Source organism: Furipterus horrens, unplaced genomic scaffold (assembly GCF_987537825.1).
Source record: "Furipterus horrens unplaced genomic scaffold, mFurHor1.1.pri manual_scaffold_2, whole genome shotgun sequence".
Classification (NCBI taxonomy): Eukaryota; Metazoa; Chordata; class Mammalia; order Chiroptera; family Furipteridae; genus Furipterus; species Furipterus horrens.
This window is the reverse complement of record NW_028327172.1, coordinates 126,644,483-126,788,661: the sequence shown is the minus strand read 5'-3', so window position 1 is coordinate 126,788,661 and position 144,179 is coordinate 126,644,483. Positions and strand designations below refer to the sequence as shown.

The following is a 144,179-nucleotide window of genomic DNA, read 5'->3' as shown; positions in this document are numbered from 1 at the left end:
TCTGCCTGTCAGTGTGTATCACAATTAAACAACTAACAAGACAAATATCTATCCCACTTTATGTTACTCTACTGGATCATTCTATTGATTTTCTCCCCAGTTCTTTTTTTTTTTTTTAAGTAATATCTGCATGGTTTCATGCCCATTGTTTAGATCCCAACAAAAAGCATGGCCATAATTAAGCATTCTAGGCCAGAATCAGAGGATCAAAATCACAGGGTTGTAGAAGCTGGAACACGTGGGCACAAATGCAACTTGGCTTGCTTGGCTCTTACCAGGCCCCTCCTCATTGCATGAGTTGTTTTACTTTTTTACTAGACAGGTTTACCTCATCTCGATTTTAGAAACCTCTCAAGCTTTATACCCAAATTCCCTCCAATCTGGACCCCAAATGAAGAAAATTGGTTTATATACACACTCACTGCTGTTCTATAGTTGATTAAAGCTTTGGCACTGCCAGAGTAATAGTCACAACAATAGGGTTGCTAATCTGTGTGAAGTAGTTACACACATATGCTTCGTTTTACTTTACATGATTTAGCCATGGTAGAGGCCTTAATATCATAGTTGTTGATGTTCATCTAAATCACAATTTTCCATCACTTATTGCATTAGTTTGATTTAGATATATTTATAAAAATGCTGTGTCTATATGTATGTACTTAATTAAATTCACTAGTATAAGACATTTTTTTACACACACAGAAAAATGCAACTCTAACATCATTCAAAATCACAGATAAAGACAATTTTGGAAATGTAATACTGACTGCTAGCAATGATGGGATAAATAGTACAAGAATAGCTACAATAGCCCTCCCTTCTCACATGCAGAAGCTCAAAAAATGCTGTTGGACACAGCACTTTATTCGAAGAGGTTTCACACATGCATTTTTAATCAGGATTATATTTCACAGAGATCTGTCACCGCTCACAAGTGCAGCCGGCCGGTCCTCCTTGAAATGTATCAGCTCTCAGTCTCAGCCATGAACTAGTTTTCCTTTGTACAAATCTGGACTTGGTGATCCACAAGGCAGTGTTTTTCTTAAAAGGAAAAAAAATAATCCCTTAGAATTGCTTAGGACCCCACTGCACATTGTTTTTAGTTCAAACATACAATTGCTTTAACATGGAACCGACTTCTAAGTCACTCTCTCCGCCAAGCTAACAGTCTAAACATTGGGCTTTAAGGTATTTGCTAAACCTAGAAGATCTAATAAGTGGTTATTTCAAATTAAATTATTTATGTAAAACTTTGTGTTGAATTAATTCTACATGTTTCTTCTATTCTTAATCTATTGTTTTATTAATCTACTTTCTCCTATAATAATTAAAATGACAAACAAAATATAATAAAAATGTTTATATAGGCATTTTTCTCCAATGTACTTCAACTATTGGGTATATTGTATGACTATACTTTAAAAGGATTTTTAATGTATGTGTATAAAGTATCTTATAGAAATTTATAAATGCAGAGAATGACTCAAATGTGTGTGCATACATTCCTAACTACCTAAGCTAACAAATGGATATAAAAGCCAGCAAAGAAGGTTAAAGGTCACAATTATTGAAATATATGTATATTTTTTAATTATATATTTTTATTTTTAAAGTCTATTCTAGAATGCTTATGTTTATAAACTTCCATTTTATAACAAAAATTATCTTTCAGATATTCAGATTAATACAAAAACATATTTTTTAAAAGCTTAAGTTTGTATATAGCATGCTTAATGTCTAATAAATGCCAAAACTCTGTTTAAGCACACCCAACACATTGCACATCTAGGAACTATAATGTCTCAAAATACATTTAAAGCACATGTAGTGAAAAAATTTTTAGTAACAAAAATCTCTAAAATTTATGAAAAGACAAGAGTAAAGCCAGGTTAAAATCTGTAGGTTGGGAACTACTCTATACCAGTATATGTCTGGAAACATAGGCCAATATCAATAGCACAGGAACATTCACATAAACTAACTATATCTATATGTTGTCAAGCAACTGGTCATAAAAGCACTGAATAAAAAGGCATTTGAAATTGGATCGTTCTGAAAATATCACAGATGATTTCTTGTACCCTCTGACAGTTAAGAACAAAAAGACTCAGACAAAGACTTTAGACACTCTCTGTGATATTTGACTTCTCTAAATTTTATGCATAACATTACCGAAGGTCTGGAACCTCCAAAATAAAAGTCAATATAAAGCCATTTGCTTGATTCTCAGTTGTTTTACGTTCATAAAGTTACTATATTTCTCTGTCATCATTAACACTGTACATTTTAACATCTCTCAAAGCATTTAAAAACCAAGAGCTTATATCTACAACACTGGAATAAAGAAAAGCAGCCTGAAATATTACACAGTATCCTTTTTAGAAACAATATATTTTTACTAGTTAAGGTTTTATTCAATTTTACCATGATCAAAGGTTGAAAAATCAATTTCAAAAATTCTATTGAATCTAATTAGTGGCACAAATACCAATAACTCAAAATTTTCAGGAGCTTAAAAGATAAAATTGTCTTTCAGATCCAAATTGTTGCTTAGTTTAAGTACAAGGGAAAATAGGGTATTAAAGCAATCATACTTTTTTATCCATTGCTTTAGCATTTAGTCAACAAGGAATCTGTGGCTTTAGAGTTGCTTAGCCAACAGTCTTGTACAGCACATTTATATTCCCCAAATGGTTTCATGCTTCCAAAGTGAAATTTTAAAGGGTATTAGTTTAAAATATTTATCTCTTTATTTAGGAAAATCTCTCTGTAGTCACAAAAAAGGCACATTATAAATGACGTTCAGTAAACATTAATGTTTAAGATACAAAATACAGAACAGTAGTAAATTAAAATAATTTAAATATGACATTAAAAGACAAAATTCTGACAATGTAGAAGAGTGTCATTACAGAAGATTGATCAGTAATACAAAGTTTTACTTTTTTTTTTTTTCTCAAAAAGTACAAATCTAAATTTCCTGGATCATTTTGAAACCTAAAAGATGTTAATTCTTGTTATAATTGTGTTTGCTTTTGAATATATTTGATGGTTTTTGAAGTGGATAGTTAGCATATTCAACTTATCATTCACATATTTTCCTGCTACGATAAAAAGAGCAATATGCGTAAAGCCAAAAGGTCTGTATTTGACTATTTCTTTAATAACTTGTACCCAACTCCCAGAATCTGCTCTTATTTGTCTGAAAAGTGGTAATTATTTCTGTCTCATATTGCCTGTTTCACAAGTTTATAAGAATGAGAGGTAATTATTGTCACATTGATCAGAATACATTTTGGGTTTCCGGAGCACACAGGCCCCATAATTAATACATTCAGATTCAAAAAAATGAGGTCAGTGTCTCTCTATCACATCTCCTATGATTTTTTTTTAACGAGTAGTCACCAGAAAATGTCTTATTTATTTATTCATCTTCCTATCTCTTTACTAGAATTGAAGGTCCTTAGAGGGCAGCAACTTTGTCTTTTCATCACTGTATCCCACTTGAATCTGTACCTGGCACAGTAAAGATGCTCCAATATCTGTTGCTGATCTAATTATATAAAAACTGTGTGTTCAAATAAATATGTAAGAATAGAGGCTCCTGACACATTTTCCCAGCAGTGTTTAAGCTCAGTTTGTCAATGGATCTGTCAGGGGTAAGTGACATGACCATCTGATTCAGTGAAAATTAAATAAATATAAGCCTTTATGTTCATAAGTAGTTTTCCACTTACAAAGGGCTTTTCCATGTCCTGCATGATGTAATACTCTCAATAGCATGCACAGAGAGTCACTATTATTCTTTCTTTTGATGCAAAACACAACTGGAGTCATTGCTCAGCTCAAAGGCCAGATTAACCATTGGATATCTCCCCCTTTCACTGTTTTACCCACATTGTTCCCTTAACTGTGTCTTCCTCTCCTACATCATATTTCCCCCCACTCTCTTGGATTATTCCCACTAACACCAAAATCTTTTGTAATAGTACCCATCTAAAAGGAAGTCCTCTTTGATCCTTTATTAGCTGCAGCTACCATCCCATTTCTCTGTCCTTCTTTCCAGGAAACCTACTCTGAAGAATTAGCTACTCACACTCCCAACTATCTACCTTTCCATTCCCTCTTAAACCAACGTCAGTCAAGCTTTCAACCCTACCCTTCCACTGAAACCTCCGTCATCGATGACGGCAACTATGTCCACATTTATAAATCCAGTGCCTTCCAGTTAAGTCTCTACCTAATTTAATCTCTTTGTGCCATTTCAGAATTGAACATATTGACGTTTTTGGAGACATTTTCTTTATTTGGCTTTTAGAAAATTACCAGATACACCTTTTCAAACTCCACAGATGGACACTTCTCCTTCCCACTCAATAACTGCTAGAGTAAGCAAAGCCCTGTTCTTCAACCTCTACTCTTCTCTTGGCTGCTGTCTCCTGCTTCCTAGATGGTCAATTGCAATCTTCACTTTAAATACCAGCTATAAAGTAGTGACTTCAATATTCAAATCTCACACCCTACCTCTCCTCTTAACTCCAGACTTATAAATCTCAAGTAGTTAATATAACAAAAATTAAACTTTTGATCTTTCCCCAAATCTGCTCTTTCTGTGGTGTTTTGTGCCATAGTAAATGAAACTTGGGCTCTAACAATTACTCTGGAAGACAAACAAACAAACCTGAGAATCATTTTTGACTTCATTTTTGGATATCTCACATCTAGTCCTTCAGCAAATTCTATCAACTCCATCCTGAAATTATAACCAAAATCTAATCATGTCTAATCAAATCTTCCTCTACTTCCTTGTCAAAAGCATCTATCATCCCATCCCTAGACTACTAAGATAGCTTCCTAACTGGTCATATGTCTTTCACCCTTGTCTCCCTGTGGTTTATCTATATTTAGAACCCAAATGGAATTACAGTATTCCCTCACTTATCGCAGGTATTATGTTCTAGACTTCCCCGCGAAATAGGATCCTTACATTCATTCTACACTCTTAAACCTACGTAACTTTAACAACATAAATATACAGGACCACAAAATCCCATGATATAGTGAAAAATCCATGATAAATAATTAAATTTAATATTTTTAAAAATCCCATGATACAATGAGGCCACGATAAGCGAACCGCAATATAGAGAGGGACTACTGTATATCACTATGGGAATCACTAAATGGCTTTCCATCGCACAGAATAAAACCTAAGGCCCAAGGTCCTATATCATCTGTTCCCAACCTTAGTTTCCCAATTTTATTTCCTATCATGTTCCCTTAAATACACCCTAATAAGTATATTGCAGATAAACTAAATGGCTGAACTAGATAGTATACAAATAGGAAATAGGTTTATTTTCCTCCCTGCATTGTCTTCAAAATGTTCTTTCAAATCTCCCTTACCACGACTACATTTCTTACCAACCAGGCCTTTCCAGCTAACACAGTAGTCATTCTGGAAATTGACTCGATTTAAATATTTCAAATTTTAAATGAATTTAACTTAAATTTTAATTTAACCTCTAATCCAACCATCAGTCATCTCCACTCCCTCAGCTCTGACCTGAGCAACTGCTCTGGGAAAAGAAAAGGGCAGCTCTTCTTTGGTATTTCCTTGCTTTCCCTCCCTCCCATTTGAGAGTATTCCAGGGCAGCAGCAGGAGGACGGGGACTTCTAAGAAAGTGGAGGCAACGTATTTTCACTTAGTCAGTACAGTCCATAGACCTTTCTTTCCCAATACTGGCCCGCACTGCCATGGTAGTTATCTAAGAGCTGGTCTTGCAAGAAGCACATTTGTGGATTTCCTTGGGAGGCCCCCAGAGAACATTTGCCCTGAATTTTTCAGTAGTGTAGAAGTACATTTTGTAAGCACCGAGAAAAGTGATTGTGGATCGAAAGCCCAAAGACTAAGGAGATGGCTTTAATCAACTACTCTTGGAAGTAAATTGTAGACTAACATAAAGGGGATAAGAGTACTCAGGCTGCATTTGAGGCTGTGCCTCATTAATAGCATATTAGCATCATCAAAGTATATAATAAACTTGTGCAAAATAATTTATCTTGTGTTTTGAAACCACATAGAAATTAATCCTGGGGAGATAATGTTTAAGGGTATATCTAAGTTTAGTAAATAACTCACTTGATATGTAAATAATATTATGAAATGAATTCCAATAGGCTTAAATATGAACTAGAAGTTTATGGAAGGACAGCAAAAATCCATGATCTGATGCACAATAACTAAGGAGAATGTACATGTTACAGGACTTGAAAGTAGATCACTACTCATTCAATAATTCTTTAATTATCTGGAATGATGTGGTTTACGTTAATTCAATTTTCATCATACTAAATTGTCAGTTAAAGCAGAGAAACTATGGCATGGATACCTGCTGTGGTTAGACATTATGGTAAAAAAATTTTAATTTTTTAATTGTAATTTTAAAATAGCTAACCGATAAATTTACCAGGATAATTATTTTTCATACTGAGGCAGCATATAATCAGTTACATTGAAAGAGAACCCTGAGATATACCACCTCTGCTAAAATTAATGCTCAGATAGCAGCTGAGGCTGACTGCATCAACGACTGATGTTTGAGGGGGAACACAAATATAATTAATAATTTTATACTTTAAGTTAGCATGTGGGAAAATTGTGAAGTTCTATATTTTGTTTCCCAATTACTAAAGAATAAGGTTTACACTCTTTATTTTCCTTTACAAAATTCCACAGCCTGCCAAACTTGCCAGTCTTTTATTTTTGCTCATAACCTATTTGCTTGAGCTGAATATCTGCTCTCTCTCTCTCTCTCTCTCTCTCTGTGTGTGTGTGTGTCTCTCTCTGTTTTGCTCTGTGCTTTTCTATTTTAGTGTTGCCTCTCTCACGAATCACCTTCTTCCTATTTCTCCCTATCAAAACTCATATCACCCTTTAAGGTTGTTTGAAAAGATTTTTTTCCTGTATACTGCTCACCTCAGCAAAGCATGCAATTGCCTTTTTCTTAATATATATATTGTTTGTATCATTCTTTTTTTCCCAAGCATTTACTGTTCTTTTTTTCTTTTATCCTCACCAGAAGACATGATTATTAATTTTAGAAAGAAGGGCAAGGGAGGAGGAGAAAAAAGGAGAAAAATATCAATGCAATGCAAAAACATCAATCAGTTGCTTTTCATACACGTTAGAGGACAAATTGGAGACAGCAAAGTGAAGAGGTAAGAAACAGTTCCAGACAGAAAGACGTGCAGATGAGAATGCTCAGTTAAAAGAGAGTGTGCCCCACTCAAATAACTGGAATGTGTGTAGTGTGGCCAGAATGAAAGTGGAGAGGCAGATGCCACTTAAGTAAGAAGGAAGTATTCCAGAACAGATGAAATGGTTAATGATATAACACTCTGCCAAGTTAACAAATAAGAAAAAGACTGAGAATTGTTTATTGAGGTTAGCATAGAAACCTCAGTGATTGGCAAAACAGCTCAAGTGGTGTGATGGCCCCAAAATCAAATTATAGTGAGTGAGGGAAAAAAGTAAAGGATGAGGAAGTGAAATGAGAGTCAATAATGCTTTCATTAAGTTGAACCATTAATGGGAAGAGAGAAATAAAGGAAATGTGAGGGGAGAGAGTTGTATTTAAAAAGACGAGGAAGATTTGAGCATGGTAAAAACCTAAAGGGAAAGAGCCAATACAAATAAGTTATTGATGATCCAGGAAATGCAGATAATCAATCAAAGTCACTTAGATATTGGGAGAAATGGGATCTAGGGCACAGCTGGAGGAAAAAGCCCCAGCTGGGATGGAGTGGGTAGTGCCACTTCCACTTTAAGAAACGGGGAAAAAAAAAATGAATGTAAATGCACATAAATGTCTAACTTGGCTGGAAGGAAGTTGAAGAAATTACATATTCTTTACCTTTTCACTACTTCAATATCTTGTCTCATTTTTCAGAGAAAGTATTGCATTCCATTCCAAGGATGGTAATGAGTAGATCAAGAACATTCTGGTGCCTTTTTATTTGAGCTAGAAAAAAAACAAGTAAAGAATGAACCAAACTGTATTCGGTCAAAGGCTGGGCAAAGTAACTGTAACAGAAAGGCTGCCCTGCTAGCTCCAAGTCCCCATAACTCCAGAGAGACCTCACATGTCATTTAATATGAACCTCTAGACAGAAAACAGCTCAGTAAAATGCAGTCCAATTTATCACAATATTGCTATTCAAGTTTTCCCATCCAGAGATTGGCTAGAGTCTAAGGGGTTGTTAATGATCAGCTATAGTTTTGTGGTCAAAATGGAAGGCTATGAAAGCTGTATAGATATTACCAATTCAGTAGTTCTTCACATAAATATACAGGAGTCACCTAGAAATTTGTTAAAATGCATATTCTCTGGCCTCACCAGTACACAATCTGTGGTAAGTTCTGATACTCTTGCTGTTACAGGCACGCCACATGATTCAGATAGATGTCTCACTTTGGGGCAAGGTCTAGTAAAAGGTAGGAAGAAACCAGGCCAAGTCATCCAAGTACCTAGCCCACCTTTCTAGATCCTAGGTTAGGTTGTAGTTCACAAAATAGAGAGCTAGCAGAAGCAAAATAGATTATCTGGGCCTAAGTAGCAGGACCAATAGACTGGTAATTATGGGAGGTTAAGAAAAATAAAAACTAGTCTAGAGTATACAAGGTCTGTCCTGAAGGTGTCCAGCCATGTAATATGAAAAATACACATTTATTGAAGAAGATACAAGAAATGTTGTACATAGGACAATGACGCCTCAGTCCCCTTCAAAATCGTCACCTTGGGACCTCACAGTTCTCCCAATCGCCATCAGCTGCCCCATCATATTTTCCTGAATCTCACCAATGGTCTGAAATCTCTTCTCTTTCAAAGGTAATTTTAGTTTTGGGAAAAGCCAGAAGTTGCAGGGTGTCAAATCTGGGCTGTAGGGGGGCTGAGTCACCTAGTTGATATGATGTTTTGCCAAAAAACTCTGCCTGAGTTGTGATGCATGAGCAAGCACATTGCAGTGATGAAGCTGCCAATCACCAGTTGCCCATAGCTGTGGCCTTCTGAATCATCTGAATAGCTTCCAAGGAGGAATATTCAAGCTTAATGCAAAATTTGATGCAGATCCATTGCTTTACTAGTTCAGTCATTTTGAATGCAACAGCCACAGAGTGAACATATGCACTCCGTGGGTATATCACCCCCACTGACTAACACAGTGAAGTCTTCTTTGTTCGCGCATGCACATTCCAGTCACTCTCCTTGGCTGCCTGGTTACACTGATGTCATGCAAACCATTCTAGTTATGTTAACAATGGCTGGACTTTTTCCAGACAGACCTTGATAGCAGTAACAATTAAAAGTTTTTATTGTACATTTTTGGGGAAAGGAACCATATTACAGTACTTTAAGCAACGTATGGAGACAAAGAATGACACAAGTATCTATGATAATATCTATACAGTAAAATCAAGGAATTTATTTGATGACATTTGTATTCTGGAATAGCTGAAACTAACCTTTATTATAGCTTTTTAAAAACAAAATATATTCTCTTCTGTTTGGAAAAATATAAACTGGTCCATCTAAAAACAGAGTTGAATAATCTCTAGTGGTTCCTTGGAAACTCTGAATTAGAAGAAATGATTATTTAATTTTTAAATTATAAAATGATACAGAAAGATGGTTTTCTTTCAAGTCTCATAAGAACAAACATCTACAGAACTAACATCTAGAATCAAGTCTATGCCTGTTTTTAGTCAGCAAGCAAGTAGCCTTGAGTGTGTTTACAGCATGAATACCACAGATATCCTATGAGCATAAAACTTATTTTTTTCCTGCAAAACACTTTACATAAAAATGAAAACATAGTTCTTTGTTTATAAGTCTCACAATGCTAATTTTATTCTCATTTTCTTTTCATCACCACCAGTATCAATCTCATCAACTCATCAAAAAACACTATTAGTACCTGAGCTGGGAATTGTGCTGAGGTGCATACAAAGTGTACAGAATTTCCAGATTAAACAAGTAATTATAAAAGTGTCCTTTACTGCACATTTACCAGCATAAAATCTGCATGAGGGAAAAATAGCCAAGGCAGCCCAAGTTATACATTTCTAAACACAAATACATCACCTGAGTTAAAAAGAAGAGGCTTAATGAAAATAAACAGAGCTTTGAAAGAGAGATTTAAAGCCTAAATGCAGCTTAGGACAAGTTGTGACTTTTCAGTATCATTTAGACATTACATCAAAAATGACTACAGTTTACCAAATGGATAGAAAGAGAACTTCATTGGTGCCACATTGAAATAATCATCTTTCTTTAAGAAACATATTTTAACTGAGAAATTTAGCATCATTTCCCCACTCATAAAAATCCTAAGCATCTTCTATATTGTGTTCACTTTATTGCATTTAGTTTCACTTCTCTAGGAGGAGTCTATGGAACAAAGTTTAAAAGAGGGAGAATAGAATGTCTAAACTTTAACTTTGGGGATTCAGACCATGTCAAAAATAAAGATTCAGAAAAATAAGATAAGAGATTAATAATAATAAACTTCACATGTCAGTGCAATTTACCTTTCACTTTGACATAAGGGGGAACAGCCTCTCACTATGACTCCATGTATGAGAGGTTTCTTAGAAAAGAGATGGACAAATTTACCAACAGACTGGAGAATGTTCAAGTGAGTCAGGATCCTAGTGAACATCTAGTCCAGTGGTCCGAAGCATTCTTATATCTAAGATATCTTTTGGTTCACGCTCTTACCACCAATGCCACCAAATTCCCTATATAGCCCTCCACAGCTAGTCAGACTTGACTACCAAAAAACAGCACATAGAGATTAGCAAACAATAACACAATACATAATGTAGATTATTCTGGTCACCCAATTTTAATGTTTACATTTTTTACCCTGCACAGTTTTATAATGAGTAAATACACAATTTTCATCAGGCTATTTGAAATGCTGAATATAGACTATTGATTCTGCCTTTGGATGTACCACACAAATCTGCATTCCATTTCTTCCAGAGAATATAATTAGGGATTGCATCACCAGTTTTCAGAAGTTGGGATTCTATTTTGTTTTGAAGTGCCAAATGCTTGTTTTTGTGAGTGTGCAGTACTGCTACTATGGACATTTAAAAGTTGCTTGAACTCAGAATAATTTATACTTAAGATATACTTAGAGAATCAAAGCTTCTTAGAGTTGAACAAAGTTGCACTCATTTTAAAAGTATTGTGACCACTTCCCCTAAAGTTTAAAACTCCCCCAAGGTATTTTGTGGTCATTTTAACTATCTTTTCTTGACTTTCTGGCTAATTTGAACCTATTTTCTACATTTCCTACATTGACTAGTCTTTTGTATTTTCTCCGGAATTGGTTTGGGAAACTTGCAAAAGAAGATCCTGATGTAATCATTATAGAATTGGAGGAAGCGGGGAAGAATTTTCCAGAGAATGGGAAAATAGCAAGGTAAAAACATTCAAGGATGAGTGTGGAAGGAAAAATGAGCAGAGTGTTAGCCAGGCCAACTCCCTACCCTTCTCCCGATCTAGATTTCTGTATTGAACTGAGCCAGAAAGCACTTCCCTCACTCTGATTCTGTATTTTGTGCTAGTTGTTCTTATTGAATCATGTTTTCATGCTCTATCCTGGGTTTCCTTTGAAAATCTTCAAAAGAAGTAGTTACTTTAATAATGATATTTAATGGAGATATACACAAATGGTAAACTGTAAGAGTCTGCATGGGAATGATGCTCCCCAAACTCACACTAGTGATTAACTGCAAAGAGGTGGGCAGGAGAAGGTGAATGAAAAGAAATATGTTTTATTTCTTCAGTAAAGAGAGAACAAATATGTATTAGGAAATATATGAAAAATATGTCAAATCTGTGAACTGGATTGCATGTTCTACAATATTTTTCTACATATTTGGAATCTAAAATTTAAAGACATAAAGAAACCACAACACCAAACTCCCTAATTTATTTAAGGAAAGTTATTGAAAATATCATACTCTGTAGCAACATCTCTCAAGCTTTAATGTACCTATACATCTCTTGTGGATCTGGTTAAAATGTGGATTTAACTTTAGTAGGTTTGGGTGGACCTTAGATACCACATCTCTAACAAGTACCTAGGTGATGTTGGACCAAGAGCAGCAATTTGACTAGCAAGTGTTCACAGTACACCACAGTGCCACTTTTTATGAATGCATCAAAGAAAGTTCTCAGTTCCAGGAAAAGCTGTGCTTATCATCAGTAACTTGTTTAGTTTTCCCTGGTAGATATTGTAAATCTTGTTTCCCTCTTTGCTTTGGCCATTAGGAAACTCAGAGAAAAATTTGTCATGTATCCTGAGAAATGCACATGAGTATATGGCACACATTTTTATGAACTGCTTTATTCTGGTTTTACTTTACTTTCCTACCCATATTTTCATGTTTCATAATTCTTATACCTATACATTTTTTTCCATTGTTATATATCTCTTTTTGTAAACTGCTTCAAATCATCTCAGGAATAAAGTTTAGCATAACTAAATTAACTCATAACAAGAAGACCACTGATTTTGAATAAAGGAGACAGACAAAATTTAGATGAGCTATATAGGTCTATATAGAACCTATAAGATGGAGTATTTAATGCTGCATGACAGTATACAGAATGTTACTGCTAATGATGTCATTCCTATCATTAATATTCACAATCACAATAATTATAGCAGCTAGTGATTAATGTCTTCTAGATACCCAGTACTGGCAGAGTTTTTATCTCATTCGTCTCTATTATCATTTATTGTATGTAATCCTATCAAATAAATCAGCAAAGTTCATATCATTATTGAACTTTAAAGGCTCATCAATATTACTTATAAACTAGATCAGGACCGATCCCGGCTTAAAAACCATATATGGATGACACCAAGTCCTACATTCTTATGGTTAAGTATGATATCACCACGGGCTTCAGAGAAGAAAATCCAAGACTTAAAAGCTAAGAAGGGAGGTTGAAAGTTTCCATGACTAAGTAAGGATTCGGAGGGAGGAAGGAACAGTTTTTCCAGGTGAAGGGAACATCACTGCAAACACAGAGAAATGTGGAAATGCAGTATGTATTTTAGGGATAGGCAGGAAGTCAGAATGGCTGCAACATGGACCCTGAATGGGGGAGAAAGGTGATGAGGCAGGATCCCCACTCCAAAGAGACTTGTATACCATGAAAGACATTCTGTCAGTGGTGAAGAACTGGAATCAGATGTTAGGCAAAAAGGCAAAAAGATTAAAATTTATATTTAATTTTTTTATATCATTATCATTTATTTGTGGCTAATATGAATTCAAAGCAAGTATGCATATCAGAAAATCAAGACACAATTGTGATGATCAAATATTAATCTTCAGAGAACATCATCTCCACAAGGTTGGCCTGAAGACATTCAGATTCTACCAGTTTTTGAGGTGTTCCATATTTAAGTAGTGTAGGCACTGCAGTTAGTTTCATTTTTTTTCTTAAGTCATTATTTGGATCTTTCCAACTTGCACGTAGTCCGGGCACCAGCTTTTCCCTTCGGCGTCCTTAGAACCGGTAAAGTAGGCGAAAATGGTCTTGCCTTTGTGCTGCTCCACAGCCCGGCTGAAGTCCTGGAAGCCGGACACGCTCACCTCCTCCTAAGGCACCATCCGGAGCAGAAACCGCGGACCACAGGAGGAAATCTTGGGTCGCACCTCCTAGAGGCGGGGCCGCACGTGGAGCGGGGCGCACCTGTTTCCGGGTGGGCTGGGAATGCCTCGGCGCCCAAAGGAGCCGACCGCCGCCTGGGGGTGCTAACGCAGACCTCTGAGGGCCAAACTCATCGGTACAGCCTTTCTGCTCTCGCTTCTCCCATGTTCTCTAAAATTTATATTTTAAAATTTACTTTTATAGTGGTGTGGAGAGTGGATTAGAAGAGAACCAGGATGAGGTGGGGAGATGATTTAGAAGGAAGGCCCATTGCCTTTAAATAAAGAATCTTACCTGAAAGGTTTTTGGAAAGCAGATTCTTTAAGACTTTGTACTACTTAAATATGCAGAAAAAAAAGGGAGGAAAGAATGGGATTCAAGCCAGCATTCATATCCCTAGCTCAATAAACTGAGTGGGCAGAATAAGAAACAGAGTGGGATAGGCCAAAGTAGATGTAGAACATCAGTAGAAATGTAGATGTGCAGGGTTGGAGTCAGAAGAGATAAGGTATAATTGTGTGTTTGTGATCATAGAAACTACAGGAATAAAAGGCATCACTCAGTAAGAAAACATATAAAATGAGAAAAAGCTATAGAACACCAATAGGTTCAGGCTGAAAGATAAAAGCTTGGAAAGTGCACTGAGAAAGAAGAGCAAAATGGTAAAAGATCTAAAAAAATAATAACACAGAAACCAGAGGTGCAAAGAGTTTTAAAAAAGAAAATAAATTGATAGTGTTAAATAGATTGAGAGACCAAGTATAAAAACAGTTGAAAAGTTCTCACTGGTTATAAAATTATAATGGCATCCTTACCTTAAACAAGAGAAGATTCATCAAAATAATGGAAATACTGCAGTTGGTAGAGTTGTAGGCCACTCTCCGCTCCACACCCCCACTCTTATTAGGGATTTCTGGACCCAAGGGAAGGTAGGACGACAATCATGTCCAGCTCGAAGCAGCTAGAGGAGCTCGAGACCTTCACCCATTGTCCTTTATAAGATTATAAAGGGTCTTAAGTCTGAGAGGGAGGGATTGTTATTTTTTATTGTTAAAATATTTATTTATTTATTTATTTATTTATTTATTTATTTATTTATTTTAAAAAAGAAGAAGAATGTATTAAAGGGTGAAGCCAGAGAATTTGTATGTATGACCCATGGGCATGGACTTGAGGGGGGGGATTGCTGGGGAAGGGGTGGTGCTGGGCAGAGGGGAGCAAAGGGGGAAAAATTGAAACTATTGTAACAATATAATCAATAAAATATACTTTAAAAAAAAAGAATCTTGGCTGAAAGGGAAGAATCCAGAGTGGTCCCAGTGGCGTACCTGGTACAGGAATAAAGAGCCTAGATTCCTGCGTTAACTCAGGATTGGTGGTCTGCAAGGTTCCCACAGTCAGAGAATAAGGCTGGATGGGATAGTAAAAAGTGATTATAAAAATATTGTTAAAGTGTTCTTCTCAGGGTCTAAGGCAAATAAGAGTAAACCTAGGTAGGTACTTACCAACAAGGAAGGAAGTAAAGAGTGAAAGGACAATAGGGTGATTTCACAAAGTCAGAACACAAGCAAAATGGAAGGAAGATTCTGGGTGAGAGAGATGATCATGTGGTTGTTCTAAAAGCATGAAGAACTAGAAATGAAGATTTGACAATGAGAAGATGTTGGGAAAACCACAAAAGCTAAGGTGTAAGGGTGGGGCTAGGTCTTTAGTGAAGTCAAATGGAGAGTTTCAAGTCCATGACATGGAAGTCCTCTGAGGTGTTGGTCTTGTATGGGTTTTCACATAAACACCATTATCCTTCGACATTGTGGCAAGAGTTCAGGTACAGAAAAAGGTTGAGTCGCTTGCCAAAGTTTTTGTGTGTGGGAATGAAACCTGTGGCAGAGGCAGACAGGGAAAATAGAGGACTTCCTAATGGATGTGGGTTTACAGGAGGGTGGAAATGGGCTCACAGAAAGGAAGCAGGAAGGGGAGTTTGGAATAATGCTGACCTTTTGCTGGGCTATATACGATGGGCCATGGAAGAATGTGATGCCCCTGCTTTTAGTATCATAAATCAAGTGATAGTCTAGAGTTTTAAATGAAGACAAGAAGTAGGTTGAGAAACATAACTGATATCAACTTACTGTCTCTCAGTTTTAAAACCACCCTTCTGTGCCCTGTCATGTAATTCTGGTGGCTGGGATTCTGCAAACTACATTTCAGCTTTGAAGTTGCTCCCTGTTAAGGGCTGACATTAAAGGGCCTCAAAGGGAGACTGGGAGGCTGGAAAAGGGGGAAGGGACTAGATCCTTGTTTCACTAGTATGACCTCAGTAATGATTCTTCAACTTGGCAGTGCCAGTTAAGTTCAGTATCAAAAATTGTCTCCAGTTTGTATTCTTCCCATCCTTGCCATCTAACCTTCCTAAGAGACAGCACCTGCAGCTGGCCAGCACTCTCCCTTGAGGTCTGGTTCCATCTTTGCGTTGCTCTTCCAAGTTTCTAAACTGTAATAATACCAACTGCTAATATAATATAATTCATTTAATTTTTAGTAATTATTTTAAATAAGCAGGCAATATGTAACAATAGCCTCATAAATTTACTGAAAATTTAAATATTTTGATCAAACAGAAAAATGCATAGAATATAATGAGTGCAAAGAATTCTTAACATATTGTTATATTTGCATTTAAAAAATATTTTATTTATGTGTTTTTAGGGGGGGAAGAAAGAGAGGGAGCAAAACACCAATGTCTGGGAGAAATACAGATCAATTGCTTCTCACAAGCCTCCAACTGAGGACCTGGCCTGCAACCGAGGCATGTGCCCTGAACAGGGATCAAACAGGCAACTTTTTGGTTTGCAGGATGATGCCCAAGTCACTGAGCCAAACCTATTTGCATTTTTAAAAGACAAAATATTACAAATAGTATTGTAATCCCTGTGAACATATCTCATATCACATTTCCCTCTTCTCCCTGTATGGAGTTAGGCAATACCCTGAAGTCAGTGTATATATTTTACATTCATTTTTTTACTACATATATATTTATAAACAATACATAACACTTTTTTAAAAACTTTATACAATATTATACTGTGTATGATTCTGCAAACTACATTTCCACTTAATATTAGATTTTCTTTTTTATCCCATTTGATACATCTACCTCCAACTGATTTATCTGAACTGATTTACAGTTTTCTGTTGCATGGTTACACAATGATTTATTTAGCCAATGATCACTGATGGAAATTTAAGACATTTTATTTTTTCATATTACAAAACATGCTGAAGTAAATATCTTTTTACATTGCCTTGTATACAAGTGGAAGAGTATTTCTTTTATCCTCCTATCGCCACATTCATTTACTAAACTCTCCTGAAGTTATATACTGTATATTGTCCAGTCTGCTAGAATGTCAAATATTCTGTAAAATTCAAATTTATATTAAACACTTAAACAGTACTTAAGTTTCAATTTCTCCACATCCTCATCAACACTCGCTGTTTTGCAGATTTTTAATTTCTGTCAACCCAATTGATCTTAATAGTATCTTATATGTCCTATAATCTACATTGCATGGCTCTAAGCATCTTCTCATCTCTTTGTTTTTCTGTATTAGTCTACTGAAAAGTTCTTGTTCATATTCTTCACCCATTTGTTATTGGATATGTCTTCATTTGTAGAAACTCCTTATATGTGTTTTATGTTAATTGGTTATCACATATACATCACAAATATGTTCTGCCAGATTTGCTTTATCTTTTCCTATTTTTATAAAATACTTTAGTATACAGAAATTTTTAATATCTATATATATTCAAATACAGCAACCTTTTTCTTGATGATTCGTGATTGTTTTTAGTTCTTAAGAAATGCCTTTCTTTCATGATATTATATTTTTTCCAATAGTTTCTTCTAAAAATTTTAAACTTCTGCTTCTAACCTTAAGATATTTAATTTATCTAAAATTTTATGTTGCTTATTTTCCCATGTAGCTAAACCACTTGGCCTCGTGTAATTTTTTTTTTTTTTTTTTTTGAGTAATGTTTCAGTTCCACAGAGACCATGAAGCAATCTCTGTTCTGCCCCAACTGTCCCGTCGGAAGGGGTCTCAGTCTAGGTTCTCCATTCTAGTCTATTTGTCTACCCCTATTACAGTAACACTTCATCTTGATTACTGTATTCAATGGCACCAGTACTTTCTTATTCATAATCTTCAGAAAGTGTCTTTGTTTTTCTTTTTCTTTTCCATATGCATTTTAGGATCAGCTTATAGTTAGTTTCCCACAAACCCCTGTTGCAATTTTAAATGAAATTGAATCTTCAGAGTTCCTTAGCAGACATTTTGCCATCTAAGTCTCCTAATAAACCCAAAGGTATCTTAGAGATAAAATATATACATATATATTAGAAAATTTTTAACTTAATATTATAGGGTAGAACTGAGATTAGAATTCAGATTTCTTCTTTTCTAACCTTTAAATTATCTTCAATTACAGTTTATGTTCAATATTATTTTGTATTAGTTTCAAGTATGCAGCATAGTGGTTAGACAATCATGTACTTTACAAAGTGTTCCCCCTGATATTTCCAGTACCCACATGTCAACATACATAGTTATTACACTATTATTGACTATATTTCCTAACCCAGATTTCTAAACAATGCTTTCATGTATGTGTAAGTGTGTGCATGTGTTTGATTTTTTCATTTATTTTTTTTAAGATTGTAAATACACTTTCTTCCATGTATGGTACTTTATAATGCTTGCTATGGTGATTTGTACAAAAGGCTTGCACAGTGTTTTGGGATTTTGATCTCAAACAGGAGAAGAAAAACAAGAAGAAAGACCTTGTGAACAGAAGAAAAAGAAAGGCTACAATATTTTCTTTACCTGGACTTGCAGTCTATTCCTTAGTCATAACCCTTCTTCCTTCCAACTCATCAATCTTTTATTTACATAAAATGGGGTTTTATTAAAAGGTCAGAGCAGTGATGAAACTGGCTTCTCTGTTCTCACTCTGTGATTTTAGTTAACATCTGTGCAGTTCTGTGATAACATAAAATACTTGATATTGACTCCACTACTGTTTTTGGAAGATATGTGTAGAAATATTTAAAGAATTTCTGTTTTAGAAACAGTTCAATAGAATAAGTGCCCCAAAATTAAATATCCAATTATGAACTTATATACATAAAATGACCCCAAAAAGGAGATAGTCTCAAAAGACAGACTATGTTAAGTATATTGGTGAGTTCAAATATCATCTAACCACAATCTGAATATTCAATGTATATATCACAATGATTTCTTAGAAAATATGCTCAAATTTGTTTGCCATAATTTAATTTTTTATCGTTATGAAAAACTTATACCTATCCAAAAACTATTTTAATGAAAAATATTATATATTAAAATACTAAGGTCAGTAATCAACCCATCAGCTGTAAAACATTAAAAAAATAAAAATTTCACTGGCTTTAGCCATGCAAATAGTTTAAAGTATATAATATAAATGCTCGTGGTATTAAAAGGTGCTCATTTAATTTTCTAAAGTTGTATTTGTTTACTTTCATCTGTAAATCTGTACTGCTCTTTAAAATTGTATGATCTTTTGTTGAAACAAAAAACATATCTTGCAAAGATATTATTGTTATTACTGATAAGTAAAATAGTTCTTAATTTGAAAGTTGGGTAGGTATTATCACGGTGAAATGTATGTCAGCCAAAAAGACAAATGACTAAAGTATTACCTGTTCTCCCCCAACCAATTCCCCCAAACAAAACCCTAGATACACTGTGTGGGAACATTTCCAAGAGGCAATATTCATCTACCAAACATCTCCCGCAGTATGTAGCTACTGGTACCTCAGGACGAATTGAAGAAAAGGAAACAGGAAAAGGGGCAGACAGCTGGATTAGACTGACTGTGTATGTTAGTGATGGGTAGACTTCAAAAGACTTAGAGGTTCATTTTGGACAGGTGCCCAGAGACTCACAGGCTTACCCAAAACCTTCCATAACTTCTGATTTTAAAATTGAGCTAGAATTCCTTTGAGACCAGAGTTTAGGTCTTCAGTCATATTCCATACTTATATTCCTTACACTCGGTGCATGACAAGAAATTGTAAACTTTTGGGACCCAGAAAAATGAGATATGTATTTTAAATTGATAACAAAAATAGTATGTTTTAAAGTTTTGAAGAAAAACTTTAAACAGTATGTTTTTAAGAGAGACAGAAATTTCTTGAAAACATTTTTGTTGTTGTTGTTGTTGTTATTTGAGTCCAGTTAACAACAAAGCTTTTGAAAATCTTTTCAGGGACAGATGAAACCTTCATGTGTGTTCTAATTTATCTGTGAGATTGATAGTAGGTCTTTGATCAGTGTGGATCCTCATGTGCGACCCCCAGTGAATATTACCCTGAGAGACAGGCAGGAGGTCTGGTCTACCAAAGAATCAGTCTGGAAGAGTTGACAAGGTATATGTCTGTCACTGATTTGCAGGTACTCCTTTTAAGTGAACACAGTGAGAGTTCCCCTTCAAAAAATATAATTGTTCTTTGGTCTAATTAAATGTGCCTTTCAAATGGCTTATGTGAAGATTATTATTACTAACAATCTATGACAAAAAGTTGCCTTTACAAAAGGTCAAAAAATTATTTTGGGGTACAAAAAGTACATTTCCTATGCTAGCCTTGAACCACAATAAACTACACCTGGGTTTGTTAGTATGATTCCGAATAGGGTATGGTTTTACTATTCTCTAGTAAAGGACTGAGATGTGGACTGAATAAGCAGTAATAAAATAATGTAGTCACCACAAGAATCTCATTTTAATAGAACTTACACAATAATCACAGACAGGACTGTTTTTGTGAGTTAGTTTATGAATAGCTGGTTTCCTATATTCTACTTCCACAACAGGAACTCCTACTATATTTATTACATGAGGCTCTCTAGAAGGTATGAATAACAATTAATCTCCATCAGATTTAAATACATTAACAAGGAGAGTTGTGTCTTGGATGTTATAAAAGAAATATACAGTTTATCAGAAACACAATTTTACTTCCAAAAAATTTTTAAGCAGTAACAGCTAGAGAAAAACTGGCTATAATTCATAGTCCAAACTTTCTCAATCTCTGAAAAGCTATTTTCATAAAAATATTTGATGCCAATGCATATTTTACTTAAATATGTACAGTTCCTGCCAAAATATCAGTAACTCATTTATATCTGTACTCTAATAAAAGTGTAAAAATTAGTAACAGTTGTCCCATGTCAATCTCATGCTGAAAATGAATCCTAAGCAGCTACGAAAACTAGAATAAGACCTACATCTCTTCATGGTTCACTTCTAGGATTTTTATAAAGCAGACCTCATTTAGTATTTCAAAGCATTTCTAACTAAGACAGAATTTGTAATTTGAACTATTTTGTATAATTTTGCCCATACTACTCTTTTAAGCTCCTCCAATCACTTTACTCTTATTACTTACTTGATTTTTGAATTTTCTTAATAACACAATAAATACTCTAAAAGATAAAAACCAGTAGTATCTACTGATTCTACTAATTGCTATATGCATGCCAAATGAGAAACCAGAACATGTAGAAATTAAATGTATTGTTAATTTAATTCAACATACAATTTATATATATTTCTTCCCCAAAAGTGTTCCCAGATTCATTCACATACAGTAATAAAATGAACGTATTTGAGCCTCATGCCCTATCTTCTAGCCTAGCTTTGGAGACTATGACTGATTGAAAGTTAATATCCAAGAAGAAAAAAAAGAATAATATAGGAAAGGGTGAAGCTAGAGAACTTGTATGTATGACCCATGGGCATGGACTGTGCGGGGGGGGGGGGGGTTGCTGGGGGAGGGGGGTGCTGGGAAGAAGAGAGCAAGGGGGAAAAAATTGAAACTATTGTAGCTATAATCAATAAAATATACTTTAAAAAAAGACACAAAATTGTATAAATTGTTCTTCAAAGTATTAAGGAAATTGATACTGGGCATCCAAGATATTTATCCTTTGTTGTTTAAGCATTTCTGAAGCACCTACTATGGTCAGTGTTTACCTTCGGAGACTATTATGAGAAAATATAAATTGGAATGTTCATAATTATTAAAATAATAAAGAAAAGCAAAATAGTCATCATTTAAAATATTATATCAGGGTATTATTATCTTATTCATGCACTTTGAAATAAGCAGCGTTTTTGGTAATATGCCAGTAATCCCCACAACTTTGTTAATATTTTTGAACAGTGTTAACACATGTCCACTTAAATAAATTAATGCTTCCATGCCCTACTGATTCCTTCAGCAGAAATAAGTTTACATGCTCTCTCATATAGAGAACAGAAAGGAATTTTATGAGGCAAGTGACAAATTACAAAGAAATAAATTACAATTGGAACCTCATACTTTTATCCAAAAGCCCTCAAGACAAGGAATATCATAGTATATATTTACTTAGATTTGCAGGATGCATAATGTAGTCAATATATCTTTAAAATTTTTCCCAAAATGAGATTACCACACTGAAATAATCAGTTGAAAAGTATCAGAAGCTACACCCCTTAAGTCAGTATTTAATTTATCAAACAACTTTCAGAAATCACATGCACAATGTACTTATTAAAGAACATAACCATATAAACTACTTCAGAAATTGTGGATTGACCAATTCATAATTCCTTACCTCTATATATGCAAATTAAGACTACAATAAATAAAGTTGTAAATGCATTTATTATTAAAAAGAAATTTCTTTAAAAATTCAAATCTTAGCTTATTAAAAAATATAATAAAAGACTTTTTGTACTTTAGTATGCAAGAATTAAATTGCTTGACCCCTCTTTTAATGACTTAATTAGCTGTACTAAAGCCCAGCTGGGCCTCTGCTGACAACATAGCTAGATATTTCAATCAAGCAGTGTTATGGAGAATAAGTAATAAATGCTACCTTGTCGCCATACAGTCCCAAACCATAGTGCAGGCTGGTAATGCTAAATTTGATCAGTATGCCTTATATTTCAATTAGTCGTGGTCTGAATCACTAAAACTGTGTAATGTGTATGAATTCCTGATATCAGATACAGAGCCACAGGCTCCCACAGTTAGAAGCCATTGAGTTTGCTTTTATTAGCAGCCAATTAATGGCAAAAATCTGTATTGCTTTTAAAATTTATAACCTCTATTCCAGCTGCATCCACGGCTCCTACTATACTGTATACAATCAGATCCATATCACTGTCGCATGTTAAACAGCTGCAAACTGTATTCTGTCTGCAGAAGTAAAAAATCCTTTCATATAGAAGCTTTTTTTAACCTCTTAGAAGTTCTTTTCAAAGCCCAGCAGCACCAGTCACTTTGCAACAATGAGCGATTTAATATAGAAAGAAAGAAATCTACACCAAGGTAACCTCTTGGGATGTGCTAGGTTTTCAAACGAAGTGAAACCCTACCACTCTGGCACCGCACAAGGGCAAGCAAAGCCACTTCTCCTGACCAAGGCTAAGAAAATATAAACATATAAAACCTGACCCTCCTACAAAGTTAACCCGTTGAAGCCTATAGAGTCATTAAAACGAAGTGGTATTACATAAGTTTAATATTAAGTAACTTACATAAAATTTTCGTATTCAAATTTGTATGCCCGAACCTTAACTGCTTCCCTAATAAAACGTCTGTGGAGATCACATTTCCCCATCAAGAAGCAGTTTATTGCATACCTCAAAATTTCTAGACATTATTTTTAGAAACCAGGCTCTTTCTGATATATGATAAGACAGGAAATTTAGATGTGATCATATTTAGTAACAGCAAAATTGCTTTATGTATTGCTAATGCTGTACTTTCAAAATTATTAAGGAAATGCTTGAGCTTTATGGTATTACATATTTTTAATTACCTTATATATAGTATTCAATGACGTCTGCATTACTTTGATATCTGACCATTAAAATGCTATTTGGAAGAAATAAAACAAAGGGTTTCTTCCTTTGGTCTTCTATAAAATACTATTAAATTTTTAAAAATGTTATATTTACTTATATATGTTGTTTATAAATATATGTTAATATAGTTACATAACACAAGGTCTTGTAGACAAAAGAATTTACCTGGAAAAAGAGGAACGTGAAAAAATACCAATCCTAATACATGGCAGTAAAAATGTTGTACTGGGATAACACAAACTGCTGCTATGGCTATTTAAAGAAAATAAAATTCCTATTTTACAAAATTCAACTGCTAATAACCAGCATTCTTTCTAACTGCTTAAATACTGCAGTGAGACTTATAATGCCACTGTGAAATCATAAGCTAGTACTTCAAAGGTGTTGTATCTGTTACAAATTGAATCTTCACTGCTTTGTCACAACTGATTTCACCCCAGAGGCTTGGAGATGCAGCATAGCAACATTCCTGTTGTCCTGGACAACCTGAACCAAACTGTTAAATACCCATCTGCTGCCCAAGGATGATTATAATATTATTGACTATGGAATCTCCAACAACCACCCTGTAAACGTACAATTAGTCAGTTCCAGTTAATAGAAGAGGAAAAGTATGCTTTACAATGTTGACAATTTGTAGGCATTTTATTGATAGACAGAAAACGGTGCTGTATTTCATGAATGGCATGGTATTGTATTCATTGTGTACTTAAAAGATTATTCTTCGTGTAATACTTTATATTAGTACATTTTACAATTATGTAATGTAAGTTAATATAGATTTGAATCTCAAGTCTTTTTTTTCCTACATGAGGAAATTCATTAAGTTTCATGGATCTTAGAAAACCAGTATCTAGTGGTTTCTGTCTAATGCTGAATGCTTTTGTTCTTGAAATATCAGGCTCAATGTTTTTACTTCCTTTCAGGTATACAGTGACACACAGGATGCAGTAGGAGCACAGGTCACTGATGTGAACAACTAAATGAATTTGTATTTACGAAGTGGCCCAGAAAAGGGGGTAATAGTGCATTGAAACCTCTTGCATGTGGGAGTTTAATTAAAAAGCAGAAGGTTAAATTTGACTCCTCAGACTGGTGATGAAAATTTGTAATTCGCCAGAACAATTTTAGGTCTGTCACCTGGCATATGGATTTAATATTCATATACAGAGTACAAAAGTGTGCAAATATACAAGTACCAATTTTCCATCACAACACTGTGTTATTATTGGACAAGACAGCACTTTGTTTCCAAAATCTTTTTAAATTGTTAATCCACTGCTCTTCTCATGGAAGCAGCTTTACTTCATTTGTCTGTACTATATAAATAATACTCAAAGGTATTTCTTAATAATATTTAATTACTGAGTACCATGTTTTAAATCTATCAACCAAGAAAAACAAAAGCATAGGAAATTATACTTATGATATACCTCAAGAAATACTGAGGTGCCTGAAGTTCTAGCTAACAATCCCTATTCTCTCTGGAATGCACATTATCATTAAAATATGTATGTTAAACATGGTATAAATATGATCTAAATGTCTTCAGTGAATTTAACAATTTAAGTGATGGCACTAATTTCAAAAAAAATAAAAGAACACAATTTTGTTTATATTAAAGCCTTGCATAAAATAAAATATAAATGAATCATAGTTAACACAAAGATATAAAAACCCAGTGTTCTGGCAAATCAAGCAAAAGCAGAATATACTGATTATAATATTCTATCCCCATTAGAAAATAATTATATTATGCTGAACAGACTTTTTATTCCTATTAACATGTCACTTAAAATGGTTTAATTCCAAACTAAAATTGATGTAAGTTTAAATGCATTCTTTAACTAGCATGGTAGGGACACCATTAAACATATATTAAGTCACCCATATACAATTCACACTTGTGACTTTTCTCTGCCATTCATGAATTATGCAATTATTCCTAACTCATGGAAATGAAAGTGCATTAACTGCCCACTGTCATATATTATCTCTTTCTGTGTCCTTGTGCACACATTTCCACAGTTTATTATTCATGGATGTATCTATGCAAGTGTAAATGTGCACATATAATATGGAAATAGCCACCGATGGATAAATAGCAACTAAACACTTGTTTGTGAAGACATGAACTTCATTCCCAAATAACCAAAATTTTACAAAGAAGACTTCTACTCTTGTTATGGATGCTACGTGGTAAACAAAATGGATGTCAGCAATATAAGAAATGAGCAATTTCTTCACACATGAAAGGAAGATGATGCTATCTATAAACCTGAAGCAGAGTCTTTTCAATTTTGACAATTCTTCTTCTCTCTCTTCCCCCAATAAATTTCTTTTCAGCATTGATTGAAATCTTACTGGAACACGATTCTAAAAATTCCATACCTTGTGTTTCTAATACTCAATTTTGTTTTATCCATGTTAACATAGAATGATAATGATATTCCTAAAGATTATTATTTGAAATAAATAGTTTTGGGGAAATAAAAATAGAGTTTTCTCTATTGAATATTATGGTTATGTGGGTTCTTTCTAATTCTGAATTGAACATCCTAACAATTTGGCCCTGTTGGCATATATACCTCATAAGTTTCTCTGATTTTAGTCAAGTTAGCACAAGTGAGCACGCATGTGCAATGTTTACATTATTTCTAGCAGAGTTGTCACTACTGAAGTAATTCTTTCTAATGAAATAAAATTAATCTTATCACATACACAAAATGTTATTTTGTGTGTAATAAAGCTTCTTAAAAATGTTGCTTCAGGCAATAAAAGCAGGATTTAATGACTTAAGAACCAAAGTAAAATATTCTTTCCACACTATAGATTTTAATTTTATTAGACATAGCCAAATGTTCAAGTTCAGAATTTCTTTAAAAGGTTATTTCAGCAAGATATCTCATTCAGTGTAAATTATTCTTATATAAAATTAATTAAGAAAATTTTGGTAAAAAAATAATTACTCTATCATTGTCTATGTGCATTCTTTGTTAAACAGTATTTAAAATTAAAACTGAAATAATATGTCTTCACAAATTAGATTTTATTGGCATCTTTATTGTATGCTAAAAGTTAATTAAGTACTAATATTACACTAGCTAAAATATTTTTCTAAAAATACAACTTTTCTTCATGATTATACATGCTTCTCTTTTTGATTATTTGTTTCATTTTTAAAGCAAATTTAAAACCAACCATCTTTGTTATGCTTCCATACCTAAAAGACCCATATCTAATTTTTACTAAATATTGTTAAATATCTTGTCAGTTAAATTACATTTTAAATTCTGCAGTATATCTCAATTTACACATGTTTCATGACTCACAAATTTTACGGATATTGATAATATATAAGGATTTTTATAATTTTACTTAGACACAGCGTGTCTGAAAAGTTAAAAAGAAAAATGCCAGTAAGTACAAGATCAATTTCAAAAAATTAGAAAAACAATAAAAATAAACAGGTGGAAATATTCCACATTTCAAGTTGTATTATTTAAGAAATACTTTTCTCCCTAAAAGAAACTTTTAAAAAGGTCTAATAACTGCTAAATTATAACAAAATTAAGTGTGTTAATCTCTAACACCCTATATTTTTATGCATGTTAAGTTGTGATTCACAGAAATACACCAAATAATACATTAGGATAAAAACAAGTTTTCATTACTATTCAGTGCATTCACTTACATCATAAATAAGGTGTGACCAGCAGAAGGCACTGTTACAATAAATATATGCATACATACTGCTGCTCATTTACAAACTGGTTGAAAATTCTGATGCTAGTTTTACTAACTTTTTACAGCAGAAATCTTTTTCATATAGACATTGTTATAAATTTGTTCTATAAATGTGAATAAAACACTCCTATAATTATTTTTGTATAATTTTCATTTATATTTCAGCCAATTAACAATGTTATCACCCTAATTTTTAACTTAATTCTTAGAAGAATTATGAGGTCACAGATCATTTTTAACGCTGCCTTTAAGGAGTGATGCTCTCTTAAGGGAGAATTCAGGCCCTGTTGAAGAGTTAAACTTAGATTCATAGTACAAACCTTGCTTTAAAACAAGCTTCTAGTTTCATTTTTATTAACTTTTAGAGGTTTGATTATAATTTTCTAGAACATGCAGAGATGATCTTTTAATGGAAATGTTTGGATGTATGAACATACCTTTAATTAAATCTCTGTCAAACATACTACTAACAATGTTGTTTAGTTTGTGTTCATATACAAAATCTCTTGAACGCCTCTCCAAGTTTATAAAATCCATGTTAAAGGAGACTTCATTGAAAAAAAAAAAGTTACGGCATATGTTTGGATTTTTGTATTTCAGAGTCCTGGCTATTTTATCTGAATTATAGATTTAGAGCTTTGTTATGTGTGATAGTTATGATAATATGATCACCAAAGGCACAGAGACAGGGAGACTCAAATCCCTTTGAAAATCCCTTTCTCTATTTCCTACAGCTGCTGCAGGAGTTTAATATCTGATAGAATGATGAAAAAGAACAGGCCGAACTCCAGTTTTAATAAAAATTTTAACAGGTCTACATATAGTTATGAAAAATGTTATTTGCAATGCCAATTTTTAATAAAGTTTTTGTAAACCAAAGAAAAAATCCCCAAGGGGAACTTGATATGAATGTGTTCTTTCATATGTACTATTTAAGGCTCTTTAAAGGTTATGAAGGTGACTGATAAAATAAGTTCTATTCTATACAACACAAACCTGTACGCACTTGCACTTTTGCAATTTAATCAAATAAGTAAGCAAAGATTTTGTTTTGTATATTGAATTAGAACACAATTATCACATTGCATTGTTAGCAGTAAGAATTCATTTTATTAAATAACTGCATTTTTAAACAAGTTTAAACACTGCTAACACACATCAAAGCCTTTGATAATCTATGAATCCATCATGCTAAGAAATAATACTTTTCATGAAATTATTTTGTTTTTTTGAATTTTAGAAATTATACAAAATTTTAAAACATTAATTTTCATGAGAGAAAACAAATATATTAAGTATGATGAAATCAGACTTAATTGGGATCCAGGAACTACAGACCTGAAAAGAGTCTTTATAAAGGAAAACACACTAAATGGAGAGTCTCATATTCAGTGACCTGCATTGGTATACTTCCACACACATAGTTGTGCATCATGATCAAACATCCTAGAAAATAAAGTCATGAGACAGTAAGCCTGTGCCTTTATGTTCACAATAAGTAGAAACAAGGTGTTTATAAGGGATCAGAAAGAAATGTTAATTTACTGAGGTAATCAGCATCAACTGTAATATCGGAATTCTTTGTAACTTTCAATATGTAACTTTCATAAACAACAGATTCAATTTTATTACTTAAAATGTATGAATTGACATTATTATCATTAAAGTCATTGCATTCTAGTGTAGCACTGATTTCCCTAGCAATACTGTCCTTGTCATTGTTTCTGAAACTTTCTGACTGCTAAGGAAGATGGTTTAATAATGCACACCACAGGCAACACATTAACATTTTTAAAATTTTGATAGACTTTTCTATCAAAAGTAGCTACACTAATACAGCCGGGCATACAAAATGTAACTACAAAGCAGTCTGTATTATATCTCTAAACAAAAAATTCACTTTTGAAAACATACAATTTATTATGTATTGAAATGAGGAAAGTAAAACATTACCCGCTTTGTTACTGAGTATTGTAAGGTTGGAATACTGAGCCATGGTTTAAACCTTTTTGGTCCTCTTGTGCAGTTTATAATGTGAAATTGACAGCTTTAGGTTCATACCATATGTGCCATATTTATAATCTTACTATATAACAATTGTTAATGAATTGTACAATTCTAGAACCAAATCAAAATTGTTTTTAGTTAAAAGACATTTTTTGAATGGAGCAAGGGGCAGTGACCTTAATCAGGGGATTTGAAAAAAATTGGTGGAATCAAGGTAACAAGAATGAATTATTGTTGTCGCCATTTTTCTTCTTGATTTCTGTATTGGGATTAGAGTGGATTACCTCCAACCAAATCCTATTTTTCAGGTCTTTGTAGGACCCTTGATATTACATAGCGAGAAGAGCAAATTTCTGAGATTATTTCTAAAATTCAAACACTTGTTTATGAAATTTATGGTTATGCAGAAAAGATGGGGAAAGCACACCTTACTAAAATAGTACTACCGCATTAAATTTCCTACTTTAAGTATTTTTATAACATTTTAAGAAAGACAGTTGAATGCTTTCATAAAGTATTTGCTTTCAATTATGAACTAAATTTGAAGAGCTAGCTCAAACATGCTTTGACTAATTCACATTTTAAAATATCTTAAGACTGTATAAAATAAAAAGTGGAGTTTTTAAAAAATAATTTCAGGAAAGCTCTAAGAACCACACATATAAAAACAAATATCCTGAGAAAATAAAAAATATATATCTTGTTTTAAAATCTATGTTTAGGCTCTTAAGGAAAGTTCTGACAATAATTTATACTTAGAGCTCCATGTGACCATAATGGAACAGGATCTTCTGTGTATCAAAATATCTAGCTAAATAGGCATATTTTTATTCTTTCAATAAATTAATTTTAGTTAATGATTTGATATCATTTTCAAAAATTAAGGAACTACATTCTACAACCCTAACTCCTATAAAAAAATAACTATAGTCAAATACAAATAAATAAAATGATTAACTTTTATTAGATTTTATATAGGATTTATGTAATATTTTTATTCAAAGGTCAATAATTTACCATTTTAACAAAATTCTGCATTTTTTTTTCCAAATTTCACTACAATGTTTAGCCAGAATACTTTGGTTATCAAGTTCATACAGCCCATGAATAAAATTGTGCTTCCTTTTCTTTATAGATACCATGCTTTGTTATTTTATTTAATATTTTTATCTGTATAATTCAAAAGATTTAAAAATACAGTACTCTTGGGAAAACATTATAATTACCTGAAGAGTTTAGGTTGATATTTTTATTATAGAAGAAGTAAAGACAAGTGTTTAATAGTATCTAAAATTATCTTATTACTTAATTTTTATGGTTTCCATAGAAACCACCTCAGGTATTTCTAAACCACAATTGCTCTAACCATTGGTATTTATAAAGACTTTTGTAAGCCAGACTGGTTTTTTTTTTTCTCACCTAAAACTTGATGGTAAAGTAAATTACACTAGATACATGTATTTATGGTTTAATTACACATTATTTTTAAGAATAAGAATATTTATATAAACAAAGAGATGTGGGGAGAAAGAAGAGAAGTAAATTCCTCAAATAATACTGATTTTATTTTACTCAGAAATATGGAGTGTTATCCTTTATCTATATCTCCAAAACAAATTATCATGAATCTTGAGAATTGCTGTACATTGTTGCATAGTAACCAGTTCTTAGCTTTGGATTTCCTCATTGCCCTTGATCTCTATGGTCCTAAGTGAGGATTGTGTTTCTATTAATTACATGTTCCTTACTTCATCAAATGTGTTTTTAAATCTTGTAGAAATTTCTTCAAGATTTTCAAAGACCAGGAGTACCTGAGAGATCAACCAATGTTATCAAAGCCGGGTAACTTGGAAAACAGATAAATTAAGATGTAATTATTCACATAACAAAAAAATTCACAGATGGCTTCCTGTATATAAGGAATTCCCTATTTAAGTGTTTGTTTACAGATCATTAGCTACTTGACAAAGAAGCTTTAGGGGCAGAAAGACTTAGATCTTAAGTGCTGGGAGACACTGCCAATTGGAGATCAATCAAATGTAATAAAGCATCCATGGAGCCAGTATATGAAACAGAAAATATTATTAACTTCATGTGCATGCATGTACTTCTTATGTACACACATACCTATGTTTATGTGTGTGTTAACTGTGTATATACAAGCACACACATACGTACCTGAAGAGGCGACTTTAACATAAATAAGAACACTTACAAACCAGCTGGATTTCCTTAGTTCATTTTAGAGATGTTTAGATGATTCACAAATTTTTTAATGTATGTTGTGTTAAAGTACCTCCAGTGAAAGAATATTTGAAATATTTTCAGGCTTTACAGTGGAATAATTGTCCCACACCTAATTGTCTGGTACAAAGTAATTTGTGTTCTTCTTACCACAACAAATTTATTAAATTCTTACTGTTTACACGGCATTTTGTTAACACTAAAGAAAAAGTAAGCACTGGTCATCATAGAGACAAAATATAATTTTAAGTGATTTTTAATAATGTGGTCATTAATATGTTTATAAAGTTGCTATTAGAAAATGCTAAATTATAAAGAATTATTTGCAAAACAAAACATTTGTTTTGATTTTGAAGATCACTGTTGAGTCCCAAACAAGTAAAGAGATGTCCTTGTCAATCAGGTAAGAAGTATAAAAAGACTTATGGAAAGCTTTGTCTTCAATTCACGTTTCTTCTCTTATAAATTTTGAAAGAAAGTTACATATTGGGAGAGAGAAATTAGATAACAATATCCAAGTTGTACTAAACATCTTCCTGGTTTAATTTCAAAGCAAGCATTATGTTTCATTTATTAACAGGTAGTGGCAATTTCTTGAGTTTTATTGAATAAAAAATAAAATTTTATTAAAAAATTAATGGCACATAAACTTCAAACTTTAGCATCTCTGTTGTGGCATCTTTAATATAAAAAAAACAAGTCCTAAGATGTGAGAATTTTTTGCAATGATTGAGAACTTGCTATACCATCCTCATTCCTGCTGCCTAATACTGGGCTAGACAGTTGGGCAAGAAATCATATAAATGGTGTTTTCCAGTTTACCCATATTAGCTCATATTTTACCTTACAAACCTATAGCCTATACTCTATAATTATTAGTTTCTTAAATGATAGTCTGATAACAAACTTAGGAACCTTGTTATATTTCAGAAATAAGTCCAAAAACTTTTAGTGCTTTAATTTTATGGCAAATTTGGATCTTAGCATTCAAGTTTTTTTAGGGCTTTTATACCATCTAGATAAATGAGAATAAAATGTTTTTAATGCATAGTTCATTTCAAAGTATTTTAAATCAATTTTTCACCCACATTTTAGAAATAAATCCAAAATGCTAAAGTATCTTATTTTAGAAGAAAGAAATCATATATAGATAGAAGTAAGTTATCCCTTCTTTCAAGTAACTGGACTTTAAAAAATTGCTTTGAAGTCTAAGTCATGATACTTTATTTGGATTTGGGTAGGAGAAAAAGAATAAAGCAAAATTGTGCAGAATATGTGTAAAAGGGACAAAAGAAAAACAAGTTTCTTATTACAGTAAAATCATTTTAGAAAAAAAGGGAGATGGATTTGGCAGTAACCACTTAGTCCAAGTATAATACCCTATAAAGACAATATAAGACAAATGCATGTATTAAAGGTGGCACATTTCAAAGTTAGAAAACAATTCATACCATTCTAAATCATTCTTTGTATTATTTTGGAGTAGTTTCCTTTATTTCAACACCATCCATCTCAACATTCTATCACAATCCAAACATTCCATACGAGTAAAAGAATATGTTACTGAATTTAAAATAAGCATTATATATTTAATTACTAAGAAATCACTAACTCTATAAATCATATAAGTATTAAAAATGTGAATTTTTGGATGAAATTGTATCTTATACATTAATTTTACAATAATAAATCAATTCTATCTTAGACATATAAGTCAAAAACTTACAACCTGTAAATACATTTATTTTTCATCCTAATACCTATGCATACTCATGCAGAGCATCTTCAATCTTTGAATATTTGGAAATACATTAAATATTTAGAAAATGCTTGAAGTGGGGTAAGTGTAATAAAACAAATTTGACCAGTGCATTAATGACCATACACTAATTTTCTTTTTTAATACATGGATCTTAAAAGGTCTGATTAGATTGCACGTGAGAGAAAACCAAAGAGTTTAGTGCTCATTTTAAAAAATAAATGAACAGTATCTTAGGGACACAGCCAATTTTGGTGTATTTTGATTTTGTTCTTTTTTTCGCTATACATTTGCCATGACTGCTTTACACAACATAGCTTTCTAGAATGCTTAAAAATAATACTGAAATCCCTGGGCTCTTCTAAGAGCTTTGTTTCTGAGAATGCTCTGAATTTCATGAAGTGCATATATGTACCTACGGGAAAAATATAATTTCTAGAACCTGCAAGCAGATATCGCCACGCCTTTCTGACAGAGCCTGGAAAGATTGGATATTCCAGACTGCAACTCAAAAATACTATAATAATTTGGTGAAGAAGTTATTTATTTTTTGGCACACTGGCAAAGAAAGTTTTAAAAAGAACAGCTCTCAAGGTATAAAGAATTTTATTTAATTTGTTAATTTTATGATTTAGAAAAAAAGCAACGCTCTCAAATACATAGCACCCTATTTAAAAGCATTTAAAAATTGATATTTTGAAAAGATACATTTGCTGTTTATAAAACAAAGACATTTTGAATAGTTTGTAATTATGTGATATATATGTTTGAAATAGGATTTGTTGAAAGGTGTAAAAATAAAATATTTTCAAATAACTTTCAATTGTTTTAAATAAACATAATATTTATAAAGAATTTATTTCTCAGAAAATTTATTTATTTAAAACACCCTTATGTGAACCAGCGTCATTAAATTACACAAAATAAATCATGTTAAGTGTACTTTTTTCTACGTTTCTAGCCAAGTATCAACTTCAAAAAGTGATAATGCATCCTTTATCAACAGAGGAAACTATTTATCATTTTGGTACCAGTCTTATTCTATGTCATATCAGAACTGTTACATTTTGTCCTGAACTACTCTTTAAAAGTGATGTAGGCTATGTTAAGGATATGGTAAAATTTGTGTGTCTCTGAATAGTGGACACCAACAGTGAGAAACTGAGCAACTCAGCAACAATTAAATGAGCCATTACAACAGTTTTTTCTAAAGAATACTTTACATTTTTATCTTAAAAATATGCTTGCTTTTGCCCTGACTGGTGTGGCTCAGTGGATTGAGTGCCAGCCTGCAAACCAAAGGGACGTTGGTTCGATTCCCAGTCAGGGCACATGCCTGGGTTGCAGGCCAGATCTCCAGATGAGAGCAGCCAAGAGGCAACCACATATTGATGTTTCTCTCCCTCTCTTCCTTCTTCCCTCCCCCTCTCTCTAAAAATAAATAAATAAAATCTTTTTTAAAAATATGCCTGTTTTCTTGTCTATTCTGTACAGAGGGAGGAAAAATGCACTTTACAGAAGAAAAAAAAGATGGAAGTTTTTGTTTTTTAATAAAAATATCAAGCATCAGATAAATATTGATATTTGTTTTGGAAGAAACAAAAGAGGTAGGTAATTACTTCAACAGATTAAAGAAATTTAGATTTAGGAAAACCTTTAGAGGGATGTTATTCCTTATTTAAAGTCAAACTTTCATCAGACCAAAAATGATTACAATAAATATCTCTAAAGCTTAACTAATTAACCCACTAGCTTTTCAACCTAATGATAATATAGTTTTTATAAGAAGTAAAGGAAATATTTGATAAGCTAAGAAACTTATGTAACATCATTATGATTTATTTCCTAATAATTATACTTATTTTTAGTCCAATATATCCAATATTTTAATGAAAATACCTTCCTTTATGAATATTTTGACTATTGAGTATTGTAGTCTTCTTAGGAAAGCATCTACTATGTAATTTAAATGACTATTCAGTATCTGAGAAAATCTGTCCTTAATGAACATTAATAACACATTGATGTCCACTATTTCAATATTTAAAAGATGTTAGCAAAGTTATTTTAGATTTAAAATAATGGCTAGAATGGAAAGGTATAAATAACTTAAGTGCTTTAAAATTATTGCAATTCTATATGTAAACTTAAAAATTTTTTAAAGCTTTTCAGAAAATGAGGTAGTAAGAGAGAGATGGTTGCTGAGCCAATCAGTTTCAAACAGAATAAATCACAGTATTCAATGTGACTGGGCTTGGTTACAATTACAACAAGTCCTGAAACACTACTGTCTATCAACAGAAGGAAGAATCATTCCAATTGAAAAAGAATTAAAAAATAAGCTTTTGAAGTATGATTGACAGATAAACATATTAGATAGATGATAGATAGATAGACGATAGATAGATAGATGATAGATATGAAAAATATATTCAGAGTTCTGTAATGTGTCAAGCCATTGTGTTCTTCTCTTAAATTGCCTTTATTTTCTTTCTCTTTCATTGGCCTCTTCCATCACACCTGCTTTCCAAGAGTTTTGGTGATAAGGTGAAGAGAAGAAACTGGGTGGAGGCTACAGCTAGGTGTCTGAAATAATGGACTGCTGACACTCAAAACAAAAGAAGAGGTATCTGTTTTTTCATAGGAGGTCTCAATGGGATTTGAACTGTGACTAAGGATACATCTAACACAATTAGTGAGTTCACAGAATTTTTACTTTTTAACTAGTTATTGTGGGATCCTTGAACCAAATTTTTTTTCACACATCTCAGCTCCAAGGAATAATACTACTGTACTTAAAATTGTAAATGTTTTGGAATGAATCTTTACAAAATATTCAGAAATTTACTAAGTTACAGAAACTATTCTTTTTTATTTTAACTATCAAATATCAGAAAAACCTGAAATATACTACAAATTCATACATTACTACATTGCCTCTAGTTTACCTATCCTTTTTTTCACTTACGTACTTTTCTCACAGAATTGCTGAGGCATTGAGAAACGAATGCTATTCACAGAATGACCCATTGACTGACAATCATAATATCAGGGGTTTTATTCCCCATAAAAATCATCACTGTAATTTGAAACTGAATATTGCCTTGGGGAAATATCTTCAGAGACAAGCTTGCAAAAAATGCTCTTGAACGCTGCATTCTAATGTTTAAGAAAAAACAATAATAATTGAAGGCAAAATATTAGCAAGTTATAACATTTTTGTTTTGTCATCTTTAAATAAATGAACCACTTAGGAGTAAAAGTTAATAGACAAATTATGATGCCAAAAGATTCTGCTAAGAAGTTTATGAGACTCAAAATATCTCAGCTTTACTTTGTTAAATATACAAACACCGGATTACTGTGGAGGGAAAATATGTGCTATGAGAAATTAAGTTTAGCCATACAAAATGGTAAAATATTTGCACAAATCATATATTCATTTTGTGTGTTTTTATTGTAAAACGATGATAGTTCTTTGGTAAGTATTTTTATTTTTAAAATTTTTCATTGCTGTTCTATTACAATTGTCTCATTTTTTCCCCTTTTTCCCTCCTCTGTCCAGCCCGGCCCCTACTCCCACAGTCAATTCCCACACTGTTGTCTATGTCTATGGGTCATTCATACATGTTTTTTAACTAGTCCCTTCCCCTTCTTCCCACCATTATCCCCATCTGCCCCCACCCCCCCCCGGTTGCTGTGAAGTCTGTTCCATGTTTCCATGCCTCTGGCTCTATTTTGCTTGTTAATTTATTTTTGTTCATTAGGTTCCTCTTATAGGCGAGATTGTATCGTATTTGTCTTTCACTGACTAGCTTGTTTCACTTAGCATAATAGTCCATAGTTCCATCCATGCTGTCATGAAAGGTAGGAATTGCTTCTTTCTTTCTGTTGCATAGTATTCCATTGTGTAAATGTACCACAGTTTTTTGATCCACTCATTTACTGATGGGCAATTTGCCTATTTCCAGCACTTTGCTTCTGTAAATAGCTCTATTATGAACATAGAGGTGCATAGGTTCTTCTGAATTGGTATTTCAGGATTCGTAGAGTATATTTCCAGCAGTGGAATTGCTGGATCAAAGGGCAGTTCCATTTTTTAGTTTTTTGAAGAAACTCCATACTGTCTTCCACTGTGGCTGCACCAGTCTGCATTCCTACCAACAGTGCACTAGGGTTTCCTTTTCTCCACATCCTCACCAGCACTTGTCATATATTGATTTACTAATGATGGACATTCTGACTGGTGTGAGGTGGTATCTCATTGTGGTTTTAATTTGCATCTCTCTGATGGCTAGTGATGTTGAGCATCTTCTCATATGTCTATGGACCCTCTGTATGTCCTCCTTGGAGAAATGTCTATTCAGATCCTTTGCCCAATTTTTAATTGCATTGTTTGTCTTCCTGTTGTTGAGACATATGAGTTATTTATATATTTTGGAGATTAAACCCTTGTTTGATATGTCATTGGCAAATATGTTCTCCCATATGGTCAACTCCCTTTTCATTTTGATGATGATTTCTTTAGCTGTGCAGAAGCTTTTTAATTTGATGTACTCACATTTTTTAATTTTTTTCTTTATTTCCCTTGTGCTAGGAGATATATCATTTTGCCAATATTTTTGAACATTTAAGATTAAGAAACACTTGGATTAGATGATAAATATTTTTCTAAATAGAGCCATGAAAAATGGTTAGAATTAGTACAAAAATTACATCAGAAAATGTGTATCACTTACAATCTAAAACTAAATTACTTTTCCTTAATGTAGCCAAATGGAGGATTAAAGACATAAGATGTCACTAAATATCTGTTGCTTTTGAAAAAATAAACAAGTGGTATAATTTAGATCTAATAATTCAATTAAAATTTATTCTAGATTATATATTAGATATACACACATTTAAATTATGGCACACAAAAATGAGTATCAGTTATTCCTACAGCTGAGATGAACAAACATTATAGAATATTTTAATTATATTACTCATCCCTCTCAATATATGAGACTATATTAAATACAATATATATAGCTTGGGGTTAAAGATATTATTTTCCCTTGCTTCTCTATTCTCCCAAGTAAGCATTTTAGGACTTACAAATTATATAAGAAGCATTTCATAGTAAGAGCATACTTTTGTATTAGAGGTATGTTTTAACAATTAACATCTAAAAATAGATAATACATAGAATAAACAAGATAAAGTACAAGCACATTTGTAATAAATGCTTAATTAATAAAATGTAGAGTCAAAATTTAGTGTTTGCTTAAATGTCTTAACTTTTATGTAATACAGCATGATTGTATTACATGTTTGCATAATCATTGTTCCACAAGTATAGAGACACTATAAAACAAATTATCCATTGAAATGAAACTATATAGAGACCTTGACATTATTAGTTAGCCAAAAGGTTTTAGTTATAACTACCAATATACACATTATAAGTAACAAACAATTTTTTAAACCTTCATATATTATGTACCCTATGTTTTAGTAAGTTATATTTAATATTGATTTAAAATTTTTGAATGAAAAATTATCATATATAGCATTTTTGTTATTGTAAAATATTTAATGTAATGTTCAAGCATTTATTGCATATGTATAATTTTATGCATCATTTTCCTTCAGAAAAGAGATTTCTACTTTTCTTGGGTGTCATAAAAAAATATTATAATTTAATCTTATTTATAAAATGTAAATACAACAGTGTTAAACTTGCATTCTTCTGGCTGATGAGTCACCACATGTGCCATTTTTCATCCTTAAAACTCCATAGAAAAATGAATTAATGGTAGTCAGTTATATTTCTAGATTTTTTAAACTGTATATATATGAAGAATAGACTATATATTTACATAGCAAGTTCAAGACCCTTAAGTCATCCACCTTTGGTACATACAAAATAGTATTATTTAATTATTATAGCTTAAAGAAACAAAGAGATCATCTACTTCAAATCTTCCTAATATTCACCAGATGAAGAAAAAGGGGGCCGAAATGATAAATGACTGACCCAAGAAAACTCAATGAATTAGTGACAGCAAAGATGTTTTACTACTAGTAAATTAATGTTAACACTTATTGAGCTCTAACAATATGCTAGGCACTGTATCAAGCACTGTACCTGGATTATTATGTATAATCTTCCAAACATCCTGTAGTAATAAAATTATCCCAAATATTATTTGCTTTTATTTTAAAATGCCAAATAAATATGAAGATAAGAAACAAAATAGTGAAAAGGTTATTTTCTTCAACAAAAGTAACAATCTAATAATAATAAATCATTTAGCCATTTTTTACTTTATATATATTTCATTTGTGTATATGTTCTTATTCAATTACTTAACTAAAATATAGAATAATTATCTTAACAATAACATCCCAAGGGAAGGTATTTGTCACACATTTATAATCATAAAAATTAACTTTGAAATTATAATTTTTCATTGCAATGAAGAATGTTTTAAACAATAATCATAAAATTTATAGTATTGTCAAGTGTCTCCTATTAACTTTGACACTTAAATAAAGAAATTGATGCAACATAAACCTCAAGTCATTTTAAATTTTTTCCAGAAGACTGTCAAACTTCAAGAAATGTTTTTGCTTCCTGCTTATAACCATTTTCTTCTTGCTTACAATAAAGCAGTCCTCATAATCATCTTAATTATTTTCAGAAAAATTAAATCATATATAAATGTGTGTTTCTTTTTTACAGTTCTGAACTACAGATTTTTCTTCTCATCAAAGTAGTCTTTATTTTTTATTTATTTATTTATTTTACCATTTTCATTTTATTTTATTTTATTTTTTGGTTTTTCAATTACAGTTGTCCCATTTTTCCCCCATTGCTCTCCCCCACCCAGCCCACCCCTTCTCCGGCAATCATATCCCTCCCCATTGTCCATGTCCATGAGTCATTTATACACGTTCCTTGACTAGACCCTTTCCTTACTTATCCCCCTTCTCTCCCTCCCCCCTCCCCACTATTGACTGCTATTCTGATCCTTGTCCTATTTAGTTCTTTTGTTTGTGCTGTTTCTTAGTCTCCTGTATTAGGTGATATCATATGGTATTTTGCTTTCTTTGCCTGGCTTATTTCACTAAGCATAATTCTCACTAGTTCCATCCATGTTGTTGCAAATGGCAGGAGTTCTTTCTTTCTGCTACATAGTATTCCATTGTGTAGATGTGCCACAGTTTTTTGATCCACTCATCTACAGATGGGCACTTAGGCTGTCTTTATTGAAGAAGAACAATGAAAGCTTCAATTTCATTTTGGTGCAAAAAAATTCCTAAAGCCAACAGCTACTCTTATAGATAGATTTGCTGGGCTTCTCTTGCTTTTGAATAAACTTGCAAAGGGATACAGCACAACTCAGTTTTGAAAAGATTATATTGGCAGAAAGTAACTTAAGTATTTGTATTTTTTAAAGAACAAGCGACGCTACAAAAACTTGTCACTATATATTTTTTAACCAAGAAAATACCAGCAGTCCATTTAATGACAGTAATAATAACATCCATCAATAATTTCAGAAATAAGAAATTGTCCTGAAATAAGACAAATCTGTTAAATTAAAGTATAACGAAGTAATTACCTCGAGGCTGACAAATTACTACCTCGATAATCTTCATATAGTCACTTATGGAATTAATATAGTCAAAATTATCAAACATAAATATTTGAATTTATGTAACAAAACATATATTATTCTTGGCAAATGAATACTTTGCTCATTTTTCAAACAGTTCTATTTTTTCCATTGAACTCTTTCCTTACTGATATTGGGGAAAAATAGTCTTTTTACACAAAGCATTATGCATATTTTATGCCTACAACCTGTGTATACATTAACTTTGATGTATGTTTTTTTCCAAAAATTACAAATCAGTATGAAGAAATTAACTACTGGCTTTGAGAACCACATGATGTTTATATTGATATGAACCACATTATTATGAAATATGCAAAACAAAAACTAGAGTCTCTGTATATGAAACCATTCTTTGAAAACCCAGCAACAAAACCTAATTTAAAACAACCATAATAGAGAGCATTTTTAAACAAACCCTTTTACAGAACATGAAACTCATCAAGATAGTTTTCTTGCTACTCAGTTTTTTTAATTTATTTCATAATTTCAAACCCATACATAAATGCATGTTAAATCCTTAGAAATGATATTTAACTGATACTAAAACTCTTTCTTTTCTCCCTTCCTTCATCTCTCCCTCCCTTCCTCTCTTCCTTCCTTCCTTCATCTTTTTGGTAAGAGAAGAGAAGAAAAATTGTCTTAACTGTTTTCCTAGATAACTAGGTAATTTCTCCCCTTTTGCATCAATATCTAATCAACTTTAACTCTCAGTCGTCACCTATTTAGAATATAATTTTCTGTGAGATAAACTTCTAAATTACGTAACATCAGGTCAATGAAAACAATTGTAAAAATGATCTGAAATCTAAATTTTTTCTCAGTCTTCCTTATGTAAGTCCTAATACTTGTTAATATATGTTTAGTAATGTAAAGTGATGACTAAACATCTTCTGGGGCAAGAAGACAGGATAAATATCAGTAGTCTGTTTTATAATGAGCACTTTATTTCAGAGCTCTAAGATTTACTTGAAGGCATTAAAGGAAAGAAAAAAAGAAAGTCATAACCATTAACTGTAGTGAACTACATATCAAATACTGAATTAAAATTTTTCTATATTACTGTATGTAGTCCATGTTGCGGTGGATTGTAATGCTGGTCCCAAGGATAGCTCCCTTCTGTCCTGTAAGAGGATTCTGCACCTCAGTCTGTTGCCATGCCACTTCAGGTGTCTTCTTGCAAGAAGTCATACACTTTCTTGCCACAATGACATCAAAGTTGGCCATGTGACTCGCTGTGGCCAGTAACATATCAACAGTGTGTTAACGTGCCAGATCTAAAAAGCTTTAGGAAGGACTGTATGTTCCTCCAGCTCTCTTTTCCTCTGCAATGAAGCCATATCCCAGATAAGTACATCTCCTTTCACCTAGACTCCAGAATGAGAAAATATGAGTCAACATGCAAAGACAATAAGAATTGAAACTCTACTGCAAGTCATTGAGATTTAGGGATTCTTTGTTACTGTAACATGGCCTAACAAGAGCTGATTTATATATATGCTGTATAAAATTAATGGTTAAGCAATTACTTGAAAAAAATTGAGGTTCAGGGTTAACAAGTGAAAATCACTTTAAGAAAGAATATCTGTGCCTCGTTTTTCTCATGTGAAAAAAAAAAGGAATTCTTATCTATTAAAGTTAAATGTAGAGTTGGTTTGGAGATCAAATAAGTTAATTCATGTAAAATAATTAGAACAATGCTTGGCAATAAATGTTAATTGTTGTTTAATTATTATTGTCAGTTTTAGGGTTTTCTTTGCTTTCAAATATGTAATTGAAAAATACACTGGTTGTTGTATTATTAAAATATTTGATGACTTTTTAACAAGGTAATGTCATTATATATATATATATATATATATATATATATATATAACCATTACTATATATATATATATATATATACCAAGAACTTGCAAAAATATTATTCAAGAATTTAGACTAGGATGTGAGGGCGATCTGGCTGCGACATCTGTCACCCCATTGATCGCCAGGGTTGATTCGGCTGATCTGGCTGGCTAGGCGGGTGTCCCCTTCCTCCCTCACCGATCCATGTGCGTCCCTCCCGAAGCTGCGCGCTCGGTCGAAGAGGACGACCTTCCCAACTAGAGGAGAGGACCGGTCTTCGGTCAAGGGTATACGAGTAGCTGCGCTCCCCTGCTAGAACCTCCAAACAAGCTCTCAAGAATTTAGACTAATCACTGTAATCAGATGAAACCAAGCTTTGATGTATAAAGAAATAGCAAACCCTCTCCAGATCAGCTTCATCTGATAGAACTTTCTGGATACTAGAAATGTTCTACACCTATACTGCCTACTCTATAACCACTAGTAGCTGGTGAGCACTTGAAACTTGGCTAGTGCAATAAAGAAACTAACATTTAATTTTATTCAATTTTAACTACTTTATATCTAAACAGTCCCATGTAATTAATGGTTACCATATTGGAATACTCAAATCTAGACCTTAACATATTGGAAATTTCAAGAGCAATGAACTACTGTAATATTCACATTAAGGCCATGGAATCTTCTTCCTGTTAAATAAGAAAGTTTGAGGAGGAAAAAGTTTAACCAATGGAATATTTAGGTGACCGTTATTCTGAAGATTAACCTAAAAATCATTTTTACATTGTGATAAGTTTATTATAGTCTGGCATTTGGCAAGCTGTCAATTATAATTAAAACAATAAATTAAATGTGTCCTCAAGTGCAATTTTTCATAAAGCAAAGCTCCCAAGGGGAGAAAGAAAAACATAGCAGCAGACCTCTTAGAGCTAGGAACACCAATCTCAAAGCCTGACTAATGAAAAGCAATACTGTTTTAAACATCATCTCCTGTCTTAGCCTTAGTCAACTTTCAACTGGACCATTTCAATAACCTGAAAATAGATGTATTGATTTCTGCTCTTATCCCGCCCATTTCATGTTCAACATTGTTATCTGTCAGAGTGAGATGTTAAAAATTACAAACATTGTCATTTCATACTCTGCTTGAACCCATCGATGCCTTATTGTTAGAAAAAAAATCCAGTCTTTACTATGACCTATAAATTTCAGTATGATCTGGTTCTATCTCAGAGTATAACCTCATTGATGATCCTTTCCCCTAATTCACAACATGCAACACTGTTTTTTCAGCTCCATGAGATATCAAATTCTTCCCTTCCCCAGGGCCTTTGAACTTGCTGCTGCTGTTTCTTAAGGCATTCTTTTTACTCTTTCTCTTCTGCTCGTTTAGTTAACTTCTATGTATCCTTTACATCTCAGCTCATATATTCTGCCATAGAGAGGTCTTCCTTGACTATCACTTCCCTATTTATTTTTTAACACCCATACTTTTTCTACATAATCCTTTATCTAATTTGTGATTTTGTGTTCATTTGGATAACCCTAGCCTCCCACACTACACTATATGCTTAGCAAAAGAAGGAAATATATCTATTTTATACCTGCTTTGTTTACTACTACATTTTTAGTACTTAGCATATTGAATAAATGTGTTGAATGACTCAGTATTGACTACATCATTTTCCCTAAGTATCATGTTTCTCTCTCTTGCTCTCTCTTTCTTCCTCTGCCTCCCTCCCTCCCTCCCCCTCTCTCCTTCTACCTCCCTCTCCCCTCCTTCCCCTTCCCTCCCTCCCTCCCTCCCTTCTCTCTCTCTCTCTCTCTCTCTCTCTCTCTCATATTGAATCTTTTTTGCACTGGGTTTTCCCTCTCAGCTTTCCAGCATGCAGTCATCTCCATTTTATCAGCCCTTTACTATAGTCTGACTCTTGCTTTCATTACCATCTACCACTTGTTAGAATGCTACTTCTTTCAAAGCCATGTTTCCACAACAAATAACATTTTCCTAAAGTTTCTATTTTTTTCTCCATCCACTCACAACTTGCTCCTTTAAGCTTTGCTCTCTACTCCATTATGTGTAAAAAAAATTTGTCTCAAATTTTAATAATTTCTTGTAATTTCCATATCAAGTAGCTTTTTCTATAATAGAAATCACACAGAATCTCACCATCTTAGGAATCAACACTTTACATTTTTTTTTACTTTCAGTTCTTATACATTCATTCACATAGCTGTAACCAATGATGAATGTGTATACTCCAGTATCAAAAGTTGCTACGTATCATTATAACTTATATATAAGAATGTCCACATGTTGATGTGCTACAATTATACTGTTGTATCATAATTAGACTTACATAAGTTTTAATTTTCTAACTATTTTTTTTTAATTTGGGAAGAACATCTTCATCAATGTAATATTTCTCTGTTTTAGATTCTATCCTTTAAAAAAAGTTCTAAGATTAGGAATATCAGGTCAAAAGATATGAATATATTTATTGTTCTTAAAATACATTGTCAGAATGCCTTATAAAAGTTACTAACAATTTTTGTTGCAAACCATTAAAATGTGGACATAATTGCTTCACCATATTTTTCCAGTGATCTTTTCTTGGTCCTAACTCTTCTTGATGTATCTATTGATCCCTTTTGTCTTCCAACCTTGTAACTCCTCCTCACTTCACACGATATCCTCATGGTTCTTTCCCAGTTCTGCTTGGTTTCCTTTACCACAGTTCTGTCTTCTTCCAAGTCTTAATCTATCCTTATCTTCTCTCTGCAGAGTGCTGACTCTAACTGCTTCTATAGTTAAGGTCTCAAATATTTATTACTGAGGTGGGCCTTGGGAATTCCGCAAAAAAATTTTGCTTTGTTGTTGTTCTTTGTTTGTTTTAAGTGCTTGTTGGGAGAGCTTGGATTTTTAAAAACTTTAAAATTAATGAGAGGTGAATTGTAGCTATAAGTGACACTAGAGATGCTAAACATAAGAGAGGGTGTAGATAATGAAATAATGTGACCTTAATTGATGCATAGGAGAGATAAGACAAAGATGGAATAACTTTAATTTTTTTTCTTAGACACATCATTGAATAGCATATAAAGATGGACTCTGAAATTAAAATACCCCATTTTAACTCAGTTCATTGAAATTATATCTATCTATCTATCTATCTATCTATCTATCTATCTATATATATATATATATATATATATATATATATACAGCCTGTCTGGAAAAAAATGAGAATATAATGAGACTGGCTTGTGCAACATTGATGTAACCTGGCAGCCAAGGACAGTGGACTGGAATGCACATGCGGTAACAATGATGGCTTCACTGTACTAGTCAGTGGAGGTGGCAGATGCCCTTGAGTGAGCACGTTTACTATGTGGTCATCACTTTCAAAATGACTGAGCGAACAGTACGACAAATCTGTGTCAAATTTTGCGTTAAGCTTGAACATTCTTCTTCAGAAACTATTCAGATGATTCAGAAGGCTTTTGGGGATGATGCAATGAGTGCAGCACAAATAAAAGTGGCACAAACACTTCAAAGATGGTGAAGAATCTGTTGAAAGTGATCCACATACTCTAAAGTCTGCAACAAGCAGAACACATGAGAATGTTGAGTGTGTATGGGCTGCAATCAACAAAGATCAGTGACTCACAGTGCAAGAACTAGAAGCTGACTGGGGGATTCCAAAAAGTACTGTGTCCAAGATTTTGACACAGATCTTGGCAAGAAGCATGTCATGACAAAATTTGTTCCGTGACTTCTGCTGCAAGAGCAAAAGAAATATAGTGCTGCAGTTGCTAATGACTTGGTTCAAACCACTACAAATGAATTAGATTTTCTAAAGGTCATAACTGGAGATGAATTGTGTGTCTACAGCTACGATCTGGAAACAAAGGCCCAGTTACACCATTGGAGATAACCTGGCTCTCCACATCCAAAGAAGGCGTGGCGAAGTCGCAGCAAGATCAAGACCATGTTAACTGTTTTGTTTTGTTTTTATTGGGAAGATGTTGTCCATCATGCACCCCTCCAGGCCAAAAATGAATAAAGAGCACTACCTCAATGTTCTTTGTTGATTGAGAGATGCAATATGATGAAAACAGCCACAGCTATGGGCAACTGGTGAATGGCAGTTTCATCACAACAATGCGCCCACTCATGCATCATGTCTCCGGCAGAGTTTTTTGGTGAAACATCAGCCCTCCTACAACCCAAATTTGACACCCTGCAATTTCTGGTTTTTCCCAAAACTAAAATCACCTCTGAAAGGGAAGAGATTTCACACTGTCAATGAGATTCGGGAAAATACAATGGGGCATTTGATGGCAATTCCAACATAGGATTTTGCAGAGTGTTTTGAACAGTAGAAGAGATGCTGGGAGAACTGTGTGAGGTCCCAAGGTGCCTACTTTGAAGGGGACTGAGGTGTCATTGTCCTGTGTAAAACGTTTATGGTATCCTGTATCTTCTTCAATAAATCTCTCAATTTTTCATATTTTATGGCTAGATATTTTCTGGGCAGACTATCTATCTATCTATATTACATATATTATATATATCACAAAATCCATTTACCTGCACTGTAGACAAACATCAACACAACCTGAAAAACAGAATAGTTTAATAAGGAGAGAAAGAAAACTACTGAAACACAGAGAGGCAGGTGAATGCAAAGGTATGAATACTGTTCAAAGATGAAGATTTGGGAAGAGGGAGGTTGTCTGGAGCTATGGAGAAGTTGAATCAGTCAGTACGCCTGCCCTGCCCAAGCCTCATTTTTAGAGAATTTTCTTGAGAGACCAAGCTCAATGGAGTGAGGACTACATGATCAAGACCAACATGCCACTAACTCCCACCGATAATCCATCAGGAGTTATTTTAAAGCACCTAACCCACAGCTCCCAACCTTCAGACAAATTCATTCTCCAGAATATGAAGTCACATAACACACACAGACACAGAATGAAACTAGGAAGGTATGTCTGTGTTGGTAAATTTAGCACAGAGCTGACAGGTAAGTTGGATCTCTGGCAGCCCAAATCACATGAAAGGAAAGGCCATTGGAAAGGTAGAGAGAGAGAGAGATGTTCAACCAGAATGTAAAACCAGAATGTTCAGCCAGAAAGAGAGAGAGAGAGAGAGAGTGCAAAAAAGATGAAGTCAGTTTTCCACTCAACTCTACATTCTGAGAAGTGCTGCATAGAATTCCCATGTATCCTGACCAAAATTACCCCTTTCCCAACCTAGCTTGAGTATGTTTCTGCTCCTTGTAATCAAACAGTTTCTAAGAAGGATACAAACCAGAAACATTCATATACTGAAAATTTTTATAGAAAAAACATGTTGTCAAAAAACAATATTTATAATTATTAAATACTTATGATACAACTCATAAAAAGCAGAGAATGATTTCAACTGTGCTTTACACACACACACTCATTCACTTAGAGACCCAGAGCATGGTGCAGTTATGGTGATGCAACAACCCTAGCAGTTGACAGGCATATTTTCACAGGGTTGACACCATTATAGGAAACTAAACTATTTAGTTTCTCTTTTTTACTAAATAAATTAAACAATCACTTAAATATTTTATGACTTAAAAATGGAGAGTTTTGAGAGACTGTGCATGTGCAGACACTGAAAGATCAGATGCATACGTTCAAGGTTTAGTCACTCGGTTTATCACTCAGCTGAACACTGCCAGCCACTGTGCTGGTTTTGAACATTATGAAGTCTTAAATTATACTTATTCTTTGTCATCTATATTTTAATGTATATCTATACTAGATCATTAGTTAAATATAAGCAACATAAGAAATATTGATGTCGAAATGTAAGTTAATCAGAAACAAACTGACCAAAGAGAAAGAGATATTATTTCAAATTTGCATCAAGATGAATTCCACCAGATCCATATTTTAAATTCTTTCAATCAAGATGGCTCTGGTGTTTCTAAAACAGAAAATTTTGTGAGGATTTTGTCAGACTGACTAGTCTTGACTAGTGCTTGAAAATATCCTGAAACCTTCTCCCTTATTTCATTATTTGTATTGAAGCATAAAAAATATTTTAAAATTAGATTCATTGTAAAAGGTAATACTTGGAAATAATAGGTAGTGAAAACATATTTTGTTTATATTTGATACCATAAACATAGATATCAATCTATATTTTAATATACATTTAACCTCAAAATTATTGTTATTAAAATATTTGTCAGCAAACCATTCCTCTCACAAAACTAAAGAGTGTGCTTCATCTGGCCACCATGCTTAAGCTGAGCTTCATGTTCTTTATCTGTTAAAAAAAGAAATTAGGCAAAATAATATTTTAAGGTCTCTTCCTGCTCTAAAATTTTATGATTATGAGAAAAGAGGACAGATCCAGTGAATTCCTACGTGCTTACATTCCAAATATAGCTATATTTTTGCATGTATCTTCCCAAATGCTCTTTATGGTATATACGTCTCTGAAGACCAACCGAGATCATTTTAGACATCAATAAATTGCAAAAGAAATATGAAAAATTAAATTAAAACTTTGCTATAACATGCATAATGCAATATGATTTAAATTAACTATAAATTTTTAACAGACTTACAATTTAAAGTGTCAAATAGTCCGAAGGAAAAAAAAGCAGCAACCTCTTGCTCTCCTTCAATTTCTGCATTGCAATGGGAATGATTTTAACTCTTTTACTTGATTCTTTTGACAAATGTCTTCCTATCTTATAGCAATCTTCTCTTCTTACTTTGTTTTTCAGTTATAGGCATCATCTGTTCTATTGATTTTACACTTGCAAGATTATAATCTAGCTCATTTTTACTACCCATACCTCCACCCCACCTAACATGTGTTCCATTATTCCAATATTTTATAGCATAGTTAGGGCTGGAAAACTATGCCGTGTTTACATTGTGACTCTGTAAAGCTATGTTTGCAGCTTATGCATTTGAACACTATGATACTGAAAGCTATGTTTACAGCTGATGCATTTGAACACTATGACACTGTTAATTTTCTGAATAATATTCTATTTTCCCTGGAATTCATAATGTCTTATTTTTAAATTTACCTAGTTTTCTTGGTACTTTTTATTAATTAAAATTCACATGTGGGTAGAAAAATTGGAGGGCATCAAAAGATACAAATTTCCAGTTACAAATAAATAAGAAAGTTTTAAATTATATTTTATTGATTATGTTGTTACAGTAGTTCCAATTATTTTTCCCCTTTACTCCCCTCTGTCAGTACCCCCCTTCCCTCCAGCAATCCCACCCTCCTTAGTTCATGTCCATGGGTCGTGCATATAAGTTCTTTGACTTCACACTTTCCTATATTATTCTTAACTTTCCCCTCTCTATTTTGTACCAACAGATTATGCTTCTTAATCCCTGCACCATATCCCCATTTCACCCCCTTCCCCTTCCCAGCTGATAACCCTCCACATGATCCCCATATCTATGATTCTGTTTCTATTTTGGTTTGTTTAGTTGGATTTTGTTTTAATTTTTTAGGTTCAGTTGATAGTTGTGAGTTTGTGGTCATTTTAATGTTCATAGTTTTGATCTTCTTTTTCTTAAATAAGTCCCTTTAACATTTCATATAATAATGTTTAGTGGTGATGAATTCCTTTAGCTCTGCCTTGTCTGGGAAGCACTTTATCTACCCTTGCATTCTAAATATAGCTTTGCTGGATAGAGTAGTGTTGGTTGTAGGTCCTTGCTTTTCATCACATTGAATACTGCTTGCCAGTCCCTTCTTGCCTGCAAAGTTTCTGTTGGGAAGTCAGCTGATAGTATTACAGGCACCCTTTTGTAGGTAATGCTCCACTTTTCTTTTGCTGCTTTTAGGATATTCTCTTTATCTTTCACCTTTGGCGTTAGAATATAATGTGTCTTGGTATGGTCCTCTTTGGATCTAGCTTGTTTGGGACTCTCTGTGCTTCCTGGACTTGTATGTTTATTTTCTTCACCAAATTTGGGAAGTTTCCCTCTATTATTTTTTCACATAAGTTTTCAATTTCTTATTCTTCCTCTTCTCTTTCTGGCACCCCTATGATTTGGATGTTGGCACATTTAAAGTTGTCCAAGAGGTTCCCAAGTCTTTCCTCATTTTTTTCAATTCTTGTTTCCTCATTCTGTACTGGTTGACTGTTTTTTTCTTCCTGATGTTCCAAATCATTGATGTGAACCATAGTTTTCTTCCTTTAACCATTGGTTTTGTGTGGATTTTCCTTCATTTCACTTAACATAGCCTTCACTTCTTCCCTTATGCATTTGCCATACTCAAGCATATCTGTCAAGCCTGTGAGCGTCATTATCAGCAGTGTTTGGAATTCTGCATCTGTTAGGTTGGCTATCTACTTGTCGCTTAGTTTTCCCACTGGAATCTTGATACGTTCCCTCTTTTGGGCCATACTTTTCTGTCTCCTCATCTTGATAGGCTCTGTGTCTGTTTACCTCTGTGTCTTAGGTAGAGCTTTCACTCCTGTTATGTTGTAAGGGGCAGAGTCTTAGGGATTCATCAGTGCAGGGTGACCTGTTTCAGCACGTTGTGGTGCTGTATGTGGAGGAGGGTTCTGAGAGGGAACAATGCCTTTTTCTCAGCACTTGTCCCTTTTCCAGGCACTTCTCCTACTTCTGCATGGGACTGGTGCCCCTCTAGCTGTTGCTCTGGCTGTCATTCCCAGAATGGGTGGGTCTGTGGACATTCTAGGACTGTGGGGGCCCTTTAAACAAGTGGATTCTGCTGAGAGATTGGCAGTTTCTTTCTGTCCCACCGCACACTGGTTTGCACAGTCAGAATCAATGAGGTTTTATTTTCTCTGGCTCTGGAACCGTAGCTGTGTGATATGGTCTGGGGCTGGGAGTGCTCCTGGGGTGTCCCATCCTACTTTTTAAAATGTATGACTGTGCTTTCAGCTGGCCTGCCACTGCTGCTACCACCACACTGCACCCTCTCTGCCCTGGCTCCGCCCCTCTTACCTGTCTGGATGAGTATTTCTTCCTTATATCTTTGTTTGTTGGACTTTCATGCAGCTCGATTTTCTGAAACTTCTGGTTGTCACTAGTTTTGAGGTAGTTGTATTCATTCTTAGTTGTGGAGGGAGATGCAGCATGTCTACATACACCTCCATCTTGGCCAGAAGTCAAATAAATAAGAAATTAAAAAGTAAAACCGAAAGTTACTGTCAATTGTCAAATGTTTGTATTATATACTCATCTTTTTTCTTTTTTATTGACTTTATTGGGGTGACACTGGTTAAAAAATTCTACATATTTCCAGTGCACAATTATACAACAAATATCTCTGCACTGTATTGTGTGTTCACCAACCCAAAAGTTACCATCCATCACCACTTATCTCCCCTTTTATAGTCATCTTCTTAAAGAAATCTCTCCTTCACCTTTCTGATTTCCCACAGTCTAGTCCAGATGTTCTTTTTCTATTGAACTTAATGGAGTTACATTATTTAATAAAATTATATAGGTTTAAGGTATACAGTTTTATAATACATCATCTGTATATTGTATTGTGTGTTCATCACCCAAAGTCAAGTCTCCTTCTGTCACCCTGTATGCTCCATTTACCCTCTCCTACCTCCTCCCACCCCCATTTCCCTCTGGTAATGACCACACTGTTGTCTGTCTATGAGGGTTTGTTTTGTTTCATTCTGTTTTGTTTTGCTTAACCAAATGTTCTGGAAGCACAATTTATAACTATCACCTTTCATCTCTCTCCTGAATTACATTTCTTGTTTCCTGTATAATATGTTAAGTATATACAGATGATGAAAAGATATAAATAACAATACAGTATTCCCTCACTTATCACAGATATTACGTTCTAGACCCCCTGCGATAGGTGAAAATCTGCAAAGTAAGAACCTTACATTTATTTTAGTATTTATATATATTTTAAGGCTTTATAAACCCTTCCCACACACTTATAAACCATTCCCAGTCTCTTGTTAACCTTTACCACTCCCTTATTAACCTTTTCCACACTTTTATAAACACTACTGATGTTCTTAAACATATTCTACACTCTTAAACCTACATAACTTTAACAACGTACGTATACAGTACTGCAAAATCCCACGATATAGCAAAAAATCCACGATAAATAATTAAATATATTTTTAAAAATCCCACGATACTGTGAGGCCGAGATAAGTGAACCGCAATATAGAGAGGGACTACTGTAGATACAGATACATAGATACCATGTAATATCTCTTATGGGTAAACATGATAATAACAAAAATGAGCTTGTTTATAAAATTGTCTATAATTTTGATACTCAGTGGTTTCACACAATCATTTTTGAAGTATTGAGACATAATTTCTTATTTTATAAAAGAACACTTTTTTTTAATTTTTGGAAGTGGGTTTTATTACAATTAAGGTGCAATTCTAACTACAATATTATGTAAAAAGAGTAATAATATTTATAGTTAACTTTTCTGGTAGATACATTGGGATTTTTTTTATTTTAAACCCACAACTTCTTGTTAAATAACAAGCACAATTCCTACACAAGATGGTATGTATTTCCTGGAGTAAAACTTATAGTTTTAACACAAACCAACACAAGGGAAAACTTGGGGAAAAAATTAGTTACCACAATATCTAAATGCAAAATCTATTCTTTAAATTTGTACTGTCAAAAAATGGATATACATTAGCTCTGGCTGCTGTGACTCAGTGGATTGAGCGTCGGCCTGCAAGCCAAGTGTCACTGGTTCGATTCCCAGTCAGGGTACAAGACTAGGTTGCACGTCAGGTCCCCAGTTGGGGGCGCGAGTGAGAGGCAACCACACAGTGATGTTTCTCTCCCTCTCTTTCTCCTTTCCCTTCTCTCTAAAAATAAATAAATAAACAAACAAACAAATAAATAAATTATTTTTAAAATGTGTGCAGAAAGGGACCAGGGTTATTATTTTTTTTAATGGATATACAGTATTGAGTGCTATAAATATACATGCATAGCCCTTTAAATTATTTCAGACACCCTCATATATATCATTTGTGATCATAATAACCCTGAAAAATAGGTTAAACAGCTATAACCATCTCTACTTTTTAAATGAGAAAACTGAGCCATATGAAGAGTATTTATAGTGCCACAATGAGCCATTGTCAAAACAAGCATCAAGACTTACGATTTTTATTAGTTAGGATTGTGACCCTGTTATTACTATTATTAATACAATTATTTATGCATGTATATTATGCATATACTTTCTTATTTTTTGTTTTTCTCATTCATCCCATTCACATACTCACACCCATATACACATAAGCACTCACTGTTCCTGAGGAAATAATTTTTTAAATTTATTATTGTGTTTTTCTATTACCATTTAACCCCTTTATATAATTTTAACAGTATATAACAGTATATCTTTCCACATATTTCACCATGCTGATATAAATACTGATAAATGTATGCATGCACCCACTCACTCACCCAAACACGCCTCTACACACATAAGAGAATTTAAGAGTGTTAGGTTTACAAAATGAGATCATATTGTAAATGTTTATGTGAATTTTTCTTTCAGAAATAATGTAGTTTAGAGATTCCTCCAAATCAACTTATTTTTAATGAATGCACAATATTTCATGGTATTTGTGTGCCACTGTTTTTCAACCATTTCTTGGTTTATAGGCATTTTCTTAATTTTTAGTTTTTTATCACTGTGAACACATGATGTCCCACTTATGGCTTATTAAGATTCTCATTCATTATTATTTTAAAGGCACTGTTGAACTCAGAATCTAAATTATAATATCTTCATTAAATTGTAAAGAAACTTAAGTGTCTTTACTTTTTGCAAATGTAGCATTTATTATTCTACTATTTTCTCAGATTTTTTAAGTTTTCAGAAGAAAATTAATCACTTACTATGTGGATCTAGGTTTCATGTGTCTGCTGTCACACACTAGCTGAATTTTTGAGGAACACAATATTCATATGCTAAAACCTAACCCCCAGTATGATGGTATTAGTAAATGAGGCTTTTGAGGAGGCCTTTGGGATGTGCTTTATTAGTGCCCTTACAAAAGAGATCTTAGTAAGCTCCTTGGCCCCTTATTCTATGGGAACTTATAATAAAAAGAAGACTGTGTATGAAGCAGAAAGCTGACTCTCTCGATCTTAGACTCTCCGGCTCTGGTACTACAAGAAATACATTTCTGTTATTCATAAGCTATGTAGTTTATGACATTTTGTTTTAGTAGTTTGAACAGACTAAGATACCAGCAATGTGACCTAGGATCAATTTCTTAAACTTTCTGTGCATCAGATTGAGGATGATAGTATTATTTTTTTCATAGGGCTGTGGAAAGAAAGTTAAATGTAACTTTAATACATATAAGGTATAGAATATTACCCAAACTTAATCACTCAATAAGTAAGTAATATTAGTATTATTGATGTTTTTATTACATTTTAAGTAAGTCAGTTTTCACTTGTTTTTTTTAGCAAATAAAATTTCAGTATAATTACTTATCATTGTTTAGAGCAACTAGAGATTTTTTCAGAGTCTCCTTTAATTTTATGTTCTCAGAAAGAACTTTCAACTTTCAAAATAGCTTATAATTAAAAGTACATAAAATGGCTTCCCTTATGTCTTCATGAAGAAAAGTGAAATTCCCAAAGAGATTGTAAGTTTTCAGCACTCCCACTAGAAAACCAGAAATAGTACAAAGTGCTTCCTTGATGGGTTGGCTGCGGCTGCCAGCAGCCCAGGAACAGACATTTTGTTTATACGAGTTGCCATCCAGCAAATGGAAATTCAGCTGGAGGGCAGTTCTTTCCTGTCCTTGAATTTCATATGTTTAAGGGTAATAGCCACTTTGAATATATGAAGCCCTCAATAGAACATGCAGCATTTCAATAAGATGGTTCAAATATTTGCATAACAACTGTAATAAAAGAAATTCCAGTAAAAAAGAAAGAAATATTTTCTGAGGTTGACTGTCTAAAATTTGCCAACTTTAAAAAATGCGTGGTAAACAAAAGACATATCAAATCCTACATCACTAATAAGAAGAAACTCTTGATTTAATAATGGAGTTGTATAAAATATTCTTTCAGGATATAAAGTAACAAAGTCACCCAAGATGCATCTTTTAAGTCCCACCCTAAGAACACACAAAAAATTGGACAACAAAAATTTTTCTCCCCCACCCCTTGGTGCTTAAATATCTTTCCTATGGGCCTTTCTGTGTGCTCAGGGAATGTTACCAAACTTGATGATGTGTTTCTTAGTTGGAAATTTTTCATACACAGGGAAAGACAGGCACTGATCATCGATCAAGACTCTCAGGTACAAGCCTCTCCCTTAGCACTCTGTCTGCCAACCTGAAAATAATTTGGTTGAGCCACTAAGGCTTAGAGTTATTTATTCTTTATCCTTGATTTTTCAAGGAGGCCCCACCACCACCAGTAACCCTAACTGGACAAAATTCTGATGCTGTGCTTACTTTTAGCAACTGTAGTAAAGCTTTTCCAAGGCTGGCCCTTGATCCAGCAGCTCATGTAGGCTCAGTGTTCCGCAGTGCAAGGCAGCTTTAATCTAATTCTCACATCATTTTCACCCCCCAGCTTTCTCCTTGGAACAAGTCTCAGAGAAGAAGAAAAAAGAAAATCATGGGCCTGGCATGTCATAATACAAAAATGCACTGCTAATTACCAAACCTGTAATTCTTGATCCAGCTAAAATGCAGGTACACAATTACTTTACTTGGGGGCAGTCTCTGCTTAACCCCTGCCTTATTTCACTATTTCTTCAGCATGTTCCCTCTTCTTCAACTGTGATTATCTTCTGATGGTTGTAACTGACCTGCTGCCCCAGGGAACGAATCCCATGGGAACATCCAGGTGAGGAGCTCCTGAGCCCATGCCCTAAACCAGACTGGGATGGAACTGACTTACTAGGAATAAGAAAAAGAAACCCAAGCTGTTTATTTCCAGCTTTTTTAAAGACTTATTGAGGTTTAGAATTGCAGCAGTGGACAGAAAATGGTGGCAATTTTGTTCCTTTCCAGTCAAATAATCAGCTTCTCTAAAGACTGTAAATACTTTAGGTCTTCTTTATGATGCAACTAAAGTAACAACAAAAAAATGGACACTTAACACTTGATTCATGGCACTTTGTGTTATGCTTGGTAGAGTTATTCACATGTGTGTCCATTCTATTTAGAGATTTATATGCATTCACCACCCATTATAAAGAAATGCCACTACTAATTATAACAAAGCATGACCTTAATGATTTGCTCAATAAGAGGCACCTACCAAATGTAATTTTTACTTTGATTTAGCAGAAAATGGTTTTTAGGGCATATTTTTACATTTAAATTGCCTATGCTTATTCTATCCAATTTATCCAAAACTTTTTAAAAATCTTCTACAAATTAAAAATTATCTTAATTTCCATATATGTAGAACTGAAGAGACAAGAAAATGTTGTCAACACACCCTATATATATTTATTTTTTCAAAAGTTTCAAATAATATTGTTTCATTCAATGTTATTTTATTGTAGTATTGATACTAAGATGTTGTGGGAATTTAACTCTTGTTTGTATCAATTAACTTGTGATAAAACTGGTCCTGTTACATGTTGTTTTGCTGGAAGTTGTAGAACCTATGGACAATGATAAGGGAGGACTTACTGTTTGTGTTTGCATGTGCATGTGCGTGTGTGTGTGTGTGTGTGTTTAGAAATAAACATATCTATCATTAATAATTCTGCTGCCTTCATCTTGGTCCAAGGTACTCCCATCTAGACTTAATGCTGTGCCTGCAAATGACCTTATAGCTTCTACTCTGGCTACTCTGTCTAGTCTCACCACAAGGCAAGCTATTTCCTTTGTAGGAACCAGTAAAAAATAAGAATGCAGAGCCCTTTGTTTAAAGCTGAAAAAGAGTACCATTGCAGATAATAAAATATAATTATTTTCTTTTTCCTATGGTCTCTTTCTTTCAGTTTGTCAAGGTGTTTTGTACTAGCTTTTTAATATTATTCCCCTGGGGGAATAAAAATGCTTACTGGGTATATCCATCTGGAATTCTGATTTCTGGTTAGATTGTGCTTGTGAGTTAAAATGACCATTGTACTTATGTTACTTAAGAGTGACCAAAAAAGCTCTGGCCAGGTGGCTTGGTTGGTTGGAGCTTTATTCTGTACATCAAAAGGCTCAATCCCTGATTGGGGCACATACCAGAGGCAACCAATCAATGTTTCTTCTCACATTGATGTCTTCCTATCTCTTTCTGTCTCTCTCTGTCTCTGTCTCCCTCTCTTGCTTCCTCTCTCTAAAATCAATAAACAGATCCTCCAGTGAGGATAAAACAAAAAGAGTGACCAAAAAAACTCACAGAATCTGTCATAGTTCACATCCAAGACCTGAGATAGAGAAGTCAAAAATAATGTTCCAATTACACCTTATAAGTCATGCTAATTTATGGCTGATTACCTGTGATTATCTGATGCTTAAAAAGTGATGCAGCATAATGGAAAAAACAAGGACTTCCAAATCCAACAGACTAACATTCAAATCCTTTTTATACCTTAATTAATTATGCAATCTTAGACAATCCAGTTAGCTATAGCTTTTACTTTTCTTTTCTGTAAAATGATGAATCATGAAACCTGAAATTATAATTCATGCTTAATCATTTCTTTAGTACTTTTGGCATAGTGCATGGTGTAAAATAGAGGCTCCATTAATAAATATTTGTTGAATGGATAAGTGAAAGAGTGAACTTAACAGTGAGAAGGAGGAGGAACTTTCTTCCCAATCTATTGAAATTAATTATCTCAATTGTTACCTGTGGCCACATACAGGTAGGTAGGTAGATACATTATAAATAGATAGATGATAGGTGATAGATAGATAGATGATAGATAGATAGATGATAGACAGATAGATGGAGTGGGTGAATGGTTGGATGGATGAATGGATGGTTGCAGGTAGACTCCAAAGTAAACTGAAAGCAACTATGAATTTTAGTCAAATTTTAAAAGATACCAAAACATTCTATATAAAAAACTTTACTCAGAGACATGTTAGAGCCATTGAACACTAAAGAGTCGCTAACAAGTACTCCTCTCCCCTTCCTGTTCTTAACATAAACTGAGAAAAGTTATATCGTTGTGGTTTTAAACCTTATAAATTTGGCTGTCTGTAGATTTTGAAATTCACTCCTTTCACTGAAAAACAGTGAAGTGATTAAAACCCTATAAAGTAATTATTTAAGAGGAATACTCTTAGTTTGCCTAGAAAAGAAATGGCTACTTGGTGGCATAATGTTTTCGTAAAAGTGAAGGCTTTTGTAACAGGGTAAATAATAATTTTTATTATACAACTTTATTATAAAACTTTTCTGACTGAAGAAAATGTATTCCCATACTTTATTTGGAAACATTTTTATAAACATTGTTTATGTATTCAAATGCATACAGTGACTGGCAAGTAACTGAAATGAGTGCAACATTAGGATATAACACTAGGGAATTGTAAGGATTGGTGCACAGCAGAGAATGCACTTCCTTGCCAGGTCAGCTTCTTTCGGCTCCGCAGATAATGGTACCCTGTAAGAACTTGGACCTATATTTGAAAGAACTTCCCATTTTTAAAATAATTTTGAATTTAAAATTTTTAATTGAAATTTTTCAAGTTTTAAATGTTGATAATTAAAAAATGATAATAATAAGCAAAACCCACTGTAGTGCTCCCACCCAAATAAAGCAAACTTTGTCCTGCGTATGGCCAAAGCTCTTGAAGTTTTTGTTTTGTTTTTTTCTCTTTTAGTTAAATGTTAGTAATCTTCAAAGGTGATAACAGATTAGAATAACCATTCACAAATTTATCACCAACTATGATGTTGGATTTCCAAAGATATTTGTACAGGGAACCATAGACAAATGAACAGTTTCCTTCCCTTGTTTCTCCCTCTATCCCTTCATCCTCCCTTTCTTTCTCCCTTCCTTCCTTCTTTCCTTCCTTCTGACTTCCTGTTTTTCTTTATTTCTGTCCTTTTTAAAACTTTTTTTAGTTGGGTTTTGTGCCAACTTTCTGCTAATCTCAATGATGGTAAACTTGATTCTATCAAAACTATGCTTAGATTTTTTTTTATTTGAGCTGCTTCTTGTTTCCTCAGATGAAGTTCCCTCTTAGAACTGATTTTGTTATGTTCCACTGATTTTGGGTTGTTGTGTTCTCATATTCATTTGTTTCAAGATATCTTTTGATTTCTTCCTTGACTGCATTGTGGATCCATTCAATGTCTGATAACATGTTATTTAGTTTCCACACCTCTGTGTATTTTTCAGTTTATTCTTGTGATTGATTTCTAGTTTCATAGCATTATGGTCAGAGAAGATGCTTGATATGAATTTAATCTTCTTAAATTTACTGAGACTTTTTTATGTCCTAACATGTTGTCTATCCTTGAAAACATTCCCTGTGCACTTGAAAGAACGTACATTCTGCTGCTGCTTTGGGCTGAAATGCTCTGTATATGTTAATTAGATCCATTTGATCTAGTGTGTCATTTAATGACACTGTCTCCTTGTTGATTTTTTGTTTGGAAGATCCATCCACTGAAGTCAATGGGGTGTTAAAATTCCCTACTATAACTGTATTTCTGTTGATCTCTCCCTTTATGTCCATCCAGCTTTGCTTTACATATTTAGGTGTTTCTATGTTGGGTGTTTTTTTCTACCTTGTCTTCCAAATCACTGATTCAATCCTCTGCTTCATCTAACCTACTCTTTATTTATTTATTTATTTATTTCAGATATCACATTCTTTATTTCTGACTCATCCTAGAGAATCACTCGTCGTCGGCAGCCGTCCGTCTCGAGAGACGATGGTGTAGCTTCTTAAGAGTCTATCTGCACCGCCGGGAGTGACACGGTATCTGTCTCCTCCCGTGTTGAATCGACATCTTGCGATGACGCTGGAGTATCCTCTCCAGTGAAGCTGAAGCTACAGAGCCTGGGCAGGGTGATATGGAGGGTCTGCTGTTGCCCATGCAGCAGACCCCCCCTCTCTTCGCAGCTGAAGGGTCCAAGGGAAAGACGGAGTCAATACAGCTTGGCTTCAGGTGCGCCGTAGGAGTTGCCGGTGTTGACTACAACGTCAAACCGCCTTAGGGACTCCGGCTCCGGATTTTCTGTCGGGGTTTACTCCCTTAGCCTTTCCCCTGAAGAGGTATGCCGCAAGGCAGCGGAGGTTTTTTGGAGTCAGAGTTTTCCTTCTCTGAGAGAATCACTAATCATGTGAGATTAAGGCTTCTACAGCCTGCCCCTTTGTTTCCCTTTCTCTAAGTTTACACCTTTATTTTAGTCTTGTAGCAAGGTGAGTAGGAAATAAACAAGAAAAACAAGCCTAACAAAATCAGCTGTTTCTTGCTACATGTTCTTCTTTATTTGAACACCACTTAATCAGGAGTGTGTGTTTGTGTGTGCATGGGTGTGTGTTTTGAAGGGGAAAGAGATGAGGAAAACTGGGTGGAAGGGAGACACATCCAGGGCCCATTGAACATTCCAACCACATGGAGTAGTGAAACACCAAACACTAGCCATTGAAGAGAGAGTGCAATAAGAGAAGAGAGGCAAGCCTTTGTCCCAATCTAATTGATCATATTTAAATATTTTTATTTCCCAAAATAAATCCTCTGTCATTAAGTTCACCCCTGGGGTATTTAATATCAGAACTCCTCTTCCTTGAGAAATGTGTTTGGGAAAGGAAAAGGAGAAGAGAAAACAAGACCCTTGGATATTCCCAAACTGTATGGCAATATTAGGCACAGTAAATTTTACCGAGAAAGCACCCAGACTATTAGAATAGCTTGCTAGAGATGTCATCAGGGCCACCACATCTCTATCACCAGCCCAACGAGGTATCAGAGGACTTCTATTAGCTGTCCCTTTGGAGAGTTCCAGGTGTACTAGACATTCTGTCAAGGACACTGCAACCTTTAATTTATCTCCATCCAAACAGAGGTGCCTACATGTAACACTTCCTATTATAGTGTTCGCTTTCCTTAGTCTTTCAGAAAAAAATTACATAGAGAAAGCATTGCATATTTTTAATTAAATGTGTTTAGAAAATATTTTTGCAGAGGCAAATATAAAATGATATTTTGTCCAACATGATTGTACATGCACTCAAACAACTTCTGTACATGTTCCCTGAAAAGAAAAAGAAAACAACTTTCTAGGAATTTAAACCAAGATTTTTCATTAATATAATATCATGGACAAAGTAACCCTAACTCTCAGAGAAAAGGGGTAAAGAATAAGAGAATAAAGCAAAGGTTATGTCACAGGATTGTCTACAAAAGTTAAATTTTCTTTGCTTCTGTATTAGACACCAAGAAAGATCAGAGAAAAAGCCAAGCAGTATACTGCTCGCTCTATTGTCTTATAAGTATGTAAGAGATAAGTGTTTGTTGGTTAATTTCTGGAAGTCAGCATTATGTCAGGTAATCTAAATGATAGAGAGAACTGGTATGATATTGCTGTTTCCCACAAAGGGCTCACAATCTAGTTAGGGTAATAACAGCAAGATGTGAATCATAAACTTTTTAGAGCAAATGAAGTTCAGTTCCTCAACTTATGGTAGAAGGAATTCCAGAGAATCTAGGTCCTAGGGTTACAGAGCTAGCAGAGAACAGGGCTAAAACCCAGCCTCTTAAATCCAGAGGCCCTCTTCACTTAGTGTTACATGAAACAGTCTATACAACACATTGCAGTAGTTTGTTTCATGGAGAAATAGGGATTTTGCTGGGTCTTAAAGGATTTATCAGAGGTTCTTATCCTGAGGGTTGGGGATTGGGATCAAACATGACTTTAGCAGATCTTTGAATGCCCTATGATTGCATGCAAAATTTTAAATATAATTGTGCTTTCTAGGACAAGATTATAGTCTCTTTTTTTTTTTTTTTTTATCAAAGTCTCTAAAGAGCTTTTGAAGCAAAAAAAGAAGAAGAATTATAAGTCAGGAAACCATAGACAGCCAGATGTGAGAGGGGGAGACAAGTCACCAGTAAGTGCTAGGGTGAAGAAGTAGTTATGTTCATTAGAAGGAGCCAAATTATTGAGAGTCTGCAAAGTCCAAAGGAGGAGGTTACTATTAATCGAGAGGAAAATCCTTTATCAGTTTGGTTCTTCTAGTATAATTCAGAATGTATATGACTACTTTGGTAAGTAAAGCAAGGCATTCTTAATGAATTAGTTATAAAAGGAGCTCTGACATACACAGTTTGCACCCTGAAGCAACATGATTACTTACAGGTTTAAGAGAATTATTTACTTGTGTTATGTTCTAATACTTTGAACTTTTTCATTGCTCATACAACACTGAAAAATGACTGATCCTATCAACCAAATTAATACAATGACTAGAGATATTTTGGAGAGTCACTTAATAAGGTATGTCCCTGCCTATATATACAACTGGGCACTATTCCATAGAGTGGGTCTCTACGTTGCAATCGGTTCCAGGGCACATGCTCCTAGGTGAGTATTTCAGTACCATTTACTAACCACTCATTCAAATGTTTAGTAAATTAATTATTTTCTCCACCAACAGCTAATTTTTCACTTAAAAATGAGCTTACTTGTTTAATTCGGATGACTTTCCTCCTGCTGACCCCACCCTGTCTTTGGCGAAGTTTTGATTAACATAGGGCTCTTCAAGAACGACATGCTCTGACTACTGTTTTTGCTGACAAATGTCAATCATGGTATCTCAGAGCTGCCCCAGTGCGTCAGCCATCATCTGAATCACACTTTCCCAGGAACGCCTTAGCATAGCATCTTTGTTCTGTTTTCAGATAAACAGATCCAATTCCTCAACAAACAGACTGCTACAGTCCTTTTGATAACAGTGTAATAATTCAAAACAAATGATTCTTGGCTTTGATGATAGCACTTTTATGGGTCATGAAGAATTCCTCCCACCAACATCTGTTTGATTTTATCTACTTGAACTTTATCCTCCAGTTGAAGATTTATAAGCTGAAATCATCCCAGCCTATTAAAGTCAAACTAATGTTCGAGCCCTAAGCAGAGAATGGAAGTGTGTTTTTTTGTCATCTACCTTTTGAAAAGTTGTTATGAGTAAAAAATACCAGAGGTTTGGAAAATTGTATATTTGGTGAACCTGAACCAAGTTTCCAATGGCAGGAACTTTAGAGATCCAAGTTGTGGATTTTAGGAAAAGTTATTATTTATACAATCATTATTTTTAAAGATAACATGAACAATACAGAGGTTGTTTACATTAAAGCCTATTTTCTTAGTAAAATTCCTTATGGGTCAGGAAAATGCAATCCAGATTTTTCTTTTTCTCTCTCCCTTAATTTCCTTATAGACTACAAATTTTTAAATGTCAGATCAAGTGCACTTTAAACTTATTACCCCCAAACACAATGGATATGTAGAGATTTTAATTTGATGAAGGGAATGGCAAGGGTACAATAGACAGGGAGTCAGAAATCCTGAGTTTAGATCATAAATCCTTCATTAGCTAACTAATTCAGTCAAGTGGATGACCAGACTAGACACTCATTAGCCGTGTGTGTGTGTGTGTGTGTGTGTGTGTGTGTGCATGTGTGTGTTGGGGGAGAGAAGCATGCAAGTGCAAAAGCACTTCTCTATATGAAGATTAAAAGTTTGTTTCTCTCTCATTTACTTCCTATCACATAGAATAAAAGAGAAAAACACACTTCTTTCTGGTTTTATCTACTTTTAACTATTCTCTTTTTTAGTTTTTAGACTATACCTGGACTTACCTCTCTATTCAGTAGTCATGGATTGGTATGATAAGTGAGTGCTGAACAAGTTTTCCAAACTAATCCATATATTTTATTTCAAATTAGACATTTTAAATACAATTAGAAAAACAACTCTGAAAGGACTTTTAAAAATATTAAATTTTCCTCTGTTTTAAAGATAAGGATACTATGACCCAAGTAGTTAGCACCATACCCAAAAACACAGATCACTTACTAACTTATTCTATCAATAAATATTTGTTTATTAAGCAACTGGTAGGCACCAAGAATGTTACTCAGTACTAGAAATATGCTGATAAAGAAACATAGATGCTGTTTCCAATCTTATAAAACTTATAATTTATAGTCAGGGAAGGGAGGTAGAAATTTACTGATACTACTATAGCAATGGACCACACTAATACATGTAAGAGTGTTACCAAGACAAGTACTATAAACATTCAAATGAAACTCTAAGTGGGATATTTGACTTAGTGATTCCACTGAAGAACTTGGCAGCCTGAGACCTGAAAAATGAGTGGAAGTTAATCATATAAAGAAAAAAAACAGAAGAGTGTCCTAGGCAGGGGGGAAGCCAACGCAAAGGTCCTGTGACAGGGACATACAAGTGATTAAAAAAAAGTGGATTCTTTTAGCTATTGCAGAGAAAGGAGAATGGAGGGATAGCTAGAAGACAGACCAAGAGGTGCTTTACAGTTCTGATTAAGATCCCTCCCCACCCACATTATAACTAAAGAGTTTTATGCAAGGAAATGGTCTGATTAGGTTTACAGGTCATTCAGCTGTAGTGTGCAAACTGAGTAATCACTCAGACCAATTAAAAGTCATAGTCCAAGGAAGAGACAATGGCATCCTAAGCTGGGGCGGAGGCAGCAGAATTGGAGGTAAACTGGCAGACTTGAGATATTACTGGGGCAAAATCCGCAGGATCAAGTGATGATTGAACAGGGTGGTAAAGAAGATGGAGGTGTACGTAATACATGACTTTTAGGATTCTGAGCTGCAGAACTGGGTGGATGCTTGTGCCATTGACTGAGATAGGAAACACTGAAAGATGACTGGTTCTGAGAGAAGATCATGAGTTCAGTCTCACATATGTTCATTTTGAGGTGTCTTTGAAACATCCAAGAGAGAATGTCAAGATTGTACAAGAACCAGATCTGGACACTAAGACTTCTGGTCCTTTCCACTATGCTCTTACAGCTATTGCTCTATGTTCACTTACAGAATAACAGTCCTCTTTCTGTGGTTTTGGTCTGATCATAGGCTACAACATTCAGGATAAATGATGGGTTATCTGGGTCAACTGTTGATAAACTTTGGGTCTTAAAGTCAAGTTTTTGCATGTACCAAAGATTCTTGAAAACTATTAGTAAGGAACAAAACCTTAAAATAGGCTTTATTTTTTAGAGTTAATTTTGAGAATTTTCTGCAGAACTTGACCTTAGTTTCCCTATACATAAAAATGAATATTTTTTTCACATATCTGGTGTAAACATAACTACTAAAGACACAGAGATCATGTCATTAAAACTGTGTGCTTCTAAGATGCACTCGACACTTAACATCAGTGTCTGGCTCTAATCACCAGACACATCTCTTATCACCTTTGTTGACCCCTTGTTATCTAGTATTTATTTGAAATATATGAACATGAGTCATACTTAAAATTTAAATTCTCCTCATTTTGTTGAGGAAAGGCCAATATATTTTGTCACAGAGATAATTTTCAGGAGGTCATATATTTTATAAAAAGTATATATGCGTGTGTATATATATATATATGTATATGCATATATATATGAGTAATTCATTTTGCTCTAAATAGCAATGAGACTCTTTATACATATTATATGTATTTTTCCACCAAGAGGAGAAGATAACACTGAAGATTAGCATACATTCTTATCACTGTCAGTGCACCTAGCCCCCTTTGAGGAAAACTCTTGGAAAGAAGCTTGAACTTTCTACATTACAAATATGTTCATATAAATGTTTAACTTAAAACAAAAATTCCAGAGGCAAACATTTAAAACAAAATTTATAATGACTGAAAAAATATGAAAGAAAGAAATAAATTACAAGAGAATAGTGTAGATCCAGGCCCCAAACATATGACTAAAGCCAAAATCTTAAGGGTTCTTGTGCTGATTTATTACCTTTCTTTATTGTTACCCAAGAGCAATTTATTTAACCTCAATGTACTTCAGGTTTCCAAGTTTTAAAATACAAACAATATTGTGGTCATCAGTCCAACCAACAATGATATGACAGCTATTTTCAATTTCCCTTCTCCATGAAGTTTTATGCAAAGACAGGAAGCTTTCTAATGGATCAGCAGGGAACAAGAATGAAAAGCGATCGCCTTCCTAGGGAAATGTTTTTGCAAGCTTAATGTCTTTGGGATGCTTGAAAGGATGGCTCCCAACTCTGAAAATTATTTACTTTTAAAACAAATTTTAGTCCCAATTTTTGAGGATTTAGTTAGGTCCGAGTTCTGATTCACTTGGATTAGGCTCATTGGGGTTAGTGTGGCCACATCTCAATCAGCGCTGCTGCACACCCTGCAATGCTTGCCCTGAGCAATGACCTAAACTAGGGTGGCTAAACGTCCTGGGTAGTAGGGACAATCTCAAATGATGAACTTGATGTTTATTCCCAATTTGATAGTAAATACAATAATATGAACCTGAAATCACTTCAAAATATAAAATGTATCTAATGAACATTCAAAGTAGCAAAAATTTAAGTGACACTTTTCACTTCTTGCATTCCTATTAATTTCTAGCCTGCATTAAGCTAAAATTTTTGTATGTTTTTATAAAAAAATTTAACATACCTTTCCTCTGAATCTATTTGGCGTTTGACATTTACCCTGTGAACATAGTTAAAGAATCCACTAATTTAACACTGATCTTAACAGCTTTGAAGAAAACAGCCTACTTCAGACACCATAATAATGCTTACTTATATTATTTATTTGCATGGGGTTTGACTTAAAAGTTCACTGCTCTTTAGTATTTGCATCCCTGGGCTCTTAGTAATGAACTAAGCTACTTTACCAATACCTAAAGGAAGCTTTTAATTGGTTGAAGCTTCAAGTCTATATGAATTTTTGTTTTTTATTTAATTTATTTCTCAATTACAGTTGACATACAATACTATATTAGTTTCATGTTTGTAAATGTTTATGTAAAGTTTTACAGTTGTATGTTAATGTCAAGTATATGTTATATGTTGTATATCAATTATTACTTTTGCTAGAAGATGGGAGAGATGAAATGAGAAATGTAAGGAAAGGAAGAAGGAATCTTTAGAATAAGAGCAGGTAATAATATTAAAAGTTTGGTTTTTTAGGGTTCTCTTTTACCCTTTTTATCATAGATATTTTGAAAAAAATCTATTTATCATAGATAGCATGAAAACCATCTGAAGTGTACAGGCTCTTTACATGCAAGGAGAATGCGGATAACTCACCCATCCCATTTTCTGCTGCTTGGTCAGTGCAGTCCCAGTGATGAGTTTGCATGAAACTGTCAGCTCACTTGACTTAACATATACAATAATTGAAATGCTACATGGTGGACTCAGATTAAGGAGGCAATCCATGGATTAGGAACAAAATTCTTTTCCTTGCAAAATTACCTTGACCTGCTAAAACTTGAACTCATGACATTGGCCTCAAGAACAGGATTTTTTAACTAAGTGAATAGCTCAGATCAAATGATTAAAATATTCTCCTAGTAGGAAGCACGTAGATGAGTGTGTGTGTTCATGTGTGTGTGCGTGTAAATATTCAAGTCCTTTAAATTCTTATATTGAAAAGAATTCTCTGGCCAAATTCTTTTACCTTTGAAGATTTTCAGTGCAAAAATCATTCTTACAATGACAATTACAGAAGAGAGGAGCAGAATTGCTATTCTGATATAATTACTTTTTCATTCATGCTCTCTCATGTCCTGTGGATTTACTTTAAATCTGCTAGACTTGTGAGGCCTAATGTCTAAATAAGATACAGAAAACAAAGACACATGGTCACATGTTACATAGTCCATCACTACCTTCGAATCTTTGCAACAAGATAAAAGAGGTTTTTTAAGGAATAAATCATTTGAAAGCCAAAGTCCAAAAGAATACATGACTATTAACTGCAACCTCTAATAGAAATTACAAGGCAAGGTCTAAAACAGTATGAGGTCCTATATGTAATAAAAATTCCATTAAGACACATTAGACCAAAATCTGAAATAGTATCTTTCATCATCGGAATTAACAACCTGATATCTAAGAGGTTGCCATGGATAAAAAAAATACATAATGACAGCAATAAATAACACCAAAGTTTGTGGCTAATATCCTATATGGAGCAGCATGGACCAAAATCATTTACAGGTTTACAAACCTTATTATTCTAGACTAGCATGTTTCATTTGTCAACTGAGAATAGCTAAAACTTCCTGTGTATTTTTTTATCTACATGCATACCATTAAGTATAGTATTTTTACTATATATGCAGTATATGTTACATATAATTAATTGTATTATCATTTTATTCAAACATTCCATTCTTGAAGCAGTTTTATTCATTATATGAATTACTTACAATTTTTCAGAAAAATCTCTGGATTTCAGAGAACATTAGATTCAAATCTGAGAGTGTTACATTTTTTGCATCTGTTTAGGATATTACTTTACCAAGGCAACACAGTAGAAGAACACTGGGCTTCAAGTCAAGAGACCTGAGCCCTAGGAATTGCTTGGCCATTTACTGCTTGCATAATCATTGAGTTCATGTAAAGCCCAAACAATGACATCCCTATAGTCTTCAGGAGTTCTAAATCAATTAAAAAAGAGTTATAGGCTTCATAAAAAAGGAGAGCAAAAATATCACCTTTATTATTTATAAGATTGATATCAGAGAATCTGACATATAACTGCAGACAAAGAAAGAAAGGCTCCTCCACTTCCCTATCCAGTGAGGTGGCAGAGCTGGAAGTCAAGACCAAATGTCAAGCTGAAGAGCCTATCATCTTAACTGCTACATCATACTGCTTCTCTATGTACAAATATACAGAAGTTCATAAAAGTACAGATGCATAAAAAGGGGGAGGATATTCTTGAGAAATATTAGAACTTTCTATTTCACTTTTCACTGTTTTTTTTTCCTCAAACCCCTTTTTACTCTCTCCTACACAATTTTGAGTGGGAAGAAGACCATTGATAAGAATAATTATATAGATAGATAGATAGATATTTCAAGGTTTTGATATATATGGCTAGCAACCATTAAAAGTTGACATTTCCTTTGATTTATCTAATTGCAAAGAATATTTTGCATGACTGTGACATTTGAACAAATACCTCAAAACAAATTATTCCAATTTTTAAATAATTAAGAAAAGTTGTGAACGAATTGTATATAATATGTAAATACAGTTACAGTATTGCCATTGGGCTCCTATATAGAAAGAACTCTCTGTGTATGAAACTGAATTTAATTTAACAATGAACTTCAGAGTCTATATCCAGGACACTGTACTGTGCAGACAGAACACAAGGACATATCCTTTGTCTTCAATTGCTCAGTCTTGCTTATAGAATGTATGAGTGTCAGTCTTTATAAACCCTTAGAGGAATGTCTAACATTATGGCACCAGTTATACGAGGTCTGTCCAGAAGGTATCCAGCCATGTAATATGAAAAATAGAGACATTTATTGAAGAATTTACAAGAAACATTGTACATAGGACAGTGACACCTCAGTCCCCTTCAAAGTAGGCACCTTGGGACCTCACACAATTCTCCCAATTGTCATCAGCTGCCCCATCATATTTTCCTGAATTTCCTTGATGGTCTGAAATCTCTTCCTTTTCAAACTGATTTTAGTTTTAGGAAAAGCCAGAAGTCAGAGGGTGCCAAATCTGGGCTGTAGTGGGGCTGAGTCACCTGGATGATTTTGATGTTTTGCCAAAAAACTCCATGAGTGGGCTCATTGTAGTGATGAAGCTGCCAGTCACCATAGCTGCAGCCTTCTGAATTATTGAAATAATTTCCATGGAGGAATGTTCAAGCTTAATTCAAAATTTAATGCAGGTTCATTGCTCTGCTTACTCAGTCATTTTGAATGCGACAGCCACACAGTGAACATGCTCACTCAACAACATCTACTACCTCCACTGACTAGTAGAGTGAAGTCATCATTGTTCGCACATGTGCATTCCAGTCCACTCCCCTTGACTGCCAGGTTACATCAATGTCGCACGAACTGTTCTTGTCATATTAACAATGGCTGGACTTTTTCTGGACAGGCCTCATATTAATTAATGTTTAAAAAGTACATCATATTATCTTATTAACTAAAATTCTAATTTCAAAAATTATTGTTTCTATTTCATTGATATTTGTGAGAACTGGATAAGCATCCCTATAGCCACCAATTGCTTTAATGTGTAATTAATGACCCGTAAAATATTTTAAATAACTAGGAAAACTCACTGTTCAAAAGGGACCAATTTTACAACAGCCATAATCACCTCCTTTAATTGATGAGCAGCTGGAGCAGCAGGAGCCCAGCAGGAGGTAGGAACTCAGCAGTGTCATAGAACTCTGCACTCAGCTTTGCTGGACTCCTATTTCCTCACTGAAAAGTGACAGGGTTTGACAATCTGATCTCTCTCTTGTTAAATTAGACATTCTTCCTTGAACATTTGAATTTCTACATATCATATTTTCTTAAAGCAAGGCACACGTGTATTCCTCCTTATTTTCAGATTTTCCGTACTTGATTTTCAGATCTTCATTGTGATTTTAAAATTCTCTTTTTCCATGCTAGTTCCCACTCCCCACCTCCCTTCTCATTTTAATGCTTTCTACTACACTACTTCTACTTCCAGAAATCTCCAGTAAATGATAGTTTTTCTTCTGAAATTCTTCTGCTCTTGCCTGGAATATGCATTAGTTTCCAAAGATCTCCCTGCTCCAAACTATACCACTTCACAGTCAATTCTCAACAAAGAAACAACAGTTCCTTTTATAAACATAAGTCAGGTCATGTCGCTTTCCTGAATGGCTCCCCATTTGATTCAGAATAAAAGTTAAGGTAGTGAAAAACCATGTAAATTCAGTAGGACAAGCTCCCAGATCACCTGTGACCTTTTTCTTCCACTTCATCTTTGCCCACTCCAAGCTCCTGGCATCAACTTCCTTTCTGCTCCTTAGAAAAAGCTAGATACATGTTCTCCTTAGGACATTTGCATTCCCTGTTAGCTCTGTCTGGAACACTCTTCCTCCAGATATATATGGCTCATTTTATTACCGCCCTCAAATCCTTCCCAGAGTCAAATTACATCATTTCAACTAGACTCACTCTGACAACCTATTAGAAATTTTTTCCACCTAGCATTCTTCATCTCACTAATTCTCATCTACTTTTTTTTTGTCCTGTAATAATTTTTATCCCCTAACATATCACATAATTTATTTTGTCACTTGTTTATTTCCTGAACCCACTCCCATCCTTTACTAGAATATAGGCACCACAAGATCAGGAATCTTTGGTTCCCTGTTGGGTTATCCCTAAAACAGGGCCAAGCACATTATATGTGTTCAATAAGGAACTGTTTAACGCATGAGTGCCACCCCTGAGTCCTCCTTCTGGCAGCTGCATTTCATATCACTGCTCTGCCTTGCTTTTCCAACCTGTATCTCCCACCATTCACATCTCCCTGGAACCAGTGGACTGCAGCCTCCTTGACAAAATGCTGCTTGCACAAACAGGTTTGGTGTGGAAAGCCAGACTCCTTCATTCCCCATGTCTTCATTCTCATCATCTTCATTCAAAGCTGGATTAAGTTTCACACATTATTAAGAGGCGGTCTGGAGAGAATGACAGCAGAATAAATGTGGAACATTTAAATAGTGTGTTTTATGGGCCTATTTCTCTAGTCCAAAGGACTCTCTCTATGAGCCAAAAAGTTTAACTGATCCAAAAGAGGGCTCTCAGAAGACATGTCCCAGTCCCTGCCCCTCCACAACTGCCCTTGGGACCATGTCCCAGAGAGAGAGGGCCACTTCAAATCTCCATAGCCCAATTTTTCCTTAACTTCCTTTTAGGCATCTCTCACTCCTACTCCCAGGATTTCATCTTTTCCTAGCAGTGCTCTTCCTCCCCCTTCTAGACAATCATTAGGACAAAATAATCCCCGTAAGTACATTTTCTGAAGTCTAAATTACAGTAACATGCTACCAGGGCAGAATTTATCGTGAACATCCAATTTAGGCCTAGCATTTCCTTGCCTGGGTGAAGCACACAATGAGGGTTATCTCTGCTCATCCTGTGGGTGACGTAAATTAAGCCCCTGCAGTGAGTGTGCATCATATACAAATTCCCTTGCAGACACACATCACCCAAAGGACACTTTCATGCTCAGAAACAGTAATCTATATTAAGGAGGAAGTCTCTAAATGCAAAACAGTCTATACACCTTATCCCCACAAAGGTAATGGGGCTACTCCTGCACTCGCTTGCCTCCGTCTCCAGGCTGTGTTTGCCATATACATGAGTAAGCAAAAGAAGGGCTCAATAGTTATAGTAATGGTTATACAAAGACTCAACCAAAACTCCAAAAGATATCTGAAGTACAAGGAAAGCAATATGAACATTTATGATTCTCTGGAGAAAACCAAGATTTACAAAGTCAGAATTTAGTAAACAAGAGTTATACTTACAAGCTATATACAGAATATCTCCCATCAAACTGGGAAGTCTTAACAAATCTAAGTTTGGCAATTTGAGAGAAACCTTAACAGAGCAGGAATGTATGCAAGATATCAGAGCCCTGAGTGGAGTGCAATGGAGCAGACAAGCCAATATAAAAGTGTCTGGACAGCTGGAAGTAAGAGAGAAGGTAATCTTTGAGAACCTGACAGCCACGTGAGTTTTAAATGTAAAAGTCAAGCAACATGAGTGATTTCAAAACCAGACTGCATTATTGAACCATCTGAAGTTGTCATCACTAATACTGATGGTAGTATTCCAATTGGATAGACTAAAACCACACATAGTATATAAGGCAATTTTCCGTGATCATAATTTACATACTTACATAATTCGGGAATAAACTAAAATGGTACCTAAGCATGGAGAAAGATTGTCACTAATGCAGATGACTGACTACAGTAATTGCAAAAACCTAAGAAAAAAAATACCATGCAGAAAAGTAATTGAGTCCCACGAGCAAAACTTATAAAATTACAAATGGCAAACACACACACCAATTTCAGGTCAGTTGTTGACCTGTTATATTAAAATACAAAATAACCAGGTTCTAAAAATGCGCAGTTTGGGGTCATCTCCTTCAACAGCTTGTGTTGCACTTAAAGAATCCAGTCCAGTGAATCTGCAAAGGTAGATTGCTGCTGTTCACACATCCTTAAGATTCTGGGCTCATGGATTATGTTTTGTAAATCAGTTAACTTACTAGCCAGAGATTAAGGCAAATTCTGCTAAGAACTAAAAGTTGACTTAGAGCATTAAGAAGGATTAATGTTTAGCTGTGGAGGAGCTAAAGCGCTAGGATAGCATGTTTACGCAGTGCTGTAGATCACAATTAATCCAAAATTGGTATAAAAGATCAACAGCAACCCTTTCTGCATGCCAGCTTGGCTTAGCCTTAAACTCATGATTTACTGTGGGGCACTCAGTGAACAAAGTTCCTCTCTGCCTGTCCTAATAGGCATAATGCTTTCAGAGCACAAAACTCATTTGAAATGTTTGGTTTACGGTACCTTTGCTTTGAGAAAATAAAGGCACAAGGCAACACTCCAAATGTCTGTCTACCTTTTATCGACATAGTAAATCTATTGAAATTGCTGGGCTACTATTATTGAACAACACCAAATTTAATTTTATCAGCCTGATATAAAAGTAATACTATTTGTAAAAGTGTTATTTTTCTATTTTACATTAGCAAAGTATATCATAAAAGACATGAACTTTTATATTTTTAATTTTTTTATTATTCAATTACAGTTGATGTACAATATTCTATTAGTTTCAGGTGTATAGCAATAATGGTTAGACATTTATATAACTTATGAAGTGATCCCTGCATTAAGTCTATTTCCCACCTGGCTACCTCTTTATCACAATATTATCGACTATATTCTGTATGTTGTATTTTATATCACTGTAACTATTTTGTAACCATCAGTTTGTATTTCTCAATCTGTTTACATTTTTCGCACACACAACCAGCCTTCCCTCCTATCTGACAAACATCAGTTTGTTCTCTGTATCTATGAGTTTCTTTCTATTTTGTTTGTTTATTTTGTTTTTTAGATTCTACATATAAGTAAGTCATATGGTATTTGTCTTTCTCTGTCTGATGTACTTCACTAAGCATAATACCCTCTAGGTCCATCTATGCTGTCACAAAGGGATAGGAAGATTTTATTCTTTTTATGGCCAAGTAATGTTCCACTGTATATACATACCATCTTTTTTCTATCCAACTATTATTAGATACTTGAGTTGCTTCCAGATTTTGGCAACAGTAAATAATGCTGCAATGAACACAGGGATGCATGTATCATTTTGAATTACCATTTTCAATTTCTTTGGATATAGACCCAAAAATAGGATTGCTGGGTCATAGGGCAGTTCTATTCTTAATTTTTTAAAGAACTTCCATACTGTTTTCCAAAATGACTACAACAATTTACAATCCCACCAATAGGGAATCAGGCAGGGTTCCTTTTTCTCCACATCCTCATCAACACTTGTTTGTTGATTTATTGACGACAGTCATTCTGACAAGTGTGAGGTAGTATCTAATTTTGGTATTAATTTGCATTTTTGATGACTAGTAATGTTGAGCATGTTTGCAATGTCTATTGACCATCTCTGAGTTCTCTAAAAATGTCTATTCAGGTCCTCTCCTCATATTTTAATTAAGTTATGTTTTGGTGTTAAGTTGTATGAGTTTTTGGTAAATTTTGGATATTAACCCCTTATCAGATGCATCATTAGTGAATACCTCCTGACATTCAGAAGGTTCTCTTTTGTTCTTGTTGATGGTTTCATTGCTGTACAAAAACATTTCAGTGCCCTGACCTATGTGGCTCAGTGAGTTGAGCATTGTCTCACAAAGCGGAAGTTCACCAGTTTGATTTCCAGTCAAGGCACCTGCCTATGTTGTGGGTTCAGTCCCTGGTCCGGGTGTGTACAAGAGGCAACTGATAGACGGTTCTCTTACATTGATGTTTCTCTCTCGCTCTCTCTCCTTCTGTCCTCCTCTCTCTAAAAATAAAATAAAATTTAAATAACATTTTAGTTTGATATAGTTTCATTTGTTTATTATTTCCTTTATTTCCCTTGTCCAAGGAGACATATCCCCCCAAAATATTACTAAAAGCACTGTCAAAGAGGTTACTGTCTGTTTTTTTCCTAAGAGATTTATAGTTTTGGGTTTTACTTTTAAGTCTTTGTTTCTTTTTTTTTTTTTTTGTATATTTTATTGATTATGTTGTTACAATAGTTCTAATTTTTTCCCCCTTTGCTCACCTCCACCCAGTACCCTGCTTCCCCCAGCAATCCCACCCCCCTTTGTTCATGTCCATGAGTCATACATACAAGTTCTTTGGCTTCACCCTTTCTTATATTCTTCTTTTTAAAAAAATTAATTATTTTTTATAACAATAAAAAATAACAATCCCCCCCCTCTCAGACTTAAGAGCCTTTATAATCTTATAAAGGACAATGGTAGAAGGTCTCATGCTCCTCTAGCTGCTTCAAGCTGGACATGGTTGTCATCCTACCTACCCTTGGATCCAGAAATCCCTAATAAGAGTGGGGGTGTGGAGGCTTCATTTCCTTTTGAGTTTATTCTTATATATGATATAAGAATATGGTCAGGATTTTTGGTTTTTGGGTTTTGGGTTTTTTTTGTTTTGTTTTGTTTGGGGTTTTGTTTGCATGTATCTGTCCAGGTTTTCTAATACTATTGAATAAATTGTCTTTCCCACATTGTATATTTTCTTGCCTCCTTCATTATAGATAGATTGACCATATAGACATCAATTTATTTCTGGGCTCTATATTCTGTTCCATTAAAGTATGTATCTGTTTTTATGTAAGTACCATGGTGATTTGATATAGCATAGTTTGATATCAGGTACCCCCAACTTTGTTCTTCTTTTACAAGAATCTTTGGTCCATTATGATTCCATACAAACTTTAGGATTATTTGTTCTAGCTATGTGAAAAATGTCATTGGTATTTTGATATGGATTGCATTGAAGCTACAGTTTTATTTGGGTAGTATAGATATTTTAATGATGTTAATTCTTCCTATTCATGAGCACAGTGTATATTTCCACTTATTTGCATCTTCTTCAATTTCTTCCTTCAGTGTCTTATAATTTTCTGAGTACAGTTCTCTTTCTTCCTTGCTTAAGTTTATTCCTAGGTATATTTTTCATACAATTATAAATGGTATTATTTTCTTAATTTCTCTTTCTGATAGTTTGTTACTGGTGTATAAAATGCAACTAATTTCTGAATATTAATTTTGTAACCTGCTTCTTTAATAGATTCATAAATTCTCATAGCTTTTGGTGGAGTCTTTAGGGTTCTCTCTATATAGTATCATGTCATCAGTACATAATGACTGTATTACTTCTCCATTTCCAATTTGAATGCCTTTTATCTCTTTTTATTGTCTGATTTGCTGTAGCTAGAACATCTAACAATGGAGAATAAAAGTGGTAAACATGGACATCCTGTTATGTTCTAGATCTTAAGGAAAATGCTTTTATTTTTTCTTGAATATGTTAGCTGTGGGTTTGTCATATATTGCCATACTGTGTCGAGGGATGTTCCCTTTATTCACACTTAGCTAAAAGTTTGTATTGTAAATAAATGTTAGATTCTGTCAAGTTGTTTTCTGCATCGATTGATAGGTCATATGATTTTAAACTTCATTTTGTTTATATGGTGTATCACAAAAATTGATTTGAGAATATTGAACCAAACTTCCACCCCAGGAATAAATCCCACATGATCATAATGTGTGTATCACCTTTTTAATATATTGCTGGGCCTAGTTTGCTAATATATTGTTGAAGATATTTACATCTGTGTTCACCATGGAAAATGGCCTATAATTTTCTTTTGTAATGTCTTTGTTTATTTTAAGAATCAGGGTAATGTTGCCCTCATAAAATGGGCATAGGAGTCTTCCTCCTCTTCAATTTTCTGGAATAATTTGAGGATAGTTGTCAATTCTCCTTTGAATGTTTGAAAAAAATTCACCGGCGAAGCCATCTAGCTCAGTACATTTTTTTGTTAGGAGTTTTTTTTTATTATTGATTCTTTTGCATTTGTAATAGTTATCAGTCAGTTTGGATTTTCTTTTTCTTTTTTATTCAGTCTTGTAAAGTTGTATATTTTTGGGAACATCACCATTTCTTCCAGATTATCCCATTTGTTGACATATAGTTACTTGTATTATTTTTTAATAACCCTTTCTACTCCTTTAGTGACAGTTGTCACTGCTCCTCATTAATTTCTAATTGTATTTCTTTGTATCTTCTTTCTCTCTCTCTCTTTTGTTTTTTTTCTTGTTAGGTCCAGTTAAAGGTTTATCAATTTGTTTCTTTGTTCAGAGAACTAGGTCTTCGCTCCATTGATTATAGCTTTTCGACTCTATTTATTACCCTCTTATTTTTTAAATTTTCTTCCTTCTACTCACTTTGGGCTCTGTTTGTTCTTCTTTTTCTAGTTCTTTTAAGAGTAAAGTTAGGTTGTTTATTTGAGATTTTTCTTGTTTCTTGAGGTAGGCCTATATTGCTATGAATTTTCCTCTCAGAAATGCTTTGGCTGTGTCCCATAGATTTTAGGTTATTGTGTTTTCATTTACATTGGTCTCAAGCTATCTTTTAATTTCTTCCTTAACCTTGTTGTGAATCAATTCATTGTCTAGTAGCATGTTAATTAGACTCCACATGTTTGTGTGCTTTTAGTTTTCTTCTTGTAATTGATTCCTACATCCATTCCCTTGTGATCAGAGAAAATGCTTAATATGATCTCAATCTTCTTAATTTTATTAAGACTTGTTTTATGGCTTAACATGTGATTTACCCTAAGAATTATTTTATGTGCGCTTAAAAGGGTTGCATATTTAGTTGATTTGGGGTGAAATGCTGTAAAATATCAGTGAAATCTATCTGGTCTAATATGTCATTTAAGGTTTCTGTTTCTTTATTGATTTACTGTTTTGATGATCTAGCCATTGCTGCCAATGAGGTATAAAAACTTCTATAATTACTGTATTACTATTCATCTCTCTCTTTGTGTCTATCAATATTTGCTGTATATGTTCAAGTGTTCCTATAATGGCTACAGATATATTAGAAGGGTTATATTCTCTTGATGGATTGATTCTTTTATCATTATATAATGTCCTTTTCTATTGTTATAGCCCTTGTTTCAAAGTATATTTTATCTAACATAAGTATTGCTACTCCAGCTTTTTTGTTTCCATTTGCATGAAATATCATTTTCCAGCCATTTACTTTCAGTCTGCATTTGTCTTTCAGTCTGATATTGGTCTCTTGTAGACAACGTGTGTATGGGTCCTATTTTCTTCTTCATTCAGCCACCCTACATCTTTTGATTGGAATATTTCATCCATTTACATTTAAAATAATTAGTGATAGGTATGTAGATATTGCAATTTTAGTGTTCATATGGTTATTTTTCTTCTTCTTAAAGAAGTCCCTTTACTATTTCTTATAACACTAGTAGTGATTGACTCCGTCTTTCCCTTGGATCCTTCAGCTGCGAAGAGAGGGGGGGTCTGCTGCATGGGCAACAGCAGACCCTCCATATCACCCTGCCCAGGCTCTGTAGCTTCAGCTCCACTGGAGAGGACACTCCAGCGTCATCACAAGATGTCGATTTAACACAGGAGGAGACAGATACCGTGTCACTCCTGAGTCGGACTGCACAGCCATTCTCGGCGGTGCAGATGGACTCTTGAGAAGCTACACCATCGTCTCTCGAGACGGACGGCTGCCGACGAGTAGTGATGAACTCCTTTAGCTTTTTCTCATCTGGGAAGCTTATTTCTCCTTTGAGTCTAAATGAAAGCCTTTCTGGGTAAACTTGATTGCAGATTCTTGCTTTTCATCACTTTGAATTTTATGCCTATCCCTTCTGGTCTGTAAAATTCCTGTTGATAACTTATCTGACTTCTTATGGGAGCACCCTTGCAGGTAAATATCTCCTTTCCTCTTGCTGCTTCTAAGATTCACCATTTGTCTTTAACATTTGGCATTTTAATTACAATGTGTCTTGATGTGGGCCTCCTTGGGTTCATCTTGATTGGAACTCTGTACTTCCTGCACTTATATGTCTACTTTATTTGCCAAGGTAAGAAAATTTTCAGTCTTTAATTTCTCAAATAAATGTTCAACCCTTTTTCTTTTACTTCTTCTGGTACCCCTGATATGAATGTGATATTATCCTGGATGTTTCTAAAACTATTCTCATTTTGGGGGATTTTTTTTTTTTTTTTTTTTTTTTTTTTTTGCTGTTTGTAAGAAAATCTATGTCTTTGTCTGACCTGGATAGGATCCTCACTGATTTTCACTGCCAGATGTCATAGAGATTCCTCTTCCAGCACTGGTACTCTAGGCTATGAAGCCCAGATGTGGCTGGGACCCCTCACTTCTTGGGAGGACCTCTGTAGCTGAGATATGTCTCCAGATTCTATTTTTTAAGTATATTTTATTGATTGTGCTTTTAAAATTGTTCTAATTTCTCTTCCTTTTGCTCCCCTCTTCCCAGTAACCTCCTTCCTTCCAACAATCCCACCCTCCTTGGTTCATGTTCATGGGTCACGCACATAAGTTCTTTGGCTTCATCCTTTCCTATACTATTCTTAACATCCCCTTGTCCATTTTGAAGCTACTAATTATGCTTCTTAATTCCTACACCATTTCCCCTTTTCTCCTCCTTACCCCCCCCAGATGATAACTCTCTAAATGATCCCCATACATACGATTCTTTTTTAGATTCTGTTGTTGATAGTTCTGAGCTTGTTGTAATTTTAATGTTCATAGTTTTGACCTTCTTTTTCTTAAATAAGTCCCTTTAACATTTCATATTATAATGGCTTGGTGATGATGAACACCTTTAGCTTTACCTTGTCTGGGAAGCTCTTTATCGGCCCTTCCATTCTAAATGGTAGCTTTGCTGGATAGAGAAATCTTAGTTGTACATCCTTGCTTTTCATCACTTTAAATACTTCTTGCCAGTCCCTTCTTGCTTGCAAAGTTTCTTTTGAGAAATCAGTTGATAGCCTTATAGACACCCCTTTTTAGGTAACTCTGCTTTTCTCTTGCTGCTTTTAAGATTCTCTGTTTATCTTTAACCCTTAGCATTCTAATTGATGTGTCTTTGTGTGTTCTTCTTTGAATCCAACTTGTCTGGGATTCTCTGTTTCTTGTGTGTGTATGTCTATTTCCTTCACCAATTAGGGAAGTTTTCCTTTGTTATTTTTTCACATAAGTTTTCAATTTCTTGCTCTTCTTCTTCTCCTTCTGGCACTCCTATGATTCAGATGTTGGCATGTTTAAAGTTAACCCAGAGGCTCCTTAGCCTCTCTTTTTATTTTTTCCAATTCTTATTTCCTCCTTCTGTACAGACTGACTGTTTATTTATTCCTTATGTTCCAAATCATTTATTTGAACCCTGGTTTTCCTCCCTTCACCACTGGTTTCATGTGGATTTTCCTTTGTTTCATTTAGTATAGCTTTCATTTCTTCCCTTATGCATTTGTCATACTTAATCTTGTCTGTCAGGTTTGTGAGCATCGTTATCACCAGTGTCTTGAACTCTACATCTATTAAATTGACTATCTCCTCATCACTCAATTCTCCCACAGGAACCTTGATCTGCTTTCTCCTTTGGACCATATTCCTTTGTCTCCTCGACTTGACAGCCTTCTGTGTTTGTCTCTGTGTCTTAGGTAGAGCTGTCACATCTGTTATGTTATAAGGGGTGGGGCCTTAGGTATTCATCAGTGCTCAGTGACCTGTTTCACCATATTGTGGTGCTGAATATGAGGAAAGGGTCTGAGAGGGACAATATGCTTGCTCAGCACTAGCTCCCTTTCTAGGCACTTCTCTCACTTCTCATACCAAAACAAGTGGACTCTGCTGAGATGGGAAGTTTCCTCTGCTGCCCAACCCCCACTGGTTTTCACAGTCAGAGGCAATGTGGGTTTATTTTACCCTGATGTTGGAACAATGAGCTGTGTGGTCTGGTCTGAGGCTAGGATTGTTCCCCAGGTGTCCCTCCCAACTTTTATAATGTGTTACTGTGCTTTCCACCAGACCGCCCCAGCCACTGGACCACTGCTGCCACTGCCCTCACCACACTGCAACCTCTCTGCCCCAGATCTGCCCATTCTATCTGTCCAGATGAGTATTTCTTCTTTATTGTTTTGTTGGACTTTTCTTCAATTTGGTTTTCTGGAGCTTCTGGTTGGGTTTATATAGTTTTGAGGTAGATGTATTTCTTCTTAGTTGTGAAGGGAAATGTAGCATGTATACTTATGCCTCCATATTGGCTGGAAGTCCTTCTTCAGATTCTTAGCTGCCACATGTGGGTGTGTGATCAGCTTTTTTCTTCCCCTCCTGTCAGTATCAAGGTGTCTTCTTCTTTATAGCTTTCATTATGAGTTCTGTTCAGCTAGTCTTCAGGCAATTCTCAAGGGGAGTTGTTCTATAATTTAGTTGTAATTTTGATATATCATAAAAGGAGGTGAGCACAGAATTTACCTACTCCACTATCTTGACCAGAATGCTGCTCAAAATTTTGTCTTGAGTGTAGGAGGTTAGAAAAGGAATTAAGGAGATTTCAAAATGCTTTTTCTGTTTAGAATTTTAGGTCACCTTTAAATGTTACAGAGATTTAATTTTTTGTCTAAATTTAATTCCTGACTTATTGCTCTTCAAATTATATGTCAATATGTAAAAAAAAAAAAATTAAAAAACATTCTAAGACAGTGATGTTAGGGGAGCTTATGGAGGGGGTCACATGGCAAGAAATTGAGCTGGCCTGTAGCTGCTGACAGTGGTCCTTGGCTAACAGCCAGCAAAAAAGGAGGAACTGCTGTCCAACAACTGCAAGGAACTGAATGCTGCCAACAACCAAGAAACTTGAAAGAGGATTCCAGCCCTAGAGGAGACCACAGCTCTGGCCAACACTGTGACTTAGACTCTTGACTGGAAGATCAGAAATTAGTGTTGTTTTAAGATGATAAATTTATGATAATGTGTTACACAAAACTAGATAACCAACACAAGAAGCTAGGGAGAGTTTCTGTGGTTCTAATTGGCTTGTTATAAAAATAGGCCTGGCACAAAGTAAGCGCCCAATAAGTAGTTGTTGAAAAAGAAGGCGGAAAAGCAGGAAAAAAATTTCATTGTTGGATATGATTTACATATACAGTAGTAAGAAGCTATACCATCGTCTCTCAAGACGGACAGCTGACGACGACGACGAGTTCCCCTTTATCCACAAGGTATATATTTCAAGACTCACAGTGGATGCCTGAAACCATGGATAATACCAAAGCCTAAACTCAAAACTAATCTTCCCCTCAAAATCCAAACCTCCTCCTCTTACTTTCCCTCCTCCTCTTTGTCTTCCTTCTCTCTCCTCCCTTTTCTTCTTCCTTCTCCTTTCTTTCTTCTCTCCTATCATGTTATGGGTTATCTAGCCCATATGACCTGAAGCTTGTAAAATTCTGTCTGATTTATAAACAAAACAAAAACTTTCTCTGCATCTTCCTCTTTGATGCATGTTGAAATTCCCTTTATGATATTATGATACATTGAATCAGACATGACTCATACTTTCAGATACAAACATATTACAGAATGCCTACTAGGTAGTAAAAATTTGACTCATTAATTTCATAAGTTCAAAATCAAGTTGGATTTATAAAATGAAAATTCATTAGATGGGTTTATCAATCAAGTAATATGAATTAGTAAAATTAAGTGTTCTTATCTCCATTTTAAAGCTGATGAATCTGAATCCCAGAAAAGTAGAATTATTTACCAAAAATGTAACAGCTATAAATGTACAGACTCAATCCAGAAAATATTGTATTTTTTTTTCTTTTTTTAAAACATTTTTATTAATTTGGGAGGGAGAGAGAGAGAAGAAAACACCAATTTTTGAGGTTCCACTTATTTATACATTCATTGGTTGATTCTTTTTTTTTTTTTTTTTTTGGTTTCTCAATTACAGTTGTCCCATTTTTTTCCCCCTTTGCTCCCTTCCACCCGTTCCACCCCTTCTCCCACAATCATATCCCTTTCCATTGTCCATGTCCATGAGTCATTTATACATATTCCTTGACTAAACCCTTTCCTTACTTATCTCCCTTCTCTCCCTCTCCCCACCCCCTCATTGGTTGATTCTTATGTGTCTCCATACCAGGGATCAAACCCACAACCTGGGTGTATTGGGATAACAAACACTCCAACCACCTGAGCTACAAGGCCAGAGCTCCTTCCTCTTTTTTATAATTTTAAAACTTTTATTGAATATGAATTACAGCTTATTATATTTAAAATTTTATTGTAACTCTTATTTCCTTCTTTTTGGAATTAAACAAAAGATCAGATATTTACTGGACGCTACTGACTGAGACCCTACGCTTTTCACCAAGTCCTCAAGACAACCCTAAAAAACTCGAAGTATAGTTAAACCAGCTTATCAGATTAAGAGATCAAATATTAAAAACATTAAATAAGTTGGATCTTGCAGTTTATAAGCTTTTGCTTAAATTTAGATAAACTTTTACCTGTACTGTATAGTTTTTCTTACTGGGTTTACTATCCCAGACAATCTCCATCCACTACTATTCAAATAGAAAATTCCTTTTCGAACAATTTTATTTTTCTCCAGCCTTACCCAATGGGAAATCATAAAAAGAAATGATTTCTTTGATTCACGTTCATCATAGACAGTTTAAATTTTGTACCCCTGCGAAGAGGATGTAACTTGCCTGATTTTAGAAGCGTTTACTGAAAAACATTCTTTTTCTGTGCACAGGTGCCTCTTGGCTTTTACTTTATATCATCCCTCCTTTTTTTTTCTAGTTTCAATTTTTAAATAGTTTATACAGCCAAATAACCCTGGCATAACTTTATTTTTGTCACTTATATGCTTTTTATCATCTTAAACATTTTTTGTAGCATAAAATATGTAATTTGTTAATTTCCTTCTCAGTTCACTTCTCTTCAGCATCCAACTAAATATGTTCTTTCAGTTTTTCTAATCCTAAATCCAACTTACTGTTCTATCCATCCATGCTCTTTTTAAAAATTATATGTAATTTAATCTTAACAAGTCTGCTTAGCCTGTCATCACCATTATTTCTATAACTCAGATGAAGTTGGTTTAATTTATTATAACACAATTTGATCCATAAGTGGATTCTAATAATTTATTGTTCTGGTAGTGGTAGCCTTCAGTAAGCAGGAACAATACATACTTACAGGCCTTCCCATTTTTTTTTTTTCAATTTGGTAAGTAGTTTTCATTGAGATTTAATGGAATGGATCTTTGATTATTACATAATTATCACAGGGGTAAGAATTTTATATACTTATTGCTCATTCATTTCTTCTTTTTTTTCTTTTTTCTTTTTTTTTGTTTATTATTTAATCTTTTTTTTTAATTTCGGTTTTTCAATTACAGTTGTCCCCTTTTCCCCCAATTTCTCTCCCCCACCCAACCCACCCCCTCTCCCGCAATCATATCCCTCCCCGTTGTCCATGTCCATGAGTCTTTTATACAGGCTCTTTAATTAAACCCTTCCCTTACTTATCCTCCTTCTCTCCCTCTCCCCTCCCCCCTATTGACTGCTATTCTGCTCTTTGTTCTATTTAGTTCCTTTGTGTTGTTCTTTAGTTTCTTGTATTAGGTGATATCATATGGTATTTTTCTTTCTTTGCCTGGCTTATTTCACTAAGCATAATTCTCTCTAGTTCCATCCATGTTGTTGCAAATGGCAGGAGTTCCTTCTTTCTTTCTGCTGCATAGTATTCCATTGTGTAAATGTACCACTGTTTTTTGATCCACTCATCTACAGATGGGCACTTAGGTTGTTTCCAGCACTTAGCTATTGTAAACAGTGCTGCAATGAACATAAGGGTGCATAAGTTCTTTTGAATTGGTGTTTCAAGATTCTTCGGGTATAATCCTAGTAGTGGAGTCGCTGGTTCAAAAGGCAGTTCTATTTTTAATCTTTTGAGGTAATTCCATACTGTTCTCCATAGTGGCTGCACCAGTCTGCATTCCCACCAACAGTGCAGTAGGGTTCTCGTTTCTCCACATCCTTGCCAGCACTTGTTGCTTGTTGATTTGTTGATGATGGCCATTCTGACTGGTGTAAAATGGTATCTCATTGTGGTTTTTATTTGCATCTCCCTGATGGCTAATGATGTTGAGCATTTTTTCATGTGTCTATGGACCTTCTGTATGTCCTCTTCGGAGAAGTGTTTGTTCAGGTCCTTTGCCCATTTTTTAATTGGGTTCTTTGTTTTCTTGATGTTGAGTCATATCAGCTCTTTATATATTTTGGAAATCAGTCCCCTGTCTGTGATGTCATTGGCAAATATGTTTTCCCATATGGTTGGTTTCCTTTTCATCTTGCTGATGTTTTCTTTTGCTGAGCAGAAACTCTTCAGTTTGATGTAATCCCATTTATTTATTTTTTCCTTTATTTCTCTTGCTTTAGGAGATGTATCCGTGAAGAGATTGTTACGTGAGATATCTGATATTTTCTTGCCTATGTTTTCCTCTAGGACTTTTATGGTGTCACGGCTTACATTTAAGTCTTTGATCCATCTTGAGTTTATTCTTGTGTGTGGTGTAAGTTGGTGGTCTAGTTTCATTTTTTTGCAGGTCCCTATCCAGTTCTCCCAGCACCATTCGTTAAAGAGGCTCTTCTCACTCCATTTTATGTTCCTTCTTCCTTTATCAAATATTAGTTGACCATAGAGGCCTGGGTTTATTTCTAGACTCTCTATTCTGTTCCATTGATCTATATGTCTGTTCTTATGCCAGTACCATACTGTTTTGATTACAGTGGCTTTGTAGTATTGTTTGATATCTGGTGTTGTGATTCCTCCTGCTGTGTTCTTCTGTCTCAAGATTGCTTTTGCTATTCGGGGTCTTTTTTGGTTCCATATGAATGTATGGAGTATTTGTTCTAGGTCTGTGAAATATGTCATTGGTATTTTAATAGGGATTGCATTGAATCTGTAAATTGCTTTGGGTAGTATGGCCATTTTGATGATGTTGATTCTTCCCATCCAAGAACATGGTATTTGCTTCCATTTATTTGTTTCTTCCTTAATTTCTTTCTTCAATGTTATGTAATTTTCAGAGTACAGGTCTTTTATCTCTTTGGTTAAGTTTACTCCTAGGTACTTTATTTTTCTTGTTGCTATAGTAAATGGTATTTTCTTTTTTGTCTCTGTCTCTGCTATTTTATTGTTGGTGTACAGAAATGCCTTAGATTTCTGTATATTTATTTTGTACCCTGCAATTTTGCCAAATTCACTTATTATATCGAGTAGTCTTTTAGTGGAGTTTATAGGATTTTCTAGGTATACTATCATGTCATCTGCATATAATGAAAGTTTTACTTCCTCTTTCCCAATTTGGATGCCTTTTATTTCTTTTTCTTGTCTGATTGCTGTGGCTAGGACTTCCAACACTATGTTGAAAAGGAGTGGAGAGAGTGGACAACCTTGTCTAGTTCCTGAGTTCAGGGGGAATGCTTTCAGTTTTTGTCCATTGAGTATGATGTTGGCCTCAGGCTTCTCATATATAGCCTTAATTATGTTAAGATATGCTCCCTTTATTCCCATTTTGCTGAGTATTTTCATCATAAATGGGTGTTGTACTTTATCAAATGCTTTTTCTGCATCTATTGATATGATCATGTGATTTTTGTCTTTCATTCTGTCTAGGTGATGTATTATATTTATTGATTTGCGAATATTAAACCATCCTTGCATCCCTGGAATGAAGCCCACTTGATCATGATGTATGATCTTTTTGATGTATTGCTGGATCCTGTTTGCCAATATTTTATTGAGGATTTTAGCATCGATGTTCATCAGTGATATTGGCCTGTAGTTTTCTTTCTTTGTTGTGTCTTGACCTGGTTTGGGGATTAGGATAATACTGGCTTCATAGAAAGAATTTGGGATTTTCCCCTCTTCTTGGATTTTTTGGAACAGTTTGAGGAGGATAGGAGTTAGTTCTTCCCTGAATGTTTTGTAGAATTTGCCTGTGAAGCCATCGAGTCCAGGGCTTTTGTGTGCCGGGAGATTTTGGATTACTGTTTCAATTTCCTTTTTTGTTATTGGTTTGTTGAGACTTTCCACTTCTTCTTGATTCAGTTTTGGAAGGTTGTATGTTTCTAGAAATTTGTCCATTTCTTCTAGATTGTCAAATTTATTGTCATACAGTTGTCTGAAGTGATTTCTAACTATCATTTGTATTTCTGAGGTATCAGTCGTGATTTCTCCTCTTTCATTTCTGATTTTGTTTGTGTCTTCTCTCTTTTTTTCTTGATTAGACTGGCTAGAGGCTTGTCGATTTTGTTTATTTTTTTGAAGAACCAGCTCCTAGTTTTGTTGATCTTTTGGATTGTTTGTTTAGTCTCTATGTCATTTAGTTCTGCTCTGATCTTGATTATTTCATTCCTTCTTCTTGCCCTAGGCTTTGTTTGTTGTTGTTGTTCTAGTTCTTGTAGCATTATGGTTAGGTTTTTTATTTGAGGTTCTTCTAGCCTTTTCAGATATGCCTGTATTGCTATAAACTTCCCTCTCAGGACTGCGTTTGCTGTGTCCCACAGGTTTTGGGTTGTTGTGTGCTCATTATCATTAGTTTCTAGAAATTTCTTGATTTCTTCTTTGATAATATTGTATTTCTGATTCACCCTTCTCTCAACCCTTGGTCTCATATTTTTAAGAAAAAAATAATAGTATGAAATTTTACTTCTGGTACCCATGAGAGAAGACCAGATATGGACTTCACTATAAGCTCAACAACATCAAAATATTAGCAAGATTTATTATGTTACATGTTCAGAAGAGATAGGAGACTCTAAGAGTTGGGATCCAGTATGTGTGATTTTTAATGGAAAAGACAAAGACAAAGAAGACCAGACTTCAAATCTCAGGAAAGTTCTCTGTGCAGCAATTTGAATATACTGGAAATCAGAGTGTGAGGAAATGAGATAAAAACAAGTGTGAGAGGCTTAAGGAGTAGGTCATGGCTCAACACAAACTGAGACCATTTCACCCTTCCAGTGGATACGCCCCAGGACATCAACTTGAGGTAATTTCAAACACTTGATGTATATCATAAGAGTGATTCCAAAATCTTGGTAAAAACAAATAAATTTATTAAGTAATCTTTAGAGTCCTCTGTGTCCTAGAAGTTCTTAAAATTCCATAAGAGCAAATCTCTGAATAGTGTATAGCAATACATGTTTTTACTTTTTTTCTTTGCTTTCTCTCTTAAATTTTATTTTTTCAATTTATTGTACTTTTCCAATTACCATTATTCCTCTTCATACTCCCCACCCCCAACTGTCACCACACTGGTGTCCATGTCCATGAGGTCTTTCTCCTTTCTCCTCTATCACTCTATGCCCTAAAAACTCCCATAGCTGTCATCCTGCTCTCTATCCATGCATCTGTCTCTATTTTGCTTGTTAGCTCAGTTTGTTCGTTAGATCCCACATGGAAGTGAAATAATATGGTATTTGTTTTTCTCTGACTGGCTTATTTCATTTAGCATAATGTTCCACCCATGTTATCTTAAAGGGTAAAATTTTCTGCTTTTTTATAGCCAAATAGTATTTCATTTGGTAAATATCCCATTGTTGTTTTATCCACTTATCTACCAATGGACACTTGGACTGCTTCCACATCTTGGTGATTGTAAATAACACTGCAATAAATACAGGGGTGCTTATGTTCTTTCAAATTAGCATTTTGAGTTCCTTCCGATATATTCCTATGATCAAGTGGGATTAATTCTGGGAATACAAGGTTAGTACAACATTCCCAAATCAATAAATGTTATTCACCATGTAAACAAAATGAAGGATAAAAACCATACAATCATATCAACAGATGCAGAAAAAGCATTTGATAAAATCCAGCACCAATTTATGAAAAATCTCTCAGCAAAATGAAATACAAGGAACATACATAAACATAATAAAGGCCATACATGACAAACCCACTGCCAACATTATACTCAACAGGGAAAAACTACAAGTGTTTCCCTTAAGATCAGGAACAAGACAGGGGTGTCTGCTTTTACCTCTCTTATGTAACATAATACTGGCAGTCCTAGCCACAGCAATCAGACAACAAAAAACAAAAGGTATATGAATTGGAAAGAAAGAAGTAAAACTTTAAAAAAAAAAAGAAGTAAAACTTTATTTACAGATGACATGATACTGTACATATAAAGAACCTAAAGATTCCACCAAGAAACCACTAGAACTGTTAAATGAACTCAGCAAATAGCAGAATACAAAATTAATATCTAGAAATTAGCTGCATTTTTATAGGTCAATAATGAACGATAAGAAAAGGAAATTAAGAAAACAATCCCATTCATGATTGCTTCAAAAAGAATAAAATACCTAGGAATAAATCTAATCAAGAATGTAAAAAAAAACTGTACTTGAAAAATTATAAGACACTGAAGAAGAAAATTGAAGATGCAAAAAGTTATAAGACACTGAAGAAAGTAATGAATTTTTTATTTTATTAATCTTCCCAAAGCAATATTCCATATATCCAGTGTCTTATAGATGATATATGCTATTGAAAATATTATGATTTTGTATTGTATTGTAATCATCCTAAACTATCTATTTGTTCATGAAGATCCTGTCTTCAGGAATTGGAAGTGTACCTAACATTCTCTAAATCAAATAGTATGTACTGCTCATGAAACTTAAAACTGCCTCTTTAATGCCTGCTATTCCATATCTTCTTACTCAAACTGACCTTATTACCACACATAGTTTGAATTCTTTGCCACTTCAATTAAACAAAATTATTTACTAACCACTATTTTCTTCCAACACAACCTATCTTTATAAAATTTTTTTAGGTAACATTCATACATGGATATGCTAATTTTAAAAATCATGTCTTTCCAAAATAAGTTTTCATGTCATTTATAACTGTAATTTTTCTGAAAGTTTAAACATCGTATTTACCTCTTCTTCCAAGATTCTTAGCAACTAATGAAACCATCTTTATTATAGTTGTAAATTTACTTCCAGAAAATTGTAATTAACAAACTTGGGCTCTGGAGAGATACAGCTTAGATTCACATCCTGGTCCTATCCCCTAATAGCTCAGTAAATGTAGCTACTTAGCCACCCTGAATGTCTGTCTTTCTAAAACAAGGATAATAAATAGTACTACTAGCCAGAGGGCTGTTAGGAAGATTAAAAAAGACAATGTGCATAGAGCACTTAGACTATGACTGCACACAGTAAACACTGATTAGAGGTGATATTCAGTAGCAGTAGAAGCAGTTGTATTAACTGTTAAGAAAGAAAGAAAGGACTTTGCAATGAGTTGACTCCTTATTCTCAAGCTCTGTCCCTAATTAGCTTTATGACCTTTGACAGGTTACTTACTTACTCTGTCTGAATCTGGTTTTATGATCTTAAAATTGCGATAATAATACTATAATAAAGTTATTTAAAAGATTAAATAAGATAATATATGTCTTAAGACAGTGCCTAGCACACTACTGTTTAAACGTTTTACAAATAATAATTTTTTTAATGTTTTTATTTATTGATCTTAGAGAAAGAAAAGACATGGGGAGAAAAATATTGATTTCTTTTCCAATTCTTTATGCATTCATTAATTGCTTCTTTCTTATGTATATCTTACTGATTATTCTATTACAGTTGTCCATATTTATCCCCCTTTGCCCTTCTCCTCCCAATACCTACCTTCTCTCCAGCAATGCCACCCTTAGTTCATGTCCAACTGTTATGCATATAAGACTTTGGCTTCTCCATTTCCTATACTATTCTTAACATTCCCCTATTTTGTACCCACCAATTATGCTTCTTAATCCATGTTTCTTTTCCCCCATTCTTTCCCTTTCCCCTCCCAGCTGATAACCCTCCAAATGATCCCTATACCTAATGATTCTGTTTCTCTTCTAGTTCTTTGCTTAGATTGTTTTTGGTTTTGTTTTGTTTTGTTTTTTAGATTCAGTTGCTGATAGTTGTGAGTTGGTTTTTTTTTTTTGTCATTTTACTGTTCATAGCTTTGATCTTCTTTTTCTTAAATAAGTCTCTTTAATATTTTCATGTAATAATGGCTTGGTGATGATAAATTCCTTTAGCTTTACTTTGTCTGGGAAGCACTATATCTGACCTTCCATTATAAACAATAGCTTTTCTGTAGAGAGTAATTTAGGTTGTAGGTCCTTGCTTTTCATCACTTTGAATACTTCTTGCCAGCCCCTTCTTGTATGTAAAGCTTCTTTTGAGAAGTCAGCTGACAGTCTTATGGGAAGTCTTCGTAAGTAACTCTCTGCTTTTCTCTTGCTGCTTTTAAGATTCTCTCTTTATCTTTAACCTTTGGCACTTTAATTATGATGTGTCTTGGTATGTTCTTCTTTGGGTCCAACTTGTTTGGGGCTTTCTGTGCTTACTGCACTTGTCTCTTTCCTTCGCCAAATTAAGAAAGTTTTCTTTCATTATTTTTCCAAGTAAGTTTTCCATTTTTTGCTTTTCCTCTTCTCCTTCTGGCATCCCTATGATTAGGATATTGGCATTTTTGGAGGTCTCCCAAAGTCTTCTCATACTGTTCTCTCTCTCTCTCTTTTTTTTTTAATTCTTGTTTCTTCATTCTGTTCTGATTGAATGTTTGTTTCTTTCTTATGTTCCAAATTGTTAATTTGATTCCTGGTTCCTTCTTTTTCACTGTTGGCTCCCTGTGGACTTTTCTTTATTTCACTTAGTGTAACCTTCACTTCTTCCTTTTTGTTGTTGCCATACTCAATGAGTTCTCTGAGCATCCTGATCACCAGTGTTTAGGCTATCTCTATTTCACTTAGTATTTTTTCTAATTTTTTGTTTTGTTCTTTCATTTGGGCCATATTTCTTTGTCTCTTCAATTTGGCAGCCTCCCTATGTTTGTTTCTGTGTATTAGGTAGAGCTGTTTTGACTCCCTGTCTTAGCATACCTGTTAAGTTGTATGGTGCAGAGTTTTCGGTATTTGCCAGAGCAGGGTAACCCACTTTACTGCTTTGTGGCTCTGTGTAGGGGGAGGGCTTGGAAAGAAGACAGTGCCACTGCCTAGATTCTGGATGTTTGCTCAGCACTCTCTCCATTTCCAGTCACTTCACTCACTTCTCATATGGTACTAGCTCTCTTCTAGCTGTTGCCCTGGTAGTGAATGCCAGGAAGGGTGGGTTTGCATATGTTCTAAGTCTGTGCAGGCTCTCTAAATGGACTCTCCTTAGAAACTGGCAGTTTCTTCCACCACCCCAACCCCCATTGATTTTTACAACCAGAAGTTATGGGACTTTATCTTTCTGGCACTAGAACCCTGGGCTGTGTGGTTTGTCTGGGGCTAGGATCATTTGCTCCCAAGGTATCCTTCCTGATTTTTATCTCCTACACATGAATGTGGGGCTCTGTTCTGCCATCACCACTACCTCTCTGTGCCACACTGCATCTCTTTGCCTCTCTCCCCCAACTTCATGTCTCTGCCTCCTCCTACCCATCTGGATGAATATGGCTTCTTTAAATCTTTGGTATTCAGACTTCCATACAGTAAAACTTTCTGGTAGTTCTGGGTGATATTTGTTTTTAGGTTAGCTATAATTCTTCTTGTGGTTTCATGAGGAGGCAAAACATGTCTACCTGTGGTTCCATCTTGACCAGAAGTCATCATTGGTTGCTTCTTGTGTGTGCCCTGACTGGCTATTGAAACTGCAACTTTGACATATGGGAACAATGCTTTGACCAACAATGCTCTACCCAACCAGGGCCCATTATTATTGTATAGTATTTCCAAGGAAAGATTAAGAGAACTCACTTTAACCAAAAGTAACTCAATTCAACAAATATTTACTCAACTGTCTGATGTTCTGTTCTCAAAAATTGAGGTCTAATTCTCACACCTATAATGCTGTCTGCTCAACCCTGGACCCTTTTGACATGTTATTTCATCTCCTGAAAGCTACTCCCCTCTCCACATTGTGCCCCTAGCCATCTAGTCCATTCACCCAACTAGCTCTTACTCAGTTTTCAAATTAGCCTTCAAGTCACTTCTTAAAGTGACTTGGTAGCTTAGAAGAGGTCCTCAAGTTCCACAAAGGTAAACAGTCTGGCTGAGACTTTGATCATTCCCTGGTCTAGACTAGGCACCTTTGCCATAATCCCCTCCATGGCACGCTGTACTCCCATTCACCATTCACTTCATTGGTAATTATGTTCCCACCCATACCTGCTCAGCTAACAATTCAAGAGAGATAGGAACCTCATCCAGCTATAACAATGCACAGAGTAGGACTTCATACTTTTAAACTGAATAAGTAAGTAAAAAATAAAGGCTAAGATAAATATTTGAAGAGATTACAACAAATTTCTAAGGAGTTTTGAAAGAAGGAAAATTTCTATCCATGTGGGTCTATCATACAGAGACATTTACAGGAGAAAAGGCATTTAAGAATGTTAAATGGGATTTTGGTATGTGAATAATTGAAGAAATAATCTAGGTAGAGGAATCAGCACTTTTGGAATGTCAGAGAGAATCCTCAATAAATAGCACTTAAACATCCAGACTCTGAACAAGTTGAGAAATAAAACAAATGAGCTAAAATACAGGTTTTACTATTGATAGATGCCATGATGAAGGATATAGCTTAGATCAAGAGCCAAATGTGCCTGCCAATGGAAAATCATTTAGCCAGGCTGACCAGCTGGTGGCACAAACCCCACGCCTGTGCCCTGGCACGAAAAATCCTATATTCAGCAGCTAGGTCCCACAATAAGAATAGCAGAGATATGACAAGAATTTCCAATTCTTTCTCAAATGTATTCATCAGAAAATTTACTCCATCTTCCCCAAGGATAGAGAAGTATGGGACAGAAAAATACTAATATTGTGTTGAGGGGAAAATCTCTCCTCATGGAAACCAGAAGTAAAGAAAATAATTTTTCTAATAAGAACAATCAAAACATGTATTGGAAACTACCATAAAGCCTCAGTTGTTGGAGTGCCAGTCATCTGAAAGGACATAGTAGGAGTTTAGGTTGAAAGCTTCAGGGAATGCATGAACTGATACAATGAAGTGTTTCTGCATAATATCTTAGGCAAGATGTAACCATTCAGAAATTTGTAGGAAGAGTAGCATTATGTGATGCAAGCTTCTCAGTGTGACAGTGACAGCATGTCGCAACACTGAAAAGCAAACAGCTAGACCACCTGGGTGTCTAACTCTTCTTTCTCTCTCTCTCTCTCTCTTTTTTTTTTTTTTTTCTCATCTGCCAAAGAAAAGTATTAAGCAGTAGAAAAAGCACTAGCTTTGAGTTAGGCAAATTTTCACTCAGTTCTAATTCTGTCACTGATTTGTTCTGAAATTTTGGATAAGCTACTTAATCATTCTGAGAGTCAGCTTTGTCATCATTATACCTGCATTGCTAGGTTGAGATTAAATGAGATAATGTGTGTAAAATGCCTAGCAGTCATCAGATGCTCAGTTAATGGTTACTATTATTTTTATTCTTACTGTGTAATCTTATAAAATATACACTGACTGAAAATATGTAGTAAACATTTCCATCCAGTATGTAACTGCTTTAGGGCATAGAATAGCACCACACCATCGAGTGATGCAATGAAAACCAGGCTGAGATTACAAAGAGCAAGATGAGTCAGTGTCAGTTTCTTCAACAGGCCGCTGGTTGCTTAGCAATATTGATAGCATCAGAATACTGTATATATTACTATTTTACCTAGTTACGTTTAAAGTTATTTGTAAACATTTTTTAAAATATAATGCAGGTCATAGGTCTGAGAACCAATAGCTCCTCTATATTTATGTTTTAAAGAGATCAGATAATCCCACATATGTTGCTGACACATGTCATTTTTTGCTAAATGCAGTATTTTTTCTCTCTTTTAAAAAATATGTGAAGATTAGCCAAATTTTTTAGCAAATGGTATTAAATGGCACAGAAGGATGCTTTACATTGATTCTATATCATTTCATAATTTAGTATTAAAACAAGAAGACGTTGCACAAGGGAAGAACATCAGTAAATTGATCCTCTTCAGAAAAACCTGAAAAACATCATTTTAGTTGCAGTGAGAAGCACAACAGAACCTGCTATAATCATATACAGATGATGGGAATTTGTCTAATGTTTTATGGTGAATCATTGATGAGGCCAGCAGAAGGAAAATTTGTAGAAATAAAATCACCTTGACAGTGGAGTACCAGGGTCAAAAAGCAAAGTGAAGTCCATGTTCTTAGTTTTAATAAAAACAGTATGATCTGTCATCAACACAGCATTTTTACACTCTTGGACAATGCACTTTGAGATCGCCTGCTGGGTTTCATTTGATTTTTACCAAAACCAACAAAGGACAACTTATAGCTGGTGATTTATTGTGACAAGAGAAAGCCATAAAGATACGATGTTTAGACCCTTGTAAATAAACAGTCTCCAGTGTGATTTTTCAATACAAAGCACATTGTCCAGGCTGCCAAGGAGCAACTCTGAGGTTTTTCTAAGTTATGAACCCATGTCTAAAGATTAAGAAAAAGCAATTATTTTGCATGTCATTGTCATGCACCTCAAGCTGTTCGCCAACTGGACTAAACATGGTCTTTAGGTAAAAAATAAAAAAGCAAGTTCCTTGATAAGACTGAGTAGTGCCGTGTAGTCTCATAACAATACCGCCAGATAGCAAAGCCAAACAAACAGAATAATTAATTATTAAACACAAAGATTAAAAGACATTGTCACTGGGGTTCTACCTTGGAAACGGTGCAAACTCAGTAACAAAAGCTCCCAGTCTTCATCTCTAGAGAGTCAAATGAGGTAAAATGTAAAATCAAAAAGAACAGATTTTTAAAATAGTTTTCAATTGTTACCTTTACTTTCAAAAAGAGGTTTCAATTAAACCAATTAATATAAATAGGTAGCATATTATTTCTTGGCAACTATTACCTCATTACCTCATCAATTTTGTGTCATCTTGAAATGTTTATTCTCTTTTTTTTTTTTGAACTTGTACTGAAGGTCTAAATATTATGACTGACTTACAAGATGTATTGTTTATAAAATGATACTTAATATCCACCAAATATCCAGAATCTAAGAAGATACATGCAAGCTAAAATAAATGAACACAATATATATTTATGGGAGAAATAATATTAACAAAACATCCCACCTGTGGTAACTCTGCTTTCTGGTATGCATGTAAAACTAAAATAATATGAATTACTGCTCATTTCAAAAATTTGATTTTTGCAATCTCACTCAGAAGTTTACATTTTCAAAGCTGTGGCTCTGAGTAAGATAATGAAAAAGAGAGACTTGACAAGGCAAAACCAAAAAATCAATAGTTGTAAACTATTGGCCATGTCTGTATTGTTTAATTTCCATGATTCTTTCATTTCATTATTTTTTATTAGCAACTGAAGGCAGATGTATTATTTCAGCAATCATGTTTGCTGTAGAAATAACTGGACACCATGTGCTAAAACAGAATAGTATTGTTAGCATTAATAAGAGACCCACAGCTTTTTAAAATGAGACACTGGACTACACAAGCCGCCAATATGAATAATGTATTTACGCTCTGAGAAAGTGACTTTTTCCTGGTCAAGTTTCAGGTGCATCAACATGAGGAATGTAACACAAGTCCTCTCTCCTTATTTTTAAAAGATCCCAGTGTCTTACTTTGAATTATTTTAGTTCTACCTTTAAGATGATTAAAGATATTATTATATTGTCCTAAGAGGGTTGGGGGGGGGGGTTGGCTTTTGGTTTCATTTTTCAGGAAAAAAAAGGAATGATGAGATAATAAAACAATTTCAAAAGCAAACTGATGTTACTGCATTTGGTTAATACGCAAGGACTTTTTTCCCCCTAGCACATGAGAAAGTAATTTACTTAATGGAGAGATAGTTATGATAAAACTCAATTTAAACAATGTGGTTTAAGATTTGATAAGATTTAGAAGGCCCAGTTATTTATATTAAACCTTAAATTCTCAGTTCAGTTAACCTTTTGCATCTTTACAATTATCTTACAAGAACTGCAGGACAATGTCATTTTACAGTGATCACTAAAATATTCTGAAACAGTCATTATAGATGTTAGAATGCCTAAAGATTTTTCTAAAAAACCGGAATCCTCTAGGTTCTTTGACTTTTTCATTTCTGACACCTTTTCTCTATTCCAAGTCATCTTTTCTTTCATTACAGCGTCTCTCAGATTCCTCCTGGTCTTCTCACCTTGCATTCCTACTCCTTCCACAATCATTTGGAGAAGCTACTCATCAAATCATACTTAAATTATTACACAAAAGCCTCACAGTTGGCCTTCTTACCTAGAGCCCCTTCTGCTTCTAGTCTACCCACATCCCAGCCAGATCAAAGCTTCTAAAATACCGCTTTAATTGTCTCCTGTCTTCTCTTTCAAAGACATTACTTAACTATTCATTTATGCGCAGAAAAAAATGCAGGTCTGTCCCTGCACATCCCAACTTCAGGGGGAGCACCATTAATACTGGCCAGACACCTGACTGGAGAGTCTAATGCTCCCATTTCTCACCCAGCTGGCCAACTGCTTCCGTGGCTTCACAGAAGGTAGATTTAGACCCTTCTCTACTCCTTTGGCCATGTTCTTTCTCTTGCTGAAATGTTTCCCCTTCCTCCCTTACTTAATCTTTAAGGGCCACCTTCTCTTTTAAAGCTTCTTAAAGACCCAACCAGCATAGTTAATATTTTCCTTTTTATTCCTTTCATACTAATATTAGTAATAAGAATTACTATTATAGATACCACCATTTATTGAATTCTTTCTATGCACAATGAGCCATGTTAAGCATTTATATATTAAAATAATATATACTATATGTAATTCTCCTGAAAATCTGAAGCTCAAAGAATTTAACTATCTTTCCTTTTGTCATTGGACCAGGAGGCAAGAGAGGTGGGATTTGAAACCAAAAGTGTCTAATCTATAACCATTTTTAAAATTTTTTTATTATTATTCTATTATAGTTGTCCCAATTTTTCCCTCTTTGTCTTCCCTCACCCAGCCCGCTCCCCACTCTCACAGTCAGTCCCCACACTATTGTCTGTGTCCATTCTTATCAAATATCACATATTGTTCTTATGTATTTTTAAATTTTTTATTTATTTATTTTTAGAGAGAGGGGAAGGGAAGGAGAAAGAGAGGGAGAGAAACATCAGTTTGGTTGCCTCTTGCATGCCCCCAACAGGGGACCTGGTCGGCAACCAGGCATGTGCCCTGACTGGGAATTAAACCATGACCCTTTGGTTCGCAGGCTGGCACTCAATCCACTGAGCCACACCAGCCAAGGCTATATATTTTTTAATATGCATCACCAGGTTATCTTTCAGGAAGGTACATACTTTGGAGGTCTTCAACAAAAACCCTATTAATTACTATCAAAAGACTACATATATAGTATTATTAAACAGATTAAACAGCATATCTGAATATCCTCTGTTGCTTCATCCTCTATCAGCAGTTTACTCAATTAGTGTGATAAATATATATATAAAGGATCCAAAATCTGAAATAAAATTTATGTCTATGATGCTGAAGAAACTAGAAGAGCACAAAAGAAGGAGAGGATAAGTGATATTAAAGAACTAGGACTCAAACATAAACCAGGTGTTTATAGTTCTTAGAACTCCAGCAGTTCCCACCCATCCTTAGTTTATATCCACGGGTCATGCATGTAAGAAAAATAAATGGAGTAACTAGAGTTATGTGAGCTTTCTAAGAAGATTTCACTAGAAGAAAATTTGAGCAGAATGTGAATATGTGCATTTACACTTCATTGATGCTTTCTAAAACTCCATGTTCAGTCAAGGTTGGAGTCAGGTCAGCTCAATGAGAATGCAGATGACACCACGTCTAGCCATCCAGATTATATTTAATCATCATGTGCCTGGTGTGTGCCAGGCTCAGTGCTAGGTGCCTGGGGAAGAAAGGCAGCCATAGGCCCTGCTGACATACAACTGCGATGTAGCTATTCAGTCTCCACGATTAACTGAAGCCCCAGTTAAAAAGCCTTCCTTAGTAACCCAAGTTGGAAGTGATTTCTTCTCACTCTGAAATCTTCTAAACCTCTCTTAAATTTTATATCCCTTAGCACTGTTTAAAAGCACAGGTATAGGAGCCAGATAACTGAGTTTGTACCCTTTTGTTGCACTTACTAGCACTGTGACTTTGAGCAAGTTACTTAATATCTCTGGGGCTCATCAGGATAGTAAGAGTACCCACCTCATATGGCTGCTGAGAGGATTAAGTGAATAAAGCACTATAAAGCACAGGGGGCATTTCAGGTACATGGTAAGTACTCAGTAACTGTTAGCTATAAGTATATAATTATTACCACCTCCCACCACCACTGTCGTCACTTGGCACCAATTTATATATTCTTGTGTGTTAATTATTTTAAGCTATTTTATTGATTATACTGTTATAGTTCTCCTAATTTTTTCTCTTTGCCTGACCCCATCTGTATCCACCCTTCCCTCCAGCAATTCCCACCCCCGCCTTAGTTCATGTCCATGGATCGTGCATGTAGGTTCTTTGGCTTCACCTTTTCCTATACTGTTCTTAACATTCCCATATCTATATTGTTCCTACCAATTATGTTTCCTAATCTCTTCACCATTTTCCCCTTTCTTCCACTTTCCCATCTCAACTGATAACACTCCAAATGATCCCCATACCTATGATTCTGTTCCTGTTCTGGTTGTTTGCTTAGTTTGTTTTTTGGTTTTGATTTTTAGATTCAGTGGTTGATAGTTGTGAGTTTTTTGTTATTTTAATTATCATAGTTTTGATTCCTTTTTCTTAAGTAAGTCCCTTTAACCTTTCATGTAATAACAGCTTGGTAATGGTGACCTCCTTTAGCTTTGCTTTGTCTGAAAAGTACTTTATCTGCCCTTCCATTCTAAATTATAGCTTTGCTGGATCGAGTAATCTTGGTTGTAGGTCCTTGCTTTTCATAAGTTTGAATACTTCTTGCCAGCCCCTTCTTGCCTGCAGAGTTTCTTTTGAGAAGTCAGCTTATAGTCTTTTGGGAACTCCTTTCTAGGTAACTCTCTTCTTTTCCCTTACTGCTTTTAAGATTCTCTGTTTAGGTCCTGGAAGATGGCAGCAGAGTAGGTAGCAGTGTTGCCTGCTTGCTCCCAAAGCAGAAGGACTTGGAGTGCAAACACAGAGAAGAGTGAGTGAGTGCAGATTTCAGACAGCATGAACAGGGAAGGGAGTGTAGGAGCAGCATGGAGGAGGGGCAGAAAGTTTGGCCTCATTCTCCAGGCTGAGTCGCTGGGCCTCCCAGCTCAGCTCCTCTGCCTCACTGCACCCAAAAGGGGCAGCTGCTGACCAGCTCATTAGCCAGGATATGCATGGAGGCTTCCCCCTGCCAAGGGCGCATCAACCAGCAAAGTCCTGGAGGGAGTCAGCGAGAAGGTTTGGCTGAAACAGCTGGAGGTGTTGGAAGACAGTGAACAGCCTGGACTGTGAGAAACTGTATGAACTGAGTCTATAGGTGGGAACTCCCTTGGCTGGCAACCCTGGGCTGACAGCTCTGCACTCTGGGCGCTTGCACCAGGGCCCCACCAAAAGGGGCAGAACTGAGCCATGGAGAGGGGTCCATACGGGAAAGCTGCGGTGGAACTGCAGACTTGGTAAGGACTCCAGGCGGGTAGGCGATGCATGCAGGTATACAGGCAGGGACGCTAGCCAGTGCTGCATCTTGGGAATGGAGATGGGACTTAAGGCTGAACAGAGACTTTTGGCATGTGCACGCTGGCCCACCAGCAAAACATCATAGCTAGAAAAGCCTGAGGAGGGCTGAGGGCGCTGCAGGATGGGGGAAGGGGACTCAACAAAGTGCGGCTTACAGCAGAGCAGTGGCAGGCCCACGAGTTAGACACTAGCAACCCCAGAATCAAGCTAGATCTCCTCACAGCCAGCCAGCCAGAAAAGATTTGAAACCCATGAAATTCTGACCAGGGGCAAGTCCAGAAAAAGAAGACTGCACCCAAAGGTTGAAGGGAGTAAAAACTCTTTCTCCCCCCCTCTCCTTTTAAAAAAAAACTCTTTCTTTAATCTGTTTCCTACATTCTCTCCCTCCTATCCTTCTTCTTTAATTTTTGTTTGTTTGTTTGTCTGTCTGTTTTGTTTATCCTCCCTCTTGCACTAAACATATAGCACATAACTGCTATATAAACCTAATACTATACACTTCCACTTTCTCACTTCATTCTTCATTCTTCCTTCCCTTTTTAACATACAATGTAAATATTACTCATTGTCTCACATAGCCTTGACCCTACTTGCTACTATTATTATTCTATCATCTTCCCTCTCAAAAAATCATCTTTCTTTCATTTAAAACAACTCTTATCTGTTTCTCATATAGTATAATAGTCTTAACCTCTCTACATTTATATTAATACTGACTCATTTGCTACTGATAGTGGGATTGTGGGTGGGGGATATTTTTGAGGGTGTGACTTTCATCCCTGCGTTGTGTGTTTATGTTTTAACAGCATCTCCACAAAAGAACTCAAGACAAGGTGGGCAGAGTGACTCTCAATCAACTAGTCAGAGGGAAGGATCCACCAAAGAGTAACTGAAATACAACCAGATAGCTTAAACAAATGGCATAAAGAGCATCCCAAGAATGGTCAGGCTCAGGAGATCAAAGAGACTGCACCACTGAATCCCCAGGTCTCCTATAAAGAATCTCATACCACGAAGGCAGGAAATCAAAGCAGAAAAATCTAATACACAAAAACAAACGAGAAGAATCCAACATGGGGAGACACAAAAACAACCTCCCAATGGAAGGAAAAGAGGAATCCTCAGAAAGAGAGATAGATGGAATAGACATAAGCCAACTATCAGACATGGAATTAGAAAGAATGGTTATAAAGAAGCACAACGACCTTGACATTCTCAAAGAAAACTACAACAAACTCCACGGAAATTACCAGCAACTCCAAGGAAACTACAAAGAATTGCAGGGAAGCTACAAGGAACTTATGGAGAACTACACCAACATAAAAAATGACATAGAAACTATTAATAAGAACCAGGAAGAAGTAAAGAATACAATTTCTGAACTGAAGAATACAGTAGAATCAATCAAAAGCAGGCTAAATGAAGCAGAGGATCGGATCAGTGAGTGAGAGGACAATGTAGAAAAAATTGCCAAACAATACAACAAAATAATAAATATATAAAAAGAATGAAGATGGTTTAAGAGAACTGAAGGACAACATGAGACTAAACAACATTAGAATCATAGGGATACAAGAAGTGGAAGAGGAGGAGCAAGGGGTAGAAACCCTGATAAAAAAGAAGTAATGACAGAAAATTTTTCTAACCTGATGAGAGAAAAAGTCATGCAAGTCTAGAAAGCACAGAGGGTCCCAATGAAGATGAACCCAAAAGGGCCCACTCCAAGGCACATCATAATTAAAATGGCAACATTCAAAGACAAAGAGAGAATCCTAAAAGCAGCAAGAAAAAAAAAGCAAATAGCATACAAGGAAACTCTGATAAGGCTATCAACTGATTTCTCAACAGAAACACTACAAGCCAGAATGACAAAAAATATTTTAAGCAATGAAAAACAAAGGCCTACAACCAAGGCTACTCCACCCAGCAAGATTATCATTCAAAACAGAAGGTGAAATAAGGAGTTTCTCAAACGAACGAAGACTAAAAGAATATATCTCCACCAAACCAGCATTGCAAGAGATGCTAAAGAAAATGTTTTAAGAAAAAGATGAAAAACAGAGAGGGAGAGGAACACAGATACAAAAGGAAATGAATAAATATCTATCAGTAATAACTTTAAATGTAAATGGATTAAATGCTCCAATTAAAAGACATAGGGTAGCGGAATAGATATGAAAACATGACCCACATATATGCTGTCTACAAGAGACACGCCTCAAAATAAAAGATTTACCTAGACTAAAAGTGAAGGGATGCAAAAAAGTATTCCAAGCAAACACACATGAAAAAAACCTGGGTAGCAATACTTATATCAGACAAAACAGATTTCACAGCAAAGGCCATAAAAAGAGACAAGGAAGGACATTTCATAATACTTAAGGAAACAATTCATCAAGAAGATGTAACCTTGGTAAACATATATGTACCCAATATAGGAACACCCAAATACATAAGGAAAATATTAGAAGACTACAAGAAGGATATCAACAGCAACACCCTCATAGTAGGGGACTTTAACACCCCATTATCAACAATAGACAGATCTTCAAAGCAAATAAACACCAAGGATATTGAGGCATTGAACAATACACTAAACCAAATGGACTTAACTGATATATATAGAATTTTCCACCCCCAAAAAGCAAAATATACATCCTTTTCAAATGCATATGGGATATTTTCAAAGATAGATCACATGATAGGACACAAAACAAGCCTCAACAAATTCAAGAAAATTGAAATTATATTAAGCACCTTCTCAGAGTGCAATGCCTTGAAATTAGAAATCAACCTCAAGGGAAAAAAAATCAAAGACGTCCAAACTCATGGAGAATGAGTCGTCGTCGTCGTCGTCGGCAGCCGTCCGTCTCGAGAGACGATGGTGTAGCTTCTTAAGAGTCTATCTGCACCGCCGAGAATGGCTGTGCAGTCCGACTCGGGAGTGACACGGTATCTGTCTCCTCCCGTGTTGAATCGACATCTTGCGATGACGCTGGAGTGTCCTCTCCAGTGAAGCTGAAGCTACAGAGCCTGGGCAGGGTGATATGGAGGGTCTGCTGTTGCCCATGCAGCAGACCCCCCCCTCTCTTCGCAGCTGAAGGATCCAAGGGAAAGACGGAGTCAATACAGCTTGGCTTCAGGTGCGCCGCAGGAGTTGCCGGTGTTGACTACAACATCAAACCGCCTTAGGGACTCCGGCTCCGGATTTTCTGTCGGGGTTTACTCCCTTAGCCTTTCCCCTGAAGAGGTATGCCGCAAGGCAGCGGAGGTTTTTTGGAGTCAGAGTTTTCCTTCTCTGATGTGCCCTGACTGGAAGATCGAACCAGCGACACTTAGCTCGCAGGCCGACGCTCAATCCACTGAGCCAAACCAGCCAGGGTTACAGAGGAACTACAGTGGATTAAAGCACCCTGCTTGTTTCTTCAACATCCATTCCTTGAGCATAAATAAATGCCTAACATGTGACAGTCCATAAGTTGAATTATGGGAGTACAGAACTAAATGCAAGTGTTAATTTCTACCTCCCAGGTTCTTACAGGCTAGTAGGGAGACCATAAAGTTAAACTAATCAGGTGGAGAGGTTTGAAAGAAGTATGTATCAGATAGGCAGAGACTCCTGCAAAGAAGTAACATGCTATTAAATAATGAATGGGTTAACAATGATATCAAGGAAGAAACCATGAAGTTTCTGGTAACTAATGATAATGAACACACAATAGCCCCAAACCTATGGAACACAGCAAAAGCAGTCCTGAGAGGAAAGTTCATAGCAATACAGGCTTACTTGAAAAGGATAGAAGAATCTCAATATAAAATTTTAACCCTAAAGCTACAAGAACTACAACAACAATAACAAACAAAGCCCAGGGTGAGTAGAAGTAAGAAAACCATCAAGATTAGAGCAGAATTAAATGACATAGAGACTAAACAAATAATTCAAAAGATCAACAAGAGTAGGAGCTTGTTCTTTGAAAAAATAAACAAAATTGACAAGCCTTTAGCCAGACTTATCAAGAAAAAAATAGAAGAACCAAATAAACAAAATCAGAAATGAAAGAATAGACTTCCGGCCAAGATGGAGGCTTAGACGGACACGCTAAGTCTCCCTCTACAACTAGAGAGGAATACAACTACTTCAAAACAAAGGATAACTAGAAATTCCAGAAAATAAAACTACACGGAAGCCCAACATATGAAGTTATAAACCAGCTGTGCCATTCGGGCAGGTAAGAGTTAAAGAGGGCAAAGCTGTTTGCGGAGCGGCGGGGCGGCGAAAAAGCCCGGCGGCAGTCAAGCTCCTGGCAGTACGCGACCCCAGCGCTGGGGAGAGCGGCCACCGAATCGCCTTGAACAGTGAGGCCCAGGGGGGCGGGAGGACGGATCCCGGTCTCCTAGCTGAATAACTGTGTGAATCCATTTTGGACCCCCGCCCCCAAAGAAAGAAAGCACCACAGGGTTGCGAAATAGGTCGCAGACAGGCGCCGGTTGCTGACTTGTGACGCCAAACGGCGCCGGTCGCTGGGTCATTACGAGTACACAGGCACTGCCCCTGACAGCCGGCCCAAGGAAACAAAACGCATCTGTCAAAATGTGGCAGACAACTATAGAAATCCCGGTGACACAGCTCACCAGGCAGCAGATAGAGAACCTGACAGATGAACAGATAAGAAACCTGTCAGAGGCTCAGTTCTGGGCCATTGTTATCAGGTGGCTTACAGAATTCACAAAAGAGCAGGAAAAAGATAAGAAAGAAGCGAAAAACTTTCATAACGAAAGGAACAAAACCGCATACGAGACAGATGGTGAGGAAAAAAAATTCAGAGTTCATTTCAACAAACTGGAATATGGAGAAGGAACAAGCAGTCAACCAATGCAGCGAGAGGAAATGGCAAGCAACAATGAGAGGATCAGAAACCTCTGGGACAGCTATAAAAGGCCCAACATAAGAATCATTGGTTTGCCAGAGAATGAGGAAGATGAACTAGAACTTGAAAAATTGAGTGAAAATATAATAAAGGAGAACTTCCCAGAATTGGGGAAGGGAATAGACTTACAGGTCCAGGAAGCAAGGAGAGTTCCCAAGAGACTGGACCCAGGGAGAACCACTCCAAGACACATTAAATCAAAATGTCAAAAATTAAAGATAAAGAGAGAATCTTAAAAGTAGCAAGAGAGAAGAAAAGAATTATGTACAAAGGGGTCCCAATTAGACTATCAGCAGACTTCTCAAGGGAAACCCTACAGGCAAGAAGGGACTGGCAAGAAATATTCAAAGTAATGAAAATCCAAAACCTACAACCACGAATACTCTATCCAGCAAAATTGTCATTCAGAATAGAAGGACAGAGAAAGTGTTTCCAGGACAAAATAAAACTGAAAGAGTTCATTAGATCCAAACCACTGTTATATGAGATGTTAAAGGGACTGGTTTAAAAAACAGAAGCTAAGGAGATGAAACAAAGGCAAACTAAACAGGCAACGAGAGTGGAAAAGGAACTGTGGGTACGGGAAGCATATTGGGGGGAAGTCAACAGGGAGGGGGAATGGGGAAAAGGAGGGAGATGATATAGGAATTGGGGATCAAGGTAGGAGGGAATGGAATAGACGGAGAGAGGTTGGGAGGAACTGTATGCACAACTAATGGACATAATCTAAAAGGGGGGGACAACTGGAGGGAGGGGGGCCACCGGGTGGAGGGGAACAGAGGGAAGGGAAATTGGCACAAATGTAATATTTTAATCAATAAAACACATTAAATCTGAAAAAAAAAGAAATGAAAGAATAAAAATCATTACTAATATCACAGAAATACAAAGGATTGTAATAAATTACTACGAAGAACTGTATGACAAGAAATTTGACAACCTAGATGAAATGGACAAATTTCTAGAAACATACAATCTTCCAAAACTGAATCAAGAAGAAGTAGAAAGCCTGAAAAGACCAATAACAAAGAGTGAAATTGAAACAGTAATCAAAAATCTCCCAGCACACAAAAGCCCTGGACTGAATGGCTTCACGGGTGAATGTTACAAAACACTTAAGGAAGAACTAACTCCTACCCTTCTCAATCTATTCCAAAAAATCCAAGAAGAGGGAAAAATCCCAAACTCTTTATATGAAGCCAGTATTACTCTAATCCCAAAACCAGGTCAAGACTCAACAAAGAAAGAAAATTACAGGACAATATACTGATGAACATAGAAGCTAATATCCTCAAGAAAATATTGGCAAACAGGATCCAGCAACACATTAAAAAGATCATACACCATGATCAAGTGGGATTCATCCCAGGGATACAAGGATGGTTTAATATTTGTAAATCAATAAATATAATACACCACCTCAACAAAATGAAGACAAAAATCATGTGATCATATCAACAGATGCATAAAAAGGATTTGATAAAGTACAACACCCATTTATGATGAAAACACTCAGCAAAATGGGAATAGAGGGAGTATACCTCAACATAATTAATGCTATATATGAGAAACCTGAAGCCAACATCATACTCAATGGACAGAAACTGAAAGCATTCCCGCTGAGATCAGGAACAAGGCAAGGATGTCCACTATCTCTACTCCTATTCAACATAGTGTTGGAAGTTCTAGCCACAGCAATTAGACAAGAAAAAGAAATAAAAGGCATCCAAATAGGGAAAGAGGAAGTAAAACTGTCATTATTTGCAGATGACATGATAGTATACATAGAAAACCCTATAGACTCCACTAAAAAACTACTCAACATAATAAGCGAATTTGGCAAAATAGCAGGGTAGAAAGTAAATATACAGAAATCTAAGGCATTTCTGTACACCAACAATAAAACATCAGAGATAGAAACTAGAAAAAAATCTCATTTACTATAGCAACAAGAAAAATAAACTACCTAGGAATAAACTTAACCAAAGAGATAAAATATCTGTACTCAGAAAACTACATAACACTGAAGAAAGGAATTAAGGAAGATACAAATAAATAGAAGCAAATACCATGTTCATGGATGGAGAGAATCAGCATCATTAAAATGTCCATACTACCCAAAGCAATTTATAGATTCAATGCAATATCTATTAAAATACCAAAGACATATTCCGCAGACCTAGAACAAATACTTCAAAAATTTATATGGAACCAAAAAGACCCCGAATAGCCAAAGCAATCTTGAGACAGAAGAACACAGCAGGAGGAATCACAATTCCAGACATCAAACCATAGTACAAAGCCACTGTGATCAAAACAGTCTGGTACTGGCATAAGAACAGACATATAAATCAATGGAACAGAATAGAGAGCCCAGAAATAAACCCAGGTCTGTATGGTCAACTAATATTTGACAAAAGGAGAAGGAACATAAAATGGAATGAGAAAAGCCTCTTCAACAAATGGTGCTGAGAGAACTGGACAGGGACGTGCAAAAAAATGAAACTAGACCATCAACTTACATCATACACCAGAATAAACTCAACATGGTTCAAAGACTTAAATGTAAGCCGTGACACCATAAAAGTCCTAGGGGAAAACATAAGCAGGAAAATTTCAGATATCCCACATAGCAATATTTTCACCGATACATCTCCTAAGCCAAGGGAAATAAAGGAAAAAATAAACAAATGGGACTACATCAAACTAAAGAATTCCTGCTCAGCAAAAGAAAACATCAGCAAGATGAAAAGGAAACCAACCATATGGGAAAACATATTTGCCAATGATACCTCAGACAAGGGACTGATCTCCTAAATATATAAAGAACTTACACATTTCAACACCAAGAAGACAGACAGCCCAATTAAAAAATGGCAAAGGACCTGAACAAACACTTCTCCGAAGAGGACATACAGAAGGTCCATAGACTTATGAAAGAATGCTCAACATCACTAACCATCAGAGAGATGCAAATAAAAACCACAATGAGATACCACCTTACAGCTGTCAGAATGGCCATCATCAACAAATCAACAAACAACAAGTGCTGGCGAGGATGTGGAGAAACAGGAACCCTACTGCACTGTTGGTGGGAATGCAGACTGGTGCAGCCACTTAGAAAACAGTGTGCAATTACCTCAAAAACTGAAAATGGAACTGTCTTTTGAACCAGCAATTCCACTGCTCGGATTATACCTAGAGAATCCTGAAACACCAATTCAAAAGAACTTATGCACCCCTATATTCATAGCAGCGCTGTATACAATAGCTAAGTGCTGGAAACAGCCTAAGTCCCTACCTGTGGATGAGTGGATTAAAAAACTGTGGTACATTTACACAATGGAATACTATGCAGCAGAAACAAAGAAGGAACTCCTGCCATTTGCAACAACATGGATGGAACTAGAGAGAATTATGCTTAGCGAAATAAGCCAGGCAATGATAGGAAAATACCATATGATATCACCTCATACACGAGATTAATGAACAACACAAACAAATGAACAAAATTGAACAAGGAACAGAATAAGTTATCGGGGGGGAGGGGAGAGGGAGGGAAGGGGGATAAGTAAAGGAAGGGTTTAGTCAAAGAACATGTATAAATGACTCATGGACATGGACAATGGCGTGGGATATGACTCTGGGAGAAGGGGTGGGCTGGGGGGGATCACTGGGAAAAAAATGGGGCAACTGTAATTGAAAAACAATAATAAAATAATAAAAATAGATAAAAATAAAAAGAAGATTCTCTGTTTATTTTTAACCTTTGGCACTTTAATTATGATGCATCTTGGTCTGGTTCTCTTTGGGTCCAACTTATTAGGGACTCTGTGTTTCCTGGACTTGTATGTTTATTTCCTTTGCCAAATTAAGGAAGTTTTTTTTTATTATTTTTTCAAATAAGTTTTCAATTCCTTGCTCTTCCTCTTCTCCTTCTGGCACCCCCATGATTCAGATGTTGGTATGTTTAAAGTTGTCCCAGAGGTTCCTAAGGCTCTCCACAATTTTTTTCCATTATTGTTTCTTCTTTCTGTTCCATTCTTGTTTCTTCTTTCTGTTCCAGGTGAATGTTTATTTCTTCCTTTTGTTCCCAATAATTTGTTTGACTCCCAGCTTCCTTCCCATGACTATTGGTTCCCTGTATATTTTTCTTTATTTCACTTTGTATAACCTTCACTTCTTCCTTTATTTTGTGGCCATACTCAATCATTTCTTTCAGTATTGTGATCACCAGGGTTTTGAACTCTTCATATGACAAGTTGGCTGTCTCCATTTTCTTTAGTTCTTTTCCTGGAGTTTTATTCTTTTCTTTCATTTAGGCTATATTTCTTTGCCTCCTCAATTTGGGAGCTTCCTTGCATTTGTTTCTGTGTGTTGGGTAGAGCAGCTTTGACTCCATGTCTTTGTAGTATGGCCTAATATAGTAGGTGTCCTTAGGGTCCAGTGGGACAGCATCCCCTATCACCCAAGCTAGGTACTTAGGTACTTGAGGTGTGCCCTACATGTGGGCTGAGTATACCTCCCTCTTGTAGTTGAGCCTTGGTTTTTCTTGGCAGATCAATGTAAGAGATTTACCCAGACTAGTCAGCTGCAAGGAGTGGCTGTGACCACTGACCACCAACCTTTACCCTCTGGGGAGGATCAGCTGTGCAGGGGTAGGGTGATGCTGTTCTGATATGATCTGTAGCTATCCCCCCGGTACACTGGGTACACTGCCCCTGGGGTTTCCCAGATCGTAGAGGCCATGGTCAGCCCTCACCTGTATTTTGCCCAGGGCTACCCTGCCTGAGCTATAAGGCAATCTGAGATGGCAGCTACTTGTGCTGAGCTTGGAGATTTCCAGGTGATGCCAAGCTGTGACTCTAAGCTGGGAATTGGTAGTGCCGGGCCTTGAGCTCACTGAGGCCAGCTGTTGCTTATTTGATAGGATTTAGGAAGTGAAGCATGAGCCAATACCAGCCATAGAAAAGCAACTTGGGTGTGCCTATAAGTTGTGTAGGGTAGTCTCTGGGGATCTCCAAGGCAGGTCAAACAGAGTTAGCCAAGTTAATGGAGTCTCCGATATGGCACCAGCTTGCCAGCTCTGTTGGGGAAGGGTTTAAAAAAGAGACAATGGCCTCTGCTCAGCTTGAGGTCAGACACTTCGATTCCTTCCTGTATACCACTGGTGCCTTTCAAGCTGGTGCTCTGGTGCTGGAGCAAAGAGGAAGTGAGTCTGAGTAGGTGAGTCTGTGTGTGGGTTCTTTAAGATGAACGGCTTGGGGCTTCAGCAATTTCTTCCACTGACTCAATCCCCCTTATTTTCCACCAGAAGTTGTGGGGACTTACCTTCCTGATGCTGGGTAGGAGGCCTAGTATGGGGCTGGGACTCCTCACTCCTGAGATATCCCTCCTGAGTTTTTATCCACTTCACATGAGTGAGACACCAGCCCATTTCATGTTTGCACCCTTCTGGATGTGGTTTATTTAATTCCATAGTTGTCAGGCTTCCATTCAACTTGATTTCTGGTGGTTCTCGCTGATGGTTGTTCTGTACTTTAGTTGTACTTGTGTTTGTGAGAAGAGGTGAGCCATGTCTGCCTATGCCACCATCTTGACTGGCTCCTCCTTGTATTAATTATTTTTACATGTGTTCAAGAAAACTCCTTCAGGGATAATTCATGATCTTCTTTCTATGTTCATACTGAGGTGAGACTGATACTGTCTCTTCTACAATTAATACTGTCAATTGACAGCTGTTGTATGCAGACACTTCATCTATATAGTCAAAAATATTTAAAATATTGCCATTCATTTCATTTAAGAAAAGCAAAAAGATCTAATTTTTTCTGCCAAGAGTGCTTTGATTTAAGTCTCAAGAGACTATTTCTTTCCTATCAAACTCATAGTATGAGGCCCATTAACTCTGCAGGCATCTTTGTCAGTAAACTCTACAAGATCATAAGCTAAGATGGACTCAATTTTGCAAAACAGGCTAAGTGGCAAAGAGCTTGATAAATACAATGCTACCAGTAAAAAACTCGAGGAATATTCTCTATAAACATTAAGGCAAGATGTGAAAGGATCTCAGATAAATCGTTTCAAATATAGAGTCAATTGCTTAGCTTTCAATCCCCTTGAAAGGAAAAACGATTATGCTTTTTAGCTGTCAGAAAAAAACTCCAGGGTAATTCATAAGGCATTATATTAACACATATAAAACAAAATGAAAAACAGCTTCACAGTATGACCTTACACTTGAACAAAATCTGGAGCAAGTGTATTGTAGGCCAGATTAATATGCAGTTTACCAGGCAAATAAATTCCACAGTGAGTCACCCTCCTGCTTCTTTATTTTGCCTGTGAGGAAATAGGCAGCTCTAGTTTTAACTAGAGCATAGATACTTCAAAACAAAATAAAGGCGACAACTCAAAGCAGGGTCACAACATTTTTCTTTCTTTAAGGTCAGTGTTTTTGCTTTAAGTCTTTAGAAAGCAAATAAGTTAAGAGTGATTCACAAACTACAGACAAGGTTAGAAGTGCTCTTAGAAGAAAGGATATAAAAGTGTAGTTCTGTTTCTGTTACCTGTGTGTGTTTTAAGTACAATGTATTGAACAATATCTTACACAAAAAGGAAGTGTATTTACTACAGAGGAGACAGTCGGCTGGGGCTCTTCAAAAGCAGATATTTCAAAGTTTACTTTCACATGGGTTTTCACTTTTTGACCTGCTCTTGACCTGGATAATTCTTGCAGACCAGTGAGTTTAACAAGGCCTGGGATCTATTAAAAAAGTGGTAGACTGCCTTTTACTGAGTAGCATGCTGATGGTTTAAAGTAAATGTTATGGTTTGTCACAGGAACCAATTTGGTTACCGTTTGTTCTTCCTGCCCCTGCCTGCTGATATTTTCTCAAGTGTTTTCCATTCTTTAAATTCTATAAAGAAATCTGCATGTTGTTTTTTTAAACTTCAGCGTCTCTCTTTTTTTAGTGACTCATATTTTTAAGTTGGACAGTACACCCAAAGTTTCCTTTGTGTGCTCCTTGGTAAAACTTGAACTCATGGTGCAAGAACAAGGTTTTAAAATCCTGTTAATACAAGTGTTGGCCTGTGGTTGACAGAAAAAAATATATAAGATATTCACTGATATAAAATAAATCATTTTAAGAAGCTTCCATTTATGTATCATATTAATGAACTAGATAGAGGTAAGGAGGGGTCTCATAGGTTTCTTGCTAGATAGCCCTGTAAGGCTAACTAAACATAAAACTAGATTTTTACTACTTTTTATCCTAATTTCCGTTAACTCAGGGTAAATTTGAGAGAGGGAGTTAATAAAATACCAAATTAGCAATTAAAAAATATATATATATATATTCAAAAATTAGTGGGATCAAGTTTGCCAAAGAACATAAGCTGGTTTTAACATGAATGTAGAGGGAGATTAAACCAGGCAATGCAGCAAGTCTTTATTGCCCAGTAGAGCAACAGGACAAAGATTCTATGTATTGTGTAAATCCTGACTTATGTCATTTGGGATGTTTTCTTTTTATTTTTCTCAAAACAAAGATATAAATACAGTGCCGTATACCAGTGCTTCCAAGTATTATTACCAATAAGTGTTACCATTACTTCTAAGTAGTAACAATGCTAAGTATTATAATCCTTTATCATTGTAAAGCAGTCCCATTGTTGTGATGACCTAACCAAAAAAAGAAAGATGGGAGGGAAATTGAGTAGCGATTACCTGTTACACAATTGACAATCACCAAACACATTTGCACCTCTACTCGCCGGCAGCCGTCCATCTCGAGAGATGATGGTGTAGCTTCTTAAGAGTCTATCTGCACCACCGAGAATGGTTGTGCAGTCCGACTCGGGAGTGACACGGTATCTGTCTCCTCCCGTGTTGAATCGACATCTTGCGATGACGCTGGAGTGTCCTCTCCAGTGAAGCTGAAGCTACAGAGCCTGGGCAGGGTGATATGGAGGGTCTGCTGTTGCCCATGCAGCAGACCCCCCCTCTCTCCGCAGCTGAAGGATCCAAGGGAAAGACGGAGTCAATACAGCTTGGCTTCAGGTGCGCCGCAGGAGTTGCCGGTGTTGACTACAACGTCAAACCGCCTTAGGGACTCCGGCTCCGGATTTTCTGTCGGGGTTTACTCCCTTAGCCTTTCCCCTGAAGAGGTATGCCGCAAGGCAGCGGAGGTTTTTGGAGTCAGAGTTTTCCTTCTCTGATGTGCCCTGACTGGAAGATCGAACCAGCGACACTTAGCTCGCAGGCCGACGCTCAATCCACTGAGCCAAACCAGCCAGTATCTCAGTAATAGCTAATAGTTATTCTAAGTGCTTTATATATATATATATTATTCCATGTACTCCTTACATAAACTCTTTATAATAGATAGTATTTTCAGTCAAGGAATATTCTGAGGGTTAGAGAAGTTAAGAAACTTGACCAAGATCACTGAGCTAGTTAAATGGCAGACCAGGATTCCAACTACCTGTTAGGTACCAGGCCTTATGCAGTCCCCCCACCCCCCACACATCACCACTTCCTGAAAGAAAGAATGAGAGAGATTAGTGAAAGAGACAGTTTAGAAATGCAATTTAAAACTAATATAGGCACACTTTGTCACTTTTTGTAAATTACGTTGATCAAGAATCATTAAAAAGATTCTTTACTAAGGACTGATAAGGAAAATATATTACCTTTAATAAGGGTATAAATTTAAAATTTATTCAAAGTCCATTTTCTAATTAGCACCAATTAACTAGAAATGTAGACCTTTTACTGTTATTTATAACAATAGAAAGAAAAATATGATGCCTGGGGAAGAAATGTGGTTGATCTAGAAATCACTCAACAAACTTGCATTGACTGTCTACAATGTGTCAGGTTGTGTTGCCTTCTGACAGTGCAAAACTGAATGATAGGGTCCTTGCATGAAAAATAATTTCATAAAAACAAATAAATGCAAAGTGGTGTGAGAGGGAAATTAAGGGAGATTTAAAGAAAATACACAAAGTAAAGGACACTCCTTAAAATATCAGGAGAGTCAAAAGGAGTGAAAAGAAGAATGGAGAGGGCCATGGGGCAATGAGCTGGTCAAGAGACAAAAGGAGATTAAGGAGTCAGGAGAAGAACTAGCACATGTTAAAAGATGGAAGGAGGAAATGGCAAGACACACTAGACTTTAGGTGATTCTTCAAAATCTCTGCATGTCAGAAACACCTGGGGAATTTTTAGGAAATTCTGATGCCCAGGCTTTAACCAGACAAATTATTAGAATCCCTAAAGAAGAAATGCTAAGGTCCTTTTGGAAACTAGTGGAGCTAAAGATTGGCTTGAGTAAATGAATCAGGAATCAGGCACTAAAACAGAAAGGGAATAAAATATTAACATGGTCCTATACAAGAATTATAGAAAAATTTTTGAAGTATTTTATATTTATTTTTTAGGTTTATCTATACATTCTATATGCTCTTCTGTGTGTGTCATATATTTCACAATAAGAAAAGAAAAAAGAACCAAATTGCCTTATTTTATTAGGTGCCACCAACATAATGGCCTAGTATCATCTCTTTCTCATTGTATTCACTCATACTTTATTGAATTTTCATTATGCCAATTCCTTCCAGCTGGTGAAAATGTTATTTATATAAAAACAGTTAAGGCAATGACCTCTCAAGGTATCCTTCCAAAGAATGCCTTGGACAACTGTAAGATTGTACTAAAAATCCATCCATAGATTGATACTGTTTTTGTGAAACTGTCATGAGCATATGCTAGCTAGACTCAAAGCACCTACATAGGACGAAACCCAGGGCCATGTTTACCTGAAATAAGTTATGGTAAAATACATCTGTTAGGAAGAAACAAATTGAAAAGATACTAAGCATTTTATCGTATGTGTTACAAGAAATAGTAATGATAAAACTAAGAAATAAAATTATAACAAAGAAATAACAAGATAAGGATTAAAAGGCTGAGGACTAACAAATGCATGCTTCTAGCAGCACTATCATGACAGGATAAATAGTACTCTAATAAACAGAAAGATCAGAACAGAATAGCTATAGTAAACAGGGGAGCAAATGATGAATGATACATTCTCTGCAGACATAGCCAGGGTGATTAGGTTAAAATACATAATGCATATTAATATAGTTCAATCTAAAGAAAAAAAATAATTGTGCTTAATAATTAAAGACCAAAGAGAATAATCAAGGATTACAAAATTAAATTATTATGTCCTCTATCCACAATTAATTCTGCAAAACTGTTATGTATTAAAACCAAAGGGTGGAGGAGACATTGACAACCAAGTCTGTTATTTTTAACTAAGTCAAATTTTATGATGATATAAAAGAAATTTTCTGCCTAATAACTTTCCAAATATCAATAACATGAATATGAGGTAAGTATGCATATCAATAGGCAGAGCTGAGCTTGCAGTGAGGAATACCTAAAGGGCTGAACCACCTCTGTTTGCATATACAATGCTATAATGATGAATTCTAATATAAAGCAACAATATCTAAGCTTATTTTGAAAGTAAAATATTATACATTGGAACATGTAAACTGATTTTACATAGTACAACTAAGATTATTATAGAGACCTGAAATAATAGCAAAAACCTGTTGAAAGACAAGATAGTGCTTTAACCTTTAGCACATGAGTTGCTGACCAGAACTAAATAATGAAATCATATAGTATAAATCTAACATGGTTGTGCATCCATAAAATTTAATGTTTTCAGTGATTCAGTCTACTTATCCAAGAAAAACAATATGAAAACATCAAACTAAGTACAACTGTGAATAATGAATTTATGTTGGTATCTATATCTTTATTAACAAAAAGAATGCCCAGTTTTTGCCAGGTCTATTTTCTTACAGGGGCTCAAACTCTTTAGAAGTGACAATCTTCTTAAACTCTTACGAGACACATGGGTTATAATGACTAATGCCCATTTTATAAGTAGGTAAATGAGACACAATTGTATTAAACAACAAGTTCCAAGTCCATAATAAGAGAAAACTGTAGTCTATAAAGCCTACAAAAGTATAAAAATGTGAATTGTTATCCATATATCATTGATGTGAGTGCAGAAAGAGTTTAGAATGAATGAATAAGGTCAGGCTGAGAATAGTGAGAATTACAAAGAAGGCAGCATGTAAACAGGGTTAGAAATATTATATATTGCTTTGTCATCATCTATAAAATAATAAGTTTGAGGAAAAGGATTACTAAGATGCATCTAAAGGAAAAAAAATCTCTGAGTCCATACAACAGAGTAAGGTATCTAGCAATGTTTTTCAGAGTAAGCTGTGTTTTTGCAAAGATGCATAGCAAAAAACACATTTTTTTTAAAGATTAAAATTCAGATAGCCCAGAGTATGAGCCCTTCAATGTCCTTGCATGTCATGTTGTCATACATTTAACAAAAAACAAATATAAATGACAAGTTCTACCTGGTATCCATTAGAATCATCAAAGCAGGGAGAAATGTCCATAAACACTTGTTTTGCTCTCTCCTCCTCAAACCATGTGTGTGCACCAGTGTATGAGCGTGTGCATGTGTGCGCACACACGCACAATCTTGTCTTCCCTCTAATTAAACAAGTAAAACTTAGCTTTGTCTATTGGTCTCATTTTCCAACATCTGATAAACATCATAATTTAATCTTGTCCACTGAAGTAATCAACAATGAAAGATTCCAAGGAGTGAGTTTCAAGATCCACTTGTACTTCCCTGATCACAGCATTAAATGACATTTTAAGAAAACAGAAATTCTGCCAAACAGTTGTGGAGCATAGATTTTGTTCCTCTGTTAGCTCAGATTAACTTAAGTATAGTGTGTGTGTGAACATGAATGCGTGTGTATGTTTAGAATGCTATTATTTAAAGACAGAATGTCTCTGCAACTATTAAGTTTTGGGAAACGTGATTTGACACAGTGTAGCTCTGTAAATAATCTATGCTAAGAAGGCTAGGGGAAGAGTTGTGGATGTTTTAATAAAGGGAGATTCTAATTATAATTAAATAGGGAACATCACTTCATTTAATCACAACATCCCCAATTATAAATCCAAATGAAAGGTGTTATTTTTATGTACTGATTATTTAGGACATTACCTAATTGAGTTATAATTGCCATTTTATTTTTAAGTGTTATTTTTACAATTATCCCTGAAATGCTTTGAAGTGGATTCATATTATAAACCCATTTTTCTGGTGAGACAGTTGGCCTACAAAAATTCTGGATAACTCACCAAGGATCTCACACAGCTTAGAACTAATTGAAATTACTGAAAATAACTTTAAAAGAATAAAAAGCTATATGAACACAATAACATTAAGAAATTATGAAGAACAGCAGATAAGAGTATAAAAAGAATACTACCTTACCTATCCCAATGTTTTCCTTTTAAATAACTTTAAAAACTTTTGAAAGAAGTAAAATGCTTTTAAAAAAGAGGAAAAATATGTAGATACAGATTAGGATACTTCTATGTAACTATAAAAGAATGAAGAAGGAACAAGTCTTTAGAACAGACTATTGTTGCAATGAGTTTGTTTAAATTCTTCTGGAAGCACCTTATCCTTGAGAAAAGCAAATGAAACTAAAGACTTTTTATAGGGTTTGTGCAACTCAGTTAGACATCAATCCTGAAAGGCACTTTTGTATTTTTTAGACAGAGAGTGTCCAGGATAGTGACTTTCTTAGAAAAATGTTACAACAGATATTAAATCCAGCTAATCCTAATAAGACATTTCCTTTGGCTATTCTGACTCCTAGATAATTCTTGTTCTGGAGAATTCAATCTCCACATGGTATGCACTCCATCCCAAAGTTTTTGATTTAGCAGGTCTAGGATGGGCCGGTAATTGACATTTCTAATAAGTCCCCAAGTGATGCTGACAGTAGTCAAGGACGATACTTTGAAAATCCCTGTCCTGAGGCTTATTAATTTTATATATACATATAAAACTTATATACAGGAGTCTTACATGCTCCTATTCAGAAATGTCATCTACTGTGATGATTTTAACTATCATCTCTTGCAAGTAACAAACCACTGTCTCTAATACTAAGCTCTCCACTAAACTTCATTATAATATTTTTTAAATTTTTTAAAGATTTCTATTTATTTATTTTTAGAGAGAAAGGAAGGGAGGGAGAAAGAGAGAGAGAGAGAAACATCCATGTGTGGCTGCCTCTCTCATGCCCCTAACTGGAGACATAGTCCACAACCCAGGCATGTGCCTAGACTGGGAATCGGACTGGCGACCCTTTGGTTCACAGGCTGGCACTCAATCCACTGAGCCACACCAGCTAGGGCCATTATCACATTTTAACTTCCATTTTTACCTGGCTGCCCTTCCATTACCTTGAACTTAATATGGACAGCCGAGCTTATCACCTTTCTTCAAAAATCAGTTCTCACTCTGGATTTTCTCTTCTTTGCCCTGGATTTTCTCTTCATTTTCCAAGTCACCCAGGTTGAATACAAGGATATCATTTTTCTTCCTCTGTCTCCTATCAAGCTGTGTTTCTCTTTAGTCTGCTTTTATATTGTCACTTAGTCATGTCTTTGCAAGTATTCATTACTTCACACCTGGACTTTAGTAATCATTTATTTTATCTTCCTGCCCTAAATACTCTTTACACATACATATTAATCTCCCTCAAATATCACTTTATAAACTTTGATTGTTTCCCATTGTCAATGATAGATATTTTCAATTGATGTGGGCTACAAGTAGATTACAGGTGTGCTAGTGTATCAGTTTCCTGAGCCATCAGGTCAACCAGCCTGGACTGAGACATCTGGGCCTCAAACAGCCAGAGCCTGAGGCAGCCAGAGGGCCACCTCCACCACTCAACACTTACATATCCACCACCACCTCCAGTGGTTTCAAGTCTTATCTGCTTTAACTCCAAAATTATTGGCAACTACTGATCTATATGACAATGCTCAAAGCCCTTGATCTAGTATTATAGACACCGATATCTATAATAGGTGACATGTCTCAGCCAAAACCAATAAATTCACGTGCAACACCTAACTATAAAGCTTTGCTGATGCCATTCCACTGATTGGACTTAACTCTTGTCTATTCTCTAATCATAAAAATACACCTCAAGTTCCAGCTCAAGATACTCGTCTTCAGTGATGTGCATCCAAAGTTGAGGGGTTATCCACTGTCTCCAGGCTTGGTGCTGGTGGAGAATTAGAAAACAATGCCTTACAGCCTCACCTATCTCACTCACTTCTGCAGTCTGGTGACAATAAGCACCTAGCTTAGCTGTGGTAATGTTTGTCTTCTCATCATACGTTGAGCATCTGTCAAAAGGAAAACATTTCCATGATGAACAAATATCTTTGGCATTTATATTATGTGTCAGGTATTATGCCATATGCTAAGGACAAAAACAATATAAAATGAAGCTTAGAATTTAGTGACTAAAGGCAAAAAAATAGATACTTTCAAAGCAGTGTGAAAAGTGCTATGATAGGGGGACTCCAAGAGAAGAATAACTCCTCTATTGTTTCTTCTCAGTAAAAGCAATATTTAAACAACTAGAAGAGTATTTTCACAGGTTTATACACTGGAAAACAGAACAACATTTGGGTTAAACCCTAGAAAGTTGTGTGTAGCTTGAGCAGAATGAAAGAGAAACTGGGCCGGGGTGGGGGGCGGGTGAAGGAGGTAATTGTTGGCAGGAAAGAAAACCAGATATTGAAGAAATACATGTCTTACTAAAAATGTTGGGCTTATTCTAAAGGTAATGGAAAGTTACTAAGAAATTTTAAGCAGGAAAATGGCACTTAGATGTGTGTGTAGCATAGAAAATGGATTTGAATTAAGATAAATTAGACTATTGCTAAAATCTTAGTGAGAGATAGTGACAGCTTGATCCCAGTGATGACCATAAAGATGAAGGAAAGTAAAGATATTTGAAAGATACTAGGTAAAAGCCACAAGACATGGAAGTTGGCATCTCTGTTATGTGTCAGGTATTGTGTATATACATGGGATGAAGTAGGGGGGGAAAGTTAAGGCAGCATACAGAGCACACATACAGACTTGCCTTCTGCATGAAGATGACTAGGGCTGAAGAGGGTGGACCAAACAGAAGCACAGATGGAACAGAGGAAGCTCAAATCTTATCCTTTCCCATCACAACATAAGTGATCATCTGTAGACAGTGAGTGCCAGGCTAGTGGGAGTGGGAGACTGAAGACAGTCTCAGAAGGACAGATGGGCTACTGTGGAGAATGAGTGAAGGGGCATTAGGAGGAACAAAGTGGAATTGCCAGGAAACCAGACTATGGGGCTGAGACTGACCGTGCTCAGCCCGTCTGGTGGAAACAGCCTCAGAGAGCACCACACTGATCATAGGGAAGCAGAAAAACACCACCATTATTTACAAACATACCAGCTAGTTCAGAAAGCTGACTGTCTATTAAGGATAACTTTTTCATTAAAGGAAAAACAGTGTAAAATATTGTATGAAGTGGGAAAAGATCCAGAAAAATGTATTGTGAGGGGGAGTGGGACAGGAAGATTTTAATTATGTTACATAAATGGGAATGTGGTTAAAAAATTTTAAAAAGAACCTCCTGGTTTTGGTGAATGTGAAGTTGCTGGTAGCTTTGGCAAGAGTAATTTCAGTGAGAGTGATGTTGATGGATGACAGCTAACCTTGGGCGGAGGTCGGTGAAATAGCCTCTAAGGATCAATTCTGTCAAAGGCAGAATAACATTAAGTCAAAGCACAAACTCTGAGGCCTGGCTGCCTGGGTTCAAGTTCTGACTTTTTACCCTTTTTAGCTGTTAGACTCTGGGCAAGTTACTTAACATATCTGTGCGCCAGTTTCCTCTTCTGTATAATATATTAGTGATACTACATATTCTCTTTGTGAGGATTAAATGAATGAATATATATAAAGCACCAAAGAATAACATCCAAAGAGCACAAATTTACCTCTCTCCCTTCGACCCCAAGTACCCAATAGAGACCATGTGCAAGGAAAGTCAGGAAACACTGCCATGATGGATGCTGAATCACCCATTTTATTTCAGGAAAAAGAAATAACAAATATGGCACACCAGTAACATTACCTGTAAGCTTTATGTCCTTTTTACATGAACAATATTTTTATTTTAGGTTCACAGAACTTCACTGTAGAATGCTATTCTCCCTAGTTTACTAATAAAAGAGTTTAACTAGAATCTGAAGACCATGTTTTAACTATCAGATAAGAAAATTATTTCCATGATAATTTGTTGAAATTATAATTAATCCTAAAAATGAATCAGATTTAGACTAAATTAAAATATTTTCATTAATTTAATAGTGATCACAGTATGGCCTCAGAACTTTTATTACACAAGCACATAAAACAGGTACAAGAAGGAAAAAAATGGAGCTTTTCCTGTGTCTATTCTAATCAGGGTGGATTCTTTTTCTTTTGAAACCCTCAGCATGCTTTTCTCTACACCTCATCATCAAGTAGGGGCTGCGTGATCAATTTGATCATCCACTATGAGGAGGAAGTGGGATTATTGTGATGGTTTAGAACAACCATGATCTCCCTCACAGGACTGGGAACATCTTCTCTCAGTGCACTGTGGTCTGATGTCTGAACAAAATCAGGGTATCTTTAACCTGGGAGAAGGTGGAAAATGATAGTGTTTGACACATAATTGATTACAGGTATAAATACAATACTATGTCCCAGACTCTGAGGTAAGTAAGTACTAGGGTTCAAAGACAAAAAAAGCACCATCCCCATTCTTAATTTCCAAGATCAGAATAATCTCAGATTTTCTTTTCTAACACGGATATCTGGAAACTGAATAATCATATAAATTAATTTAATAGCTTTCACACATCAAACATTACTTTAAATTTTTAAATGGCACAAAGCATTCACATAATTATTTTTGCTTTAGCTGATCATAATTTATTAATTAAAATTATAATATTTCTGTAAACCTTTCAATGTAAGATCAAACAATAAAGAGAAAACAAAATTCTAAACCATTTGACATTGGATATAAAATCTGTGCAATAAAAACAAGTAATTTTCTTTGTATTCACAAGAAACTTTAGACGGTTTTCTATTTTATTGTTTCTCCTCCACAAGACTAAGAAATCTTCAATGTCAAGGCTCATCCTTTATCTTTGATCACCAGATTATAGCATAATGCTCACTTCATAAATGATTATTGAATAAAAAGAATAAATGAAAGCATATCTTTTCAAATTGTCTGTTTATCTTATCCTGTCTTTTTTCCTGATTTATTAGGAGTAAGTTTTTTTTTTTAATGATTTGATTTGATTTCACTCTTAGTCCCTGGTTTCAGATCATAGAATTAGTTTTATTTTGGGAGTGATATAAGTAGAATAACAGGAAACATACACACACATAAAAAGACATAACTTGCCTCTTTTAGGAGACTTCAACATTGGCTTTGTTTTTGTTTTGTTTTATTTCATTTTGTGCTAAGCCAAATAACAATTTTTATATCTTGATAAAATAATATCTTGATAACATAAGAACTGTCTATTCTGTCCTTCTCTTCCTATGCCTTCACTACAGTGGCTATTAAATTTAAAACATAAATGTGTGACAATCATGTCACCTCCCCAAATTGTATTCTTACAGCAGAAAGCACACATCATCTCGAACTGATGTTTCCATTTCAACTAACTGATTTGATAGGAGTAGCAGCTATAATTTGCCAGTAGGTTGACATAGCAAAGCATGGACTAGACTGACAGCACAGGACCTTTCATCAGCTGTAATCTATAACACATGCGTATCACAGAGTGCCAGGCATAGATCAGTGGGTGTCATAGTGAAAAACAAGAAGAGAAAATCTTCCCTGCTTCTCAGTACTTGTTAGTGTAAAAAAGCCCAATGATGTACCACTATCTGCTTTTTAGTGGAAAGATTATAAAGGTCAGCCCAGACTTAAAAATGAATCTGTTGTTCCCAACTAGTAGTCCCTGTAAACAGGAATATCAATTTATTTCAGCAGATATGTCTCAACCTTATGCTGAAAAAGTACCAAAAATCTTAAGAATGCATGGCTGTGTATATATTTCATCTACTCTGACTTATTTGGAAATGTATATGATTCCATGAAAACCCCACTTGCCCAATATATTTCTAAGTACATTTTATTTAGAGCAAATCAATATCCAAATAAGAAAACCAATAACTACAGAAGAAATAATGGCATATCTTTCCCTTCAAATTTAGATTAATCCCCAAATTTCTCCTCCTTATATGTACAAAGTTTAAAGAGATCTAGAAACTATCCATTTCATGTAACTAATCTCAAATACATATTAGCTTTCCTGTTCTCATGCGTCAGTCTAAATTTCTAAATTGCATTATTTTCATACTCTCTCTCCAGAAAAGTTCATTCTGTGACTACCATATGCTTCATCACCTGTCTGTTTACCCAACTCTATATCTGCACCCACCAAATTTACATGCTATGCCCTCCTCTGTCTCTAGACATTGTCGATCTAAACTCTACCAGTTTTTCAAGGCTCGTTTTAAAGCCTACTTAATTCATAACACCCTTCTAAGTTAGTAACAGATTTGTTACAGAATAATATTCAAATTATCTTCATTTCTTCTGGTTGCTTTCTAATATTCAATTAAAATATCGCCTTAAGGAAGATCCACATCTATATTCTAGAATAAGGAGGTATCAGCAAAATCAGGTCTTGATTATTAAGAAGAGTCATGGTGCACATAAAAAAAATCCTGTCAATTGGGTTCAAAGTCATTAAGGTATTGGAGTTAATATGGGTCACTTAAATGATCATCACCAGAGTCAACAATCAGCTGACATGTTTATAAAGGTACATGTTTAAAGTTTCTACTTCTCGGCTGTATAATGGCAAAATCGAAGGTGTGGTTATTGGTGTAGTAACTGCAATTCCTTTTAGAAAGTTAAATAGTAGTTTACATTTACTGAATATTTAAAAAGTGTGAAGCAATGTGAGTGCTTTTATTTAATCTTCATGCCACACCAATGAGAAAAATAAGGTTACCACCTTCATTCTGCAGATGAGCAGTATATTAACTTTCAAGGCCAGTCCGAAAGGAAGGACTGGAGCCAAGATTCAGATCCATACTCTCTGTCTAGCCCATAACCACTGATCCTGCTCTGGGCTCCCATTTTTTTTCATCCTTAATACCTTTTGCTGCATCTGTTTGTCCCTGGTTCATCCTAAATTGACAGTTCACATGTGAAAGTCCTAGAATAGATCAAACAATTTCCAATAAAATTACTATATTATGTCATTTATTCTGAAAGTTCAGGGACTAACAATGCTGGTATTTGAGAAGTTATCAGGTAGGCTAAGCACTCAGCAGTATCCTTCTGACCACCCAGAGACCCACCATAGCATACCCCTGAGCAAAGTGCTTGAGATATTTGTAAAATTTCAGCCTATTAACACACTAGGAACATGTAATAAATAATCAGAAGACCCTACATTTGTGAGGTGCATCATAGATTAGAGAACATTTTTAGTCATTGCTTTGATCATCATAGTAAGATCTTTCAGACATTGAGAGAGATCTGAGCCATGTTCATTTTTTAATTTCCCAGCTTATAAAGTTAGTAAATCCCAAACCAGAGTTATAAAAATTAAGATATAGTCTAAACATTCCATAGCACAAATTGCCAGTTTTAACATGCACACAAACACCAAAATATAATTGTGCTGTTTATGAAATAATTCATGGAATTTAAAATACATATTCACAGTGTGATATAGATGGTATGGTTTAGAAATGGGACATGTTTGCAAATTGTAGGATTAGTAATGTGTTCTGTGATGGAGACTGCCAGCTCTTCCCCAAAATGTGTCCTTCCCTGATATATATAATTGATGGAATTGTAGCTGAGCAAGGCTTTTGCTACAGTCTGAATGGTTGTGTCTTCCCAAATTCATATGTTGGAAACCTAATGCCTAAGGTGAAGGTATTGAGAGGTGGGGTCTTTAGGAAGCTAATAGGTCATGAGGGCAGAACCCCCACGAATGGGAGTAGTGCCTGTATAAAAGAGACTCCTAGAGGGATCCCTTTCCCCTTCCACCATGTGAGAACACAATGAATAGGTCCTGCTTAGGAACCAGGAAGCCCTCACCAAACACCCAGTTTGCCAGCACCATGATCCTGGACTTCCCAGCCTCCAGAGCAATGAGAAATGAATTCCTGCTGTTTCTAAGCTATCCAATCTGTGGCATTTTGTTATAGCAGCCCAAACAGATTGAGACACTTTTCTACTTACATATTTCCCATCCTCCCTCCAAATAAATGTGATCATATGACTAAGTTCCCTCCAAATGAATGTAAGAGGAAATGGTATTTGCCACATCTGAAGAAGAACTTAAGACCATTAGTGTACTTCCCACACTTTCTCTTTCCTTTCCACAATTGGAATTCATGGTGATCCAGACTCAACCATGGAAGATGATAGAGCACTAGGACATGACACAGAAACATGGTATAAGAACCTAGGGTCCTTCAGGAATCTAGGCCAAAGGAACACATAGCCTTGAGAATGCTCACCACCGACTGATGTATTAGAAGGAAGATAAGTAGGTCTCTCTTTTTTCAACCACAATTATTATTAGGTCTTTTTAGTACAGACAAACCTTATCCAAACTAATAAATACATGATCTCTGAATTCTGTCAATATAATCTTGCAATTGAATGGAAATAATTATTCTGTATGTATCAAAAAGATTAAATGTGAGAACTTTTGAGTAAGTGGAGTCTAGATTCAATGGTCTTATTGCCTCACCCTGTCACTCTAAATCCAGCCCCAAAACCCACATGCTAGACCTTACACAGCTATCCTAACAGCCATTTTCCTTGTTGTTGTTATTCTGTTCTGTTTTGTTTTTTCTCACATAAAAGGAAGGTGCAAATCAAGATATAATTTAACCAAGGTAATCCAACCAGGCTTCCTCCAACTCAGGTACTTTTTCTCCAAATTTATGGCAGAGTTCTATTATTTATTTCTGCCAAAATCGGGATTGTCTAAAGATCCTTGTGTAAAGACACCATTTTATTGTCTAAAGATTGTTAATTGCACATCCTATTTTTAAATTAAAATTAGCAGAAGCAAATACTTGACATTTAAAGTAAGGTTTCCTAAAACCTCCATTTAATAAATAAGTAATAGTTTAGATATTTAGACATGAAGAGAAGTGAGGCCAAAGATATTTAATAATTTTAAAATTTAGTCTACATTAGAATAGATAATTGATCCATATTTTTAATTATTAGGTACATCCTTGATCTAAAATACAAACTATCATCATACTGATAGCATAAAAAGTAACAAATATCTGAAATTATCTTATAAGCATTAATAAGGGTAGTTTTACCACAGAAATGAAAGTGAGGAAATGCCTTCTTCAAGCTAACATGTCCTCCCTTGTAGATCAGGTTTATACACAATATAGGAAAAAGACTTTTGTGTCTGTATAATGACAAGAGGCAATAATGCTAACACATGAGCTGGAAATAAATATCACACAGACCTCAGAGACAGTGGAGGAGATCTCTTACCTATCCATCCAGGAGCAGGGTCAAGACACTGATACTTTGCCAAAGTACACTCTGTTTCTTTCCTCTCAAAATTGCATGCATTGTCAAAAACTCTAAAACCTCCTGAAATTTTAATAAGAAATACAGATAATGGCAGTAGTATTCAGACATTATAACTTCTACTTACACAATCAAATACTTCTGACTTTTCCTTTACCTCTGTCCCCATCAAAACTATAACTATCTGATGTCTTACCTCCTTTAGAAACTTTGCCCTTTGTTACAGCATTATAATCTAATTCCTGATAATGTATGATATTACCCATAACTAACAATGTATTTGACTTTAACAGTAGTTTTCAGTAGGCAAAGTCTAAACTTCAAAAAGTGCAGAAAGTTTCAGAAGATGAGGCAATTTTTTGAAGCTATTTTAGCTGGTTGGTCTTCTAGGCATTTTCTACAATTCCATGTAGCAAATTTATGTCCTTTCAAAAGTCATAGTAAGCTTGAAATAATATTTCCAAACATCAATTTAAAGATAAAAATTGATAACATTTTATTCTGTTTTACTTCCATATTTATTAGCACTTTAAAGATTTCCAGTTTTTTTCTTTACTTTGTTTTGTTGACAAGTTCAACTTGGATTAGTTATAAATATAGGAAAAGCAGAATCTGTGGACTAATATCTAATAAGAAATAAATTATCAGGAGTAGGAACAGGATTAGGAATTAACATTTACCAAGAGTCTATTTTATACCGGCCTTCATGAATAAAAGAGTGCATTATTTCAGGTTATTATCTCAAGAAGTAAGTTTTATACCTTCATCCAGTTGGTAAATTAGAGTTCAGACTCAAAGATGTCTTACTCATAAATTCTCAGATAACATACGGTAAATCTGGATTTAAACTTAGATCTATTTGATCCACAATTTATGCCTTGTGGCAAACATTAGGAAAAGTTGATTGTGTAGTTTTTTCTAAACTAATAAAAAGGTTTTTTTAATGTTGGAATAATCACATATCTGTCTTATATTTGTAAACATGTATTTTTCTTTTCTTTTCCGATTTTTTTATGTTCAGATAAAAACGTAGGTAGGAGCCCAGGAACAAAGGCAACGTGGCTCCAAGAATGGACCAAGTATGAGAAAAAAAATGAAAAGATATTTAGAAAAATTAATCAAGTTAGGAAAGAGTTCTCTGATTTCAAGAGAACGTGTAAAAGCTGGAAGTAAGAGCACAAAACAGAGACAAATGGAGGGAGAGGAGGAGCTTAGCTCTGCTGGAAGAGTGTAACAAGGTCTTAACCTGGATGCACTGAGGCTTAGAAGGACTTCAGTCATCAATAGCATTTTCAAAACCTCCCAAAAGCAAGGGAAATGACAACTGTTTAAGAAGGGTGTCCAATGTTTACAGAAAACAGAGAGAAAAAAGACTTTCCCAATGCCTATTTTTGCCTCCATATTTTTCATTAAGGGCAGGAGAGTCTAAAAACCACTCCCTAGAAAGGTGAGGTACATTTTGTAGTTAGTGGTTCTTAATCTTCCTTCTGTTCCCGAGAAATGCCAATATCCACATGGATGTTAAATATGCTATAACCCTCCCTGTCCCATTACATTCCTCATTAATGACCTTACCTGTACCTCACTCCTGTGAAACCCACTCTGGGATCAATCCTGAACTGCTTCATCTCTGACAGCATGAGCTCCAATAGCCTATTTTTACCATACATTTCCCTCTTTCACTTCCCTTTGTTCCACAACACTTACACTCTGAATTTATCAGAACCAGAAAACTCACCTTTATGTTTAATTTACAGCCTCTTTATACCAAGACTCCCTAGTTCTTCCCCTCAACAACTCTCACCTCGTAAAATTCTAAACTCAGATCCATCCAGCCTAAGTTTTCCCCATTTCTATAATCAAGTTATTGAGCAAAGCTGGAAAAAAATCTAAACTTTTAGATGGATGCCACTATACCTCTATGGTTTTAAATCTTAAAAAAGATTTTCAATATTTAATGGCAATCATTTCTTACATGTGTTTTTCCAGCTCCCTCACTATTTCTTAGCATTTTAAAAGTTTATAACTCTTCTTAAACCCCCTTTCATACATTTACTCCCATTGTACCCAGGAGATAACCCAGCCCTCACCTCAAAGAGGAAAAAGAAGCCGTGAGCAATAAACTCCCTCAACCCAGTGCTCTCCTACCTACAGTTTACCTCAGTAGCCATCCTTGCATGATGCTCTTCCTTTTCTCCAAGCCTAGGCCTCTCATGAGTCCTACACCTTCGCTGTGGTAAAGAGCTGCAGTGACGACCTCTGACAGTTCCTAGTTCCCAGTTTCCACACTCTTTCACAGTGATCCTGAGCTTGGCTATGCAACATGCTGGGACTAATGAAACAAGAGCAAATGTGATGTAAAATGAGATTTGGAAGGAGCTTGTTCATTGAAGTTTTCCTTTTCCTGCTGCTTTTGGGAATTCCAGGAACACCACTATGTGAATAACCCCAGGCTAGCCTACAGGAAAATGAAAGACACATGGCCTCCTAAGTGCCCCAGCTGATACTGAACCAACTGCCAGACCTAAAAGACCAGCTGAATCATGCAACCCAGGCAAACCAGCAGCTGACCTCAGAGATCATGTCAGCCAGTCCAGACCAAAAGAACTGCCCCACCAGCCCTGGCCAGGTAGCTCAATTGGTTGGTGATTTGTCCTGTACACCAAAAGACTGTGGGTTCAATTCCCAGTCAGGGCACATACTTAGGTTGTTTGTTCAATCACTGGTCAGGGAGTGTATGGGAGGTAACCAATCAATCTTTCTCTCTCCCATTGATGTTTCTCACCTTCTCTCTCTCTCTCTCTCTCTCTCTCTCTCTCTCTCTCTCTCTCTCTCTCTCTCTCTCCTTCCTTTCCCCTCTCTCTAAAATCAATAAGCATGTCCTCAGATGAGGATAAAAAAGTAAAAATCTCCCCTACAGAAATGAGAAAAATGAAATTTAACAGAAATAAGTGTAAGAACTTTACGTTTGAAACCATCAACTTGTAATCATTTTCTGCTATGCTTCTTCTATTCTATTTTGAATATAGTTTATGTTAACAAAGACTGAAAATTGGACTTTAAGCTTAACTTTGTCTAAAATTCTGTCAATAATTTTTTTAAATAGTGAAAACTTAGGCTCACATAATAAAAGTATAGTACCTCTCTTCAGGAATGTTTATCATATACTATAAAATTAAATCTGTTCACTTTCTGAAAGCCACCTTTTTAGAAAGATATCAGAACAATGTAATATAAGAAAAGATGAAGCAGACAATATTTATCTTGGCAAAGAGAAGACTAAGGAGAGACATACTGACAGTATTGAAATATCAAGGCCTAGTGTATAAAGGCTGTGGTACCTGCTGCTCCAAAGAACAGAATTGGGGCCCATTAAGAAGATATGGAAAAGCAAGTTTTCTTCAATGAAAATAAAAATTATTTACCAATTAAAAATAATTCAGGAATCAGACTGGCTGCCTCACAATGAAGGGAATCCTCACTCATCAGAAATGTGTCCGGGGAAGCCACTAGGCACATGTCGGCCTCTATGATCCCTTCCAGAAATGACTTTTCATTTTGGGAAGATTTTGCTGCCTTACAATTCTGTACTTTAGCTGTGTCATGCAATAACTTATTTACCAGAGGGTTTTGCTGTTGGTATTGTTGTTTTTGTTCACTTTCTATTCCTGTAATTTATTTCACCTCCTGTAGAGCAGCACTAAATCTATTTGTATAGCACTCACTGGAGGTACACTGCAATATCTCTTTGGAACACTATCCTCTGAAATGTTTTGAAGTTGTGCCAGCTGAGGCTGTACTCATCACTGTCACTTCCTTTAGTGCTTTCATTCTATCTTGGCTCTTGGAGTGATCCCAGCAGAGGCAAAGGCGCCTTCTCTTACCAACAAAATCAACATCATGTTTCCTCTTGATTTAACATAACAAAACAGGAGGTAGCTATAACTCTGGAACTACTGTTTCCAATATTAGTGTGCTGTGAGCAACATTTCCTTCTTACGGACTCTGAAAAACCTTGCTTGTACCATAACCTGAGTAAGCCAATGATTATGTTCTTTGAATAACAATCCTTCACTTCTGCTGTGTCTTTCAGAGGAGATGGGAGGCATGAAAGAAAATACAGCCTTGACAAGGTAGAATCGAAGTTAAACAATAATCTTCATTGCTCCTTGCTCACAGAGAAAATATGTGGGATGAAATTAGGGTAAGATGGAGAGCATTCATTGGACAAAAGGGAAGTGAGCAAGCAAGCATATTGATTTGGGTTTCACTTCCTTGCAGTGACTCTACCCACCCCCTCTACAAAGACAATACTCCATGAAATGAAAAGACACTGCATTGTTCTTGTAAATGTCCAGAATAAAGGTGTGTGTGTGTGTGTGTGTCTGTGTGTGTGCACTTGTGTGTGTGTGACTGAAGCATGATAAGTTGAAAGAAACAATTTTCGTGCACTGTGAATTGTAATAATGACATGCTAGTAAAGATGTCATTTGTTCTCCTCCTAGTTTTCCACTGGACCTTTTAGTAAATCTTAGACAAATTCATTCTTGAGGATCTTGTATAAGTGCCCATGATATTATTTTAGGTCTCCTGCCAAGTATGCTAAGTGTTTCATGGCTTCTTAAACATCAGATGTTGTACCAAGACAACACAGAGCTACCAAGGAACATAAGAGTAAATAAAGCAGAAGGTATATTTCAACCTGAAATGTACAGATTATAACAACATTGAAGTTAGAAACCATTCAACTCATTTTTAGGTAGTCCAGAGCCTAGATATAGAGTAGGTCTTCAATACTGCTTTCTAGAATTCAGTTCAAAAAGGTTTGATTTCCACCACAAAAAAAAAAAAGAAAAAGAAAAAAAAGAGAGAATTTCAAATTCCTTTTGATAGAACTTATAGTTCCCAGGATTCTTACGGGGTCTGCTTTTCAAATCTACAGTTATGTCAAATAAGGCTATTGGTGATTCAGAGCATAGATAGAAGTCATGAAATATGCCAGAAATAATATTTAAATAATATGCAGTTATTTAAAGAATTTTCAAATGGTGGATCTATAAAGTCTGGACTGTGTTCTTTAGGAACTGTGAGAGTCTGGGTATTATTAAGCTATTTGGAGTTATCACTAAGGATAAAGCGCAAGCCTTCTTTCTACAAATCACTCACAAACAAACAATTGGTACAGAACTTGTTGAAATTGTCTGATAGGAACAATTAGGCAAAAAAGCACATTAATAAAGGCTTCCTTCCAACTGAAAGAAATCCCCTTCTCTGATGCTGCTATTGATCCAAGGAACTTAGAAAATACTGAAACATTGATTTAAGCCTCATTTCAGGTTAGTTATCAAGGGACATTCTGTTCTGATCCATAATCACACATGATGCAGCCCATACCTTTCAGAGTGTAACACCCATCTTCTGAAATGGTATCCCAGAGGTCATCATCTCTCCTACTCATCAAGCACCTACAATGTATGAGGGCCAGAAACCACCCTTGCCAGTCTGTTTGCTCACTCATTCTTCCCTGTGTGCAATGAATATTTATTGAGAGTCTGCCAGAGTAAGGCACTGTATTCAGGGCTGATGTGACAATTGTGTCTGAAACAAAAAATGTTCTTGCCCTTAAAAAGCTACCATTTGGAAAAAAATAAGTATTGAACCATATACTAGGCAATTAGTTATATAATTTTAAGCAGATAGGCTCTATAAAGGAAAAATGGGAATTAAAATCCAAAGTACTGACAAATGTAAAGGCTTTTTTTGATGAAATGATGTTTTGACTGAAATCCGCAATGTGACAGTAATTCGAAATTTACTCCTGCTCTTATGTCTGAGATTTTTAAAATGGTAATTCATTATTTTTTAAGATCTAAAATTTCCAAGATAAAATTTAAGATTTTTAAGATTTAAATTTCTAAGTTAGTGGAAAATGTCCTATAATTCTTCCTAATACCTCTTCTGTGATTTAACTGGGACTTTTTCTTCTTTCAAGGTGGTAGTAAGATAAGAAAACAACAGAAGGAACATGGAGGGAAAATTATTTTTATTCTATTTTTAAAATCTATAAACACATAAATACATCTTAATCGTCGTCGTCGTCGGCAGCCGTCCGTCTCAAGAGACGATGGTGTAGCTTCTTAAGAGTCTATCTGCACCGCGGAGAATGGCTGTGCAGTCCGACTCGGGAGTGACACGGTATCTGTTTCCTCCCGTGTTGAATCGACATCTTGTGATGACGCTGAAGCTACAGAGCCTGGGCAGGGTAATATGGAGAGTCTGCTGTTGCCCATGCAGCAGACCCCCCCTCTCTTCGCAGCTGAAGGGTCCAAGGGAAAGACGGAGTCGATACAGCTTGGGTTCAGGTGCGCCGCAGGAGTTGCCGGTGTTGACTACAACGTCAAACCGCCTTAGGGACTCCGGCTCCGGATTTTCTGTCGGGGTTTACTCCCTTAGCCTTTCCCCTGAAGAGGTATGCCGCAAGGCAGCGGAGGTTTTTTGGAATCAGAGTTTTCCTTCTCTGATGTACCCTGACTGGAAGATCGAACCAGCGACACTTAGCTCGCAGGCCGATGCTCAATCCACCGAGCCAAACCAGCCAGGGCAAAAATACATCTTAATATAGCTAAACATATAAAACACAATAATTTTAGCCAGCAGGCCAGAATATTCATTCAAAGGCAGGCAAGTTTCCCCTGGGAGTTGGTATGTAATAATGAGGTGGTGATACCAGCAAGAGCTAAAACTGTGATACACACAAGTTTAAAGCTCTGTGACCTATGGATGGATTTCCAGAGATAACATGAGGAGGTAGTTCCGGGTTTCATGTAAGACAGTCTCTGGTGATGACCATAAACGGCCAAATGCAATATAAGGGTCTTGTGCAATCTAAAAGTCTTGTGCAGTAGGCAGAGACAAGAACAACACGTTTTGGGATATTGGTTTTAAGGAGCCCATGTGTACCCACAGGAAGATTGGCATGTGGCATCTTGAGAGACAATGGTCAGGAGGAACTGGCTATACAGTACATTAGTCAGGAGCTCAGGCTCTGGAATCATATTGCTTGGGCTCCTGCCTTTCGTAGCTGTGTGACCTAGGGCTAGTTTATTAACTATTCCAAACCTAAGTTTTCTTACCTGTAAATGTTGATAATAATAATTGTGAGTCACAGGGTTGATGAAGGCATTAGTGAAATTATATATATTAAAAAGCTAAAGCTTAAATTTATACAATGTTGTATATCGATTATATCTGTTTTTTAAAAAAACAAAGTTAAAGCACTATCTTGCACAATGTGATCATAAAGAGCCACATCTTAAGAAACTGAATTGTATTTTTATTTCTATGAACATTATTTTTTATTACTGCCAATTTAGCCAGGATTTATTGGATTAATTAAAATATAAAATAAAACCTCCAAGTTTTGCACTAGGTATCTCCCACTCCCTTACTGTTTTGACAAACCTGCCAGTTTCAGTCTAAATTGCAAATATTGTTTTACATTCCTGCTCAAAATTTATCAAGGTTCCTTGCCTATCACTTCCTACTTTGCATGACATAAAAAGGTCTTTTCAATTTTTTTGCCTAGTACTCTCTTTTGTGCTATCTATACATCAGCTAATTTACAATTTCCCAGATGAACTCTATAATTTTGAGCTTCTATGTTTTGGCATGTGCTCTTACACCTGCCTATAAGAATTGTTTTTCCTCTAGTCCCCCAAAACCCTGCAGTTCAGTTTGGCAAATTTCTACTTTCCTGTCAGTCCGTGGGTTGTTCATCCACCACACACTCTGTGTATCCCTCATTGCCATTTCTAAGCATAGTTAACTACTCCCCCATTAACATTTTTTAAATCTAGCACCTACTTATCAATGCTTTCAACTTTTCTGTCTCTGTCCATCACCCCCTCTAGACTGTAAAATTCTAGACTATAGAAGACTTAGCATTGGTGTTGAATATATATTTTCTAAAATAAGTGCTTAGGTGTTTATGTAGCTATCTTTGATATCATCTTATTTTAAATTGCTAAACAAGCCTTACAACCACAGCTACTTTTAAGACTATGAAGTTGTCTTGTTTGAACTATTTATAGGCTCAAAGAATATAATTTAATTTTCCTGTCAGGAATTCTAGATATTTTCTCTAATTTTAAGGAATCGCAATCGTGACAATTTGCAAACTAAAGCAGGCAAAAGAAAACACATGTCGCAATTTCAAGAATTGGATTCTGGAATAAATCAAGTTTGTGACCAACCCCAAGGAGGACGAGGGCCGGGCGCGGGGCGCCGGCGAGAAAGCAGCCCAGTGTAACGTCAGCTTAAAGAAGCAGAGAAGCCGCAGCATCCTCAGCTCCTTCTTCTGCTGCTTCTGTGACTATAATGTGGAGGCCCCGCCAGCCAGCAGCCCCAGTGCGCTTCCGCCACTGGTGGAGGAGAATGGCGGGCTGCAGAAGGGTGACCAGAGGCAGGTCATTCCCATACCAAGTCCACCAGCTAAATACCTCCTTCCAGAGGTGACGGTGCTTGACTATGGAAAGAAATGTGTGGTCATTGATTTAGATGAAACATTGGTGCACAGCTCATTTAAGCCTATTAGTAATGCTGAATTTATTGTTCCGGTTGAAATTGATGGAACGATACATCAGGTGTATGTGCTGAAGCGGCCACACGTGGACGAGTTCCTGCAGAGGATGGGGCAGCTCTTCGAGTGCGTGGTCTTTACTGCCAGCTTGGCCAAGTATGCAGACCCTGTGGCTGACCTGCTGGACCGCTGGGGTGTGTTCCGGGCCCGGCTCTTCAGAGAATCCTGTGTTTTCCATCGTGGGAACTACGTGAAAAACCTGAGTCGCCTTGGACGGGAGCTGAGCAAAGTGATCATCGTGGACAATTCTCCCGCCTCGTACATCTTCCACCCTGAGAATGCAGTGCCTGTACAGTCCTGGTTCGACGACATGATGGACACGGAGCTGCTGGATCTCATCCCCTTCTTTGAGGGCCTGAGCCAGGAGGACAGCGTGTACAGCATGCTGCACAGGCTCTGTAATAGGTAGCCCCGGCCTCCGCCCGCCTCCTGCCTGCGCTCCGGAGCCCCCGGCCCTGGGGACCTGCCTGGCCTCAGCTTCCCGGGAGCTGAACCTGAGGATACTCCGTGCTGCAGGCCACAGTGTGATTGTGGCCATACCTACCTGTTTTATTTTTTAAGAACAGAAACAACTATTTTAAAATGAACTCAAATGGGTATCTATCTATCGCTGTCTCACAACAGCAGATAAGCATCACCAGGAAGTAAAAAGCTACATTTCGTCTACTTGAAAACATTAGTTCATAACATATTGGTTTCACAATAACCCTAAAACTGCTTAACTAATACCAATTTTTGCCTTGAGACTTGTGTTCAGGATAAATTATTGGTACCATTTGAATAGTAAAAATATTAAAAGATTCTTAAATATGGAAATGTTAATAATCATATTGTAAATATGCACCAAAGATAAATATATGAATAACACTAGCAGAGCAAATAATACAAATATGAAACTTAGAAAATTTATATTTTCTTGGGTTTGTGCCCTTAACACATAAAAACCATCATTTTTGGCAAGAATTCATATTTTCCCTGGGCGATTATTTATCCCTTGTTATGTTCATTACTGACTGCTATACTATAATAATCAGATCAGTACCAAGTTTATCTGAAACATGAAAAGTATTATATAATTGAAACTTGGATTTAGTCTTTCTTTTAATTTGGATCCCATAAATTGTTCTCATCTCATGAAATTCTAAATCATGTTAATATTTTATACACAATTTAACATTATTGAAGCAGAAAAATACGATAAATTACCATTTATGAGAAAAAATTTATGTAAGAAAAAGACTAAACCTAAACACCATATCAGAAAAGCGTGAATATTAAGGTTAGAATTTCCAGATTTAGAGAATTAAAATGCAGGACACTCAGTTAAACATTTTTTCATTTGCTATGAGCAGATTTTTAAGGTCATATTGGGAGCTTTTTCTAGAAGTGGAAACAATAAATTCTAAAATAATAGTTTATTCAGCAGTTCTGAAATAATGGACAAATTAGCAATTTAATGGTATTCAAGCTGTTGGAATAAAAGCCATTTGATGTCGAAAATAAATAGGCTACCACAGAGGAACTAATGTGTTTCATTTTAACTAACAGAAGTAAATTCAAGCATTACAAAAAAGTTTCAGCATATCCAGCGACATAAGGTCCTCGGTGAGCTGCATAAGGGCCTCCTCAGACAGTCTCTGTGTGGCCAGTTCCATCCTTTCTTGGAGAGATTTGTCATCTTCACTTCTTTTCTCACACTCTACAGTTTGTGTCTCCAAGTTTATATTAATAGTTTTTTCATTCACTCTGCCACTGGGAACCATATATTAATTACACTTACACAGTCTTCTCCAAATATGTCCTGGGGCATGATCACCAAACTCTTACTGTTAACAAGCATTTCTAATTTTTTAGAGACTTTTCTTATTTTGAGATTTCACTAAACTTCTGATATCACGGTTGTTACTGTACCTGCATACATATCTTTGGAAGGTTTTGCTAACCATTCTAATACCACCATCTCTGGTTCCTGTTTTACAGTAATAATTTTTTGAATACTTTCAAAGCAGGGTTTTCTTGAACTTATAATTCTTCTACATCATCTGTTGATTTCTGTAGCTAGTACAGCAAATTAAAAGGACCAGTATACAGAATGGGTTGGGTCTGTTTCACAGCGCTCACAGCCAAGTCAGTATAATTAGAGAGATCACAAGGAGAAAGTATGTGGTAATGAAAGTTTCTTTTAACAAGTATTCCTGAGACCCATGGGCCTTGTTCTGGTTTTTTGTCTGCTAAAAAGACCATGACCTTTGATAATTTTCTCCTCTGAAGTCCAAGGTCACTGCTTCTGTATTCTGAGGCTTATGAACCTCTCTGTGAAGTTCATCATTATCTTCATATTCTCTATTCAGGGCTGCTTTCAATCTGGCCATTTCATTCTGTTCTCCATGGACTAAAAGCACATGGTTTCAAAGCATGAATAAATTCGCTGGTTTTCTGCTAATCTGTGTGAGTGAAGAAAAAATGTAATCAACAGACATTTTCAACAGCAGCTTCAGTCCAGGCATGGTAGTGCTCTCTTCAGGTTCAGATGTTATATGCTTGGCAAGTGTCCCTTCTACACAGTACCCTGCTATAATGACGCTATTCCTGTTATCAGTGAACCAGCTTTCAAAGAGCTGTCTGGATAAGCCACATTGCATGCCTGGAGAGACCACTACAATGCTGGGACCAATGTCATCAAAATGATCCATGTTCTTAAGGTTACTAACGTGTCTGATGTTGATCTGTTTGTGGATTTTGTCATTCACAGCATTTATGTATGTCTGGTACACAGCCATATACTAGTTGGCCAAAAATAATGCGTAGTACATTGAAATATCATGGAGTTCTGGGTGATTCTGTCAGTCCTCATCAAAAATCAAGAGCAGCTCCTGAGCCCTTCCAAGAGCAAAGACAAGAATGAGACCTCTGCCCTCTCTGTTTACAATAATATCATGAATCATGTTACAAAATCTTGCTTCTCCCTCTTCATGCTTCTCAGGGGTATGGGTCCCATAAATAGATTCAATGATAAGAATACCAGTTTAACTTTAGGAATTTCAGCTTCCATTAAGTGTTATCTTTTTGTCTTGAGAAATCACCCGTATACAAAAGCTTCACTTCTGTGATCTCAGTTGTGAACATAGCAGCTCCCAGAACATGGCCCAAGTGGTAACACCAAAACTTGATTCCTGCAACTTCCTTAACTTAATGAAAATTTACAGTTTCAATTTTGTCCTTGCTCTCTTCCAAATATGCCTCTATATACAACATGTCATCTGCTGATATATTGCTCGTTTTGACATAAACTGAAAGAATCCATTCCAATACTTTTTGTAGAATGAGTCATAAATGTTCTTCCTTTGAAACTTGTCTTCTGTAGGAACCTGGGTAAAGCTCCACAGAGATGCAAATAGAAGTGACTAATTAGTAGGAGATATATCTCAGCTGGGTCAATTAAATTGCTAAAAGAAGAGCATCCACTCCTTCTAGGCCAGAGTGGATCCCACAGTCCAACATTCTTCTTCTTCTTTTGAACTCCAGAATAATACATGATCTTTCTACTTCTCACCCAGCTCCAAGGGGTCTGATCAGCAGCAGATCACTCTCTGTGGGAATTGTGGACACCTCAGAAGTTTGAAGGTGAAGCAGGGGTGAGGAACAGGTCACAGGAGCATTTCTGAACAGGAAGCACAGCCACGGGGAACCAAAGAAGGAACCACCCAGTCAAATTTGAATTACAAATAAAAGTTCATCATTTGTAGCTCAGTTCATTCCATGTAGTATTTGGTACATACTTATGCTAAAAGATTATTCATTGTTTACCAAGAATTTAAATTTAACTGGTGTCTTGTATTTTTACCTGGCAAGCCTAATAAAGGTGAATTTATAAGTATTAATGTATCATTTATTTCAATTTCATCTGTTCTTTGTCAAAAGGTTTTATGCAACAAAGTCAAATTTCACACACTCAAGAGCTATGACTTTCTGCTAGTCTCAGGGAATACTGCTTCTTCCAAATTTATTCAGTGTGGTTTTTTACCTTTAGTTAGAGACAAACTTTTTAGAAAGAACCAGTTGGCAGCATCTATATTTCCAGAATAGCAGCAAAGAGCAAGGGAGTATTTATTAGCTAACTTGTATGAGCTTATCATGTATGAGCCAGGTGGTGTGCTAAATGCTATACATGTATTATCTCCTATAATCCTCATAATGGCCCTCTGAGGTGACTGCTGTTATTATCTCCATTTCACAGGTGAGGAAACTGAGATAGGTAAAGGTCAAGTAAATTGATTAAGGTTGCAGGGAGTCAGTGAGAAAGTTGTACCAGAACTCAGACCTGCCTGACTCTGTCAGACCCACAGGCTATGCTGCCTGTGCTCCTGTCCTTCTGAAGAGCACCCCTTCTGCACCTGCACCACTCCCTCTCCCTTAATGATGTGATATCTAAGAGTGGCAAGATCACATGTAGTACTAGTTGCTTACCCCACAACTCTACTACCAAAGGCCCTAAGAAGACATCCCAGGATTCCTGAGCACCCATAAGGTGGTGACAGGATATGTGGGCACAGAGAGAAGTGAACCCAAGGATGTCTAATTTGGTTCCAAATCAAGCAGTTTGTTTTCAGCATTCTGCTCTTAATCAATGGACTCTTGTTTGAGAATATTTTATTTCTAATGACAGTATTGACTCATTTTTGCACTTGATACAATTGAGTATTTCATGTTTAAGGAAGTGCTTGTCCATATGCTTATGAAGTTGAGGACAATTTTTCTGATGGTCTAAAGATCAGGCATTAAAGGAGAGCTCAAAAAGTCACTTTGTGTCCCTTGCTCATTAATACCCACAACTCATTTGTGCCAGAAATTCACCAGTGCACAATTAAGGGCCAATAGCCAGTTGCCAGAGTTGGCTCAAATGCCATAAGGTTGGAGCAAGGATATACCAGGCTTCCGAAGTACTTCACACGAGGCTGCCAAGGGATTAGCTGGATGTTCCTGTGCCAGGTTCGCTTAACATGGCAAGTTGTGGACAGTAATTGGTTCTCACAAGTATTTGGGGTGATATAAAAATACAACTGCAGGAAATAGAATTTCCCCTAAGAATGTGACCTGCTCCTGTAAATACAGTACACTTTATAGATTTTAATGCATGAGATATAATTATTTTATTATTGGCATAAAATTTTAAAATGTACACCACTCTCCCCTCCATGCTACAAGGCTTCTATTCCTGTAACAATTAACACTAAATACAAAGTAATAACATATTATTAGATCCTCATTCCCTTTTTCCCATCTTATAAATTCATGATTTGTCCCATGATCACCTGTTGGACAATGGTTTGTTTTCAGCTCAAAATTTCTTCCACACACTGTATACATGTGTGTATGTGTGTATATACATATACATGTATGTACATGCACATGTGTTAACATGACAATTTCCATTTTCAGTCTATCTACAACTCCTAACTTGAATATATACCTATTAAAAATTATAAAACTTTTACAAAATCTTATCATCTGAGTCCATGAAACTTAGAAAAATACATAATTGGACTACTGCATAATAGTTGTCAAATGCACACAGACCCTACTATCTAGGGTCTATGGGCATCAAGTCACAACTCTGAAAGCAGTTGGAGAATAAAAAGAAGCACAAAGAGAAATGAGCATCTAAAAGGGAAGAAGAAATGCATTCACCAGCCCATTCGACCTCAAATACTTTTTCTAAGCAGCCTCATAACCAACTGTACTTACTGTCTGCCACACACTATGCTGAACCCTTTATATATACTAACACATTCCATTCTCATTAACAACTTCATGACCAATTATAATGTCCCCATTTTATCTACCTTAATCTCTCTTTCTGAGAAAGATTCTCAACTAATTTTTTTTAAAGCCTCATTTTCTTTTAATTATTTCCAAAGCGAGTATTTCAGAAATACTCCTTTCCTCCCCAAATCTTTGTGGGTCACTAAAAAGAAAACTAACCTGTGCCCCTTTAAGTCCTTTCATCTAAACGGTCTTAGAAGGCAACTGAAGTCACAGAAGCTGCATATGGGCTGTGGATTGTGGTCCTGAGTGCTGATCTCACTTCCCAAATGGGAAGACAGTTCCTAACCCTGGGTCAGGAGAGAATCAGGGGGTCTCCACAGAAGCCATGAAAATAATTCACCTGTATGTACATAGTGGCATTTTAGGAAGTCAAGACTGGCAAGAATTTTAAATATGAATTAATAAAATCCTTTATTAAAAATATTTGATCTGAAAGCCATAAAGGAATTAAATACTTTTTGTAAATTAGAAAAGTGATGACTTTAGGACTAGTCTATTGGCATGTTTGATAATGAGATTTAATATTGACTGATAGTCATATGGGAAACAATGTCATATATATTATAAGTTACATGCGTTTCATAATTAGTTTGATTACTACTATAGTATAGCAAACACCAAGTACTAAAAGGAATTACAATATTTAACCTGCTAAAACCATATTGCCTGAAGTAATTGTAACTGTCAGTGTGCCTTTAGATTTACCTTCACATGACCATTAACACTTTGTCTCAGCTTCAAGCTTTCTTTATTAACTACTGGTTAGACTTTGAAACCTTTCAACACAAGTAATTGTTATGATTTGCAAGTGATGATAGAATAGGTCACTGATTTCCTCGAGTACCCAAAGCAGCCAAATAGAGAATGAAGGTACATTTTTATAAACTACTCGTTTTTACAGTATAGAAGAGGCTAGTAAAAGTCTGTATTATATTACATTACATTACATCATATATGCTAACTACAAGATTTTACTTTCCTTTGATACATGACTACAAAGTTTTTATGTATATCCTGCACATTACTCTGAGTTATATTTTTCTGTCATTGTATTTCATGAATTTGCATTTTGAATATCACTAAATTCAAGAAGCACTTAGTTGTAGGTGGCACTGAGTTCAAAATATTTCAACAGA

At 35.5% G+C, this 144,179-nt stretch overlaps 3 pseudogenes; 1 reads left to right on the top strand and 2 right to left on the bottom strand.

The window, feature by feature from the left end:
- Window positions 1-13,343: 13,343 nt before the first annotated feature.
- On the bottom strand, window positions 13,344-13,706 carry LOC150019456 (thioredoxin domain-containing protein 17 pseudogene; annotated as a pseudogene).
- Window positions 13,707-55,653: 41,947 nt separating this feature from the next.
- Window positions 55,654-137,799, top strand: LOC150019455 (CTD small phosphatase-like protein pseudogene; annotated as a pseudogene).
- A 974-nt stretch (window positions 137,800-138,773) lies between these two features.
- On the bottom strand, window positions 138,774-140,820 carry LOC150019454 (cleavage and polyadenylation specificity factor subunit 3 pseudogene; annotated as a pseudogene).
- Window positions 140,821-144,179: the final 3,359 nt, after the last annotated feature.